The sequence below is a fragment of the Electrophorus electricus genome, chromosome 19 (assembly GCF_013358815.1).
Source record: "Electrophorus electricus isolate fEleEle1 chromosome 19, fEleEle1.pri, whole genome shotgun sequence".
Lineage (NCBI taxonomy): Eukaryota > Metazoa > Chordata > Actinopteri > Gymnotiformes > Gymnotidae > Electrophorus > Electrophorus electricus.
In genome coordinates, this window is record NC_049553.1 from 3,009,225 (window position 1) to 3,130,473 (window position 121,249).

The window sequence follows — 121,249 nt, forward strand, 5'->3', positions numbered from 1 at the left end:
ACAAGAGACCTAGTTCCAGCAGAGTGGCTCTGTGGCAAGGATTACGGATGATCACGGACTACAGGAGCCCACCCTCCAGACTGATGAGTGCGGATGAGTCTCTGGCAAACGAGCTAAACCCATTCTTTGGTTGCTTCGAGGCTACATCTAGCAGCGCTAATGCTAACAGCACTAGCGCTAACAGCGCAAATGCTAATAACGGAAATGGTGCTATCGACGCAGCCAATGGCGCATGCGCAGAGCCCACCATAGAACAGCGCCCTCTGATCATCACGAACAGTGACGTGAGGAGACTGTTCAAAAGAGTGAATACCAGGAAGGCGGCGGGACCAGACGGTATCGGCGGGAGAGTCCTCAAAGCCTGCGCAGACCAGCTAGCCCCAGTATTCACCGACATCTCTCCCTGATGCTCGGTACCATCCCTTCCAGCTTCAAGCGATCCACCATCGTCCCCGTCCCGAAGAAACCTCGACCCTCCATCCTCAATTACTACCGCCCTGTTGCCCTCACATCAGTCATGATGAAGTGCTTTGTAAAGCTAGTCAGAGACTTCATCACCTCTTCATTGCCAGCCTCCATGGACCCTGCAGTTTGCATACTGTCGCAACCGCTCCACTGATGCTGCAATTGCACATCTGCTCCACACCACACTGACCCACCTGGACAAAGGGAGGGGTAATTATGTTAAAATGCTGTTTGTCGACTACAGTTCAGCATTTAACACTATCATCCCCTCTCTACTCACTACTAAGTTGGAGGATCTAGGACTGCATGCATCCCTGTGTGACTGGATCTCCAATTTCCTAACAGACAGACCACAATCAGTACAGGTGGGCAACTCTGTCTCATCCACCCTCACCCTCAGCATTGGAGCTCCTTAGGGTTGTGTCCTAAGCCCCCTGCTATACTCACTGTACACCTACAACTGCACAGCCACTTCCAGCTCTACCATCATTGTCAAGTTTGCTGACGATACCGTCGTCATGGGCCCGATCTCGGACAACGATGAGAGGGCCTACCTGGAGGAGATTAAACACCTGGAAAACTGGTTCCAGGCAATAATAATCTCCTCTTAAATGTCAGCAAGACAAAGGAGCTGATTGTGGACTGCAGCAAGAAGCAGGAGCAGCACTACCAACCTGTGAGGATCAATGCAACCATGGTGGAGAGAGTAGATAGTTTCAGGTACCTTGGAGTTCACATCTCGCAGGACCTGTCCTGGTGCCGCCACACCAACTCTCTGGCAAAGAAGGCTTGTCAGCGTCTTTACCACCTCAGATGCCTAAGAGACTTCAGACTGCCCTCCAAGTTACTGCAGAACTTCTACACCTGCACTATCAAGAGCATCCTCATGGGGAACATCACAGTCTGGTTTTGGAACAGCACCAAGCAGGACAGACAAGCACTCCAAAGGGTGGTGAATTCAGCAGAGTGCATCACTCATACGGAACTTCCTGAGCTGCAGACCATCTATTACAAGCGGTGCCAGACCAAGGCCAGGAGGATTGTGAAGGACCCCACCCATCCCAACCATAGCCTCTTCTCTCTGTTGAGATCAGTGAAGGGCTTTCGCTCCCTGAAGACCAATAGAGAGAGACTGAAGAGGAGCTTCTTCCCACAGGCCATTCAGGCCCTGAATTAGGGAAACTGATAAACTGTGGGGACCACCACCACCATATGACTGTAAATCTGTAAATTTGTAAGCTGGAATTGTACATTGTGTACATACATATATCCATATATACATTGTACATTGTGTATATATACATATTATACTAATATTGTACATACATTGTTATATATATTTTATATATTTCCTTATGCACCCCTGTTTTTTTTTTTCCCTCAGTTTGGACAGAGCACTCTCAAACCATTTCACTGCGAGTTATACTGTGTATGACTATGCACGTGACAAATAAACCAAACTTGAACTTGAGAGAAAGATTGGTCAGTGATTTTTACCTTTCAGGTCATACTTACTCTAGCAGATCATGAGACCACTGGATTTTGTGGTTGATGTTCAATGCATTTGGGTAAATGTGATAAAAATGATCAGGTTTCAAATTGTGAAGGGTGATTATGTTATGAGGAATATAGCCCTTACCAACAGGTCTGCTGTCAATGTTTCTAATATTCATAGGATGAGAGAGGAGTATACAGGAGATGTGTAGTTCTCGCATTAAGTTCTCATCTATGAAAGTGCTGGCTTCACCAGAATTTATGAGAGCTAGAGGAGTGAATTCAAAGAGTCTAATTCAAAACATTAATTGGGAAAGAAAACATCTGATCTGAAACAACATCAAGGCAAGGTGAGGTAAGTTTATTTGTATAGCACTTTTCAAACATAGTGTCAATTCTAGTGCTTCACATAGACTTCTGGATATAATTAGGTATCTCAAGGAGTGTGACGCAGACAGCACAGAGGAAGCAAGAGGCAGCGTAGCAAGGAAATGCTCTTTATTATTCATAAGAGAATAACTAAGAGAAGCACTGATGAAACAAAAAAAAACAAAAGAATCCTTCTTCACGAAGACTCTCTGATCCGTAGTCCGCTAATGTGCAGCGCTAGTTTCTGGGACCTGTGGGTTTAAATAGGTGGAGAAGCAAATGGGGAACAGGTGAAAACAATTAATAAGCAGGTGATTGAGAGTGGTGCAGGTGAGTGGTGTGATCCCTAGCAGGAGTGGGTGTGTCCCTCCTGCTGGATGTCTGGCCAACTGTGACAGAGATATTTATCAACTTGGGAATGTTTTCACCAAATATAAAATAATACATTTTGTTGATTTAAATAGAAAACTAAATGTAAAGGAATAAAGCAAAATATTAAATAACGAGATAAAAATTTAGTTAATATAAATATACTTCATAAATGACAAAGTGCATAAAATGAAATGTAACCTGTGTTGAGGTAAAAGATGAAAATAAAGGCAGAATAATGAGGAATTAAATAGATCACTATCAGAGGAAATACTAACTCCAGAGCTCTTGCAAGTGGGACATTGGGCTTCTATTGTCATACTTTAAGAATATCGTTGAAACAAATCATCATGCAAATCAACTCCTCAAGGGACGACACTTCATCCCGACACACCACCTCAGTTTGAACATGCTCATATAACTAATTTTGAAATATATTGCTAACCATACAGCCAGTGGTCTGCCTAGACTCTGGCTATGGGGCTTTTTCATTAGGCCTGCAACTTTTCTAATACCAAATTCACATTACCAGGTGAACTTTGAATAAAACCATTGTAAAATATAACCACAAATTCACTCACTAGGACTAAAAATGGCAAAATGTAGCATCAACTGCCCTGCCAAACTCAATTTCAAACTAATAAACTCCACCTCCTTTTTTCTTTTTGTCTTTGAATCGCAGACTTCTTGTGATTGATGCAACGGTGACACACAAAACAATGACAAGGGTAATGTTCATGTTAATGTTTACGTTGTAGACACTACTGTAGAACATTAATTTTTCTTAGCATAAATAGATGATACTTCCCATCAACAGGCTGTTAGACAGTTTAGCGACTCTAGCCCCTACACCATTGCCATTACGCATATAATGTTAATGTTCCAGTGAACCTATTATTTATTCACTTTTCTGGTTAAGGTTATGATGTAGTGAGGTTAGAAGTGTTGTATTTATGATGATGTTCTTGAAAGTAAATAGTAGAATCAATCTAGTGTAAAAATGAAGCTTTATTCTACATTATGCTAATAACGATTGGTTTTGGCTAACACTAGAGTCAGAGCCCTGACCCACCTAAACTGGAATAAAATTGAATTACCCATCTCTTCAAGCCTGCTAGATGGCATTAGTTGATATAATAATTAATATTAAAATGGTGTGTGAAACTGTGGATGTAGGTTAGTAGTGAATAGAGAAAGGCAAGAAAAGAAAATTAAACCAAAACTAAATATAATGGTAGTTATTAAAATCGCTTCACATAAATTTACTGGCCAAAAGGTACACAGGCCACATTTGTAGCTGATTCATATTATTCTCCATTTTTAAAAGATCCTATATGATTGTTTTGCCAGACTACCCTTTCTGTCACTCCACAAAGTAAGGTAAAATCAGATGTGTTTTTTTAGCTGTATTTCTCTAATGTGGGTGATAATGTTCATTTATCTTATGATAAGAAGTAGTAGACTCAGCCTCAGATGACCTGCTCACACGCTATAGTTGGTCATCTTGCATGTTAGTTAGAAGTACACTGAACCTTATCAAATGTTTGACCCTAATGTGGGAATTTTACGCATCATATCATACCTCTGTTGCTTTGTGTAAATTTTATCAGAAAACACATTACCTGTGAAAACAACAATAACAGGCAGAATAATTTGCAAAGTGTGTTTAGCAAAAAATACACAGTACTGCAAGTGTTTTCTGAATGTTGCAAAAATTGTCAGATATGCTTGTATGTTTCAGTTGACATCATGGATTTTTAGCTTGCTATTTAGGTTTACTGGGTAAGTACTCACACATTAAATTAATCTCATATTAAACTTACTTGTGCAATGTAGTAAAAATTTATAGTTTTAGTAAAGTTGTTCCAATATATCAAAGCACCAAAAAGTAAGATCAGAGTTCATTCAGGGTGTGGTTTCATGAATATCTGGTAAAGATTTCACAGAGCAACATTTCTTCTTTGGCTGAGCCTCAGTTCTCTGTGCAGTCTAGGCACACTTTGGCATACCACTTCTGCATACCACAGTTGAGGCTCCTTAAAATGATAGTTACTCCCTGATAACAGTTTCTCACAATGGGCTACAAGTTTATTTACCTTATAGCTAGGTTTGAAGCTGTAATGTAGTTGTTTACATGAACCATTCAAAGAACTTGACTCACATCATTAAGCTTTCTTAAAATTTGGAGATACATGTCCATGTTGGTGATGATTTTGATGGATATTCACTTCACTTTAATCTGTATATCAACATCTGGACTGTCTTTGACTCTGGATATCGCAAAGGTTTCTGTGTAAATCTCACAGCCGTGTAATTTGACACATCAAAGTCCTCAGCCTGAGGGAGAACAAGAGCCGTTACAAACTATTCATGGGACAAAATACACACAGAGATAAAAATATAATTCTGTATTTTGTACAAATCCATTATTGTGGACAGATCCATGTATATTATTAAGAAATTGAACGCATGAATTTGCATAACAGATTACCCAGTTACCTGATTTATGTGAGTTTGATTGTAATTGGAAGCACCTTTATGAAAAAATAGGACTATTAGTAATATTCCTGGTAATAACCTACTAATACTTACCTTTAGTAAGTGTTTACATTTATCAGATTGTTACACAGTAGCAGTAATGAAAGAGAAAACGTACCTTTCTGTTGATTTTTAAATAGAATTCCAACCAAAACTACCATAATAACATTAAATATACTGGATGTTGCCAGTGCAATAACAATCCAGAGATTATATTCTGAAATCATGAAAAATATTGTGGATCAATATCACACAATGTAGGAGCATAGGTGCCCTCTAACTAAAACTATGCAATGTAGTTGTTATTTCATTATTCTGGGATATCTCCTGTTTTATCAAAATTCATACCTTCAACATCAACATAAACTTTAGTTCCATTTCCAAAGAGTAATTCCCCACATGCAGCCACAGCACAGTAATAAGTTCCACCATCAGAATGTCTGGTGTAACTCCTAGGAAGGTTGTAGACACAAGTCCGTGTAAGAGATCCAGCATCAGAGTCTGTCTTACACTGATCACTCCTGTTGCCATGACTGTAAATAATTCCTGGGTGAGATTTGTTTGAGCCATGTCTGAACCAGTAGACACTGTGTTCTTCTGTGCAACTCTCATTAACAACATGTAGTGAACACTGGACTGTAGAATATTCTCTGTTCTTGAAAACCATTTCAGTCTGAAGCTGTCGCTTGATCTTTTCAGCTTGAAAAAAAACAGCAAGTAATGAGAGAGAACCATGAATCAGGCCAAAGAAAAAAAAGAAGCAGAACAGTAAACCTGTGCACACAGATACCTTGAAATAGCAGAAGGGTCCCAGATGCAAACTCTATACAAGATTTGCCGTCACTGTTCCACAGAAATATGTTCCAATGTCATCTTCTGAGACTTCATTAATAATTGAGGTCAAACATTTCTTCACCTAGAGAAACATTGAAGTGGCCATTGTCAAATGCTGAAGCAAATCTGTGTTTTGTGCCATCTTCAGTTGTTCTCACAACCTGCTGAGGCAACTTTCCTAAACTCATCTTATACCAAATGAAAATACCTTTGCTATCTTTGACCTTGTTTTGGTCACATTTAATTGCCATGCTATGTCCCTGCCTAACTGTTTGTACCTGAAGCTCCGTGATTGTAGAGGTTTTAACTGGAGAGTAAAAAAAAAGTGTTTATTGCCTAGAATGCATGTTACTTATATGCACCCGATACTGTAGCATAAACATATTGGTTATTCAAAATATGACTTACCAGTTATGAAGAGGCAAAGAGTGAAAAAAATACTAAGCATTTCTATTGTTTAGATAGTAAAATCTAGTGACTCAATACCTTGTCTGTTCAACAGCAAAAGAGGCTTTGTGTTATGTGAATGGATGTTTTAAGCTTATAGAAGTTGTGAGCTCATTTGATTGGTCCAATAGTTTTGAGGAAATACTATGTTGTGGTTTCATATTACAGATGGTGTATTGCAGTGCTGCTATAGTAAAGAGGTGAGTCAAAATGAGGCAAAGAAAATATTTTAAAAAGTTGTTCTATAGTGCTGTCACATGGAACCTTCAGCTCAAATAATTTGGTTAAATTTAACACAGGGTATTAATGTATTAACATGTTTAACATGCAAATCAATAGTCATTTGTTTTACACTGATTTTGACTAACAGCTTGACTAACACCTTTGTTGCACTTTTCGTTGTTTGAGAGAGCTTATTTATTTTGCACTTCTGGGCATCATCATTGATCCCTGTATTTCAGCAGTGTTCTAGTTCATTGATATATTGCACTCTAACCTACTGTACTGGCTAGGATGTATTCTATGAGATATTGACAAAGTACTTTTGTAAGTCGCTCTGGATAAGAGCGTCTGCTAAATGCCTTAAGTGTAAATGTAATTGTTTTAGATATTGTAACCCATGAAAACAATCATGTCAGGTAATCTATAACAAAGTGCTCTAATTGCAAAGCATTTTAAAAGCATGTTTAAATGTCTTTTAAACTAAGATCTGCATGTGATGTGGTGGATGAACTCATTCCTGTAGGTCACCTTTACCTGTTGGCTACTACATGATCCAAAACACATGAGTAAATCAATAATAGCATAGGTCAAATAGAATAACAGAAACATCTCTTATTTGGAATGGCTAAGTCAAAGTCTTGACATTAATGCCATTTTGTCGATGTTGTGTCTTCTGAAGCACTGAAATCCTAGGCAATTATCCCCAAACTATTACATTTCTGAAAGAATTTTGCATAGATGAATGCAGGTTACAGTACCTCCTAACTGGGAACAGAACTGATCAGCAGATGCAGGACATGTTTGGTGGAGGTTACTTATAGTAACTTATAACTATTGTAAATTCTGGATTAAACATACTCTTCAAATTAATGGCCTTGCATGTTTAACAGTAGAATGACCAAGATGATCATTTTGACCAGTTTGAAATTGATATAATTGAAATTGATAATTTTATATCAGTAATTGATTTTGATTTAACAAAATAAACCCCAACCATGTCTATCAATAGTTGACTTATGTTAGTGTATATCAATATTTTGGGTTTCAGAGTATTTTTAAAAAAAAGATTAGTTCTACCATGAAGACCATTGTAGACACCTTGATTGTATACAATATTAGATTATGTGATTAAGAATGGACACATTTTATGAAACATTCTTGTGTAAGTCCACATGATTTTAAAGGGTTCTCAAAGCTGTTGCTGTGATATGATGTGGTCCTATTTATAAAAGTTATTTATGAATATGGAATGGCAAGATTTGGTAGGTTGCATTAAAAGGAAAAGGGACAGTGTATATTGAAGTCAAGATGGCATGAAGAAACAGTCTGATTCAGGAATTAAGGTATCTTAGAAAGCAATGAAGGCACGTACTGCAGGAGGAAAGAGAGCATTAATACACTACAGAAAGAGTGGAGTGTGCTAGTGCAGACTTCTTTAGGAATTCTTTAAATTATGTGACCTTATTTAGTAAGGAGAATTAAGGATTGAAAAGTATGAAAAAGTTAATTATAGGGATATTTTGAGGATGTTTATAAAGATAACAATAAGGCAAAGGAGATGGAGTTGTCACTACATATTCCAACTGGGGGTTAAACAGAATAGCAAATGGATATTTTTGTGGAAGATGATGATCATAAACTGGTAGAAAGGAATTATTGGAGTGGAGAGTAGCAGGAGGTATCCTTATTCCTAAAGAAAAGGATTCCATGGGTATAGAATATTTTCGGCTTATATGTCTTTTTAATGTGGATGATAAGATTTATTTTAGTGTGAGAGTGTGGAGACTGGCAGAATACTTGAATACATCCTGGCTGAGATTGGAAATGGGCATTATGGCTGATTGTTCCATTTCACCGTTAGCATTTAGAGTGGAGATGGACATAATAATTGTAGCCTCGAAGTGGGTTGTAGGTGGCGGAGAGGCTACACAACAGCTTCCTGTTACCTCAGGTTAGAGCATACATGGAAGACATGACAACGCTGACAACTACTGTGCTGTGTACCTGGTGGTTGCTAGGGAAGATAAATGATAGTCTTAGGTGGCCAAGGATGCAGGTTAAAGTTAACAAATATAAAAGTCTAATAACTGTTCACCTTCACACTTCACCTAATTTTTTGGTCCAATAATTAATAGAGGAAATGCTATGTTGTAGTTTCATATTAGAGGAAAAAGTACTGCAGTTTTGCTATTTAAAGTAATAAAGAGATATTCTCATTCCTGAGAATAATGACATAGCATATAGTGCTTTGTTAAACAAGACTTAATTTCACAAACACAAAATTACATATTACTATCCTCTCATGAAACCAAATTTATACAAGTAGGTTTTAAGACTTGCCTTAAAAGCAGAAATAGAAGCCATGGCAAACAGTAAATGGTAAGATCTTCTTGGGCATAGACAACAAATACATAGTCACATCTAAGCTTCAAACATTCCCTTGGAACAGCCAACAAATTCTGTGAAGAAGTCCTCGGGGTTTGCTGCATGGTTGAATACGAGAATAAATTAGCCAAATACATCTAAAGCAAGATGAGTGGAAAACACAGAAGAGGAAAGGATTAATGGAGGAGATAATTGAGATAAAAGCAAAAAAGAAGAGATCTGCTGATCACAATACTGAGCTGAGTCAGAAGGAAATGTGTGCTTCATCTCAAAGTCCAAGGGACATCAAAGAGGTGCAAAGGATAAAGAAAGAAATCTGGATGCTTTGGAAAAACAGCTGTCAAACTCAAGGAACTGGAAGACACTCCTTAATAGGCCCTGCCCTATTTGGCGTTACCTTGCGGTATTTTGTTGGTACAAGGATGGTACAAAGTACAGATTTGCTCCAGCATTTGACAATGGCCACGTCACTGTTTCTCTAAGTGAAGAAATGTTTGACCTCATTATTAATGAAGTCTCAGAAGATGACTTCAACAAAAGAAAGTTACCTTTCTATGGTCAGTTCTCTAGGTACAAATGTGAATCTCTCTCCTGAGTAGGATCTGCAACACGCCATCACTTGACATGCAAGTGCATCACACTCACTCTGAGCCCCTCAGTGACCCAGGACATTATTCAGAAACTACCTTTGGCCTACTAGGCTAATACATTGATATGCTACTTCTCTACACTAAGTGAAAAAAAAAAAAAGTCCCACAACATACTCAAAAGACATTGTTACACACAAATGGCAGTTATGCAAAGATTCTCAAATCACCACTGTGCTTTAGTAAATTTAATTTACCGAACTGAAAAACCATCTTGCTACCCACCTCATACATCACATTCCATCCTCTCCAAAAAACTTTTAAAGGGGCAGTTACACAAACATCACTATTCATCCCTGGATTACCAGATCATGTTTGCAATACATTAGTATTACTGCCTTTCCATCAGCTGGAAGCAGTCTAGCCATTCTCCTCTGACCTTTGGTATCAACAAGACATTTTTGTCAAGACAACTGCCAGTCACCAGATATTTTATCTTTTTCAGACCATTTTTTGTAAATCCTAGAGATGGTTGGGCATGGAAATCCCAGTAGATTAGCAATTTCTTAAATACTCAGACCAGTGCACATTCCAGTCACTTCAAAGTCAATTCAAAGTCTTCCCCATTCTGATGTTCTGTTTGAAATCCAGCAGGCCATCTTGATCTTGCCTAAATGCTTTCATTTGCTGCCATGTGATTGGCTGATAAGACATTTGTGGTAATGAGCAGTGTATGTAATATATACTGTATACACAGCCTCTAAAACCACATACCACGATATAAAATAGTATATAAAAATAGTATTTAATTCAGTATTTTTGTCAGTTTAGGTCATTTAATGTCACAAAAGTTATGCATTTAGCATGACATTCATTTCGTAGAGTTTTTAAAATGTGCCCAAACCTTTTGATCATGTAATAGAAACATGGTATCAGTATGTGGGTGGTTTTCAAGAGTACATAGCTACTCATAGAAACATGGTATGAGTATGTGGGTGGGTTTTAAAGCATGAACTTCCTTGGGTGCTTCGCAAAATCTAGTATATAATTTATGTAGGTGCTGAGCCATATTTCTATTCCTTGTGGTTTCCTAGTTCTAGTGTCCTTTTGTGACTTGCTTATGCCTTTCTGTTACCAATTATGACAGATTCACCACTGATAAATGTCTGCCTCTGTTTTAAACTGTTCTGCTTCTATTGAATGCAAACCCTAATAAAGCCAAAATAAAGCAACTTGGACATTACAGCATTTTAATATATGCAATTTAGGTATCAAATCATTACATCTGCATATTTTTATTCTACGTATATAGAGAAAATGCTTAGCTTCTCCATAAAAGCCACCATATTTGCCATTATCCTCTCTAAAGATAATACCATGTTAAACTCAGACTGCAGGGTCAGTGGGTGAGATGAGAACAACTGGACTTTTAAACACATAGGCAAGTTATTGAAAATGACATAGGATTCAGTGATATCTCAACTATGTATATGATACTTTCTATTACAACAAAAAAACATTCAAAATATTGAGGTTACAGGAAAAGCCCTTTCCTGATTCAGATGCTACCTAACTGACCTCCAAAAATCTGTTAATGTAAACAGTGACGCATCCACCCACACAAAAGTAAAATACTCACTCAAGGCACTCTGCTTGGAACTATTTTAAACTAAACCTCTTAGTGGTATGATTCGTAAACATTAGTTTCTATTTCTATCCTTCACTTTGTGAATCATATTATTTATATATAACTGTTTTCCAAACAGTGCTATATCCATGTTTACTTCTCTTTGCTGAGCTGCCCCTCTTGTCTCTTCGAATGATGATGAAAGCTTGACCCTGAAGGAGAGATCCTGCTGAGTGCCCTGCAGACCATCCTGACCACTATGATCCCTCCAGCTCTACCTGATTGGCCCCTCTGTATGAACCACCTACTGAAGAGATTAATAACAGTGAACAGAGCCTCCACCACTATCACTGGCTCTTCTGTTTAGTCTGTATTTAGTTTAGTTGTTTCCTGTGTAGACTCTGAGCCTGTTTCCTCTTAATGTTTCTCCCTCTTGCTCTTAGGTTTTCCTTGCCACTGTTGCTTTGGCTTGCTGATTAGGGGCCTAAACCAAAGAATATATTTTTTTCTGACAGCAGTTCAAAACCAGAGAAAAGTATTCAGAACACTGAAATTGTGTATAATTACAATTTAAAATGATCCAAGACAATGACAAATGTTACATACTAAAAGTATGTCTAATTTTCTACTTGGACCAGGCACCATACTAAACAGTATCCCATGTGGTGAACATACCATGTGGTGAACATACCATGTGGTGAAGCATACCAAGCACATTAATCATGGTTTTATTAGAAATATACAGAAAGTACATTTTAAAAAGGCATACATTTATTTTGTGGTAGGACACTACATTAACCTGTACTATATCTAGCTATAAATTGAAAGTAGTCATGTTCAAACCTTAATGAATTTTACCATGTCTGTTTTAGTAACATTTTAAAACTGAAATAATTCACTCATTACATCTATGAAATAATTTGCTGATGACATCTGATTGTGCCATTCAGAGTACTGGAATCACATCGTTAAGATCTCTTAACATGTGGGAGTCCACGTCCATGTTGGTGATGATTTAAATCTGTACCCATTTCCCATGAGCTAAGAAACTTTAATCTGTGCATAAACATCTTGACTGTCTTTGACTCTGCATGTTGTGGAGGAGGAAGGTTTCTGAATAAATCTGACAGCTGCACAGTTTAATATAGTTGAGTGCTCAGCCTGAAAAAGAATATGAGCTGTTATAAACCATACACAGGACAAAATACAAGTAGAGTTTAAAAAGGATGTTTTTTTTTTAATCTGCACTTTTTAGCTATAAATATAACAAATGCATTGTGGATTCTAGGACAGAGCCATCTTTACGAGTAGGAACATGAATGTGCATGATGGGAGACCAGTTACCTGATTTGTGTGATTTGGGTTGTAATTGCAAGCACCTTTATGAAAAAAACCCCAGAACTTTTTGTTCTGTATATTTTTATACTCTGTATACTCTTATCAATACTTTAGAAATGTCTACATATAGCAAGTTTTTATATTTGCCAGATTGGTACATAGTAGTTAAAGTGAACTACTATGTACATTTGATTTTTAAATAGAATTCCAAACAAAACCACCATTATGACAAATATTATAGTTGATGTTGCCAAGGCAATAACAATCCAGTGGTTATTTTCTGAAATTATGAAAAATATTTTGAATTAATACCAGACAATGTATTTATAGGCAAATGTTGCCCCTTACTAAAATTATACAATTCAATCAAGTTCCATTATTCCCAATGTGCCTCCAATATTATAAAAAGTCACACCTTCAGATGCACCTTAAACTGCAGTTCCATTCCCAAAGATTATCTTTCCACATGCAGCAATAGCAGAGTAGTAAGTTCCAGAGGCTGAGGTTCCTCTTGGGGAGCTTGTACACACAACTCTGTGTAGAATAGCTAGCCTCAGATCTCTTCTCACATTGATCACTGCTGTCTACATGTGTGTAAATGATTCCTGGATCAGATTCTCCTGAGCCATGTTTGAACCAGTAGACACTGTAGTTTCCTATACGGCTTGAAGTATCAGCTTGTACTGAACACTGCAGCATGATAGATTCTCCCCTCTTGATAACCATTTTAGTCAGAGCAATGCGGACATTCTTCTCAGTTTTAAAATGAATTAGGAAAAACAGAAAAGAGCAATCAAAAAACTAAAAGTGGTGTAAAACATAAAATACAAATGTAAACAATGTTGGCCATGGTGTAATGTTGGAGTAAATTATGTATGCTGACACAGCACAACTCTATAGCTTCAAACATCAAAAGGGCCCCAGATACAAACTCTATAATACTTGTGCTTATTTTTCCACACAAATATGTTCCTACATCATCTTCTTTAATTTAATTAATGCTGAGATCAAAAACACCATCCACATTAATACTGAAGCGACTACTGTTAAATGCGGGCTCAAATCTGTACTTTTTAGTGCCCCCAAATGATCTCGCAATATTCTCTGGCAGCTTTCCAAAATTCTGCTTGTACCAGGCTAAATAATTATTTTGTTTTCTTCAGCCATGTTGAGGTCACACTTTATGCTATTTTCTCCATGCTTTACTGTTTTCATTTGACGCTCGGGGATGTCAGACGTTTTTACTGTAAAAAAAAAAAAAAAAAAGTTAAGCCTTTGAAGTGTTTAATGGTTAAGAAATATGTAATGACCTTATTCAGCTTAGTAGCATGAAACATAAAAATATTCAAGCAGAATGACACTCACCAGTTACAAAAAGACAAAAGGTGATAAATAACACATCCATTGTTCCTGCTGAAGACAATAGTGAGGTTTAAAAGATTGATCTCTTGTCAGTTCAGTAGAAAAACAGGCCATATATGATTGGACAGTTTGAAGTTGGGGATGGATTTGATTGATTCAGTAGTTTTGAGGAAATACAATGTTTACTTAGAACTAATTCACAAGCCATTTTAGATAAACAAACAAAAATGTTTAATATTGCAGCATTTTTAAACCTTATCTGTTATCTCCATATATCAAATTTGATACCTTTGTATGTGCTTATAAAAGAATATAAAACCCTTTGACACACTTAATGTTAAGCCTTCACAATATTTTAAACACCAGAATGAACAATAAAACTACATCAAATGGCCACCATTATCACTCAGCCAAGCCAAGAAGAGGCAAACATGAAAAATAAGGCAACAGGGCTTCAAATTGCACCGGTACAGCAAACTGAAAGAATCCATAGATTATTTGCCACAGGGAAAGTTTTTAGTGAAACTTTAATTTAGGTTTAAACATACAATATCAACACTATGGGCTCAAAGCATGTTTATTTTCTCAACTGACTTAGTTAAATATAATATACAAGAACTTATCCAAGAAGAATCCTTTTACTATTTAGAATCAAAACTACTGGAACAGGACACAGTGACACGTGAATGTATTGTATTGAATGTATTCACTGAATGTATTGTTAGATCACATGACCAATTGACATGATCAAAAAAGAAAAACAAAAACAACACCCCACAACACCCCACTAATCACTAATTGGTTAATCCCAAAATAGCCATATCCAAACAATTACCATATTTCACTTCTTAGAATAGGTTTTTTTTATAGCCAAATGCAATTTCATACATAGGAACAATTTATCAGGACTGCTCCTACCACCACTCAAACTGTAGTGTAAATGAGAATGAAGTGTGTGTGTGTGAGGGGGGGGGATCCTAATTGAAATTGTAGGATGTACTATAAACCAATCTTGCAACAATAAAACATTAAGAGGTGTAAAAAATGAAATACTTTTACATTTATGTGACCAAAGCATGTCAAGTATGTCAATGCTTCTGGAGCTGCGCATTAAGTGGAGGTCATGTCACAATTTCCTCCTGGCTTATTTCTTTCTTAATGATCATAGACTATGATTTTGGGATTGCCTTAAAAGTAACTTACTTAAAAGTAAAAGCAAACATTACAAAGGGATATTTAAGCACACAAAAAAATGAGGAACAGGTGATAGATATTAAGTCAAGGGGGACTAGAATTCCCCTCAGGTCTCCAGGTTTCAGTGGCTGGAGTGGCACATGCCAGGAGCCAAAGCAAAGTGCTGCAATGGAACTTCAGAATTTTGCCCTCACATTCTTGGAGCCTGGGCAGTAGGTCATAATGAAACTGAAACAAGAAAATAGTCATGCTCACTGGGCCTAGTGGAGGTTTAGTCTTTTAGTAGTATATACTGTGGTCTGTGATGGATAGGAAAGGGATGCTCAGCTCCATGGAGCCAGTGTCCACAATCTTCAAGGGCATTTTTCATAGCCAAGAATTCCCATTTTACATTTACATTTACAATTAAGGGATTTAGTTGATGCTTTTATCCAAAGCGACTTACAATTATGACTGAATACAACTTGAGCAACTGAGCGATAAGGGCCATTTTGAGGGGCCCAACAGTGGTAATTTTCCTATGCTATAGTTCTTTCAGATGTACTAAGCATCCTTGAATAGTCACATTGATGCAACTTGTCTGAGGTGCCCTAGCATTGGGAAAGCATAGTCCCTGCTCCTGTTTCAGAGGCATCCACCTTGCCTACTAAAAGGAGTGTGGGGCCAAGTTGTTGGATATGGGAGTGGACATGAAGCATTCCTAGAGGTCCTGGAATGTCTGCTTGGCAGAATAAGAGAACAAAAGCCCTGGTAGTTGAATAAATGGTTGGCCACTTTATCACAACTGTCTCCAAGATAAAGGGAGAATGTAAAATCTGTAGGACCTTGAGGACTGTGATTTGAATACCTCTGTCCTAGGTAATCCACACAGAGGTGAAGTCCCCCATCCTTCACAATAAAGGAGAGTAGTGCAGCAGCAGGGGAGGGAGATCCCTGAGATAGCACCACCCGGGCATTTGTCTATGGCTAAAATTTCAGGACATGACCTTGCTAGTACTCAGGCAGAATTTGTACCAGGAATTTTGTTTTGGGACTTTTGGGGCTAGGGTAGGGACTTAAATTATGTGAAAGACTCAGTGAGCTCCCCTCAGTCCCAGGGTTTTGTTGAGCTAGTCAGGGACATCAAAGAACAATAGTGCTATGCAGGAAAGGGGTGCTTAGAAAGGAATGTGCTTGTGATGCTTGTGTCTCCACCATAAAAGCATAAATCATGAGAGTGAGGGGCACTCCTCCCCTGGAACTTGTTTAAAACTTAAAGGTTGCTCACCTAGTTTCTTGCTGGACACAGGGTGATCACAAATGTCATGGACTGGCTCAGCTGGGCAGCAGTGATAAAGTCATGGTGATTTCATCTGCATCCTGAATGTAGCACTGGAGGTATGCAGTGAAATGCATGTGACACAGCTGCTAGATGCAAGTACTGCTAGGGAATGTTCTTAGGATTGCATATGAGCTGTTTTGTCAGCCACTGGGTTGGAGACTGGAGAAACCTGCTTAAAGGCAGTGGTTAGGGTTAGGTTTGGGTTACAGTTAGGGTTATGTGGCCATGATGTCATGCAACTGCTGAATGTGACTGCTCAGGAAAGCACCCTGGTTACCTAGGCTGTTCTCAGCTCTTAGACTCCCACTGAATGCCCCCTTCTATTGTTTTCCATAACAAAATTGCAGAGGTTTATCTGTGACTGATAGCTTGGCACTGAGAGATTATTTTGCATTCACCAGGCAGAGTAAACAAAAGTACAATACACTCAGTCCACAGGGAAGATGCAATATCAAAAAACCCAATTACAACCCAAATAAAGCAGCAAAACAGATGAGATCCAAAATGTAATAAAAAAAGTAATAACTGGAGTAATAACAGCCTAAAAATACACAGATAAATCTTCAGATCTCATGACAAAAACACTCAGAAATGCATTTTGCAGAGATTGGCAAGATCTCACAAAGGACACAGATGCAAAGGTGTATATGAACACCTGGAAACAAGGGACAGATGAAAGACACGAACACATGGGAGACTAGAATTCCATTGAGGATTCTCTCCATTGGCCATAGAGGAAGTGGGTGGAGCAGGTGTGACAGTCAGAAACACTTATCATTTGAATTTGAACATAAAGTATGTAATTATTTAATGGATTATTTATGGATGTGTTGCAATTTTTTTCATAATTCAGATACTGTTTGAATCCATTACAATGTACATTGTTAATGGTTAAACACATTCAGAGGGATGACTTATACATAATGTCTTATGTGATAGCATGTACAGCGGTTAGAAACAATAAATTGCTGCCATTATATGTACACATACATGTATAATAACATACAGCTACAACTACTTTGTAGCTGTATGGGAGACCATCCTTTATGACACTTTCGTACTGTTACTACCTGTTACTGTAAGTTACTGTTTATTGTCCTGTTGTCTTGCTTAGAAGCAGTCTGTCTTTGCCACTTGGCATAATATGCTTTTTTACTTTATTTGTCTAATTATCTAGTTCTGATACAGAAATGTAGAGAAAAGCTCTTTAGTGTTTTTTTCTTTTAATCTTAACATATCATGAAGATTGTCATTAGAGAATATTTTGTGATGACAGTCAAGTCTAGTAAAATGTATTTGCACCACTGACATAAGGGAAAGAAACCTGAGGATCATTCAGAGAATCATATGAATCAGCATTTAATAACAGTGAGTAAGCAATCAAGGAAAACTGACAACACAGTTGTCACACCATCTTTGCCACAAACATAAACCTAATAAATATAAATTATTTCTTTATTTTATATTTTATTTACATTTATTGATGTAATGATTTACTTGAAGTATAGTTTGAAATGGTGAAAGCAGTCTTTAAAATGGCAAGAGGAAAAAAACAAGTGGTTTCGTTGAACTGACTCTCACAACGTTAACATGTAGTAACAAGTGTGACCTGAATTTGAGGTGAGACTAGTTGTCTCCTGCACTGAGGCCTTACCATTACTCTTCTACATCCTCTACGCTGCTCCCCTTTCTCCTTCCACTCCCTCTATTTCCTCCATGTGTATCTACTGTACAACTAAGAGCTACACAGAGCTCTTAGTTATTGTCACTTTTTATCCTTGTGTATGTTCCATATCCAGTTGTCATTTTTGGAAGTTCACTGGATGAAAATTGGTGTGGCAAGTATATTCAGTTTATTCTGTGCATAGAAATGAAGTGTCTGTGTGAGCATAAGCCCCATCCTATGTGCTTTTTCTCAGGACTAATTAATGAGACACATTTCATAACAAAAGAACAATGGCTTGTCATCAACATTATGGTTCTACATACTTTGTTGAATATTAAATTAAGTTACAGCTAGTGTAACATGGCTCTTACATTATGGATTCATAAATTTAATTATGAAGCTCCTTATTGTGTTTGGTCTTGCTGCTGTTAGAGTTCTGTCAGTGATTCCAACATATATGTATTTTCTGTTCTAATCTGTAATGTGTGGTGGCCCAAGTGCCGCAGGGCGAGGGGCAGGATGCAGAGACTCTCTTCGATACAGACGAACATTTAATTGAAACATAAAGACGACGGCACTCACATGTGTTACCAACAATGCACGCAACACATTTACCACTGAACAAACACAATTACATTTAAAAACGGCAAGAAAAACATTTAACGTTCACACATTATGCCAACAATAACCGACAACACTGAACACACCGACAAGAGTTTAAGTACACAAAGACTAACACAATACAGGTGTGTGCAGGTGTCGCTACGAACATGACCCTCCTACTGCACATGGCTGGCCAAACCACGTGCCTCGTGGGAGGCGAGCGTTCCGTGACATAATCTTTCAAAAAGACCTGTTAGTTTATCATGAAATTTTTGATAATCAATGTAGCATTGCGTGACATGTTTTGGAAAAAGAAAAAGTGTATAAAAGGTTGATAAGAGCCAACTCCAGTAAAATTTGTTTTGACTTTTGTACCAGTGATACAGGCAAAAGTCTCCTGAGCTCTGGTTATGGACAATCGCATGCCAAAAGTTAATTAACAATGTTTAATCAATTGAGTAAAAACTGTATTGCTTTACAATATTGTCTTTGCATTTAATTTGGTGTGGTGCATATTTGAAGGCTTTGTGAGAGGACTGACCATTGATAGACCAACTCCTGACAATTGTCCTCCACACCCGTGCACATGTCAAGACTAATTCACATGTGTGCAGAGCTCAATAAAAGAATGAGATGTTGAGCACTTAGATACTGCAATATAAGCAGCATGTTTGTGATCAACAAATATAAGGGATTAATTCTTTTATTTTGGTAGATTTGTATGATTAATCTCTGTTTGGTAGATCTGTATGGGTAACCTAGCATATGCTTAAACTCACATTTTTAAAACATGTACAATGCAATGAACCCTGTCATGAGAGTACTTTGAACCTCTTTGATGTAGAAAAGACGTTAGTGGTCACAACAGTGGTTTTTGCACTGCTCTGTGAGTTTGCTCTCTTAAACTAAAGAATGGATGTCAATGTGGCACCTTTATAAAGACACTAAATGAAATAGGGTTGGGTAGAAAGTCATACTAACCTTATGCATTTAAACAAAATAACTGGCCATCTTGACATGGTGTTAGGAAACCTGTAATGTAATGTATAAATTGTACTAAAATACAGACCTTACCGATACAATCATCCATTTCTTTTTTTTTTTTTATACTGAGATGTTCACTTGTTTGAAACTTGAAGCTCTACAGCAGAATAATCTGGTCAGATGTCCAGCCTGTACTGCACTGTACAGCTGTTGTCTTTATTAAACAAATGATGAAACAGGGGCATCTACACAATCCAGTTTGTTTCTAGGATGTTGTTTTTTAATCTAGAAACTGATAGCTTTTGTGTTGCTTTTGCCTTTAGAGATAATGTATTTTATGAGATTAAAAGAAAATTAGATTAATTGCAAAACATTGTGCAAAAATAGATAGATAGGTAGAGTGGTCACTTTATTAGTTGAATGTCTTCTATAGTTGTACCTTTGTGACATTTTATACAGGAGCAATACACAAGCAATGAAAACGAAGTCTTATATTATTTCAGCAAATAAGGAAAACACTTGTTTTTGTTTGTTTGTTTGTTTGTTTTTGCTTTTACAAGAAAGTCCACTGAAAAGGCAATAGCTCCAGGACTGGCTACTTAGGCTGTAGCAGGCTAAATGTGAAGTGCTAGAGGATGGCAACTGTGAGGATAAAATAGTATGAGGCACTGTAAGAGGCAGGTGATGGTAATGATTGAAGGAGATGACAGACAGGGGCCTGGGAATGAATCAATAAGTGGGTGACTGGGAATGGGGAAGTGGTCTAGTAGGGTGTCTCTTCCTAACTGGTGGCGGGCCGGGCATAACAACCTATAACTGTACCTTTTATTTAAAAATATCTGTTTCTTTGAAACATATTTATACATTATTTTTATTATACTTGCATGTCCAGATTAACACAGTATCTAGCCAGTGGGTCAAGATCTGAAAGTTGGTCTTTTTAGGGGCAAAAGTTTTTAAACTTCACTTCTGCCTGTAAGTAACTCTACAAAATCTACTACAATAAAGTAAGGTTATGTTTCGAGGGAATTTTAACTGTAGATCCTTTACTGAAGTGCGTTTCTATAACTAATTAAATACTTTTTTAACTAAATATATTGTTTGCAGAGCTTGGAGATGATTCAAATTTATTTTGCCCTCTTGCTCTCAACAGCACCAGGTAACGGATCAGCAACAAGGAAGTTAATCCTGTCTTTCCAGTTATATAAAATGCTGCATACTGTCTAAAATACATGGATTGCAAAAATGTTTAAACGATTTCTATTAGTTTTCAAAATCAACTAGGGCTTCACTTTTTTTTTTCAGGCAGTACCTCAGAGGTGAACATTATCCAGATAGATCGGCTGAAGTTTGTTAAGATTGGTGAAGATATTCATATGACTTGTTCATTTTTATCTAATCTCATTTCAGGGACTGCATGGTTCAAACACACTCCAGGAGAAAAGCCTCTTCTCATTGCCTCTGCATACCACTCTGAACCAGTTTTGTATCACATATATTTTAACAAGAATGGATAGCATAATTCTATAAGAAAAGGATCCATCTTTACTCTGAGTATGTCCAATGCAGAACCATCTGACTCTGCAACATACTACTGTGCTGTTTCATATTATTCATATGTTGGATTGGAGAACTGCAAAGTTCAATATAAAATATTTATATTGCGATCATAATAATAACTTGTCATGAACTTCACATTGCAATAATAATCTGGTAATAATAACCTGATGTAATTACTGAGAGTATAAAAATGATTTGTTACATAAAAGAAAATAACAGACTTTCCCTCTGTAGATGCACCAGTCCGGCCCTATGCTGTTTACCAGCATCCTATATTAAATTCTGTCATGCAACTTTGAAGTGCACAGTACTCACAAAGAGGTGTGCAGAAGAGCACAGTGTCTACTGGTTCAGACATGGAGAATCTCATGCAGGAATAATTTACACTCATGGAGACAGAGAAGAAACCAGGAGCAGAACCCAGACGAGACAAAGGAACAGACCAGTCAGAAGCCGTAGCTGAACACGGGACATGATGAGGGGTAGAGGTTAAAGGGGCAGAAGCAAAGACAGAGGAGATTATACTAAGTACAACTGATACAGGCACAGGAATAAAATACACAACAAGCATGGGTACAGGTACTGGAACGGGTAAGGGAACACTAATGCCACAAGGCAAGTTAACGGGTTTTACCATATTCACACAAACAGGTATAGACACTTGGACAGGAACAAGGACAACAGCAGGAAAAGGAGCAGGTAAAATAGGAGCTGGGGGAACTGAAACAGCAGACATTGGGACTGGCTTTGCAGCAGGTAAGTAAGTCTTTGATGTCAATGCTGGGTCAGTCCCAGAAGAGCCAAGGAACACAGACACAGGAGACGCTGGATGTCCGTTACTTGCAGTCACAGAAATGCCGTGGTAAGTGGGCACCAAAGGAGTACAGGACATGAGCATTCACAAGCATGCCTAATGAGGCCTGAGCCTTAAGGCCGGGGTCCAAAGTCTTGCTGGGGAATTCCTTGCCGGGGTCAGGAGGTGGTTTCAGGAGATCCGGAGGTGTGGTTCAGTGAAAGGACTAGGGGCGTGGCCACGACGTTCAAAGGTGGGTCCAAGAGGTCCAGAGGTGCAGCTACAGGAACAGACCTGGCACAGGAAACAAGAACAGGCTGAGACATGGCTGGGTGTTGTCTCTACGCCGGGACCATGCTAGGCAGTGGCTTGCACTATGCCAGGAACAGGACCAGGATGGGCAGAGGCATCCACTATGCCAGGAACAGGAACCGGATCAGGACGGGCAGTGCCTCTCACACTGGGAACAGGAACTGGACTTCTGCAGTAAGTGCCTTTCCTAGTCCTTCTAGGTCCTGTCCTACAAGCTGCGAATCCCTGATGCTTGCTTTGTGATCCATAGGGTGTGAGCACTTACCAGAAGTCTCGACTACCTTCGTGTCTGATGTTTGCTTATCCTTTGCGGACTTCTTGGACTTATGTTGAGAACCCCTTTTCCCCCCAGTGCCAGGGGAGTTAATCTGCCCAGTGTGGTCTTGCTGAGAGAACTTTTCTTCACAGCAAGGTGACCACTGACCGGAGAGGTGTGCACTCACTGTGTTCTTAATAGGCTGGTCATTCTGTAACGTGTGGGAGGTGATGAGTGAACACACTTGTGAACTGCTGGCGCCTTGGATGTGATAAGGAACAGAACTAACTGAGGATGCCTTAAGGAATGGGACTGATCGAATAGAATAAATAAATAATATGTTTGATAACAGAAACAGACGAACAACACAGAACAGAACAAAGAACAGACAGCTAACATATTGAGGGCAAGAACTAGGCAGAAAGGACAAAAACACATAGGAAAGACTAATGGAGAAAAACGATGAGGAATGAAACTAGGACTAGCAGGAAGTATACAGAACTGGGCAATGTAAGAAAAACAAACAATAACCAAGACAAATGACACAGGTAATCAGAACTCAAAAGGAAAACCAGACAATGCTAGCATATATAAAAAGGGGAAGAAAATCCTAAACAGAAGCGATGGGAGAACACCTAACGAGGAAAGAGAGCGGAATCAGACAAGCGAATACTAACGGGGAAAGCAGCACACAGATAGTTGCATTGTTTTGGAACTGAGAACATCAGTGATAATTTACCACCTGAAGCATTCAGTGAAGGCCTGCTGGACAAAACCAAGCATTTAAATGTTAACTTTGCTATAAAATATATTTTATATCATTAGTGTTCACTTTCTGCAAATTTATTTTTTTACTCATATGTATTGTGACACAAGGACATTTTATTAACATGAAGCTTTGTACTGTGTTAAAATGTATTTGTAATAAAATTAAGATGATTGTGTATAATGCATAGCAAGGTGTTATTGAAGAGGTCTTGGTTGTACATAGGTTAAAAGTTGAGATGAAAGTTGAACGCTATAGGTATTAACAGGTTTAAACAGTTTCCCTTCCTGTCAAGGGTGTTTCTGGCTGTTAACGTTTATCTGTGATGTGGTCAGAATCCACAGTAGCCTATGTACTGCACCATATCTACACCATCTAGATTGTGGTTATTGTTTTCATGCAAACATAGAACAGAGTTCACAGGAAAGTGCATTTATCAGTAAACTATTCTGAGCATTCAGAAATCTATGATCTATGATGGGCTGAAAACAGGATTCATAACAGATGTGAATGAAGAAAATGTCAAAATGTATTTTAGGGCATTGGAAGTGGAAATAATCATGATTGTATGTACAGATTATGAACAAGTGAGTATGAATATGGGGTATTTCACAAAGCTTGTTTAGCAAACTTTAAACTTTACCTTGAACTATAAGTTGACTTATTTCAGCATGTCATATACAGAGTTTTTGGTTTCTGCCCAGCTGATCAGTATTTTGGTAACAAGATCAGTCAATATTTAGTTGGTTGATCCTAACAAAAGTGCATCTCTGTTAACTATAAAAAAGCTGTCCTCAATGGTGCACCAATAAGAGGATTCACCATGGTCTTTAAAGATAAAAAAGAATAGAGCATATGCAGACTATGAGCATACAGTACCAGTCAAATGTTTGGACACACCTGACACAATAAATGTTTTAATAGTAATAGAGGCATTTTAATCTAATGGATTACACTTACATTTGTTTCTAATATAAATATAATTTGGGAAAGGTGTTATCTTATATATCAATTCATGTTCAAAACATACACACTAACACAAAATTTTAGATACACCCTCAGCAAATAGTTTTCTTTCAGAACTTTAGTTCTTCACCCTACAAGTGCTCTGTATATGTGAGAATGGTTTCAAGACTGATGGGAAAGCATCATAGGTGTCTGCTTCATGAATTTTGTAAGAGCATACCAAGAGTGTGCAAAGCTATCATCAAAGTATATGATAGTTACTTTGAAGAATCTAAGATATAGGAAGGTTATTATTCATTTATCGCAGCATAATCACATATGTGTTATTTTATTGATCTGTTATAGTCTGTGTTTTTTTAATGTGGAAATAGTAAAAATAAACAAAGAGTAGGTGTATCCAGACCTTTGACTGGTAGTGTATATTTCAACTCAAAAGCAATACAACAGCATTTGTAAAGGACTGTTCCTTTTGCATGGCACATGTTATAATTACATTTTAAAACATTTTGTAACAGCCTAATAAGTCAATATTTAACAGAAGGATAGGCCAAAAATATTTAATATATTGGTTGTAATATTTGTCTCAATTTTACACATGCTGATTTTTCTTTACATGATTTACTTGATTTATATGTAATCCAATTGGAATCAAACACATGGCCTCAAATACAAATGAAATATGAAAACATAATTCAAAGTAGTATGAGTAGTATTAACTACTTAATGTCCTTAATTGTAACCTAATTTGCCATGGTGTATATTTGATTCTGGCTCTATAGCTAATAGGTAGAAGGCTGAGGCCCCCAAAACAGGAAGGGGGCTGCCAACACCTTTCACGCAGGTATTGAACAGTGGCCTGAGAATAGACAGAGAATATACACAGTAAGTGTATATATATATATATATAGACAGAGAATATACACAGTAAGTGTCTGTGCATAATGAGTGAGTCGCAAAGACTGAGTGGAATCCATTTGCAACATTTAATAATAGGGGCAAAACAAATGAATATTTCAAGAAGACATACACGGGGTCAAACCAGGCAAGGCACAGATCAAAAACTGGCAGAGGTACAAAAAAGGGCTAGGCAGAGGGAAGAGATCAAAACACAGAGAACGCAAGAGAATATGCAACAGGAATGTAATGTATATTTGTGGAGGCAATAGTTCACACTGAGCATTTGGTTTAGAGTATAGTGAGTTTAAAAAAACTGACCGATGGTATTAAGTAAAAACAGGTGAGATAGTAACCATGGAGGGATGGCGCTTTTGTGGCCATAGGGGGGGATTGCTGACTCTGTGTGTGTGTTTGTGTGTGTGTGTGTGTGTGTGTGTGTGTGTGTGTGTGCGTACGTGTAAGGAAAAAAGTGAAGTGCTGTAGGGAAGGGTGCAAAGATAAATTTACCGACATGTTATTGACAGATAAAGAACATAAAGAACATGTTGAAACTGATTGTCTAACAGGTGGAAATGAGGAAAGGAGCATTTCCCCCACTGCCCCCCCCCCCCCCCAGGACAGCAAGTACATAATGCTTCACATACTATTTAACAGAAAGATGTTTAGTCTAGGAGTTTGTTTTTCTCTTAGAGAAGTGTTTTTTTTTATTCTTATAAGAGACGGCTTTATTCATGCAATGCTATCTTATATTCTAACAAAATAACAATAGGGAATAAAGTACTCTGAAGGGTCAGGTGAAAAACCACACTCTAGGATAGATGAATTTGGGGAAAATCCTGACCTACCCACATTTTTCAAGTGATAGAAGTTCATCCTATCTCGGAAACATATGAAACATTTACAAAACAAACATGAAAAGTTATTCATGAACAAAGTTACATTCAAATAAAAATGAAAAACAAGAATAAGTTTGTGGTGTTGACATCCTCAGGATATTAGGTACTAAAACTGAATGATTAACCCGAGACAGTATTTACCTCTAAGGCACTATAAATGCTACACAAATTTATTGACATAGGAGGATAATATTATTTTGTGACATAAATGGTGCTCCTTCAGTTCATTAGTCCAAGCTGTTCTCCTGATCTAGGTAAGACTGGTGGAGCAGCTCCTATCAGGATGGGTTCATATTTGTGAGCTCCGTCGAGTGACCCCTTTAATATTACTATCATGAATCCATTGGGGCTGAGAATCTGTTAATACAGTAGTTCTGGTTACTGCAATGACAATTACAGGTGGTCCATAGCTATTCTCTTCAAGTTTCCTAGGAAGCAGACATTTAATTACAACTCTTTCACCAGGTTTGAACTTTTGTGTAGGCTGTACTGCTGGAATAGCAAGAGAAAAGGCAAGATTAGGTTGAAGCAGGTCAGTTTTTCAATCAAAATTGCCGTGTATTCTGATATGATTATGTCTCCTGTATGCTTTGTGCCAGGTTGGCCCATGACCCATGGGGTGGGGAAGGTCCTTCCAGTTAAAACTTCAAAAGTGAACAATTTGGTGGGTTAAAACAGGAACTATATCAACCCACTTTTTTCCTGTCTCTTGCATTGCTTTGCTTAGCCTGTCCTTAAAGGCTAAGCACCAGCACCAGTGTATGAAAATGTCATACACATAAATACAGCGAAAACGTAGTTTCTATCTTGTAATCCATCTTGTGGGAAATGGTAGCTCAGTGGTTGCTGGTTCGAGTCCCACCACTGTTGGGCCCTTGAGCAAGGCCCTTAGCCCTCAATTGCTCAAGTCATAATTGTACGATGCTTTGGATAAATGTCATGTAAAAGAGATTATGGTTAGAAAACTTTTTTTTTTTTTTACAAACTCAAGGAATACAACTTCACAAATTGTTCTGCCTCGCCTGCTGTCTTCAGAACATAAACATTACCCGTGTGAGGTAGATGGTGGACAACAACTCAAGAAATTGAACTGTATTTGATGCTAATTGACAAAAAGGAGTGTTGTCTTTGGCTGCAATAATTCAATATACCTTGAGACCCCCACTGCACAAATAGCCCAAAGATTCCAGAATATCAACAACAACAAAAAAAGATAAAGTCTGTCAACTTTAAAAGGGCACATCAGAAAGGGTCCAATACAATACTAGTAATAGAAGTATAGTTGTAGGGCACCTCCCATCTGTTTGAGTTGCTATTATTTGTATCAGGAAGGAAAATGTAGATCTAAAGCAAAGAACTGTAGAGCTGAAGCAAAGAGCTTCATCTGTTTGAGAGCGTCATCTGTTTGAGTTGCTATTATTTGTATCAGGAAGGAAAATGTAGATCTGAAGCAAAGAACTGTAGAGCTGAAGCAAAGAGCTGTAAAATCAGTGTATTTTTGCATTTCGTCTCGCACTTAGGACGGCTTCTATCCATTTTGAGAATTGATCAATGATTACAATATGGCCACATGCTGGAATATGTGCTCTCTACTGCACAGTGGCCCTGAGAGTCCTTGCACATGCTTGGTGCAGCAATGGGACTCAGTCAGTCAGTGAGTGAAAATGCCTTTTCTAGGTTGGGCAGATAAACTGTCCATCAAAAAGACTCTACAAGTATAGTAGTATGGTGCCTCCCATCTGTTTTAGTTGCTCTTATTTGTATCAGGAAGGAAATGTAGCTCTGAAGCAAAGAACTGTAGAGCTGAAGCAAAGAGCTGTAAAATCAGTGCAGTATGAGACAATGCAGGATTTGCATGAACCTTGTATGTTGTATTTTTCCCATATATAGTCAATATAGTAAATATTTTAGAACCTTTTGTAATGAAAAGAGAAGAGTTTTCATTGACACTGCATGAAGACATGGGATGACTAATTGCTAACATCTGTAGGGCTCAAGAGAGGTGGCCAGAAGGCATCTGAGAGCTCCTTGCCTCTTTGAATACATGGTCCCAGAGTATAGCACAGACCACCCTTTCCTGGGAATGATAGTTTGCCAGGTTGATGCATGGGATGTCACCTTTATTCAGCGTACCAGTGCCCCCTCTCATAATATTGCTTAAATGTTGTCATCGAGCCCAATATCACATCATTCCAACATGGTGGCACCTTATGTGCAACTTGATTCTGTACCCAGTGGGTATTCAAGTATGATGTTCTGTATGTAAAGGAAATTTCTAAAATAATATTTATTTATGTTTTGAAAATTTCAAAGTCATGGATTTATATAATAATAGTGGTATTTACAGTACATTTAATAATGTATATGTAATGTCTGTGCAGACAGATATGATTGGGCATGTGCAAACATGAAAGAGATTTATTTAACAAAAAGACAGGAACAATATCAATAACCACCAATGTCACCTTGAAATTGTGTAACTATACTAATGCAATACACTGCTGAAGGCTTTACTACTACTTTCATAAGGTTTGGAAACTGATTTTTTAAGTATACTGTACTTTGCCAGATGAGTATTACATTTGTAGTTGACCACAGCTCTATTTCACAGCTACCATCCTTTGTATGTTTACTCTATCCTTTTAGGGTGAAGTAAATATATAGTTTTGTACAAAGAAATTACACTATTATCTTTCTATTTGGTTAATTAATTTTCAATTCTGTCATTTCAGCTTTATTGGTTTAAAAAGACATTAATAGTCTTAATGTGGTATTATACCTTTGGTCAGGGAATTTAACCCATTTATATTAGTGGGTGGGGCCTAATTCAGTATTCTGTTATGGCAGCCAATCAGCTCTCAGCACAGAGTTTTAAAGCTGTTGTGGTAGGAGTTTCATCTAGAGAATCATGCATTCTTTAGTTATACCTACAAAAGTTTACTCCTGTTCTTCAAAATCTGTAAGTGAATCATTTTTATTCTGGTCCAATAAGATTGTGTTAAAGTTTCATTACTAAATATGTAAATAGTGTAACTGATTTTATTTATTTATTTATTTTTACCCCAGGGGATACATTACTTGAGGAGTTTGCTGATGATTCGATTTATATAACTTCCTTCTTTTTAACAACTTTAGGTAGTATATAATCTTTAATGTATAACTAAAGAAGTTTATTTTGTTTACATTCATTTACAGTACATTTCAGCAACTACAGTGTTTGCTGTACTAATCCATAAACCTTTCCATTTTTTTTTTATATCAATTGAGTTTCACTTTTCACTTTTTTTATTTCAGGCAATACCTCAATGGAGGTGAATATTCAGATAGATGGGCTGAAGTTTGTTAAATTTGGTGAAGAAATTCATCTGACTTGCTCATTTTCATCCAGTCTTGCTTCAACGACTGCATGGTTCAAACCACACTCCAGGAGAAAAGTCTCTTCTCATTGCCTCTGCATACCATTCTCAACCAGTTTTGTTTTACAAACATTTTAACAATAATGGACGCCATAATGCTGTAAGAAAAGGAAACAACTTTACTCTGAGTATCTCCAATGCAGAACCATCAGACTCTGCATCATACTTACTGTGCTGTTTCATATTATTCACATATTGGATTGGAGGACTGCACAGTTTTAGTGCTCAAAGGTAGGTGCTGGTCTGTTAAAATACTAATCATAATTTGCCATGAAATAATTTACTGTACAAATCAGACTGTCTCCATCAATAAGCACAAGATAACTTTCTCTTTAGAGAAACTGGCAACTGCCAGTCACTACGATGTTCTCCAACATCCTGTTTTAAATCCTGTCATAACAGGCAGTAATGTAACTTTGAATTGCACAGTACTCACAAAGAGGTGTGGAGGCGAGCACAGTGTGTACTCGTTCAGACATGGCTCAGGAGAATCTCATCCAGGAATCATTTACACTCATGGAAACAGGAGTGGTCAAGGTAAGATGAGCTCTGAGGCTGGCTCTTATACACAGAGGTGTGTGTATATGCTTCCCAAGAAGAACCTCAGTCTCTCTGATGCTGGAACTTACTACTGTGCTGTGGCTGAATGTGGAGAGATAATCTTTGACAATGGAACTAAATTGAACTAAATGAAACAATGTGAATAAATAATAATAATAATAATAATAATTTGAATTTCTTACGTGTGTAACAAAAGCAAACTCAGCATAAGAGGAAAAAATTATATATATATATATATATATATATATATATATATATATATATAATATATATATATATATATATATATATATATAAACTTTTTAGATTCAAATTAAATATTAGTCTGACAGGCAGCCATTCATTACCATTTGTGTTGGATTAAAACAATAAAAGTTGTTTTGCTATAACTTTTCATAAACAGTGAATGTATGTTCAGTGCATGTTTTATTTATTTTATTCTGAATCACATTTATCGTTTTGATTTAACTATCAGTTTTCTTATTTGGTTATTGCAGACAAAGGTTCTATGGACCCAACTATTTTTATTTTAGCAGCATCAAACATTATGTGCCTGCTTGTGGTTTTATTATTATGCAGAAGATGGCACAACAGTCATCATAAAGGTGCATTTTATTTTTGAGACATAATTGTTCATTTCTCATTGTGGATGAATGTACCTTCCATATTTCACATTGGTTTAATTGATCTACTTATCATTTGTTTAAGATTCTTCACAAGGTCAAAGAGTTCAAGTAAACCAGGTGATTATTTTATTCTATAATAACTTTAGTAGATTAGGTTGAACTATGCAGCTCTGAGCTTTGCTCATTCTCCCTCCCCCTGAAGAACCACAGCAAAGTTCAACAGTGATCAGTCTGTATACGCACAGATAAAGGCACATCAGTAGAAGGATTTCCTTACAATATTCTTTTAAGAAATTAATATATGGTGGTATAATTTATGTAAATGATTGGATTTCAATTATTGTAAAGGTCCTATTGCTGAAATGAAAACCATCATACTTAATACCAATTATTAATACTTTTTTTGTTAGTAGTACTAGCAGTGTGGAAAATGTGTCTAATTTCTTAGCTCCAAAACAGCTATACATGTGGTACAGCACCTAGCTTTTAAGCAATCAGTTGTAATTCTTATGTGTTTATGCATTTTGTTTTGTACAGTACTGTTTTAAAATAAATACTTATCATTTTAGGATTTTTGTCCTCTAGCACACTTTATCCAACTTTTATCCAGCGCAGTGGTAGCTGCGTGGTTAAGGTGCTTAAGTTGTAATTGGAAAGTTGCTGGTTCAAGCTCCTCCACTTCCACTGTTGGACCCCTGAGCAAGGCCCTTAACCCTCAATTTCTCATGTTTTACTCAGTCATAATTGTAAGTCATTTTGGATAAAAGCATCAGCTAAATGTCATAAATGTAAATGATTTTAACCTTTTTTAATCAATATAAATGATCAGTTTTTTGTTTGATCTGCAGATCACTTGTACTGTTTTGTGCACTTCCATGACATGAAAACATTTTTTTTCCCTATTTTGTAAAAAATAAGTCGATTTTTAAAAATCTGTGAATATGAAGCTTTGCAACACGTCAGTGTTCCAGTTACAGATACATTTATTAATAGTAAGAGTAAGGCTTGGGCACAAGAAGGCTTGAGGATTAGAATGTTTCCATCCTTTTTTGGGGGGTGGGTGGAAGGGGTTTTCTAAGCAAATCTTTGATGTGGACAGAACCCTCAGATCCATGTCTGTGTTATCTAGAAAGTGGTTAGAGCTAAATGTACACTTAAACATGGAACAAAGTTCAAAGGAAAAGAGTTTTTCACACAACATTTTCAACATACACTTAATTCTAGCATACTCTTTCTAATATATGTGCTGAAGCAACACATTAAGGATGCAAATAAGTTCTTCAGATGAAAGATCTCCATGCTTGAGACTTGAGCAGCCCTGTTCGATCCCATTCATCACTTAGTTCTGCCCACAGGACCACTCACTTATGGCCACAGGAACTTTGCTGACTGCATAATATTTGGACCATGCTCAACACAGCATTAATACAAGCATGGTAATAGGTATTGAGCTGGTGCAAGTTCATCATGCACAACAGAACTGCAAGGATCTTTTTTTACACAAATCAATTTGTCTGCTTGGTTAAGAGCGGTCTGCAACAGTGCCAACCAGACAAAAGCACTATTCTTTTAAGAAACTGATTTAGCAGTTTCAATACTTTTAATAGATTTTCAAATACAATCGATATAATTAATTGGGGCACCAACAGGGAAAATGTATTAATTTTAATAAATGTATTAAAGATTAATAATCCAGTCTCAAATCATGAAAGTTCTGTGCTTGCAGTTATCAATCATTCTTGTTTTCAGCTATATTTGTGTTGGTATATTAGAATCAATAATACACACATTTGTATACCCATCATTTTTCCAAGTGTTTTGTTTAAATGTAATTATTTGGATATCGAGTTTTACTCATGAAGGGTGTTTGTTTTCAGACTGAATGATTTGGTGATAGTATCCAATTTCAATTTTGATGTTAATGTTTACAAAGTCATTCAGGGTCAGGTTTGGTGTGGTTCATTGCAGAAAAACTTGCTGACTCAGATTTTTTTTCCAGTGGTGGTGAATGTAACCAGGGGTCATCAAGAACACAAATATATTGCCAGTGAAGTAGACATGTCTTCTGAGTTTTTATATGTAATTTAAAAAAAACCCTGACACCTTGAATGTATTTCTTTACCATGACCAAATAATGAATGTACAGTTGTGGATTTTCAAAGTTTACTGCCTCTGTTTTTTAGATCCTTTTGTCAGATGTTTATATGGTATAGTTAATTACAATTATAAGCATTTCATAAGGTGTTTTTTTTTAATTTTTTAATTTATTTTTTTTTTTAATTGTCAAATACATCCAGTTTAAGCAAAGACTTAATATTTACAATGTTGACCCTTCTTTTCTAAAGACTGCTGCAACTCACCTTGGCATGCTGGATATCACCTTCTGGGCAAAATGTTGACTGATGGAAACCGATTCTTGCCTAATCAGTGCTTGGAGTTGATCAGTTTCTGTGTTTTTGTTCGTCCACCCTCTTTTTGAGGATTGACCACAGTTTCCTGGCCATGGACCCAAAATTTCAATGTTTTGTTCACCGAGTCATTTGATTATCACGTTTGCCTTGTGACATGGTGCTCCTTCATGCTGGAAAAAAGCATTGAGCATAATTAAATTGCTCCTGGATCATTGGGAGAAGTTGCTCTTGGAGGATGTTTTGATACCATTCCTTATTCATGGCAGTGTTCTTAGGCAAAATTTTGAGCAAACCCAATCCCTTTCATTTTTGGTTGATTTATGCTTATATAGACTACTTTTATCAAAACGTCTGAGATTTGGCCTGAGTTCCACTATCATTAGGATTAATTGACAATGAAATTTATCTCTTATTGGGATGCAAAGTTTACCAAAGAAAGTAAGAATGAAAGAAGTAAAATACTTTAGAAAGATTACTTCAGAAAGATTGCCCCTCCCCCCATACTCCCCCCATACACATCAACTTGTCAATATGCATCCAGAAACACTAACTATGTATGAAATCATTCATTCTCTATTTCAGAATTTACTATGTGTATGAGTGATTTGGTGGTGAGGTTCAAAATCTCAAAATTGGTAAATTAGGCAATGTATACAGTTCACTTTCAAATATCCAAAAATTGTAGTGAACGGCTGATGCGTGCTACATTTTATAATGGTTACTATGAAGCGATGTGAAGGTGTCTCATCAAAGATGGCTGTTTTGTATATACGAGTAAGTGGTCAAGAGCTAGGCAATGTAAACTGAGGTGACAAACAATTCCTCAAGATATAAATAGTATAAAGGGTGACATTTTGTCAATTTATGTATGATGTATTTCTAGCTGGGTAGGAAATGTGGTTTGCTTGCTAATCATTTTGTCTGTGATGTAAATTGCTGGGAGTAAGTGAATGAGTAAACCTTTCTGAACATAGCTAGTGATTCTAATAAAATTAAAATGTTTGAAAAATTCGTACTGTCTGGCGTATATATAACCTTCAGATCCCCTTTAATGCCAAGAAAACTCTTTAAAATCCGGATAATTTTAAAGGTAATAAAATATTAAGATTATCAGAATTTATATTAAAATAATTCACTTTAAAAAATCTCACAAAAACATAGACTACCAAACCTAAAAAGAAATAAATAAAAATGCAAAACACACTCACAAACATTTTTTACCTGATTCAGCTGAGAAGTGTGAGCAGCACCTTATGAAAATGTATATGTTTCGAATGAGCAAGTCTGGTATTTCAGTAAAAAAAAAAATAATAATAATATTAATAATTTACTAAAGGTCCTTTTGAAAAATATGCAATTTGAAGCTTGTCTTACTTTGTAGCCAGTGCTTGCATAACAGTCTTCCAAGTATAACAATCACAGACACACAAATTATGTTTGATCTTGCCAAAGCAAGTATCTTTGAATTCCAAGATGTACAATTCTCTGGTATAATAGTAAAAAATCAAAATTTTAAAAATCCAAAATACTTTCCAATATAAAAAGGGGAAATTATAAAGCAATATAGACCAAATTTCCAAAGCAAACACACTTTGATGAGGTGGACTCTGTAGTATGTTAAATGAATTAATTTACCTTTGATATCCAGTTTAGTTCCATTTCCAAAAATGATCTCTCCACAGATAGCCAAAGCACAATAGTAAGTTCCAGCATCAGAGAGGCTGAGATTCTCCACTAGGAGCTCATTCACACAGCTCTGCGTAGGAGATCTGGCTTTAGAGCTCTTCTTACACTGATCACTGCTGTCTCCATGAGTGTGAATAATTCCTGGAAGAGATTCTCCTGAGTCATGTCTGAACTAGTAGACACTGTGTCCTCATGCATAGTTCTCAGTGAGGACTGTACACTGTAGAGTCACAGAGTTTCCTGGATGGACTAGCTCCAACACAGGCTGCTGGAGAACAGACAGGCTATGGGACTGTGAAGCTAAAAGAATACCATAATTTAATGTGAAAGCAGTGATACAAAAATATGATTTTAAGACAAAATATATATGTTAAATGAAAGTATGTAAATATAGCTAACATAAACAGAAATTACCTTTTACAATCAATGTTGTTGCTTTCCCAATTTTCACTATGTTGGATTGAGCATTTCCACAGTAATAAGTAGGAGAGTCAGAGACCTCTAGTTTCAAGTTTCAAGTTTGGTTTATTTGTCACATACATAGTCATACACAGTATAACTCGCAGTGAAATGGTTGAGAGTGCTCTGTCCAAACTGAGGAAAAAGAAAAACAGGGGTGCATAGAGAAATATATTCTATATATATACAAAAATATATTAATAGTGCATGTACAATATATATATATATATATATATATATATATATATATATATATATATATATATATATATATATATATATATATATATTATGTTTATATACACAATGTACAATGTATATGGTTGTGTATATATGTGTACACAATGTACAGAATGTACAGATCCATTTTGTAAAATGACATATTTACAGTTTTTATGTTACATGGTGGTAATTGAATATATATATATATATATATATATATATATATATATATATATATATATATATATATATATATATACAGTATATATGTTACATGGTGGTGGTGGTCCCCACAGTTTATCAGTTTCCCTGATTCAGGGCCCAAATGGCCTTTGGGAAGAAGCTCCTCTTCAGTCTCTCTGTCTTGGTCTTCAGGGAATAAAAGCGCTTCCCTGACCTCAACAGAGAGAAGAGCCTATTGTTGGGATGGGTGGGGTCCTTCACAATCCTCCTGGCCTTGGTCTGGCACCGCTTGTAGTAGATGGTCTACAGGTCAGGAAGTTCCGTGTGAGTGATGCGCTCTGCTGAACGCACTACCCTTTGGAGTGCTTGTCTGTCATGCTTGGTGCTGTTCCCAAACCAGACTGTGATGTTCGCTGTGAGGATGCTCTTGATAGTGCATTTGTAGAAGTTCCGCAGTACCTTGGAGGGCAGTCTGAAGTCTCTTAGTCATCTGAGGTGGTAAAGACGCTGACAAGCCTTCTTTGCCAGGGAGTTGGTATGGCGGGACCAGCACGGGTCCTGTGAGATGTGAACACCAAGGTACCTGAAACTATCTACTCTCTCTTCCATTGATTCCCACAGGTTGGTAGTGCTGCTCCTGATTCTTGCTGCAATCCACGATCAGCTCCTTTGTCTTATTGACGTTTAGGAGGAGATTATTTTCCTGGCACCAGTTTTCCAGGTGTTTAATCTCCTTCATCGTTGTCCGAGATCAGGCCCATGACGACGATGCCGTCAGCAAACTTGACAGTGATGGTGGAGCTGGAAGTGGCTGTGCAGTTGTAGGTGCACAGTGAGTATAGCAGGGGGCTTAGGACACAACCCTAAGGAGCTCCAATGCTGAGGGTGAGGGTGGATGAGACACAGTTGCCCACCCATACTGATTGTGGTCTGTCTGTTAGGAAGTTGGAGATCCAGTCAAACAGGGATGTATGCAGTCCTAGATCCTCCAACTTAGTAGCAAGTATTGAGGGGATGATAGTGTTAAATGCCAAATTGTAGTCAACAAACAGAATTTTAACATAACCACCCCTCCCTTTGTCCAGGTGGGTCAGTGTGGTGTGGAGCAGATGTGCAATTGCATCATCAGTGGAGCAGTTGTGGCAGTATGCAAACTGCAGTGGGTCCATGGAGGCTGGCAGGGAAGATGTGATGAAATCTCTGACTAGCTTTTTAAAGCACTTCATCACGACTGATGTGAGGGCAACAGGGCAGTAGTCATTGAGGCCGGAGGGTCGATGTTTCTTCGGGACAAGGACAATGGTGGATTGCTTGAAGCTGGATTGGACAATACCGAGCGTCAGGGAGATACTGAGCGTCAGGGAGAGATTGAAGATGTCGGTGAATACCGGTGCTAGATGGTTTGCGCAGGCTTTGAGGACTCTCCCGCAGATACCATCTGGTCCCGCCGCTTTCCTGGTATTCACCCTTTTAAACACTCTCCTCACGTCACTCTCCATGATGATGAGAGGATGCTGTTCTATGGTGGGCTCTGCGCATGCGCCGTTGGCTGCGCTGATAGTACCATTAGCACTAGCACTGTTAGCATTAGCGCTGCTAGCATAAGCGCTGTTAGCATTAGCACTTCTAGCATTAGCGCTGCTAGATGTAGCCTCGAAACGAGCAAAGAATGTGTTCAGCTCGTTTACCAGAGACTCATCTGCACTCATCAGTCCAGAGGGTGGGTTCCTGTAGTCCGTGATCATCCATAGTCCCTGCCACAGGGATCTATAGCCACTCTGCTGGAACTGTGTCTCTAGTTTCCTCCTGTAGCGCCGCTTCACCTCCCTCACCGCCCTGCGAACTCCGTATGCTGCAGACTTGTACTCGTCTATGTTCCCGCTGATGATCCCCGTGTTGTAGGCAGCAGTACGAGAGTTCAGAGCTTCACGGATGGTTTTGTCCACCCAGGACTTCTGGTTGGGAAACTTCTTGATGGTGGTTCTTGGAATCGTGTCGTCCACCAGTTTCCCAATAAACCCCAATACTGCCTCTGTAAACTTGCTGACATCATCAGTGCTGCACCAGAACATGTCTGCATCATCCAGAGCATCCTGTAGAGTGGCCACCAATTGGTCTGTCCAGATCGCAACTTCTCTCTGGACCGGAGCTTCCCATTTCTGCCTTTGTTTATATTTTGGTAGGTGGAAGATGGCGGCGTGGTCCGACTTACCAAACAGTGGATGAGCTAGTGCCTTGTAGCTGTCCTTGTATGAGGTGTAGCAGTGGTCGAGTGTCCTATTTACCCCTGGTGGGGAAGGTTACGTGCTGGTAAAGGTTGGGTACTCCATGCTTGAGGTTAGCGCTGTTGAAATCCCCAACCACGATAAGTGCAGCATCCCGCTGTTGTGCCTGAAACTGTGTGAGAGCCTCATGAAGTTCACACAGTGCAGTGTCCATGTTGGCCTGAGGTGGGATGTACATGGTGTTGATCAAAGTGAACTCCCGAGGAAGGTAGAAAGGACGAAACTTGAGGGTGAGCAGCTCCAGGTTGGGTGAGCAGGAGTGGGCGAGAGTAACAACATTGGCATTGTTGCACCAGCTGTTGTTTACCATCACACACACTCTACCTCCTCTCGATTTCCCAGAATCTGCCGTCCTGTCCACACGGTGTACCGAGAAGAACTCGGCCGGCTGGATGGCGTGGTTTGGTACTACTGGGTTCAGCCACGACTCGATGAAGCAGAGGAGGTTGCACTCCCAAATGTCCCTCTAGAACTTTATCCTGGACCGGAGGTCGTCAAGCTTGTTGTCCAGAGACTGGACATTGGCTAGCAGTATGCTAGGTAAAGGAGCTCAGTGTGCCCAAGCTCTCAGCCTGTTCCTGACGCCGGCTAGCATCCCTCACTTTTCCTCGCGTTGTGTCCTTTGTTCTCCCTCAGGATCTCCATCAGCCATCTTGTGTCCGGGGTTAGAGACGGCTTGAGGTGAGTGCTATGTAGATTAAGAGAAATAAGAGCATCTTTGCTGTATGAGATATGCGTCATGGTGTAGAGAGAAGGGCTGCAGAGAAATCAGGGGTAGCGGGAAGAGCGAAAAGAGTGGAGAAGATAGCGAATAGAGCGAAAAAAGTGCCAGGTGTGGACGGAGCAGTCCTGACAGCAGCCAACCTCAAAGGCGCCATCTTAGAGATACAGGGAGAAAGAGATACATGTAGCATGGTAGGCAAGGTTTGCTATTGGGTCTACACCATATGTTATCACTGAGAGTGCATCCAGCCCTTTTCCAGGTGGCCTTTTCTTCTGCTGAGGCACTTTGCTGCATTCGGGATATTTCGAGAGTGGGAGTAATGGGAACTGACATGGCTTGCAATGTCACTGGATGCTTGGTGGCTCTTTTTGCTGCCAAGTCAGTGCGGTGATTCCTTTTTGACACTTTGTCTGTGCCTTCAGTATGGGCTGTGCACTTACACACAGCTATAGCAGTTGGTAAGGGGATCGCATCTAGCAGGGCTGCAACAAGGTGATGGTGCTGAATATGTTGCCTTGAACTAGTGAGGAATTTTCGCTGTTTCCAGATCATGCCAAAATCATGCACTACACCAAAGGCATAGGGACTGACTGTATAAATGGTGATGGTTTTATCGTTAGCAATTTTACAGGCCTCTGTTAGCGTGATCAGTTCAGCTGTCTGGGCTGAATAATGTAAGGGGAGTGGTTCTCCCTTAACAGTACTATGTGCAGTGACTACTGCATACCCAACCTGCAGCTTACCTGTCTCTGGGTTTCCGGATGCACTCCCATCTACCCACAGCATTAAATCAGGATTCTCGAGGGGCTCGTCCTGGAGGTCAACCCTAGTGGAACGGAGATGATTTGTTAGTGTCACACAATCATGTGGCTCCCTGTCCCCCGGCACAGGTAGGAGGGATGCTGGGTTCAGCGTTGTACATTGCTGAACCATTACATTATTACATGCATTTCCAGCAACGCGGTTTGATATTTTAGCCATCGCTGCGCAATGAAGTGTGATGTCTTGTGGTTGTTAAGAAGTGCATGTACAGCATGTGGAACCAGCAGGGTTAGTGGGGTGTACCCCACAATGTCTCGTGATGCAGCCAAGGCCTTTGTAGCCACCGCTACTGCCCTTAGGCATGGTGGCAGGCCTGCGGCCACCGGGTCTAGTTTGCAGGAATAGTAGGCAACTGGCCTATTTCTGTCTCCATGTCATACACCCATTTTGTTCGTCAACTGTCTGGGTGAACAGCTTGTCTCGATTTGGTATACCTAAGGTGGGTGTGGTTTGGAGGGACTGTTTTAACCCCAAAAATGCTTCCTCTGCCTCTGGGGTCCATTCCACTTTGGCTTGAGATCCCCCTGTTTGGACTATAGCTCTCAATGGGGCTTCCAATTGTGCGTAATTAGGAACGAAGGTGCGGCAGTATGAGCACATTCCTAGGAATGAAAGCAGCTGGCGTTTGGTGGTGAACCTTGGAATGCGAGCAATAGCTGCTGAACGATTAGTGCCCAATACCTTCCATTCTCAAGAAATCATGTGACCCAAGAATTTTACTACTGGCTGTACAAATTGTAACTTCAACCTACTGGCCAGTCTCAGTGCATGAGTAAGCACATGGAATCTCTTTCACACTGTTCCTGCATGGGAGTGGCCAGAAATAAATCATCAATATACTGCAATAGCACACTGCCCTCCGATAACTGGAGTGGCACTAGGCTGTCTCTGAGGGCATCATTATAAAGAGTGGGAGATTCACAATACCCCTGACACAAGCGTGTGAACGTATAAGGTTTTCCCTTGAATTGAAAGGCAAACCAATACTGGCCATCCTTATGCACTGGAACACTGAAAAAGGTATTAGCTAGGTCCACGATGGTGAACCATTTACTATCGTCTGGTATAGATGAGAGGATTGTGTGTGGGTTTGGGACATTTGGGGCTCTTTGTCTAACTGCTGCTTTAACTGCTTGGAGGTCCTGTACAAACCTCCATTTGTTATGACCTGTTTTTTTAACAGGGAAAATTGGTGTTTGTACAGGAGAATCCGTGCATGGCACTATCAGTCCTGCGTCCAGGAGGTCTTTGAACACTGGTTTAATGCCTTCTTTGGCTTCTGGTTTCAGGGCATACTGATGTTGCTTGGGCCTGTAATCGGACTTGGGTGTGATTCGTACTGGTGCTACCCCTTTAATCAAGCCTACATCATTCTTCCCTTGTGCCCACAACACATTGGGAACCTTTTTTAGGAGGGGGGACTCAGGAAGAGGAACAGCCTGTTGCTGCCATCCACTGTGTTCTTCTACAACCTCTACATGTCTTGTAACCTTGAGGGTAAATTGCAACTTTTGTTTTCTTGTTCCCATGCAGCTATTTACCTCCTCTCCCTGCTCATTAATTTACCATGTACCTTCTTGTTCTGCTCTCACCCAAGGCCCCAAATTTTCCCATTTGAGGCCTCTCAGGCCTCTGGTTTGGACTCAATTACGATGCATAGCTTGTGCATCAAATCTTATCCCAACAGATTTACTGGACACACTGTGGACATTAAGAATGCATGGGTGAAATTTCGACCCCCTTCACTTTGGCAAGGGAGAGGGTGTGAGTAATGTTCTAGGGTAGTGTGTCCAATGGCCCCTACTGTAGTCAATTACACCACCATCGCCGGAGTGTCTTGCTTTGGCCTTGGCCTGAGTTGCCTCGGCTCTTGGCTCGGTCCCGATGCTGCAGCTCCTGTCACAGCCCCTTGTTCCTCTTCTGCACAACGCTGACACTGTCGTCCTCCTTACTAAAACAAACTTTTCCGAGTGGCCCTGATCCGTGGCTCATCGGAGTTGACTCTTTACCGCTCACGTCCATCGACGGGAGGGGACTCTAATGCCACTGTTTCCGTACAGTCCACCTTTTGGAGTCTACACTTTTTGCCCAAGTGTCATCACACTGTGCCGGGTCCCAGACCTCCCTACAACAGCCGCCAGATCCACCTTACCCTCAGTTCACTCTACGGTCGATTGCAGCAGTCTAGATCCCACCTCTGGAACTCCTTTCCCCCTTCAAATATGGGGTTTAAGAGATGAGGATATTTATATTTTTTCCTCACGGACGTCTCCCTCTCAGTTGCAAGGTACGGAGCTGTGCAATCCTGTCGACAACGCCAAATTGTGGAGGAAAAATCAATAGGACTCGAGCCAGATGTGCAGATGAGCGAGCTTTATTGATTCTGTCCCTTATGCATCGAGGGAGAGAAGCCTCAAATGTCTCTCTAACATAAGTTCATATACCCCCACCATTCCCCATTGTTCTCTCATTAGCTAATCTCATGACTCCAGATGCCAGGGCTCTCAACTGTCTCTGAACATTATTTCCTGATAAAAACAGGTTGTTACTCCCTGCTGCTGCACCCCTGCCCAGCAACAGTTAAGCAATAACTGTCATACTCCATCACTTCTCTATTCGCCTTTCTTGCAGACTGGTCAAGTTGAGGGCAAAGGTCACTTAAAGGTCACATATTCCTTACTTCCTCCTTTAAGCAAGCATTAAGCATTTTCCCTCACAATAGAACTGTCTATTACAACAGACAAAAATGTAAACACATTGTGTACATATGAACAGAGCAACTTAAAAAGCAGCTAGTATCATAAATAATCATTTAAAATAAGAAAGAATAAGAAGATATAAGAATATTAACTGAAGAACACTCTTGTGATTTTATTTGTTTGAATTAATTAGAAAACCAACATAATTAGATTTTTTTTTTCAGTTGATCTACTTTTCCTGGTGTAAGAATTTGGCCATAACCAGAGGTGGGTAGAGTAACCAAAAACTGTAATCGATTAAAAGTACTTTTACTTTAAAATAAAAATTACTCAAGTAGAAGTAAAAGTAGTCCTTTAAATTATTGCTTCTGTAAAAGTAAGAAAGTGTCTTGTAAAAAGACTACTCAAGTAGAGAGTTCCTTTATTGGATTTAATTTAATAATGAAAACAGAACTGCACAAATCACAGCCTTATTTAGGCAGCAGTGCTGCATCACAAACAAACACCACATCAAATTAAATCTTTAAGAAACAACATAAATAAAACAGCTACACATATGAGATCCACAAAAAAACACTACTATAGTAAGTTTGAACTTACACTTGGATTTGTTCTCTGTATTTTAAATGCAAGACAAACAAAAACATTTTCTGCAGTCACTTTCTATTACAACACAGCTTTAGAATCAAATGTCATATACCTATTTAACAATTCTGAACTCTTTTATTTATCTTTCAGTCATAGCTTAAACATGTTTACTGAAGTGTGTCATTGTTAGCAAATTTGCATTCTTACATATATCATCTAGCACAAGTTAACTTTTAAAAGTAGTTTGTTTTCAAGATGTTTGGTGTGAATTCTTTATCATTTTGCAGTCAATAGGAGTACAGCAAAACTTAACAGTCTCCCACAGGCTGCAGAATTTGAGTGACAATTTCTTAATTTGAGGAAAGGAATGCAAAATGTTGATACTTCCATGGATGAACATGAACAGTACCACTCCAGCTCTCCTGTTTACAAGCAAGTTCCCAAACATCATAGATGCAAAGAAATTTTCATCAGAGTGGCTATTTTTTGCAAGAACCTCATCATTATCCAAGTTCATCTCAAGGTGATTCCGGATGTAGTCAAAACCTGTGCCAAGACATAATTTTCAAACAATTTTACTCAATTATTGTATAGGTTAGCAGGGCACTATTTTGGAGCCATCTCTATTAGAAAGCCTACAGCGTTTCAGTAACAAATCTGTGATGTATTACTTTTGTAAAGACTAGAAAAGCATTCACATTATTGTTCAGTGTTATTATTCAGTGTTCCATTTGTACAATTGTTCTTCTGTTCACTTTTTTTGCTATTTATTGATACACCACACTTCTGAATTTCTTTAACAAAGATACATTATCAGCTTTCAATAAGACTTCCTCTGTGGTCCAAGATGTTGTGAATTCTGGTAGAAGTACAGCTACAGCAATCAGCTCAGTATCTTTTATGACCCATCTGAACTTCTTCAGAATTCCTGTCTGTAGGGCTATAAGCAGGAGCCTACAGACTTTTCAGTATGACTCAAACTTCTCCAACATCCCCTACAGTTGAGAATGAGTTGGCAGCATGAAACCCACATGTACAAAGGATTCTTCTTGGAGGATGTCAAGGGCCATGAAAAAATATTTTATTACAGCAATGTACCCATCCAAAAATCCCAATTCTGCTGGCTGCAGCCTGCAAAACAAAAAATGGTGGTAACATCATTTGTATATCAACAATTAGCAACTCAATTACAATTTAAACATTTAAACACAATTGGAAAAAAATCAAGCACATTATAGAAACTTACATCTTTATCTTTAAATCTATTCATCTATTCATTCCTTTTCTCCTTGCTCCCTATCGACATGCACAACCCTTTCTACAGCAAGGAATAGGGAGTTCCATCTTGTGTGATTGGGGCAAAGGAAATGTAATTTTCATTGACGTTCAACTGTTTCAAAAGCCATTGCTGACCTACTTGTTTTATTCCATGGTGCACAGTTCCTTTCCTCATTTTGCAGAAGCACACAGAGTCAGCCTGTCTCACTGCCAACTTCTGCAGCATTGGCATCAACTATAGATATTCAGCAGATGGCATGCACACTTTTGATGCCTTGGAAGCTGGTATTTGAGTCCAGTGTCATCATTCAAAATAGAAGACATCTTGGTATTCTACTTCTAAATCACTTTCATCTTCTGACTCATCATCAAGAATGGAGACATCTCCAATCCTGTTCATCAGCGAATTATTTTTCTTCTCTGTGCATGCAAAATTATTTCAAGAACTTTGAACTACTGCCTGTAGTTGTCCTGGTAATCTTTTCCCTGATGCGATACTCTGAATGTATTTCCTCTAATGCAGACATAAAAACATCAAAAGTATGTGGGCCCTTCATGCATCTGCAGGCCAGGGCATATGAGTTCCTGCACAGCTTTTTGCATTTTCAAACTGTCACGATCAGTCCCTCCCAGGTTCCATGTTCCATGTTTTCCCTGTCTGGGGTTTTGAGTTCCATGCCATAGTTTTGTTTTCTCCGCCCCTCGTTTGATTTTCCACACCTGTCCCTCATTTTTAGTATTGGGTTCATGTATTTAAACCCTGTCTGGATCCCAGTGATCTCATTTGAATTTGCAAATGTGTTTTATCATGATTGTTTCTTGAATCTGTGTTCCAAAGCCTCCTTTTTTTTAGCCTGTCTTGTTTAGACCCGAGTGTTTTCATAGCCTGCTTTCTTGTTTGCCTTTGTGTGTTTTTGTTTAGTAGTCATGTATCCACATACTCTCCATGTTGGCTCTATGACCCTGCACTGCTTTAACCATTCTGATTTTGGATCTGCCCATAATAAATCTTGCTCCTCTCCGCACATGCGTCTGCCTCCTTACTGGTCAACATTACAGAATGAACAGCTCAACAAGAACGCAGCCAGAGAGCAAGACTCTGGGAGGTGGTTTTGCTGGGACGAAACTCCCATTGTTTCCGCACAGTCTGAGTTCGTTATGTCTCAGCTTCACCAAACCAGAGACAGCAAATCCCCTGCCACTGCAGGTACACAGGCATCTCATCATTCCCAGAAGAAGCAAGAGCCCACATATTTTGAAAATGATGAGATCCCAAGTAAGCACCAAGAGTCTACCCGCCCTGACTAATGCTGCATGTGGGAGTGGCCTGCAGCGCAAGACATGACTAGGTGGAGTGAATGCACCAATAACTCATTTCTAGGCACTCAGTTGGTAATCAAGCACAAATGTGAGCTCCCCATAGCCCATGTGCACTCTAGGAGTCGTCAGGAGGGTTCTCTGTCTCCAGGGTCACCCTACCAGTGTCTGTGGCTATCCCGCAAGCTACCAGTATGAGCTTGTTCTTGGAGTGAGAGATGCCGCCCATGCTGATCCTGGTCCTGTTCCTGGTGTGAGAGATGCCGCCCATCCCGGTCCAGTTCCTGTTTCCGGCATGAGAGACGCAGCCCGTCATGTTCCTGTGGCTAAGCCTCTGGACCTGTCACTGACCACCTCAGCTGTGATCTCAGAATTCTGGGAACAACTTTGGCCCGAAGTTACTGCATTGCTGGACTTGTAGTCAGTCCCTCCTTCCAGCGTGGAAGAAGCCGCCCATCCAGTTCCGGTTCCTGGCATAGTAGATGCCACCCGTCCTGTTACCAGGTCTGTTCCCATAGCCCTGCCACCGCCGCTGCTGATGGCCACTGCTATGCATCCAGACCTACCACCGCTGCTGAACACCGCAGTCCCACCTCTGGACCCCCCAGATCTGGCACAGCTGATCACCATGGCTGCACCCCCAGACCCTCCGCTGCAGATTGCCGCAGCCCTGCCTCAGGACCATCCAGACCTGCCACCACTGATAGTCCACCACTGTTATGTTGCCTATCCCTGTGCCCGTTTCTGTGCCCGTTCCGGTTCCCGTGTCTCCCTTTGTTTCTCTTCCTGTGCCCATCCATGTGTCCGTTCCAGTGTCTGTGTCCAACTTTGTTCCTGTTCCTTTGTCCCTGGCCTGGTCTGTTTGGCATTCTTGTAATCCTCGTCCACCCTCCTGGCACTTTTTTGGGTCTGTTTCTGTTGGTTCTGCGACTGCTTCCATGTCCGCTTCTGCTGCTGCTGCTGTTCCTGGTGCTCCAGTTCCTTTGGTTCCTGTGTCTGCTCCTGTTCAGCCTTCTCCTGTTGCCCCGGTTTCTGTGTCTGCTGATGTTCCAGTGCCTGCTGGAACATGTCCCATGTTCGGTTCCTGTTTCTGGCCTGTCTGGTCTTGTGTTTCATCTGGGTCTTTTCCCTGTTCCACGTCTTGCCCGTTCTGTTCCTGTTGGTGTAGTGTCCTAGTCCTGTGTTGTTTTTGGTTTTGGATGATCACTGTGTTTGTGCACCCTGGTGTTGCGCGCTTTGGGTGGGGGGGGGGGTACTGTTTCCATCAGTCCCTCCCGGGTTCCATGTTCCGTGTTTTCCCTGTCTTGTGTTTTTTTAGTTTCATGCCATAGTTTAGTTTACTCTGCCCATCATTTGATTTTCCACACCTGTCCCTTGTTTCTAGTATTAAGTTAATATATTTAAATCCTGCGTGGATACCAGTGGTTTGCTTTTCATTTGAATTTGTGAATGTGGTTCGTTGTGGTTTTCTTGAATATGTGTTCCTTTATTTTAGTTAGCCTGTCTTGTTTAGCCCCAAGTGTTTTCCTAGCCTTCATTATAGCCTGCTTTCTTGTTTGTCTTCGTGTGTTTTTGTTTTAGTCATGTATCCACGTACTCTCCGTGTCGGCTCTATGACTTATTACACAGATGAGCCTGCTCAAATTCAAATAAAAACCTATCCAACTACAGAAGGCACTGGAAAGCAAACTTAGCTCAAGAAGTGAGCATTACAAATTGATAAATTCTAAAATTCATACACAGTGGTTACTGTTAACAGTACTAATATACCATAGCTAAAGTAAAACAACTTTAAAAATCAGTGTCATGTATGACACTGTTTGCTTTCTAGTTAGCCACATTATCTGACACTTTTAGCTGCTAACTCCATTACTCCCCATTTGCCAAATCTGTGTCTTACCGTAACAAGTTTTCTCAAGTTGGATGCTGAGATCTTGAATGGTGAAACAGCCACAATTTTAGGTTGGTTGAACAGGCAGTGCATGATATAACTATTGGTTTTGGAAGCCTGCAAAGAAAACATTGCCTCAATATGAGGTCAGGGATGCTTTCCTTTCACCATATCGTCCGCTGTTGGAATTTACTTCATTTGCTTCATTCAAAAATTATTTTAAAATGTAACAGAAGAAATGTTGATGAATATAAGCATAAAAGTACACTTTTGACCTCACAAATGTACTCAAGTATAAAGTACTGTCTTTTAAAACAACTTTTAAAAGTACAGTTTTTCTAAAACGTTACTGAAGTAAATGTAATAGAGATAATGTAGCGTGTTACTACCCAATTCTGTCTATAACCAATCTAATCATATTTGGAATTCACAGAACATAGCCAGATTAGGCAAGTCATGTAATGAGGGGAGGCTTGGCAGGATGCAAAGAGGAGCCGTTATACAAATAACAAAAACAGCGTAGTTCTAAGGCTATTGTGGGAGCAAACACTGACAACATTTACATTTACACAAAGGACTTATATAGACACACACTAACAACACAACACCGTGCTCCTCCCCTGAATGGTCCTCCTCTCTCCTGCCACTTTAGGAGTGTCCCAGAGGTGATTTGCCTCCGGAGTTTTGGGAAGACTCCTCCAGTCTTGCTGGTGAGTCTGCTGATAGGAAGGGACTCGGGCTACAGCTCTGCCCTCCGAGGGTCCTGCTGGCTCCAAACAACTGCCCTCTTTCTGGTTGTTGCGGGGCACATCGGTCCTCCTCGGACCAGGCTTGATAGCTGCAGGCCCCCCCAAGAAATTCCTGGGGGTGTTCCCCTCCTCCACCGGAGTGGACCCGGACACCAGTTGCAGTCCTCTCCCTAGTCTCCTGGGATCCAGGAAGCGGTAGTGCTGGAAGTGCCCACGTACCTCCCACTAGAAAGTCCGTCTGCAGCCGAGGGAGCTGGCGTCCTGTGGTGTTTGGTCATTCTGTAACGATTCTGCTGGCCCGAGTGCTGAAGGGCATGGAGCAGGATGCACAGAATCCCTCAATATAGTGAGACATTTATTGACATCACACATGAATAATGGTAGCACTCACACACAACATTAACGTCAGACATTACATATACATTTAACTCAACACAGACTACAATAATGTTTTAACATGGACTACACGAAAGTATTTACATACAACTGCAGACTCACCATGACCAACACAGTACACACACTATCAGAGATTTAAATAGACAAAAGACACAAGACATTAAACACCGTACAGGTGCGTGCACTTACAAAGGGTGTGGTTACAAACAAAGTGAAACCCCCTGTACACGGCAGACCATACCACATGACTTGGGGGGTGGGGGGAGCGTCCCGTGACAGGCGTGTTTTCACCTGAGCAATCTTGATTTGTACTTGCTCCACAACCCATCTGTAATGCTACTGTCACAGTAGGCCAGCCATACAGCAGGAGGGACATGCCCACACCTGCACATACCCATGCACAGCACCTGCCCTGGTCCCAATCACCAGCCTACTAATTACATTCACTTGTTCCTTATTTTCCCCATCTTATTTAGGCCTATAGGGTCTTTGCCTATTAGCGGACCTTAGAGCTACACACTACGACCAAGCACAACACTGATTCAGCGCCTGTTTTGTTTTCTTTTGGTCACTGCTTCACAGCCGTTTAATTGATGGAAAATAAAGACCTCTTTATTTCAGTCACACCTCTCAATCCCTGTGTGCTGCCACTGTCGCAATTTCTAAAGTTCTAAAGCAAATGAAAATATGCCAGTGTCAGTCATTAGAAATTTGCATGTCTAGAGGGGCACACTTTTTTCCTGTTTAACATTTGAAGTAACAGTTCTTATATATATATATATATATATATATATATATATATATATATATATATATATATATATATATATATATATATGTTCCTATACTTGTGTAGAATATGACAATCCAGTATATGACAATAATGCAAAAACTAAAGAGCAGTACTGAAGTTCTAAAAATAGAAAAAAGAACCAAGTTGTTCATGTGTGCAGAGCAACCCAATCCTGAAACAATATTGCACATATCATGATAATTGATAAATGATAATTTTATCCCAAATTTTTATTTAGAAACACAAAGTGGAAGTTTATATTTTTTTAAATATAATCACATATGCAACTCACTTTTATTACTCATCTTCACTTTAGTCCCATTTCCAAAGAGTATCTCCCCACACATGGACACAGCTCAATAGTAAATTCCCGCATCAGAGGAGTCTCTTGGTGTCTCTCCTGCTGCAGCAACATTATCTGACAAGGACTGTGCTACCCTGAAAACCTGTGTTCGTTCCCAGTCTCCTGAATATTGATTGAACCTATGTCTTATTAATCTGTTGTATCTTCGTGTATATACATTCCTAGGACTTTTTTCAATCTTTACAAAGTCTCGTTTGCTTTCTTCGCATTTCTAAGTGATAATGTATAGTTGTATTGTTTCTTTGGTCTCTTAACTCTTTGCACATGTTTTTGGATTAATCTTTTGTCTGCCCCTTTTTGCATTTGTTTGTCTATCGTATTGGACCTTTTTACCCTGCCTGTTTCTCAGACTACATTTTGGATTGCCCTTTATTCTTAAATTGTTCAGTATTCCTGCACACACTCCATCCCTGTTCTCCCCATGTTACACTGAGGAGCTGGTACACCCAGCTCTGTGTCACAGTTACCTTCAGCAGACACCACAGCCTGCTTAGCATCATATCTCCTCTGGTATGATAAGGGGCCATGAAAGGTTGCACATCCTGGAGAAAACTGCAGTAGAAATTGTCCTGAGTGAACAGCTCTGAGCGCTGTGGTGTTTGGATGGAAAAGTTCAGGAGGAGGTATGGATGGTGGTGGTGCTGGTGGGGGTAACAAACACTTCTGTGCTCTCACCACTTTCTGTCTCTCTCACTCTCCAACTCTCTCTGCCTTGCTCTCTGACTGACTTTCTCTGTGAGCTTGAGAAAAAACAGAGCCATCCCTGCAGAGCATCAGAGGGTCCAGCAGGTTTTGAAATAAATACATATTGAAAGCAGGGGAAGTGCCATGAAATAGTGGCTGCAAGAAACTTGCTTTGAGCCAGAATGGAGGCTTTCTTGGCTGGTTTACAGAGCCCCTGAGGCAACGTCATAAACCTGCCTCAAGTGCAGAGCACATTGTTTGCATTGTAAGGCATAAAGGTCACACTGGCTAGGCAGGTGGAATGGTTGGGACTGTCCTATTTAAAGTAATAACACAGTATTGTTAACTTACCATGGTAATTTGGAACATGTAATAACTTTTTTCCTTTCAGATGTTATTGCTTGTACTGAGCACAAAGATGCATCTGACAGTTAAACATGGGCAAGTCTTGTTTGTTGTCAGTGCTGCCACCTTGTCATCTCCCATGGCAGTAGATTTGGAACAAAAGACAATGGAAATCCAATGGAAAACTGATTGCAATACATTTACATTCATATGACGGTTAGTACTCAAAAAAACATCACCAAGCAAATCAGTTCATTTAATGCATTCATGAAGTGGTGGATAATTGTATTTCTCTGCACACTTGTGACAGTGAGAAAGCACATTTCTTCTATACACTCACAGTTTTGCTCTCCATAATTTTATGCAAGACCTTTTTCACCAGGACTATTTTGTGGGACTGGTAGGGAAGCTTGTTAAGGTGACTTGAAAATGTAGACTGAAATATCTAATGAACATAGTCTCTACATAGGGTGTTATGCATGTCACAAGTTGTCATAATATTTGCAGTTTACAAGTAACTTCTTAAATTTTAACAAGAGAATCCTCTGCAATTCTGCTTTAAAACTGACTTAATAGACAATAGTTGCTTGAATATTACTGTAAAAATATGAGACTGTGACACTGCTCTATCGGTGATACTCTCTGTACAATAATTTAAAATCATATTTCAATTACAGTGAATGCTGAGATATTCCTTTACAGTAAATGGAAGTAGCTTCAAAAAATTCCAAATTGTAATTTTTGCTTATATGAATATTACACTAACATCACAGGCCAGCTCACAAAGAAGTGTGCATGTATTTTGTAACCTAGTCTTCTTTAAATGTGATCAGTGAATGAATGAATGCTAAGCACCTGTTTGAAAATGGAAGCAACGCAAGCATAAATCATAGGCAAGCCTACTTTTTACACATTAAGTACCTGAGATAACCATTTTTCTAACTGGTCTGTCACTAGGAGTGGACTTTATTTCTTTACTACACTGTCTCTTACCCACATTTTATGAAAGATGATTGTCAGCCTCTCAATAGCCCTAAGAATTTATAGAAATCTCAGCAGGTATAACAAAGGTGTAATTCAGGGAAAAAAAAAAAAAACAAGCTTATGTTAACAGTGGAAGTCCATCTGTCAGCCAAAGGTAATAAATTTAGCTATTTCAGCTGACTGTGTGTTTTATCAGTTACCTGAGCTTGAACCCGATCCTTATCTTCCAGTGGATACAAAACAACCAATCAATGATTCATTATTTATAATGGAGTGTTTCCATCATTGATCTGAAGTTGAGCTAATGGCTGCTTCATGGGGCATTTTAGATGTGCACTCACTGACCATTTAATTAGAATCACCTCCTTATAGTTACACTTAGTAAGTGTACAACTACAGAGTATAGTCTATCTGATACCATACACAATTTGTTAGGTGCCCTCTAACATATTATCAATGGTGAATTTATGTCAAAAGGATTAGCTTTTATTATTTGGGTGCCATAACATTTTCAACCACCTTATTGGAGCTGGAATTTTTACACTCATGTCATTCATTTCTTTCCCATGGCCCTGAGGTTAGGGGGAGCCACCAAGCCAAAAGCAGCCCTCTGGCAAGAAATTGACTCTTAATAAAAACCTAGAATATCAGCATACAACTTATGCTTGACCACAGACTGCCAGTAGTCTCCAACTGTGCATATACACTAGTTGGCCATGGAATACCTGTGCACCTACATGTACTACTACAATAGCCAATCATGTAGTAGTAGTGCATTGTATAAAGTCATTCAGATGTGTATTAAGAGGTGCAGTTAGTGCTCAAATTAAACATAATAATTGGGAAAATGCGATCTGAGTTACTGACAGTGACGTGGCTTCCAGTGCCGGTGAGTGGCAATTTGGAGAGTTATTGACAGAAGTCACAGCAGAATGGGCTGATGGGGTCAAGCTAACCAGTAGGCCACATTACCTGAAGCAACCATTCTTTTCAATCATTATTTACAGCAACAAACAGGAGTCTGAAGCCACAGTAGACAAGCGCTCACTAAAACTGGACAAGAAACACATAAGTGACAAAATGACAGGACTCAAACACATAACATATAAGTGAGCAAAATTTATTTGATGCTTCACCCATATCTGGGTAAAGCACCACCACTAAGCTATGTGTGGTATTGATATTTTTATATTTCATTCATTTATTATTTTATTTATGTATTATGGGCCTTGCTCTCATGTGAGAGAGCTTTAGCTCGGTGGTTAAGGTACCTGACTAGTATTCAGAAGGTAGCCCCACCAAGTTGCCACTGTTGGGCCCCTGACAAGGTCTTTAACCCTCAATTGCCTGAATTATATTTAGTCATAATCATAAGTCGCTTTGGTTAAAAGGTAAATGTAAATGTTCAAGCCTTTGCAAGGGTCTACCTGACCTTCACTGTACTGCAACAGAGATAATGCAAGGATTGATATGCCCTGAAGGAAGCAGCAACTCACCTGTTTGTAACTGGGCAGAAATGTAGTATAGTATGCCTCTTTTTATGAGCAACTGGTTAAGTCTTGTCTCTGATGACCAATGAAGGGTGACAACACACATGAAAGAGCCTTTAAAATGTATGTCCAAAATGCCTTCCAAGAGAAGGTTTATGCTGAATAAATGCATGCTCTCTAACATCACTAAGACTTTGTGTGTTTCTTGATCAAGGCACTAATAACAAAACTAATAAGAACACTAATATCCACCACATAGATAATACACAAATAGCTAGTACAGCACCCAACAAAATAGATATGGAGCAAAAGTGAACATGAAAGAGTTTCTACATAGATAAATACAACTATTGATTAAAACTGACAAGATTAAAAAAAAACTGAATTCAAACAGAATTCTGCTGTGTCATGTAGATGTTAAGGTCAAAATTTGATGTGAACAGCATGAATACATGGACCCACCCAACTACTGCTAGTGGTATAATTATATGGGAAATGTTTTTGGCAAACGTTAGGCTCTGTCACGGAACACTCGCCTGTATGACAGTGGCCGCCCCAGACAACCAGATATGAATCCAATAGAGCACCTCTGGGATTAGTGTAGTATTCCTGTTAAAGTGGCAAGGGTATATAATTGATTTTGGCACATTGTGTTCTTCATTTCCATACAAATAATTAGTAAACCTGAAGAACAATTGAGAACATGAACAAAGGTTATATAAATGTAATTTTTGTGTTCTTAGTGCATTTCTAAAAACAGAAACTATGCAACTATCATTTGTTGCCAGGCAACACCTCCTCCTGGCTGTGTGTCTTTGTTAAAAAACAATAGAGGGAATGCAGTTATTACATTGCACAACCTCCAAGTGACCTCAGCACCACATGGAACTGAATTCATCAACATCGTGCTTGCATTCATTCAATACACTAAAACTCTCCATACGTGTGTACATTGAAGTCATGTTTGCATTTTAAAGTCCCTCATATAAGCACAAAATCATTGTAAGACATGAATTTCTGCAGGCTGTATATAGAGTACTCCTAAAACATTTGCAGTTAATAAAAAGCTGTAATGACTGTAATGATGCAATATTGACTATGAATCACATGTCCTCTCTCCCAAAATTATTTATTTTGTATATTACTACTAGCATACAAACATACCAAAAAGCCTTAAAACACAGAGATGTACAACAGTTCCAAAAAAAGTGGCAGGGGGACCCCTATCTGTACTGTTGCCATATGTTTCAGTTAAGCTTAACTCTAGCTAAAAAAAAATACATAGAAAATAAATCATGTTACAGGTAATACTGAGAAACAGTACATTACCATCTGCCTTTCAATGCCCAAAATGCTAATAAGATAACAGAAAGACATCACGTTTACTCATAAAATGCATATGGAAAGGTTTGCAGTTTTATAATATGGTATGTCTAAAATGGCACAAAGAGAACAAACAAGTGCCTAAAGTCAGGTAATGTGAGTAATAAAGTTTGTACGTACATCCACAAAAGTTATATTGTTGTTATAGCAGTTATGTGTTGTTATATGTTGCAAAATGCAGAGTGTCCTTGCTATTGAAGATAGTAGACTCCTATCTCTGAGACCATATTTTTTGCAGATTCTAATACTAAGTGTAACGATTGCCCGAGTGCCGCAGGGAACAGGACTTCCTCGACTTTGTGAAAAATTTAATGACTTCGAACGTAAAAGACAATGGTGGCACTCAAACGTAACATTAACAGTGAACATAAACACAATTAATCCTACCGATAAAGATGGTAACATTAACATAGGCTAAACAAACAATAACAATGGCTACACAAACATGGATACTAACATTCAACTCAGACGCTAACAAACAATGACCAACAGTGAGACACGCACTGATGGGGGTTTAGACTGACAAACACTAAACATTAAACCCCGTCCAGGTGCGTGCCATCACGGGGGTGTGGCTACAAACAAGAGTGAACCCCCCTACATGCTGCAGGCGTGACTTGTGTGTGTGTGTGTGTGTGTGTGTGTGTTGGGGAGGGGGGGTGACACTAAGAAGTCTGATCTAGGGCTTTTTAAAAATTTTAAAACACTATGACAGAAATCCTAAATCCTAAATCTCTAGAAAATGTTATCTGTCTATTTGGATCCAAGTGTTTGGTTGTAAAAAATATAACAGAAAGCTAAATGTCCCAAATATATATATTTACAAACAGCAATGCTTAGCTGTTTTTATTTACCCAGTGAACAGAGTGTATATATGTGCCTGTTCACATTTGCACAACCAATCCAGTGCCTGTGTTATACATTGGCAATATGCCCTTCAGTAGCCAACTAAAAATACGCCCTCGGTTTTCTGTGGCAGTCTGCCATACATGGAGCCAGACAAATAATCATAATATTGTAAGAGACATAGCTAATACGCCAGCCATTGGGGAAAGCGGTATGAATCATTGCAGTTGTAAAAGAATGCCAAAAATATCAAAAACTTGTGGGCTCCAGTCTCTCCCTTGCAGGAGCCAACTGTCGGTCCAGAGTGCAGCTGCGGCCAGAACAGGCCCGCCATGCACCAGCTCAGAGAAACGGGATAGGCTCTGGATATTGGAGCATACAGCTGAAACCCCTAAGGGATCGGATATAGCCAGCACAGGTTTCTTTCACTGATGCGTTGCTAATGTTGCCGGGTGGAGTAGACTGATCTCTCAGCATCTTCAGTGAGTGGTTCACTGTAAATGGAGCAGTATGAACTCTGTAAGGTCAGCACCAGACAACATGGCAGGGGCTTTCTCAGGGCCATGGGAAAGAAATGAATGACATGAGAGGCTCTGAAGTGCTCAGAAGCTTCCATAAACAAAGAGTAAAAATAAATAAACTGTTAAATATCTAATGGCCTCATTTCATGGAGAAACTGGTGTTTTGGGTATTCACCTGTCTAATGACAAACCAGGCTCCACTCACTTGTATTTCATAAGTGTTGGTGGATTTGCCTTTTGAAGATCTGGAAAAGTACATATTTTAAAATAAAAGTCTGTGAACCACTGGAAATGATTTGGATTTATACATGAATATCTTCATGAATGTCTTCATGATATGTTAAAAATATTTATTTAACAAACAACAGGCACAACATTTTAGTGTAATATTTTAACTGAACAATATGTTTGTAAATGATCAAGGTCATGGACAATTTGCACAAATTTAATATCTTTTTGAAAAGATGGTGGTTGTGCCTGTTATGTATACACTTATTACCCACCATATTAAAAATATTCATTGGAAATGCCTTGCAAATGTGTAGTGGGAACCTATAGACCATTGGATGCCAGAAGCAATTTGTTAGCAATCTCTTAACATCCACATTGGGTTAACCATCATGTAACTTCTGCACTTTTAATTTGGGCTTTAACTTAAAATTAGTGCATTATCTACAGGGATACCTACAGTATTGTTCAGCGCATTGCACTGATTGACTACTTGTAAAATAAACTTGTTTAGCTCTATTAATTGTTTTCCTCACTCACTACAAATATTACCTGCATATTATTGTTTCATCCTTTTTAAAGAATCTCTGTAAACACACCCATACTGCAATAATATTACTGTCATGTGCAACAGAAAGGCAGATAAATGGCAACAGTATGCATGCTGCATGCAGAGTGAACTGAAGATAAAGATTTAGAACCTTGACATTTGGACATCTCCAGGACATTATTTTTTCTTTACACATTGATTTAACACTGTTATTTTTATAAACAAGAGTTAGCATAACCCACATCCTGAAAAATGGAAATTAAAGATCAACATGTTGGGAACTTGGACCTGTAGCTGTTTCCCCCCTAAGGGATTTAATGACTCACATAACCTGGGAAAAAAGATTGAAAACCTCATACATCCACGTATTACAACAGCACCTCCAGATACTAATAGAGGAACGCTCCAGATCCACTCGAGAGCTGCGATATGCATCATCTGGACAGTTGACTCTCTCTGATGATGAAAAGCATATGCCTTTTCCATCTCTTTGGAGGTAGCTGTAGAACGATCATCACTGCAGTCTTCCATTTTATCAAACAATGCACAGAAATGCACAGAATTATTAAGAAAATTATCTATAGCAGCTCTGCAATAGTACACACTCCCAGCCATTCTAAATTACTCAGAGAACATCCTCTCTGCATTTTGGCTACCTTAATATGAAATGCCCCTGATTTAGCATATCAGTATTTTTTAAAGAAAATCTCATTACCATATTTTCCAGAATGCTTATTCAGTCTGTGATTAGAAAGTATTTCCCAGTATTCCTGGAAGGGTAGTGTATTTGTCACGTTTTTGTTTTCCGTACTAGAAAATAGGAACTGTGTTGCCACTTTCTCTGTGTACAAGGGAAACCATGGGTGATAGTGAAGCACATTTCTTAGTGTAACGCGTCACCTGCTGTTGCATATAATAAACCGACTAACATGTAAGTATCATTAAACCTTGAATAACATTATAGATACTATAAATATATTGATTTATTCATGAATAAATACTGTCTGCTGAATATTAAATGTTAATTGAAGAATCCTTTAAAATGTAATAAAACAATTCAGTGTGTAAAAGGTTTTTTTTTTAAGTGTGTGAATCGTGATCTCTTTGAGGTCCAAATACATTTCATTTTACAAAAACCAAAACTAAACTAACCACACACAATAATACATTACAATCTTAAAACACATTACAATATAATCATAATACAATTCAAGCAAACAGATTCTATATATGTTGTTTTTTTATTTAAATACACTTAATTCTATACTGACCCCTGGTGGAGGCTAAGATAATAACACAAACACAAACAAACCACATATCACCATTTATTCTATGATGATCTGAGAGCATGGAGGAACAAGGAACAAAACAGTGATCCAACTACTGTTTTACATTTTTATTGTCTTGGAAAACATTTCTGACACAACTGATATAAAGAGTGGATATGATGATTTAAATTTTTCTGACACTGATAAACACATTTGACTGCTCTTAGGCCATGGTGCTAATCCAATGTATGGAATAGAGGTGAACTTTACAGAACATTTTTAACACTGTATGCAAAACTGACACTGTAATTTGTATGATATTTTGTATTATCTAAGATGTTATTTACTGTCTACATACAGTGATGATGACATGCAGTATGTAAAACAGAAATCTTTTTGGACAGGCTTACTCCTCCTGCAGTTTCACAGCTCCATAAATGACTGATGTTTCAGCACTGGTCCTCTTCTGTGCAGTTCTTCTCTGTTTGTGCCCGAATGTGAGACCAGCATATTTTACTTCATCTGTGTTCTGTTTAGAAAAGGCCACATGTTAACATAATCATTAAATCCTTTAACAATATTAGTCCTAGAGAGCACCTGGGCAGTTCCCATAACTTCAGCATTATAAATGATGTATTGTACTGTTACTTATTCCATCATCAGCAGTTAACTATCACTTACATTGTCACCTGCATCAATGGCTACACTTGATACACCTGCAAGAAATATATAATGCATACTCTAAAAACATGTTTATTCAACAGTCAGTAAGTGTTTCATGAATTGTATTCTTTCCAAACAAGATAAAAAAATGCTGAAAGTTGATCGGGCTTTGATAAAATTTTAATTCTGCATATATATGGTATGATATTTAAGCAGAGTGCATTATTCTTACCAGCGTTGTTCTTCTTTAAGCAGTGACAGAGTAAAATGATGAGAAATACCGATGCCACATTAGTTGCCACTAATGTTGGAACTAGGAATTCAGCTATTTGTATTTTTCCTACCATTACAAGAGAAAGTCAATTAGGAAATGTATTAATTGAAATTCATATTTCTAGATTTAGATTATTTGTTAACACAATCACGAAACTTCATAAATTAGGTACCGTATAAAACCAATAACTGCAAATAATGATACTATTTTTATAGTAAAATACAATTTTATTAAACAGTCAGATAAAACATACCATTGTTTTCTTTACTGTCTTTGACTGTTGTTGGATCAAGTTCTGTAAAAGAGATATACAACACATTTACAAGTATATTTGCCTTAAAAACCAGGCAAATATTCAAATGAACATGTAGAAGTTAAAGATGACCAGAGACATGATTTGAAAATATTAAGGAAACATTTACCATGTGTACACATGACATCAAATGATATGACTCTAGATTCAACAAACACTGAGTGATGAGAACTAAACTAAAGAACCTGAATCTATTAAGGGTGAATTTATATTTGTGTTATATATTTTTATATTTGTTATTTCTATATATTTATAATAATGATTATTTATACTATTATTGTTGTTTTGTTTTGTTTTTTTATTAGACCTTCAAATGTTCTCTTATTAAAATTATCATCATACATTATGCCTACTTAAATTGCTTGTGCTTTTGAGACAGATCAGCTATTTGGGTCTTAGCGGTTAATCAAAATCAGTGTATTTGCTTTTATTGAGCTTTGTCACACCAACATGAAGTTTGTTCACAAACTACCCATTCAAGGTATTATAATTATTCCAGTGAAATTTCCAAACATCATTATGCATTTCTAAAGCTAAATTCATCCAACTTTCACACTTTATTCATCTAATCTCCAGAGGGCAGAGTTGAAGCCGGGGTCCCTTCCCTTCAGCAGACATGCCAGCGAGACTGGATGGGTCTGCCCAAAGTCTTGCAGGCAAACTGCCTCTGGCACGCTCCTAGAGCAGCAGGAATGAGGAGGACCGTTCAGGAGAGGAGCACGGCCGGAAAGCATCGGGAACCACGTCCCTAGGGAGGGGTCGTCATCAGGGAATGTCTCCCCCCGCATGTTACGAAGAACTTGCCAGACTGCCCTGAAGGAGGCAGAGATCCTGCGTCCCTCCCTCCTGTTGAGAGGTCTCCCAGGCCTCCAGTTCCTAGCCCGCCTTGTGTTAGGTGGGCACTGGGCATTGCCGTGTCGTGTGTATGTGTTTGTACACAGCGGCCTGGAGTTCGCAGTCCTGGGATGGACGTGTTGAGAGCCACGCCCATCGGGAGGGGGTTCTATCATGGGATGCCCACCCCCCACCCCCCAACGAGTCACGTCCCCAAAAGTCTACACCCCAAGTCCTTCAAAAGTAACTTCTTAAAACCCTAAGGTATCCAAAGAATATCACTCAAGAGGTTAAATGTGTGTTCTGGCTGCTATGTCAAGGAGCTGGCACTTCACTCTGTGGAAAGATCTGAGCTTGAAGACAGGCCTGGTTGCTGCCTTTGCTACACTGTATTCTAACCTTCTTTTAAATATTCTCTTTGTACTCAGGCAACAAGATTTAGGAATTTAGATGGTTCTCACATTGCACTCCCTCCAGTGAATGCAATGTGCATGACTGGTGTCTTCCTGCAGATATTATCCGAATAATAATTCCCTCCTCTCAGTTTGAAAATTATGAAGAGCTGGAGATCTGAAATGAGTTGTGCAAGTACAACATTTGACATGTCCAAATGACCTTTTTTTTCTGTTAATGTTACCAATAAATCCACCCTCACTAAATAAGTGACTATGACAATTAAGGAATATACTGGACAGCACCAAAACATGCCTTAGTTCACAGTCTTTATGTATTTGTTATGCCTTTGTTACAGTCATGAAAACCAGGAAAACAATGGAAAAAGGACCCTGTTATAAAAGCAGGTTAATAATACTGAATTGAATAATACAATGAAGAGTGACAAGATTTCATTTATACAGAAAGGATATTCTCATTAATTTATGTATGCACCATAATGTACTACTTCACCTTACTATATACTATTAGGACGCATGTAGTTTAGAATACAAGCTCCAGTCTGGTATAGGTTAACCTCTGGACCAAACAACTGTGTTGAGATAAAGGCTCTCTACCACAATGTGAAGGTTGGAAGGCCATCCCCTCCTCCATTGTGAGTGAAATATTAAAATATTGAAATATTATGAACCTACTTCACCTGCTCAGTAATAAGCTTTGGCCCATCTGGTCTTTAAAGGCAATCTGACCAAATGAAAGTCCATTAATTCACAGTGTTTTCAATGTAGTAACATGGGACACACCTAACTTAACCTCACAAACCTTTTTAAAGCAACACTAATTGTGGTTAGCGCTGATATCCCAAGATTAATAGATGGGTAGTGTATTTGTCAGATATTCAAGTTTAATCCTGGAAAATAGGAGCTATGTGCTGGCACTTTGTCAATTGTGGCAGAAGGCCAAATCGAATCCTTGGCTATCAAATGGACCACCAAGGAAATCAGATTCTGTCCTAAAGGTAAGTCCTTTACTTTTATCACCAACCATGCTCCATTACAATGAATGGCATACGCCAAGGCACAAATACCAGGGTCCTCTCTCTTTGGAGCTTCTTGTTCCAGTTGTTCTGCCCAAGCTCCATCTCCCCTATGAGTGATTTAATCCCTGCTTTGATTTGATTTCCACACTCAGTCAGTCAAGGGGAATCCTGAATTCACTCTTTTGAGAAAGAGCCTCTACTCCTATAAACCCATTCTGTTCAGTTGCATGTGGGGCACTCTTTCTCTTACCACACATGTACATAAACCCCACTTTGTCTGGTTCTGTGCAGCCATCTTCTCTGTCAGTTTCTGACCTACCACACCTATAATCCTGTTCCATCTGCTAGGTTGTGGTGCTCTTTCTGTCCCTCTTCATTCCAGTAATTCTAATCTGTTCAGTAGGATGTAAGATATCCTTTCCATCTCATGGGGTTATTTTACTCCACTCATTCAAAAGCACTCCCACACCATTCTTATTATGTTTGTAAAGTACTTCATAATCCCTTGTAGTATAGTAGCTAGCACTATGCTCTGTGTTTATTTTTCCTTTTATTTTTGGTTCTTTGTTCACTTTTTGTACTCCTGTATCTGCAATTGAATACACCCTTGGTGACTTTTAACCATCAGAAACCTGATCATAACACCCATCTTGGTGTAAAATTTATGGTACTAGGAAAAATTAATCATATGACCGGGTTGGTGTAGCAGTCTTAGAGCTACACCCAGAAAGTTATGACTTTTTTTTTTTTACAACTAATTTATCTTACAAGGCATAGGTTCTGTTGGTGCAACTGGCCTCAGGACAGCAATAAGATAATGGGAAATAGACATACCGGAATAGAATATTGAGATTACACCACTGGTCCTGATCGAGGCAAAATGTGCACGAGGTAGTAACATGTATGTAGTATGCATATAAATTGAATTTTTAAATTTTTTTTGTAAAACCAACTTCACAATTGAGCAATGTATTTAATTTGCAATATTTTCAATAATTTCATGTTGCACAAGTAATACTATGTGAAGCAAAATTGAGCTGTTCTCGCATGAGTTACTTAGGAGGCAACCTTGGCCTCCTAATATTCTTCAGTTAAAGTTTCACAAAAGACTTCAATTTGACAAGTATGGATATAAACAAACTGTTGAAGATTAAATTCCCTTCACTGTAGCATGAGTTTTCACTGTCTATTTGGAGAGGAAAAGCTCAACTAAACCATTAGCAAAAGAACATTTGTTTGCCTATGCTATGAAGGAATTAAAGGTGCCCACAGGTATTGGACTAAAACCCTCAAAGGCTAAAACCCTCAAAAGGAGTCTGCCTAAACAAGTACCAGATTGACATGATGAGGTAGTAGGATCAAACCATCATACAATACCCACCAAGTACATCATGTAGAGAGGTACAGAGAAAAAAGGATTCAAAAGGAGGAAAGCATGGAGAAGCTGGCAGCACAATAATAAAAGGCCCAGGTCAGTGAACTAACAAAAAAGATAAGTAGGATGAAGCCAAGGAAGATTATGCTAAAACAGTCATAAAAGCCCAGGAAGAACCCATAATTGCAATTTCTGATCCCAGAACATCAGCCAGCAATGAGAACAAGAAGATGCGTGGATAAGGGTACAGAAAAGCCAATTTATAACATATGTAGAAAGCCAAGTCCAGTTAAGCCAGTGACACCTCCAGCCTCCATGGTATTCAGTTAAAAAGCACCAAATTTGCCATTATGGTACTGTTAAAGTAGGAAATATAGAAAGAAGTTGGGATTTAAGTGTAGCTGCTACACCCTCTAGTGAGTTTTGTGGCTCTGCCTCTCCAGTCTCCTGATTACTCACACATGAGGGATGTTACCTGAACCCTTTACAAGGCTCTTTTGTTTACAGTCATTGCAAAGTCTTTTGTGGCTTAGTTAAGTTTCTGAGCCATTTTTGTTGATTTTGTTTTTGCTGTTGATCACTTCCACCTGCATCCACCTTTCTTAAATCTGAAATGTCATGCTGACAAGAACCTAGTTATGAATAATCAGTAATCAGTACATTTTTTTCACCCCCAAATGACCTGCTATTAAATTATCATGTGCTAAAGCTAAAGCCTTGGAACTGTACTCCTGAGGCTCAAGTGTTTCAATAACCATATTCCACTTCTGATTTTCTCTGTGCGTAGGCGGAGTCCACCTTCATATCAATATGCCATCATCCCACATATATGTGGGTACTGTAGAATCAACATTGTGCAATCTATCTATGCTCTCTGTGCAGTGTTGCAAAGAAGGATCTTTACACTGCATGACTAAGCTGTTCTTTAGTGGCACACATATCCACTTTAGGAAACTCCCAAGTAATTTACAAGGTCTACATGATTCGATATATTTCTCAATATCAAACTCATCAGGCTTAAACCCTCTAGGCTCTGTAAGAAACCAATCTGACTCATGTATACCCACAACATTCTCAAATTTAGGACTCTGAGCACAGGCACGGAATATTGATAGCAACTCCGAGTGATGAGTGCAAGAGTAAAATAATAAAAAATATTGATGCCACATTAATTGCTTCTAATGCTGGTATCAGGATCAGATCAAGCCCACTGTCTTTCTCTTCTTTGTCTTTGATTGGAGCAGATGTTTCAAATTTTGGAAAAGAGATGTACATTAACAACTATCTTTACCTTGAAAATAATTTTTAAAATAGCTAAAATTAACGGATAAATCTTAAGCAGGACAAGACACTGTATTTGAAAATATCCAGTGACAGATTAAAACTATGCAAAGTGATTGAACTAATGTTGAAGAACTAATGTAAAGAACCTTTATCTATTAATGGTCTATTTATTTCGATGTGACAAAGCCAATATTTTGCTCTTCGTATATCGATTATTGAAATATTGACTCGATGAAAGCCAGCATTTTGTTCATGCAACTTATACAGTTTTCAAACAACATTTATTAAGCTCCCATGTGTTATTGGTCTAATACTAACTTGTTTGTGCTTATGGGACTTTTCAGCAACATGGTTCTCATACCATCGATTATTACTCCATAAAATCTGCTTTATAATTTTATTTTTATTATTATTTAAACATTTTTAGACACCTCTGCTTGTACTGTTTTCAAGCTACATTTGTTTTTCACACATCAGTCATTGTACACATCAGAACCCACTAAGGATACTTGCTGTTTTGGCATTGATCAGCCTTATGGATTTTGTGAAGTCACAGATCATAGTCTTTATTTTATAATCCAATCCAATTTAAATTTAAACCTCTGATCCTGCTCCTATATTGACTACCTGAACTCTAGTCATTACTGTACGGTACTGTTTGTTTTCTTAGATATGTGTATTTTGCACTTCTAGGCATCAGTATTGATCCTTGTATTTCAACAGCATTCTTGTTAAATGGTATCTTGAACTCTAACCTACTGTACTGGCTAGGATAAATTCTATGTAAATGACAACGCTTCTGTAAGTCACTCTGGATAAGTGAATCTGCTAAATGCCATAAATGTAAATCCACTTACATGAACAGACAAAATATGTCTTTATTCTAAGCTCTTCCATATTTTGTTTAATCTTACCTTCAGTATCCTCTTCAAGAATAAGTTTACTCCCATTTCCAAACATAAATGTTCTATATTCATATCTCCCACAGATGTATGTTGCAGCGTCTGTCTGTTCGACTGATAGAAATGACAAATTGAAGGTAACTCTGTTCCATGTGACGTTGATTCTGGAGTGGTTTTCAAATGGTTTGTACATTTTCACAGCATCCACATATGATGTAGCAGTGGCTATACCCTCTGGGGCTCTGTTCAGAGGAATCTTAATCCAGAATACTGAAAAGTCCCCTTCTGGCAGAACATGGCACTGAAGAGTGGTGGGATGTCTGGACCTTACCCTCACTGTGGACTCCAGCTGTGAGAGAACCCCAGCAGATACACCTTAAAATGATAAGATGCACAGATGTAGGGAGGTTAAATGACATACAGTGAAGCTAAGATCATACCATCAACTAAATAATTCTCCATAAACTAGATAAAGTCTCCATCAAAATTCTAATAATTTTACTGTTTAAACATTTTCTTTTGCCCACCAATCATTTATATAAATGAAAAATTATTTTTACAAATAATAAAGGTATATACTCACACTTGATTATGCCTAGAAAGCTTAAATGTAATAATCCATGTATATTCATAGTGGCATAAACAAAACCCTCCTTTCCTCTAATGTAGATTCAACTAAAATTCAAAGCCTTGTCAGATAAGAAAGGAGGAGTCGTGTTTTCATGTGCTGAGAGCTTATTGGCTGGCTGCCACTAACTGATTGACTATATTACACTTTCATAACATATAGATCTCTATGTGGTACATACACTATGTACACTGTTTTGGATGCTGAAAATGATTCAGTGAATGAATATAACTTCACAATCTCTTCAAGGGACACTTAACGAAGATCCGGGGAACAGCATAAACAGCAGCACTAACTTATCCAGTTGTTGTGTGCTAAATCAGATGTCATAGACTCATTGTTTGTGCAATATGTGTTGTACCATACCATTGTAATGAAAAGGAAAAGGCAAATATAAATTTGAATGTGGCATTACACAGATTCAGCATTCACCATAAAAAGCATACACTGATATTTTACTCATAGAACAAAATGCATGAGAGGAGCCCCAGTGTGATCTACAAATAAACAGCTAAACATTATGGGTCTATCTAGGTGGTATTCCTCTGCGGTTCTAGGGTCATAGCTGCTTCATACTCCTTTGTACCAGTACTGTAAAGGCCCAGCAAAAAACAATTTAATGTTAATTTTAGAGGGAAAAAATCAGACGGTAAATAAAATATACTGAAGGTGACTGAATTATATTTGAACAGATATTAAAAAACAACTGTGCTGATTCTTTAACTTCCTTTCTCCCCTACATTCAGTGGTAAATTAAAGTGGGAAAAATAATGTGTGGCATACTATTAGTGTTACTAACACTATCTTCCCTAGCTAACATATTCAGTGTAATTCTTTGAACACGTACGCATGGACCTTATTCAATTAAATATCAGTGATGTAATAAAAGAACACTAGATATGAATGTAAATCTATTTTAAAAAAATTCTAAGGCTATCCGAACTCTTAACTGGCTTCTCTACTTGGGCCAGAGCTGGAATTATATTTTGTTAAGGTTTATTATTAGGCAAAATGGGTGTGCCAGTATCGAACTTGTCAGATGGTTGTGGATATAAGGGGTTTTTATTTACAGCAGCATTATCATTAATTTCGTTGTTGAGTATACAACAATGGCCAATGCGACAAAAATCCTTTGTGTATAGCCACACTCGGTCTCCTGACTGATATTCTGGGACCACCTTTCTGGGACGGTCCATCTTCTCCTTGTTTTTCTGAAAAACCTGCTCATGTGTTGGTTATTCTCCTCCCATACCTTCTCACTGCATCTCATCCACTCGTCCACAGCAGAGACATCTTTCTCAGTCACAGTGCAGGGGGACTGATAATGGAGTATTCACTCAAAGGGAGTAAGACTGGTGGCCAAGCTAGTAAGTGAATTCTGTACCATTTCTGCCCATATAAGATATTTGGACCAGTTCTTAAGGTGCTTGAAACAATAAATCCTTAGGTGTTTGCCCAGCTCCTGAGTTATTCTTTCACATTGTCTGTTAGACTGAGGGAAATAGCCTGATGTTAGACTCATGACCACTTCCAGGTCTTCAAAAAATACAGACCACACCTGTGATGTAAACCGGGGGCCTCTGTATGACAAAATATGTTCCAGAATACCTAAGGTCAGGAACACATGGTTAAAGAGGGCTTCAACTGTTTGAAAGGCAGTGGGCATGCAGGAAAATGAGATAAAGCAAACTCCTTGTGAGAAATTATCTATTACTGTCTGGATGGCAGTGTGGCTGAAAGATTCAGGCAGGTCTGTGATAAAATCAATCTCCATGTGCATCAAGGGGCGTTCAGGTACTGAGAGGTGCATAAGCTTCCCTGCAAAGAGAGATTTAAGGGTTTTATATTGAGAGCATATGGAGCATGAAGAGATATATCTATGAACATTAGACAGTGATTCCCACCAATAATGGTTAGACAACAATTGTATTTACAGGTCTCCCCTGGGTGTCCATTTGTCAGAGATGAGTGTGCCCAGGTTAACAGCTTCTCAACATGGAACTGGAACTTACCCTGTGGACAATCAGATGGGATATCTGTAAAGGTTAGTAGCTCCTTGATCTCATCAATCTCCCATCTTACTGATGCCATCTTTACCTGTGCTGGAAGGAGGTGTCTGGTGTATCTGGTTCCTCCTCTCCCTCCTCCAGAGCATCAGTCTTAGTATTGCGGGAACCTCATTGGTAAGTAATTTAAAAATTGAAGCATGAGGGAAAAAAAGGGACAAGTGGGCCTGATGGGAATTGAGGTGCTTGGCCATGTGTAAGTACTCAAGGTTCTTACGTTTAGTGATAACTAAGAAATGGTGGCTGGCTCCCTCAAGCCAATGTCTCCACTCCTTCAGAGCTAGTTTCACAGCTAGGAGTTCTTTCTCCCCAATGCCATAGTTATGCTCTGCCGGTGTAAGTCTGTGAGAATAAAAAGCCACAAGGTGTAACTTGGAGTTCTCAGCTCTCTGAGATAGTACTGCCCCTACACCAAAGTTAGAAGTGTCTAATTCTATGAAAAAGGGGCAGAGGATGTTTTAGAACAGTTGATGTAGTAAATGCTTTCTTAAGCTTGTTGAAGGCCTGTTCAGCCTCAGGAGTCCAACACAGCTTAATGGAACCCCCTTTAAGAAATGCTGCAAGAGGAGCTGCCACACTACTAAAGTTCCTAATGAAGTGACTATAGAAGTTAGCAAAACCTGAGAAACTATGTTGTCTTTTCATTGTAGTGGGAACTGGATACTGGAGAATAGCATCAATCTTACTATTGTCCATTGTAATGAAATTAAATGGAATGATGATAGAATTCACATTTCTCCCCTTTAACGAACAGATGGCAGTGTTAAAAATTGTCTGAAAAATTCCTGCAGGTATTGACGAATACCTGGAATACCGAAGGCACAACACTGAGGACATACCACATTACCCTGTACTCATAATGCCCTGTTAGTGGTGAGAAAAAGACTTCCATTTGTCTTCCATTTGTCTCCCTCCTTACTATGGATTAAGTCTATGCTACAGTCATATGGTCACTGAGGGGGAAACTGGGTAGCCCTGTCCTTGCCAAATACCAGCAATAGGTCCTATTATTCATGGGGAAGGGCACCAGACTATAATCTCTTGCTCTTCCTGGGAAATGTGTGGTTTAGTGTTCTAAACAGGGCAAGCCCAGAACCATAGGTAATTCAGAGGATTCAAAATAAACAACATTCTAAATGAGGTGCATTGGTAGGTCTGGTTTGGTGGATTAGGGATCTAACACTGACTGGGGCACTGTCGACCCAAAAAATTCTTGTGAGGGGCTCCACAAGTTTGTAGCAAATTTTGTACTTTTAATGAATTATTTACAGTTGTTAAATTGAATTGGGGCACCATCATGATTAACAGGGAAAATGTAATAATTTCAATTAATGCATTAATGACTAATAATTCAGTGTCAACTCTTGAAAGTTGTCAATTCGATATGGGATTATTCCTCGTCTGCCAAACATATATGACTTGGCCTCACAGACGTAATAACCAAGGTATGTTGAGATAAGATGAGATAAGAAAACATGAACCACAATCAGTGACTAATATTCTATTAATGACCGGGAGTGGCTAGTTCACTATAATCATTATAATCACAAGCATAACAATATAAACACACTAAAGTTAGTATTTCTTTGTTCAATCACAGTTCACACCTCAGACCTGACTAGACTCTTCTCCTCACCTCACAACTTTTCAACTCCACTCACCAACACAACATCCACTCTACTCAACTGAGGGGGTGGAATCTGCCAGTTATCTTTTGGAAGAGACAAGGCCTGCCTAGGTCATGCATATTCAATAACCTTTGTTCACAACTGGGGGAAAAGTAGGAAACTAGGAGTGAGTAACAGTTTGTTTACAATATGCATAAGGTTAAGCAACATGAAGATGAGGTAATATGAGTGAATACAAATTAATGAAGGATACGTAATGAACAGAATAATGCAAAAGGGGAATAATTTTTATTCTAACTTCACTACAAGTTGTAGTTAGGTTCTCTGAATGGAGGATGAGGTTTAACAGTGCTTTAACAAAACACAGGAACACTATTTTATATATATCTATATCTACCAATGATGAATAATGTAGTCCCACATTAGATGCCATAATGATTCCGCAAATTCCAAACAGTCCATATGAAACTTGTTTAAGCTAGTTAACGCGTCTCCGTATTTGGTGGTTTATTAACTAGACATTTTAAACTAGCTCACACTTGCTTGTTCTGTTGTAGAACTTTGACTATGTGTGATATGACAAAATGTTCTTAAGCCTGCTTGACTTAAGCCTTTAAACAACACTGGAAATAATCAGTCTCTCTTTCAACCATTTAAATATGTCTTTTGATCTTCCACCTTCATCTCTTTCTCACTCTCTGTTGCCAAGGTTCCTTTTAATTATATCTCCAACTAACATAATCCTGGTACTAACTGAGTGACAGCTGTCAAGAGGATAAAAAGAATTCTATTTTAACAGCACAGTAAGGTTTGAGTAAATACTGCTTGAACTGGATTACACTGAAAATGTCTAGCATGGGATGGATCCAGTGCAATGATCATGGACTTGGTGTAATTTTCTAGCTCTAAGTCCTGCTCTGACCATTTAACCTGCTTTCCCTATCAAGTCTACTCCAACTCTTTTGATCCCCTCCATTAGATCCAGTTCGCTTATGCACTGATCACAGTTCACTCCCTTATGTAATCACCTCATGTGTATTTACATTCCTGTTTCCTGGTTATATGTTGTGGAATCTTGGGATTCTTATTTGTGTTCCATTTTTTTTCCAGTTATAGGTTTTCTTGGATTATTCTTCTTTGCCTAGCCTTGTTTGAATTTGTTTGCCCAGTTCATATTCCAACATGTATCAAGACGTCTTCTTGGATTAGTATTTATTTACTTGGTTGTCAAATCTTAAATCCAAAGTTGGAGCTATTAAACCTGTTCTCAACTCTTCTTCTGAATCTTGCCCTGATAAGTATGCACCATATAGTATAGTATAGTACTTTCCCCTACTACCATAAGTTTTAAAATGCATGTTGTTATACTAGAGCAATAAATATGCTCTAGTATGGTGTAGAATAATCTCTGAGAGCCTTTCTTGTTTCCTGATAACCTGATGGTGTGGGATGACTGTTCTCCTGGGGATTCTGGGATATGGAGTTGCAATCTGTAGTTCTCAGTTGTGTGGAGGACTGTGTGACACCTCTCACAGTGAAGAACACAATGTCTTCTTGACATGACTAGCTACAAGTCTGAACAAACTCTTCCCAACCTCCAGTACATGCTATGCGTTGTGTGAGGGCATGCCAAGCTTGCCAGTAGTCAGTCAATATGTAAAGTGTTACATGATTCATGACCATGTAAGAAAGAATGTGATAACAGACCCATTATTATTATATTGGACAGCAGACTGAGGCATAGAATAAAGAACTTACTGTTACCGTCTGGGGTGACATAACGCTCCTGGGAAGGTGCGCGCGTGGGAAATGCGTGTAATTCTTGACATCGGACTATGCCACCTCTATTGAGAATAATAATAAAATATATTAATATATATACTAATAATATATATGTCTTTGTATATCTTTGTACACCTCAGACCAACCCTAGTCAGTCCCCTGGGTGATTCTGTGGTGCAGCATTGTTATGGCTGTGTTATAATAGGAATAACTTGTATGTTCTTGCTATATGGACTGATTTTATACACTGTTCACTGCATGAATATTTTTGCTTTCATCTTTAGATAAGTCAAAGTGCATGGTGACTGGAAGTGCGCAGTACTAATCTCGTCCATCTTTTATGTTCAACACTGGGGACTTTTGTGGAGAAGGCACAGGACACTGTTTTTATGACATTTGCTGGTGTGGAGAAAACTGGAAAATAAAAAATAGAAATCTTCAGCTGAGTCGCTTGTCCTGTCTGCATCCTACCATGGGGCTTCACCACTGCACGTTACGTTACCACAAAGAATTTGGCTGAAATTCCAATGAACCATTTTAGGCAGTTGAGAAAATTTATTTCCTTTGGGAGAAAATTACTCACTCTGGCATAATCATTGGGCTGTCTATATTTTCAGAATTTTTACATGTGCAACAAGGTATATAACAAGCTAAAAGAAAAAAGGATAACAGGTCCTCTTTAAGGAGGCAGGTTATAAGTAAATAAAATAAATGGAGAGAGAAGTCAATATGCACTCAGCAAACAGAACTTAAAGGAAAAAAAATAGTTTTCTTTATTTGTAAACACACAAAAAAGAAGTAAAGAAACTAAACTAAATTAGGAAGTCATCATCCATTTTAACCTTATGGAATCAAATCAAGATCCACCTAACTTCACTCAAGGGGTCTAAATGTAACAGAAAGAGAAGAAAGAAGAGCATTCAAAATTTCTAAATGACCCTTTAAAGATAGTCAGCAGCTTGCTGGAGCAGAAAAGATATGAATAGACCCAGGAATAATTTCTTCTCATATCTCCTCCCTCGAGACTAGTAGTTAAAATCAAGCCTCAAACAGATTTTTGTTAGTTTGAACCCCCATCAGTAACTTTAAATCTGAAATGAGTAGTTTTAGTTTAGCCAACCTTAGTTTTATTCATAGCTATGTCAGGGCAGTGGTAGTTCAGTGGTTAAGGTACTTGATTAGTGCTAAATTGCAACTTTTGGGCCCTTGAGCAAGGCCCTTAACCCTCATTGCTCAAGTTGTATTCAGTCATAATTATATGATGCTTTGGATAAAAGCATCGGCTAATTGTAAATGTTATAGATTCTGTAGACCTGAGCCAAGTGTGCTATAGTATAGCAATGTTAATAACTAGTTTTATTCATTAATCAATAAACTTCATATTTATTCATTAAGTTTGTCATCGTGGCAAGTATATTTGAAGAAATGGCCTTCGGTCACTGCACAAAATATGAACTAATTCAGAAATGAGGCTGATATAACATAAACTTTCAGTAATAAACCAGTAATAGTTGATAGTTGTTTCCCTATATTTAGGATTGTGCCCCCTTTGAATAATTCATAAACGTACGTATTTTTGCTACCTATACATGTCTATAGGGCAGTTTTTGGTTTTTTTTTGTTGTTTTTTTTTCAAAAACAAGAAGTGAAGACAAATTGTAGGAATCACATGCGTATATACTGTGGTCAACACTAAAAAATCAGCTAAAATTGTTCTCAGACAGACTGAAGATGATGATAAAGGTGACCTTACGATAAAAAAAATATATAAGAATGAAAGTAAATGCTAACTATGAAAGTTAATTGCCCCTGAAATACAAACACAGGCAACAGATTGAAATGGAGTGAACACACAAGCAAAGAGCACTTTGTGATGTGTTTTTCTTAACAAATGTCATCCACTACCAATACACTACCAATACTTGCCTTATTGAGTTGCCTGCCTTGTTTTATTTTAATATGTTCTCATATCTCAGATCCCTGTTTCCTTAATTAGCATAATTTATGGGATTAGTTCACATTAAAATACAGAAACATAAACAAAACTAAACCAACTATAAGTATTATTATTAGTAGTGGTATTATTATGTTAGATGTATAGCACCTTTCACATTCCCGAGGTTGCTTTACAATATGAAAGAAACAAACACAAAAGAAAAAGTAATGAAGTAAAATTATAAGTGCTGTAAACTGGCTATGATAGGCATGATGATTGGGGAAAAAAACCTTTTCTAAATTGTAGCAATTTACATGGGAAAGGCAGATGAAACTGTGCCCAATTATTTCAATTACTTTCTTACCATTACTTATGGTCAATTAATGCTGAAGTTTATTCACTTGTGAAAGTTAACCATATTAAAATATTAATTTAATATATATGAATATAGGACTAACAAATATCAACCTTTAATTTCTCTAGGGGGTCAGGTATTTTATATATTGCCCAAACACACACATGAATGTCACTGTAGGACCTATATTGATTTGCAGTGATTTTCCTTCAAAGTTAACAGTCACTGTTCTGTGTTTCCCACTACCCCACCCCTTCACCCCAGCCACATACTTATCCATTGCCTTGGGCATTGCTTCTTGCCAGATGGGTTTCGGACACATCAACACTCATTGAAACAAAACTAGGTCTTCTAGAAAACCGGAATAGCTTTCATTGTTTATTTTTTCTCATTACTTATTTCACTCTTTATTGTTTATATTGTTGCTATTGTGGTGTCCATTGTCTACCCGCTTTGAGTCTTGGTTCCTCTCAAGGTTTCTTCCTGGTGCTCTAGGGTGATTTTCCTTGCCACTGTCACCTTTGGCTTGCTCACTGGGGGCTTGGTCTTGGACATCTGTAAAGCTGCTTTATGACAACAGCTGTTGTGAAAAGCACTATATAAATAAATTAGACTTTTTTTCCTCAATGGAAGGTTAAGATCTTCATTTTACAATTAATGTCATTCCCATGCTCATTTTAAACTAATAACAGAGGAGTATATGGTTTCTGAGAACGTGTCTTTTCGTGTCTCTTGCCGCTTGAATTTCCTTGCAGGGAAATGTATTGCAGCATAGCTCAACTCTTCTCTTTCCACACTCTAAAGAAGAAACAGTTTTGCACTGAAAATTCTGGATACTATTTTTAGCTCACTATTATTGTATACAGATTTATACCATAATTTTAGCTTTTGAATGTCCTGCTTTTTTATATTTTTAAAATACATACATTTTCTATCTTAAAATATTTTTGCATTTAATTTAATTGTAATACAATTAAATTTAAAACAACTCATTGTTTACTTTTGATTCGGTCATGGTACGGCCCCTTCCCCTTCAAACATCTCCGTGTGTGTGTGTGTGTGTGTGTCTGTATTGCTACACCCGCTCATGTCGTTCACCTTGTTGTGTGTAATTGTCATGCGTGTATATAAGTCTCGTGTCTTAACATTGAGGTTGTCAATGTTTGACTTAAGTAGTGTGTATGTGTGTGTTGAGTCATGAATGTTATATGTAAATTAAAACTTATGTTTTTGTTCAACGTGCCTCATCCCTACATCCTGTTTAACCCTCCAACATTACAGATTTTCATTGATAGTATCAATATCATACCTCATTCATTGGAGAAATGGAAGGAACAGATGGAGTATGATATTGCTCAGGTTCACCTACATGTTGGATGTAAAATTAGAACAACCTGCAATGACTGTACTTATTACTTGCAGTCAGAACTGAAAATGTTACGATGTTTAATATTAGCATTAGTCTGTACAATTATTAAGTAGTAGTAAAATATCATAAATGTCAGTTTAAAAACTTTGTTAGTATATGATTGTGTGTTCATTCTGTAGAACAAATGTCAATTAAATGTTATTAATAAATCCTAACAGTATTGCAATTATTGGGTTTTTAAGATGAATAGGGTGTTTAACAGTTTAGGGAATCAGTCGTTCTCCTAGGTTATGGTCAAATATAGTGTTTTTTTATTCATATACATACATGCATTTAATACTCAATGGGAGACTTGCTGCAGATATGTGGGCTAGTTTAAGAAAAAGAAGGCACTTACCAGACACTTGCTTCTTTATGGTCATATTCCTTGTCTTTATCCTCATGCACAAGAGGGCAGAAATTATAATTAGGCAGAACACATTGGATGTTGCCAAGACAATAATTTGAATGAGTTCTGACTTCTGAGAGGGATCTAAAATTCACAGATTGTGCTGCATCAGTGATATGCTGTTATACGGAAAAGAAACAAAGCACATTTTATGCATTTGGTCAAATGCTGACACTGGGTTCATGTTTCTGCTCACCAGCAAATTCAAGCTTACTCCCATTCCCAAACAATATCTCCCCACACATGGCCACAGCACAGTAGTAAATTCCAGCATCAGAGAGGCTGAGATTACTCTTTGGAAGGTTGAAGACACAGGTCTGTGTGGGAGATCCAACCTCAGAACTCTTCTTACACTGATCACTGCTGTCTCCATGAGTATAAATGATTCCTGGATGAGATTCTCCCGAGCCATGTCTGAACCAGTAGACACTGTGTTCTCCTGCACAGCTCTCAGTGAGGACTGTACACTGCAGAGTCACAGAATCTCCTGGGTGAACTGTCTCTTTCAATTTCAGATTGTTGTCTGTCTGGTCAAGTAATACAAATCCACTGATATAATGGTGGTGCTTTGAATTAGGTCCTGGAGGTAGAGATTGGATAAAGTTAACCGAAATAATTAAAATTCAAATACCAGATGTTTTTTTTAAAACTTAAGATTACTAACCTTCATATTTGAGAAACACACCATTACTGAAAACTACAAGGTCATAATCCCTTACAGCACAATAATAGATTCCAGTATCTGCTTGCTTTAAATCTGAAATCGTTAAAGTAAATTGAGTTTCGCTCTTGTTTACTTTGTATCTTCTATCATGTGTAAAGTCTCCATGAAACACAGGAAGAGAGCCAGCATAAAGAGTGATGATACATGTTGGTGCTTCTCCGAGAGACTGCCTGAACCAGGAGAAGTAGTTTTCATGATATTTTGAGATTATACACTTTAAAGTTATAGTACCACCTGGCACATATTTCTTCAGTGTTTCAGATTGAATTACAGAGATACCTGTGGCAATGTCTGAGAGAAAAACACAGTAAGAGTCATAGTAAGAATAATGTCTTTTGAATGTTGTCCAGGTGTTATTTTTTCCTAAATGGGAAAGTACACCTTACAGCAGTTGTTTAATTTAATGAATTAATTAATTGCATTTTTTTAATAGAAAATCACCTACCTGCTCTTAGGGAAAGCATAAAAGTTAGCATATGTATAACCAGGTTAAGCATATTGAAAGATCCCTTTTTTACAGACTACCCCTTTACCCACTATATACTGATGGCAAGAAAAGTGAGAATGAGACCTTGTAGGTTGCGGTGGCTTTTTATTGGTCATTTGGTTGATGTCGGCTAAGCCTGATTGGCTGTTTTTATGTCAATGACAAATGCTTTCCCTATTGTCTTGCATGTTTTCCCCCTTTGTTTCAGTTGACCACAATTCATAATATATCTTACATAGTACAGCAAACTGCAGACATTACAAAGACACTTACAGGTTCTGTCATCATTATTAATAAAGTTTCTAATAAAATTGTAATTTTATTAAAACATCACCAGGGGGACATATATCAGTGGGACAGATGCTTATCTGGTGAGAGTGTCACCAGACACTCTCCAAACTGTTGACTTCCCTGAGCTTGTTCAGCTCCTTTGTTTAGGACCAGTGGTGAGCACATGCAGAGAAGCACATGCAGACTTCTTGAGCAGTGGCTTCCACAAAATAAACACACCTGATTTCACTCATCTCTACACAGTGCCAGCCCTATATACCTGTTCTCCTGGGAATGTAATTGGGAAATAGTGTGATTCTAATTCTCTTCTCTCTCTCAGTCCATGCAGTGTCTCACGATAACAATATGCACAGGCTGCTGAATGCACTGTGACTGCTTCATAGATTTTCTTGGAGGCCATGCATTTCTTCCTCCCTTATAATTTCTAGAACAGTTGCAGATAATGAAAAGAGCATCAATGGGATCTATATTTCTGCCATGACTACCACATGACTACACATGCAGCATGAAACAGGACCTCCATTATAGTGGATGAACCGTTACATTCCTGCCACAGACTTTTGTTGTGTTCCCTTTGGGAGGCAGCTTCCTGGTTTTCAAGCGGAACTCGTGTACTCCTGAGGTGATGGTTGTCCCATTAAGAAGGCAAAAGAAGAAAGCTGCCTTTTAAGACTTTTAAGACTAAGTCATCAGGCTGTTCAAAAATCTGCTGTCCCTCAGCTACTGATGTACAAGTAGTACAGTCCAACTACTGGCACGACCCGTTTTACTTCACGCAAACACTCAAGGACTGTTTATGCCACATGTTTTATTCTTTTTGTTATGCTGCTGCTTATGATGATCTGCCTCTCTCAGGCTTCTCTTCTTACAGCAACCACTGTACATGTATTGTACCATTTGATACTGGGCTGCACTGCCATGTCTAATAGCATTTTTTTGTACTGTGTTACAAAGTCTTTTCTAATAGTTACAGGTTATCTGTTAAACACAGGTCATTGTATGTTGTCTGTTGCCCCAAGACCCAGTAGAACTATTATTATTTTTATTTCACTAGGCTATATACTTGTGGAATGTGCACTTTTAATGAATATAGAAATGTTATTTCTACAATCCTGTCCCTCCGCTCTTTTACAAACCCAAGGAACAACCATTAGCCCTGCACAGCCATGCCCCTTCACACACACCCTCGATGTGACTCACCGGAATTCTAGCACACACCTGATTCCCATTCCCCTCAATACCAGCCCCTTTATAAGCTTCCCTTCTCCATGCACATGTTGCGAAGTATTGTTCCCATGTGACGTACTGAGGATTTCCTCATCCTGTGTGCTTTCCTGGTTACTGACTCCTGCTTGCCTTCTAGACTTCGTCTCCTGCCTGACCCTTGGATACCTCCAGAACGCTACTCTGTGCATCGACCTCAGACTGACCTGACCACGCTCACCCGTTTTACTAAACCTATCAGTTTGACTGCTAAAATAAACCTCTGCAACTGGATCCACTTCAATGTGTGCATTCCTTACACACTCTAACTTCAGAGGATTTTGCTGCCGTCTTTGTGGACCTTTTTTTCATGTTTCCATGCCCCACCACCAATTTACATCCTTACATATTCATAGCCCTCTACTCTACAGATTAAGTCCTACACCTACTGATATACAGCAGTCCAACTACCTGCTCACTGGGCCCCATCATATCCACCCTGCTCCAGTTGATGTGGATCTCCCAGAGCCTTCTCTTCATCAGTCTCATCATAAACATCTCCATCAGGTCATGGACCATCAATTTCATGGATTCTCCTAACATTACTATGCTGATGATGTCCCAGTAATCCTGTCCTTTTCACCTTATGACATGCAGGTTTCAACTGCATCTTGGCATGTTTGACCTGTATCATAGATGGCATCACCTGAATCTGAGTCTCAGCAAGACCCAGCTGCTACAAATCACCAGAGCAAATGCTCCTTGCTAGTATTTTGCCATCTCTTTTGAGAAATTCTTGATCACTCAATCCAAGAATGCAAGCATGTTATTTAGTCATGAGTCAAGTGTAACTTGAGAATGACAGCTGTTCATCCACAGTTAAACCAAGGTTTATTGCATTCTCAGACAGTGTGTTCAAGGAATTCTCAAAAGAGATGTCAAACATCCCAGCAAGCACCAATTGCTCTGGGGATGTGTAGCACCTTGTTCTTGCTGAGATTTAGCTGCATGTTTCTATTCAACATTCACAGAACTTGCCTCTTCTCTCCAAGGAGGCCCTCCATGTGTTATTCAGTGTCTTGTCATCTCCAGAGAAAGAGAGAGAGAAACAGAGAGAGAGAGAGAGAGAGAGAGTCCATTCAAATATTTTATGTAGAGATCTTTATGACATACATTGTCACAAAGACCTTTACAAATGTATGGGTCCAAATCCGTAATGAGCAAGCCAATGGTGACAGTGGCAATAAAAAACTTCCTGTGTGGAATTAAGGGAAAGAAGGACAAAGATTCAAGCAGGAACCATTCCTCATTGGGTGGCCCAGCTAATACAGTCCATGCTTTACTACATTATGTTTAATCCAAGTAGCCACTTTGCTATAGATGTCGAAGCCTGAGTTCCTCCCGTGGGTCTAGGGTGGGCAAGCAGTTTCTGCATCCATTGGAGTAGATTGGCTGGCTGGATGGATATGGCAACAACAGTTCATCTGCTGGTGGCACTGGGACATTTTCTGACATCATCTTAAATGCTTTGTCACTGATGTGCAGGAGTAGTCCAGTGTTGACATCATCTCTGAAGTAACATGCAAATAAAATAGAAATATATAGTTAGATCTGTAAATATGAAAGCATGTATAAACAGTCCACATAAAGTACATGTGCCAACGATCAGCATGCAACTGTGGCAGCATTACTAAAAGGTAGGGTTAAGTTAACCAGTCCTGAGGCCTCATTGAGATATTGCATTCCACCCCACATCATCATAAACCCGAGTGAATGCATGAAATGGCTGTCTGACAGTGTCAACATCTCAAATTAACAGAAAACTCCATGACCAGGAGCCCTAAGACTTTAACCTAGATTTTAAAATGGGAAGTGTCTGAGTCCCAATTTAAAGCTTGGGGGAGAGGAGAACATGGAGTTCTGTCATAAGACCGATGGTTTACCGATGGTTTGTCTTTCATGCAATATGTTGCTGCTATTCCAGTCATTTTATTTTTCTCTTGACATGTCATTTCTATAGTTACCTAGGTCTGTTCTGCTAAACTTATACTCACTTATGTTGTAAATGACCTATATATGTTGTCGGTTTGAACTGGAGTCTTGTGAGTGGAGCATAATGAGAGCTGTGGGGAGAGGGCTATGATTTTGTCTGGAGTGAGGAGTAGCTTTTTAGAAAATTGAAGTATAGGTGTTATCTCTCATACCACCATCACTCAGCCACATGTTCATAATGCAGTTGCTCATTTTGCACTCAGTTAACAGTTATAAGTTTGCTATGGAATGGATAGTTGGGAAATGCACTTTATGTATTCAGCTAAGCTAAAGTTTAGACCTGCCTTCAAAAAATGCAGTTGCAACTACATTATAGCTATTCTTCAAAAATATACAAATTACCTCAAATTTATATGGTAAAAATAGTTTAATTACAGTTATGACTGCCACCACTTCTGCTAACTACGAATACCAATCAAAAACAAGTTGTCTGACAAACAGTTTGGGCATATTATCGGCTACTAAGGTTCATGAGTCATTTCTAACTGAAGCAATTGCATACTGTGATAGAGTAAGTTCATTAAAAAAGGAGTGTTCGTGCATGGCTGTTGCTGAACATGCTTAAATAGCTTCACTACCTACTTGTAGCCAACACTATGACCAAACTACTGGAGCTGACATGGAGCCGGTTGCCTCTCATTTGAGAAGGGAGAGGGTGAGAAATTAAAAATAGACATCCTGGCATGGAATGATTATGTAACTGTTTAAGTGAGAAGTTGCTGTTTCACTCCACTCACATAATCCTGTGTTAGCAGACTTCTGCATGTGAAAGATGTGTGGGTGAAGCAGGGGAACCAACCATGAGCTCTTCCAGCAGACTTAAGTGACTCCACTTCCACCTGCATTGTGACTGGAGCTTAAGCACCACATTATTTTCAGGTATTTGCTGGTCCAGTCTGAGATGGTTTTGTCATGCTTTTTTCTACACATTGAGAGCACTATAAAGATCTACAATAACATTCAAATAAACAAAAATTCACAAGCGGAAATGTTTTTTGATAGAACAGATGAAAGACTTACTGCAAACTTTACCACAAATTTTGGTGCACATCAATGTACATTTTAATGTATAGGTACAGGTCATTATTAAACATTACTCTAATCTCATGCATGTCATATCTGAGAAGTATACTCTCATGCACTTGTCAATAGTTTAATCTATCTCATTGTATGTTACATTCCTCTGCCATTCAGGCAGTAAAATATCCAATTACCATTCACACAGTCACATGACCCATCATGTCACATGCCCCATCACTGCAAATGGTAGTATGAGTCAAATGATCTGAGGATCTCTGTAAAACTAAAGAGTTTACATATGTTAATGTAAAAGAGACCACAGATGTGAAACTAACTAATGTGCAAAATCATTATATATGATCAAATAGAACAAAGTTGTGATGGTGCTTTGACCATTGTGGCTGGACCAAAGATTTTGAAGTTTTACATGTTTATTCACTAGGCCTTACAATAAAATTGTTAAAATAAATTAATTAATTAAAAAAAAATATATTGTAGGCTTGCTGCTCTGACAAGCATATTTAAAGATTTAGTTTCTGCTTTGCCAAAACAAGTTCCAAAAACAGTTGTTGTGTTGGAGCAAAGAAAATAAGAAAGGGTGCAAATGGTTTCCACCACAGGTGTTCTCAATTGCAATGCACTAGTATATACTGAATGCACTACTACATACTGAATCTGACATATGATGGTCTTTGCCTTGGCAAAGGCAAAGGATTTCAAAGCAGTAAACAACAGTGATGCATGAAATAGACTTGTGAGAATAAACTTTATATAGGTATTCTAAATTGACCCTAAATTGCCCAGCAGTTCAGTTCAGCATGTGCATGCTTTTGGTACCTGCATTTTGCCCCTCTGAAAAACTTTCTGGAAACTTTTGACCACAGATGTGCGTAAGACACAGCGGGCCCGCCTGCTGTTTGTTTCCATTCCATTTTTAGAGCAACAGGGTGACCGCAGGCTAAGATGTGCAGCTCAAGCTCAGCATGCGTGCCAAAAATTGGCCAGCACACACCACCACTTCAGCAAAACAGTGATCATCAGTAACCCTGGGGCAGGTGCATATGTGAAAACCCATACATGTTTTTTTCAATACTGAATGTATAAAAATATTCAGATGCAATATATAATTTGTACAATTTGTAAGCCGATTTGCCAGAGATATTGTTTTTGCTATAGTACCTGTAGTCCTGGAAGGCAGCTTTTTGTTTGCAGCCTGCATTGCAGATGATATGAGACCTCATTACTGATCTGCACAAAGTCCTTTCAATGCACACACAATTATCACAGATCAATTAAAATTAAGTGCTTTACCACAGCTATGTTGATATAGTCATTAAAGAGTATATTAATACAAAACTGAAGGCTGTATAATTTCTCTGATTACAAAAACCACAAATTGAACACAGTTTAAAAAGATTTAAAAGGTCAGAGGTCTGGGTTTTGTTTTGTTTTTTTTATCAGTGTTGACCTCATTTGACAGTAATGCATCACTTTTAAATCCATCAAGCTCAAACATCACTTGTGTCATTTTATTCTTATTGAACTTTGTTTTTCCTGCTCTCAGCAGCAGGGGGAGATAGATAATCAGTATCTAGGCAAACAAACATTTATGCTACAGAAGATTATCAGTGTTATGCCAGCTGCTGCCCTCTTGACCCTACATTTCTTTCTTAAGTTACGTTAACAAATGCTTATTTTTGAATAAGAAACTATTTGGATATACCATTGCCTAGGTCTGATTCTTCTTTAAAAGAACAAACTGCTGCTGAAACAGTGAAAAGTATATATTTTACAGCAACCGTTTATATTAACAACAAACTTTACAATGAAACCTGACTACTGCGAATTGTTAAACTCATTCAATTTATTAAAATCATATCAGTCAAAACAACATCACAGCTGTCTATGATGACAGAAATATGTAAATCTACTTTTTCTTAGTAGGCCATTAATCCTGGAAAAATCCAACTGATAAATTTCAACTGGTTTCATTTTATAAAATTACTAGACTTATTAATTAACTCAATATTAATTGAACATTTGTTGTTGAATGTGTATTATATGTGTTTTTTGTAAATTTATGTATACTGTAAATAGATCTCTCCAGTAGGATATTAATTGTCTCGCCAGTAGTTTCTCAGTGACATGACCCAAGCATATGAGGCACAGCCAGCTTCTACAGAAGTCTATTTCAATAGTATTTATGAAACCACATGTCTATGTTAAGGGTGGCAGTACACTTTGACTAATGACGGATATGAACGCCTAACTCCTACTTCTCTCCCTTATGTTTCAGGGCAACCATGGTATAATTCTGTTGTTACATATTTTCTGCCTGATTACAGATGTCCTCAGTGATACTCACTCATTCCAGTATACTCACATGTTATTATAGTATGGAAAGTGGTACTAAGGAAAGATGATCTCCTTAATATTGACAGACCATTGCTGGATACTTAAGAGGGATGATCCTGAGGCAAAAACCATCCATTGTTCATTTCAGAAGTGTAAAAACAGCCTTATATATTATAATGAAATAGATACATGTTATAATACTTTTTATAGAGAATCATTTTTAAACATTCTGTTGTTAGAATGTTTCTACCATGCATGGTTTTTAGGTTTTATGATATATATTTATATACAGTTTGAATAAAAAAGGTCAAATTGTGTTGCCCAGTGTTTTTTAAAAGTGTGTGCCTGCTAAAAGCAAGCATGCAAATATCCTGCATAACAAATGTAAACTTTACTTCACAAAGAGTGTTTCTTCATTTCTTTCCATCTATGGAAGCTTAATAAATATTGCATTTAGTTTGCATTTAGCCTTTGTTTTGTTGCATTTACCCTTTGTCATATTTATTTTATTTATTTGTTATAAGGCTTAACAGATGAGATCAGTCAGCAGTAAACAAGATAAGTATTTTTGTTTCTGTTTATGAAAAAAGGTCTAGGGTCTCTGGTGGGAACTGTGTTCTTGTGGTTTCACTGCCGTGGGTGTGTAATAAGAAAAGCCTACGGTCAGTTCTGTGACAGAGAAATAGTCAAACTATGATACATACACACGCCCACACACTCATACTGGGCTTCTATGTTTTGACTATGCTCTTGATACACGAAACATATGAATTGTTTAATTATGACTAAAATATACATTTTTTTTCTAATAATACAAATCTTTATTTGCTGTTCTGTTTTATAACAGAATTTAAAAATATATATTTTACATGAGATGAACATATAAATCAGTTATCTAAAGAGTGTTTTATGTTGATGACCAATAGAAATTTTACTCTTTGGTTATGTGTCACTTATAAATCTGAAAATATATGCTGGTCCGCTGTAGTTCACCTCACCAGGTCTCACTGTGCACTGAACAGCTTCTTCCTGTCTCTCACTCAACAGGAAATGAAGGGCCACTTTCTGACAACTCCTTTTCTGTTGTGCTTCACTTACACCTTCGCCTTATAGGGGCATTGCTGCTGTTATTTGACCAACAGCTTGTGATTTTGTATTATATGTGTAAGCAAGACCTCAAATTTTATCTGATCCTTTGCCATTGACACGCTGATTTCCCTTAAAAACAAAAAAGAATCACTGTTTAATATGTGAATTTCAGATCTTGCCTTTGCTGGAATTATAAATCTATTGTGTAAATATTTTTCTGTATATTCACTGAGTGAAAGGCATCTACAATCCAGATTTCATTCCTGTGCCGGAATAACGTGTGCATGTCCCTGTCCATGGTCCTGAAATTCCCTCTTGTGAAGCTGTGGTGAACAATAAATTAAAATTAAAAAAAAGCAAAAAGCTATGGAGCACAATTCTAATAAATTTGTGTCCTCGTAAAAAAAATTATTAGTGAACTTTTAATTTTGCTTTCATAGATTAGAAAACGTTTGTGTGACATAATTTGTTACAATTTAGAAGAATTTAGTAGAAATTAGTGAGAATTGTCATACTGATGCATTTTATTAGAGACAGTTCTTAAAATTGTATGATTGGCACTAAGCAAATATAAACATAATTTCATTATAGTCCAATAATATAGTAGGCCTATGCTTTAAATTGTCCCCCTGTGTGAAGTGCTATACAAATAAATTCGCCTTGACTTGCCTTGCCTCTGTATACCAAATTAGGATAACTAAAGTTTAAATATATAAACATGTGTTTATTTCCTCGTTTTAATGCTTTGTGAGAGGCTCTCTGCAGATCCTATACCACAGAGATGTTTATCTCTCTTGTCTTCCCATTACAGTTCACACTTACTCACAGTTCACAGTCGAGTTAACTCAAGATACATATGTGACTGGAATAAGTCCAAACAGGAAGCATAGGTACCAGTTCACCACTTAAAGACTGTGTATTAAAACACTCTGTGGACTGAAAAACTTATTGGAATTCATCTAAGCTTTCCCTAAAGTTAATAAACGCTTTTAAACTTTCATCTTAATAGATTTTTCACTGTGGATTTTTTGTTTGTGTGGTGCTCAGCTACCCTATTTTTTCCTGCTGTCACCAGCAGGGAGTGGTGTTTGGTGAGAGCTCTATAAACCTATATCAGTCAAGCCTGCCCTCCCACACCTTGACTACTTTTCTCTCTTCAATATGTTTACAAAAATATATATTTTTAAATGTGATATAAATGGATTAAAAGGTCATAAAGATGTGAAAAAATAATATAATAGTTTGTTACAATAAAAGATGCTAAAGTAATATTTACCAGTAATATTTTAGGTACAAACATGTGTGAAGGTTCTAAACCAATAAAATATTTGAACGCCAACTCTAAAAAAACAAGCTACCAAAACAGTGTTGAGTATGGTTAAACTCTAAATGCAAAACAAAAAGCATCATGCTTCTCCTTTTAGTTGTTTTTAATTTAGTTGGAGTAAACAAGTCATTGTATTTTGGTCTGTGGTTATGGAAAGAGAAACAAAGTGCACTTTGCTGCAGCACGGGGTGTGAAAAAAGTCAGGTCTGGGCAATTTTGTGGGTGGAAACTCAAACCAAGATGGCCTCTCATGCAAACCTGCATGTCTAGCCATACAAATGCACATCTGCAGCCTGGGCCTTTGCTCTGTATGTGCAATTGCATGCAACAATTTAGCTGGATGAATTAAACAGTGGAGAGATTATGATGATGATGGCAGTAATAATAAGTGTTGGGAAAGTACACAAGTCATGTACTGATGTGTAGGTGGAGATATCAATCAAAAGAAGTAACTGTAAAAAAGTAGCCACAGTATTTATAATTCCTGTTGATTGTACAAAAGTAAAAAGCACAAAAATACTTGCTTTTAAATGTCCTTTATTATCACAATAAAAAGTATTGTGTATTCTATTATTATTGTATTATTCTATTTAGAAGACCTTAAAAATTAATTATTTTTCCCATTCAATAATTTAAACAATTTCTGATATAAAGCCAAGAGTGGAGCAGTGTCCACAAGCGATACAACCTTCGATCTGTTTGACATTTTTCTGACCCTAAACCTGTTGATATATGGTTATATATAGCTTTTTAGCTTCAACATGAGAGCAACAGGTTGAGATGCACTGATGCACTGTGCTATTAGCACAGATGCACTGTGCTATTAGTGGTTGAATTTAAAATTTCATATATTTTAGGTAATCCAGTCTCCCTCACTTTAAAGTAATGAGGATGGATCCATGCAGCAGAAAGTTGTGGATGCAAAAGCAAAAAATTATACTTGTGTAGTAAAATGAAAGCAATTCCAAATGGGAATACTCTTAACTTTTAAAGACAGTTAAAAACATACTTAAGTATGCTAATATGTATTTTAGTATGGTGACAAATATAATAAAAAAAAATTAAATCCCAAACAATCAAATAAAGTTACTTTCACTAAAAGAATAATATTGATAACAATGCCTGTTTTTATCATAACTGTCAAAAATTGTCAAAAGCAATTGTGAAAATCAACATTTAAAAATAATGTAGTTATTTACTGATGATTGGTTACTGGTATACATCTTCAATAAATCTACTAGCTGTTGTTCAGCTCAGCGGTTCTTGCTGTACACTGAACAGCTTCTTCCTGTCTATCATTCAACAGGAAGTGATGGGCCACTTTTTGACACCTCCTATTCTGTTATGCTCCACTAACACCTTTACTGTATAGGGGCATTTGCTGCTGTCATTTAAACAGGAGCTTGTGGTTTGTCTAAACAAAACCTCCACCTCTACATAATTGATCTTGAAAATAAAAATACTTAGTCTGACAAACAGAATATATATATATATGTATATAATCTGACAAAAGGGAAATGTAAAATAGTCTAAATACTCTTTATACATAAAACTTAAAAAATACTATTAATAATTTTAAAATACTCTTTAAAATGAAAATTGTAGTCACTAAGAAATACACTCCCCCATGCTTTGTTTCTGCAAATAGAGGTTTTGCAAGTCATGGTGAATTAAATTAGAAAATAATTTGTAGTTTTATTTTCTATCCATGGCATAGAAGTGTCAAGGGGTTTATGTTTGTTTGTGTTTTTAAGCACATAGCTTACAGGTGTTATTCTGCAAACAATATGCAGCAGGAACAAAAAGCCAGCCTGGAGAAATGGAGCATAGAAAAAGACCATAAAATCAAGCAACTCCGTTTGCATTATTATAGCATGTGGCAGAAAATGATCCTGCATTATGAACGTGTTGTGTAAATCATGCGTATTTTCAGTGAACTTTAGATGGTATTCAGGAGGCACTCTTGTACAGGAGTAGATTGCATATGCCTCTTTCCCATTCTTCCTGTCCCTCACTCTGCAGGAAACCACAGCTGCTTTCTGTCACCTAGTTTTCAGTTATGCCACTCTCCCTGCCAAATTGTATTGTCATGTGCTGCTGTCATTTGATCCAGGAGCTCGTAGCTTGTGGTAAAACTACACAAGGCTTCAGGCCTTATCTGATTGCCTGTCTCCCACAGAAATGTCTTCAAATGCTATCAGAAATTTATAATGCAGTGTGCACATTTTTGTTTGCTTGTTTGTAAAAAAAATATATATCTTATATTGAGTTCTCAGTAGATTTGTTCTCAAAAGGTTTACTGTCTCTCAAAAAAGAGGAGGATAGTTTGTGGTCTTGAAAACACATCATAAAAAAAAAGTGAACCAGAGATTTCATTTAGTTTCAGATTTCATGCTCAGTCTGAATTCAGGAGCATGTCATAACCTTTGGTTCACTGCAGTCAACAAATGAAGTTGCTCTAACCCACTAAAATATGTGACCATGCAGCCAATTCCATCTCTCAATTTAAACAATCTCAATCTCCTGGCAGGAGAAAGAAGAAAGCCAGCATGACAGTTTGGGTGTCTGCCAGACCACCTCAAATAATGCCATGAATGGGGACAGCTCTTCTACATTTCCAGATATCCTAGAGAAGGTCTCAAAGATGATTGGCCAGAATGCGTAGGACATGAAATTTGCTAGAATGTGTAAGACATTGCTAAAATATGTGCAACAGAGAGGCTAGACCTGCCTGCATTGTTCACATGTAGGTTCTATGATTGCATTAGAAAGTCTAACTTTAGACCAGCGCAGATGGTATAGAATTTTTAAATAGCCTAACAGAATTCCTTGCATATATAGTAGTCAGTAGAGATCAAAGAGTGAGATTACACCTCTTCTAGACCAGACAGCAAATGCCTCATCTATGACTGATGGAACAATGTGAATGTTTGCAGTTGGTGCTACTTGCCACAAACCCCGAAGTGAAACAAATTTTCTACCCTTCCAGTTTTTGAATAAGTGCAAAGATTGTGTGAATGGCAGGTTAGTACACAATATGCATGCTGGAGAAATGGACTCAACAGATGCCCCTTCCAAAGTTGACCATTCAGTGACATCATTCTTTACCCAATATAGCAATGCTCTTATATCAGCTGCCTGTCATGATTGACCACCCTCCTAGCATCCCTGACTCTATGGTTTCCCTTTCTTGTGTCTTTGTTTTGCTTTACTTCCTTGTTGTGGTTCCATTCCATAGTTTGATTTTCACCGCCCTTCATTTGCTTTTCCTCACCTGTCATTACTTTCACCTGTTCCTCATTTCTAACCTTGTTATGTTCAATATTTAAGCCCTGTGTTTGCCATGTTTCAGTTCTGGTCATTGTCCTAGCTGATGTCATGTACACAGGCTTTGTTTATTCCTAGCCTATTTGTTTTAGCCAGCTTCCCTTCTGTCATCATGTGTTTTGTTTCATTTAGTTATTCATGAATTCCCGAACTCTACGTGTTGATCAACTGACCCTGGACTAACGACTCTCAATATGGATTTGCCCATAATAAAACTTGCTCTTCTATGCATAGGCATCCACCTGCTAACCACTCAACTTTACACCACCCAGAAACAATACTGGAAATATGAGAGTGCCATCTGTCTTATCATACAAGGATCAGTATACCTCTTTTAATTTGGGATATTTTTTAGTTCCAAATAAAAGTTTATATAAAATTATTTAATTTAGAAGATGAAGATTTTCATCTTTCGTCTGTTTCTCTTTAGAAGAAGTTGCGGTCTTTGATACTCATAAATCTCATCTGTTTGGGTGAGCCCACAACTCCCGTCTTCCCTTCATTCCCATCAAGCACTCCCCTCACTCTCTACCTATGTTGTTTATGCCCAAGTCCCCCCACACCTTCACAGGAGTGTAACAAGTAGCACCATGTGTTTTGCACCACACTACTTTGCTTCAAATCTTGTCCTAGTTGCCTCAGAAGGGTTTTAGAATTTATTGAGGATTAAAGAGATAATCCTACTTAGTACTTGTTTGACGGGATTTTGATTTTTAGGGATTTTGATGAAAATTATTTTTCACAGACTGACAGCAATAAAAGGGGAGGGTGATCTGCGAATATTTTGAAGAAGTAACTGTGTGGTCACTGCGATTTACCACTTTTCATATATTTGATTACTAAAGCTGTCTCCATAGCCAAGAGGTCTTTCTCCAGCCGAGCAGCTGTCCCCAGGCCTATAGAAGGTTCATACTAAGTTTTAAAAAATATTCCAGTGAAATATTCCAATATTTCTAATTTTTAGGCATGTCCATGCTTTTTGAGTCTTGCACATCATTGATTACTTGAATGACTTGATTGGCAATTGATGAGCGAGTATCTGGCCAGCTTTTTCACCGTGTTCATAGTACCATGATTTAGACATAATTTATTCAGCCTGTCTGGTTGACAGGAGATCAAATTTGGTTTGCAGTAACTTATTCTTTTCCAATGTATCATGTGATGGCTCATGACTATAACCTATCCAGCTCTTTAAGGCATACAGTGCTTTTTTGATTTACGCAATTATGATATATGCATATTGGCTTCGGCATCTGCCATATAGTTAAAGAAGACACCACTGGGGTTTCATTAATATCAAAAAACAGCACAATCTCAGACACAAAGAAATTAGTGAAAGTTTCCACTGACAGAAGTAACAGATTGAATCTCCTAGAGCAGTAACTGGTCTGTGTAGTATGAATATATATGTTCACAGATAAGGGACAATGAACTGAAATAACTACGTGCCCATAATCACACTCATTAATGTGGGGTAGAAGACTTTATCTAAATAGGAATAGAGCCTATGAACATCCATATATCAGTTATAGAATATGATTTAAGGAAAAACTGTATGTGCAGCCTACACCTAGTTTGCCTGCATTAAACTCTAGCCCTACTGTAAATCTATTACAGTACAGCTAAGAAGAATCAGCTGCTTATAAACAGATCTCTTGCTGCCTGTCTGATACAAAAACCACGCCTCTCAAAAATAGAAAAACTTGATTGTCTAATGCTGATGTAGAGCCCTGCAAACCACAGCTCAAATATGCCTCGCCTTCCATCATGTGCACTTGTACTCAGTGGAATTTGTGAGTATATATGAAATATATGTATATATGTATTTCTATCTTATTCTACAGTATTTTTCTTATTATTTACTGTCCTTTACTGTCATTGAAAATGTATAAGTTTAAGTAAGAAATTAGTAACAATGTGTGTACAGTTATTGTTTTTTGTGATATATTATCATGTCTTTAGCCTGAACTGCTTATTAATTGTCAGCTTTACACTGACTGATAAAGTTGGATATTAAACATTATCAACGACAATTTCAGAGAACATGATTATGAAGTTATCAAAGTATCTGTTTTCATTGTAATTCTTTATGGCTTTCAGGCTTCATCCTTAAATGGACATCTCAGACCCTTGCACTGATGGTGAATATTGGACAAAATGCAACTTTTACCTGTGCCAACATTTTCAGAAAACCAGGTTACCTAGCCTGGTTCAAACAGACCAATGGTTCTTTCCCACTTTGTATTGTAACTAAGTATTATAGCTACAAAACAACTGCCATTTATCTGAATGGATTTAAAGAAGAACATTTTAAAATGACTCTGAAAAACAAAAGCTCATCCTCAAAAATCATGAAAGTGGATTATTCTGACTCTGGCCTTTATTATTGTGGAGCTTTTTTGCGGGATCACATGGAATTCTATAATGAATCACATTTAGATATTAAATGTAATATTGCATGATTAAAAATATTTATTCAGAAATATTCTTTGATCTATGATTTTCTTCTATATGATTTATGCTTCTACTGTATACTGTATTATGTGGTTTTGTTTTACGGTTTAATTTACCTATTGTCCTGAGTACCTGTAGTAAGGCATGTGAAGATTTTTCATTATGATACCTTTCTAAATAGGTCCTAATGATATGTCTATAACTACACAGGATCATGGTGGTGATGACATCTTTTTCAAACTAATACTGCTCTTGAGTGGAATCATCATTATTTTCATCATGGCCCTGGTGGTACTGCTCCTCCTCAGGCTAAAAAAGAAAAGTAAGCAGGCCCAAGGTAAACTCAAGAATGACAACTTATACATGTTACAATAATAAGCTTTCCAGAATTCACAGAGAATTTAATGTCAAAGAAACTGCAGTCAGGTTATTATCTCACGCAAAATTCTGCTGTCTTTGGCTAAAAACGCGTTTATTTCTTGTTTCCTTTCAGATGCTCCTGTCTAAGCCCACTGTCACCAGGTAGAGGTAAAATTGGTTACAAATTGACATTGCAGTGTATACTTGCATATTCAAACACTTGTGGGTTTTGTGCTTCTGTTTCATTTGCACCAAAAATAATGACAAAAATCCAGTTAAATCAATTTTCAATTTCATAGTACAAGATCCCACTTGTAGTAGTTAATTTGTTGATTTTAATCCAGATTGTTATGTGATGTTACTAGACACAAGTATTGTGCAGCAGTTACATCAATAGTAATGTAGTAATGTAATCCATCTGCAACATTGTGTTTACCTGTAACCATGTAATTTTACTGTAGTAGCACAGTAGCTCTAATACATAGGTATTGAAGTAAGGCCACCAATGTTTCACGGCAAGAGTTTTCTTGCCAACCAATTACCTCAGTATGCATGCTCATAGAGTTGAAATTTTAACCTACAAAAGTAATTATCCTGCAAAAATAAAGGCTTTCAACAAGGCCACTCTACCACCATTTCAAAAATGGTGAAGTAACTGTTGCTGTAATCAACAGTGAATCTAATCAGTTATTTAGCTATAGGTTGTGACATAGGCGGCACAGAGGAGGAGCGAGAGGCAAGGTCGAACTGATATGTTCTTTATTCTCCATGTAATTTGAACAAACACAAAAAGAAGTCATGTTAAATCTCCTGGAACGGAGTAGCGTTGCACTGACGGGTGCCCGTGTTCTCATCCGCTAATGCGCAGTGTTTTCCCTCTGAACCTGTAGGAGTATAAATAGGGAGATATAGAATGAGGAGCAGGTGTCTCCTATTAAAAGACAGGTGACCGTGACACAGGTACTTTGTATATAGACTTTATATAGATGTGTATAAGGCATACTTCCCACTGCATACATCATGATTTTATTTTGTTGGAAGCCAAATCATGCATGGTGTATGAAAATCTTTGGTTGTGAGTTAAGATTGGTGGACATATAATGCATAGTGTGACATACTCCGTTTTGGCCAATTTAGTGCTTCTGAGACCAAAGAGGGATGACGTTTCAGCTCTGGTAGTGTCAGACAATTTAAATAATCAGAGTGAGACTGCTCCTACAAAGCTAATCTACAAGCCACCAAAAAGAGGATGTCATTGTGATGAGGATGTCATTGTGATGTCATTGTGATGTGAAACCCACGGGGCATCTAAAATACTGGCCATAGTGGGCTCATTGATGATGTATGCTGAAAGAAGTAATTTCATTTAATTTAATCTATCATTAGAGAATATTATCATATAATCAACTTCAAAACAATATCACACTGTTGGGCATAGAATTCTGCTATCTTTTACTGGCATCATCTTGTACAGTCTGAAATGTAACACACTTAAAAAACCAATGAAATCAGACAGTGTAAACCTGGCTTCAAAGAAATAAACACAGTAACCAAACAAATAGAAACCCCGACCTTATGTAAGATATGGACCCTCCCTTATAATTTATATATTTATAACTACATAAACAGATGCAACAGAAATTCCAATTCCACACATGCTTTGTATGTGTTGAGCATACTGAGAATTTTCTTAATTTTCTGAAATTTGAAAAACTGTAAAGACAGCATCCTAAAATGTATCAAACAAATGGTCCAGGACCAAAGACAATTTCAAACATTTCCTGTGGTAGATTTGGCCCTTGGAGAAGTTGAGTGGCAATTTGCAGACAACATATGACAATTAGTATTGCCAGTTTAGTCACACTTGCCTGCTCCCTCGCCTGTACATGGGAGACAAATGTGGTTCAATGCCATACAAGAATTTATATTCTTTTATATATATATATATATATATATATATATATATATATATATATATAAAAGAATATAAATTCATATATATATATATATATATATATATATATATATATATATATATATATATATATATATATATAGTGTGTGTGTGTGTGTGTGTGTGTGTGTGTGTGTGTGTGTGTGTGTGTGTGTCTGTGTGTGTTTTTTTCTATGCTAATTTAAATATTTTTAATTTTCATGCTAATTTAAATTTTTCATTACCTATTTTTATGTAGGTAGAAGATCCAGGAGTACTGAACTATTCCTCTTTAACATTTTCCAAAAGGAATGGGAAGAGGACAAAGGGAAGGGAAGTGGTTTCAAATATTGTCTATGCTCCAACAAGATAAAATCTCTGATCCGACAATACGGTGTATATGTGACAGTCACACAGCCCTCCAGCCCTGTAGCCCAAAACCAACAAGCAAAGCAGTCAGGGTCCATACCATTTCCAAGAATATCCATGTAAGTCTTGAGGATCTCCACACCCAGCAATCACCCAATCAGATGATGTTCTCAACATCCTCTTCTCTGGAGTACTGATTGGATCCACCTGCTCTTCATTTATATGTATAATATTATATTTGTATAATAAATCTGGGTTTCTTCATTGACTTTGCAACCTGTTGCCTTGTTATCAGAAATTGTTTTGTGTATTGTTCCCATTTGTGTATTGACTCATTTTGTTTCCCTCAACTCTGTTATCGTATTCTGCCATTTTGCATTTGTTTGCTCTTTGGATTGTTTTTTATGGTTTTCATCCAGAATTTCTTTGACCCTGCTCCCAGTGTTCCTTCGGTTTGGTAAATATACTCTTCTGGTTTTGACCATGGCTTGTTGTCTGCTTCTGGTTTATATGTCTCTCATTAAAACTGTTTTTGGATTATCCACCTATCATTAAAATCTCACCCTCTATTATCTGCAAACGACTGGCTGATCCTGCCTCATTACAGTATATGTGTATGTATGACAATCATTAGTTTGGGTCAAAGACATTCACTTAAAATTAGCCTGCAAAATGGTTTGTGTCATGTGTGAAGTGGCAACTTTCAGATATTTTAATCATCTAATCAATCTTCTTCTTCTTCTACACTTAAATCATTTCAGAGTTGAGGTGGAAATCTGGTGAGCAGAAAAGCCCATGTGTCTTCAGCCACTTCCTCCATCTACTTCTAGAGGATCCCTAGGCACACCCAGGCCTGCCAAGGTTCAGGGTCTACATCAAGAGGTCCTTCCAGATGGCCATGTCTGGTATACCTTCAGTGGGAGGCAACCACTGAATCCTTAATAGATTCTCAAATGATCTTGACTAGCTTCTCTCAACATAGAGGAATTGCAGTTCTACACTGAGCTCCTTCCAGATACCAGAGGTCCTCACCCTATCACTGGGCATGGGTTGCAGTATCCACTGGAGAAAGCTCATTTTGGCCACTTTTATCTATAATCATTTTCATGAACATAGGTGGGGGTGGGGACATAGACATACGTAAATTGAGAGCTTTGCTTTATAGCTCATGTCCTTCTTTACCTTGACAGGCCAGTGCTGTAACTGCATTACTGCAGCTACTACACCTAACTTGTGGTCAATTTCATGATCCGTCTTCCCATGACTCCTGAACAAGACCCTTAAGATACTTAAACTCCACTTGAAGGTGGTTTCTCACACCCTATGCAGAGGAAGAGTGTTATACTTTTCCAGGAGATAACAATGGATTCAGACTTGGAGGTGCTTATCTTTATACTGAGTGCTTCACAATGAGCTGCAAACAACTCAAGTGTGTACTGAAGACCTTGATACAAGGGAGCCAGAAATACAACAGTGGCTTAATGCTGTCAATGTGTAACAAATGACAGTGTGAAAGTAGAAAAATCAAATGGTCTGCATCAGTGAACCAGACACCCTGCACTCCCAAAACACCTCCCATAGAGCATATTTGGGCACATAGACATACGCCTTCTTCAGATCTACAAAACCATATATACTTACCAATTACTTTATTAGTTACACCTGTTCAACTGCTTGTTAATGCAAATACATAATCAGACAATCACATGGCAGCAACTTAATACATTTAGGCATGTAGACATTGTCAAGATGACATGTTGAAGTTCAAACCAAGCATCAGAATGGGGGAGAAAGGTGATTTAAGTGACTTTGAATATGGCATAGTTGTTGATACTAGACAGGCTGGTATTTCAGAAATTGCTGACTTACTGGAAATCACACACACAACCATCTCTAGGGTTTACAGAGAATGATCCAAAAATAAGAAAATATCCAATGAGCCACAGTTCTCTGGGCAAATAAATGCCTTATTGATGCCAGACAACAGAGGAAAATAGCAGACTGGGTTGAGGTGATAGAAAGGCAACAGTAAGTCAAATAACCACTCAGTACAATAAGGTATGTAGAAGAGCATCAATGAATGCACATGTCAAGCAGATTGGCTACAGCAGCAGAAGACCACACTGAAGGTGCCACTCCTGTCAGCTAAAAACAGGCAACTGAGGTTACAATTCACATGGGCTCACCAAAGTTGTAAAATGGCAGATTGAAAAAACATTGCCTGATTTGATAAGTACCAGGTTCTGCATTGATATTCGGATAGTAGGGTCAGAATTTTGTGTAAACATGAAAGCATGACTCCATCCTGCCTCGTATCAACAGTTCAAGCTTGCGATGAACGTTTATGGCACCTTAAGACCAACTGAGCATCATTTTAACCATGTCCATCCCTTTATGATAAAAGTGTACCTATCTTCTGATGATTATTTCAAGCAGAATAACATGCCATGTCACAAAGCTCAAAATATCTCAAACTGGTTACTTGAACATAACTATGAGCTCAAATTGCCTCCACAGCTACCAGATCCCAATGTAATAGAGCACCTTTGGGATGTGGTGGAATAGAAGAGTTACATCATGGATGCACAGCTGTATGATGCTGTCATGTCAATATGGACCAAATTCTCTGAGGAATGTTTCCAGTACTTTGTTGAATCTATGCCTTTACATTTACATTTACATTTGTGGCATTTAGCAGACACTCTTATCCAAAGCTACAAAAGCTACAAAAGTGCTTTGTCATTTATTCATAGAATACATCCTAGCCAGTACAGCAGATTAGAGTTTAATATACAAATGATCTAGAATACTGTAGAAATACAGGGATCACTGCTGATGCCTAGAAGTGCAAAATACACAAAGTCTCTCTTAAACAATGATAAGTGTAATAAACAATAACTGCTAGAGTTCGTTAGGCAACATCAATGTAATAAACAATACCCTACGATAAGTACTAATTTAGTCAGTCAATATGGGAGCAGGGTCATTTGTCATTTAAATATTCCACAAATAGATGGATCTTCAGTCTGCGTTTGAAGACTGCAAGGGATTATGCTGTCTGGACAGCAAGTGAGTGTTTATTCCACCATCTTGGACCCAGGACAGAAAATAGTCTCAGTGCTTGTCATCCACGAGACCTGAAGCAAGGTATTTCAAGCCAAGCCATACTTGAGGTTCGAAGTACTTGAGGTACAGATTGGGCTTTGACCATTGACATCATGAATGGAGGGGCTGGTCCATTTTTGGCTTTGTAGACAAGCATCAATGTTTTAAATCTGATGTATGCAGCTACTGGAAGCCAATGAAGGTAGCGCAGCAGCAGAGTAACATGTGTGAACTTTGGAAGACTGAAGAGCAGCTGCTGCAATCTGGACAAGTTGTAGAGGCCTGATGGCTCTTGGAGAAAGACCAGCAAGTGGCGAGTTGCAGTAGTCTATCTTTGAGATCACAAGAGACTACACAAGCACCTGGGTAGCTTCCTGTGAAAGAAAGGGCCGAATCCTTCGTATATTACAAAGGAGAAATCTGTAAGACCAGGTTAGATTTGAAACATGAGTTGAAAACGACAACTGGTTGTCCAAAGTTATGCCCAGGCTACAAGCAGCTTCAGAGTGTGATACCAGGCAATTCTCAAAGGAAACTGTGAGGTACAGTTGGGAGTACCTGGGATGTACAGAAGCTCAATTTTACTGGGGTTGAGCGTCAAGTGGTTGGCTATCATCCATGACACAATGTCAGTCAAGCATGCTGAGATCTGGAGACCAGCATGTCAGAGAAAAGAAAGAAATAATAGTGTCATCAGCATAGCAGTGGTAGGAAAAAGCATTAAACATTAAGGCAATTATTAAGGCAAAAGCGGGTCTAATCTGGTACTCGCAAGGTGTACCTAATAAAGTGGCCAGTGAATGTGTACTGGAATGGCAAATTTCCCTGCTCCTCAACTATCTAGGAGAAGGTAAAGAGCTGGTCCACTGTTTCATGAGAACCGAATCATTGTCCCTCTTGAACCCAAGGCTCAACAATCAGACAATACTTTGCCTCGCAATAGACTTTTCTAGGGAGACTGAAAAGTGCTACCTCTATTATTTACACAAATTCTCCAGGTCCATTTCTTAAAGATGGTGACCATTACCCCAGTCTCAGAGAGCCTTCAGGACTGTGGTCACCATCTGGCCTTCCCTTAGTTATGCTGCTACAGATAAACCTACTGGAGCTACATGCTAAACACTGGCATGTCTACTGTATAAGGACTATTCATATGATGCTCATATTTACACATCTAACCTAGATCTTTCTGTTTTATTTGCTACTGTGCAGATAATACCAACGCTAGACTAGTACTGCTAATCAGTGACAAAGCATCTAAGAAAATGTTCTGGCCCCACCTATAGATGAACTAAAGTAGACAGTAGATGAACTGATGTTGCCATGTCAGAAACATCCCACCCACAGACCCACTGGCATAACTGATGCTCCATCTACAATGTAATGTAATAAAGCATGGACTGGCTACTAATTGAGCTGCCCAAGGGTAGGTGGGCTCCCTTGAGTCTTGGTCCTCCCATGGTCTCTTCCTTAATTCAGCCCAGGGAGTTTTTCCTTCCCACTGTTGCCTCCGGCTTTCTCATTAGGTATCTGGATCCAGCTTTGTGACAAAATGTTGACAAATGTCTTATATAAATAAATTTGTCTTTGACTTTGTTGTGAACTGGGAAAGGGCTAAAATGTGGCCTTTTGTGGGGTTTCCAAGGTCTAGAGTGGGAAAACTGTTCTAGACTTATTAAGTAATGAGAACTTTATTGGAAACATTACCTGACATGTAATCAGCAATTTGTTGAGGAGAGAGTTCAATTGACAGAGAGCTGACATATCTAAGGAAAACACTATTGCTGGTGCATTTTATGCTGTCTTCAGCTCAATATTGACCATTAATACTGTTATAGTTTTATACTTATGTGCAAATTTCTGCTTTGTTGACTTTGTCATAGTGCACCAGGCATCCAGCCTGAGGGACATGCCAACAACCACACACACACTACCACACACACCACAACTTCCAAAGTCTCCTAATTATTGATTACATGCACCTGTCCCTCATTTACATTTTGGTCTCTCTATTCAAGCCAACAGGAAGTGTTAATCAACTGTGGCTCATTGCCTTGGGTGTTATTGCAAGTGCTTTGCCTCTTTTTTCACTCACTCCTCTGCTTTGTGTTTGTTTTATTATGGAGAATATAAACATTCTGAATGTGGGCTTGCATCTCGTTCCCTCCGTGCACATGTCACACACTCGATCTGACAGTAGTACATCCTGTTTCCCCACAGATTATTTTAAAACAGAAGCTTGATGTTATATGAAGACATTGAAGTTATATGTTATATCACAATATTTAAACATCATTTTAAACACTGTAAAACATGAAAACTAAGTGGCTAGTGAGTATTTCAAATGTTTTCATATGAAATGTTGGTTTCATATCTATGAGAATACACACACACACACAAAGCAAAGGCCTAGTGAGTGATAACTGCTGAAATCAACATATTTATATACTGACTTCTGAACTATAAATATTAAACTGCAATAAAAACATTTTTGTTGTGAGGAATATTATGTTTTCATTTGTACAAGTGTATTTGGACAAGTTTTACCAGACTTGTATCTGGTGTATTTACATGCTTGCTTATAAGGAAAATAAAAGTTTTCACCGTCCGACTTGTGCATACACAGATTTGTCTTTAATGGGCTTTGCTCTTGATTTTTTTGAAGATGCCGGCTTATGAGAAAAACTCAAAGCAGCATAATTCAAGGAATCCTTGTTATCAACCTGCAAGAGTAATAAAATAAAATAAAATTCATAACAATGCGAAACTTTAGTTGTCAGCTTTCAAATGAATGTTCTGTGTCATACAGTGAGAGACCACTTTTTTTGAAGTAGGTTTATTGAGATTTGAATAACATCAATTTAATTCTGTGGCAATTCAGAAATTAATACTTACCTGATTCATTTGTATTGTTTGAGCAGTTAAAGAGTCTTGAAAACAATCAGAAAGTATAATTAACTGTAATTTCACATTTAGAGATACTGGATATTTATGTGCAAATACATAAGAAAACTTGACAAATCCACACCTTTTTGTCAATACATTTGTAACATTCTGATGAGCATTATAACCACAGTTACAGTTATGATGTTTGATGATGCAAGTGCTAAGACAGGGAATTTCCATGTCTCCATTTTGGTTTCTAGAAAAAAGTTCGGTTAAGATAAAGATTTTAACAAAATATATTATTTTTCTACACGTCTGCATTTAAGAAGTTTTGATTTTGCTCTCAGGGCATACTTCTTATTCTGATTATTTCTGATTCACTGACCTGCACAACTAACCACACATATAGACAACTATTGTTGGCTACTTTTCTTAAGTGATCTAAGTCCACCTTTTATATTTTTATTTGACTGGTGCAGAAATACTTTTAGTTGATGCTTATGGCAATGTATGAAGATTGACTGTGGAATGGTGAAGACAGGAAGACTTTTGAGAACTCAAGCTAAAGTGCAGATGGCATAGAAGAAGGAACTATGAGCTCATTTGTGTTTATCTAACCTAGGGGCACTCAAGAGTGATCAATCGGCAGGTACTTAGTGGCACAAACTTCAGTGGACTGGACTTTCAAAAAGCAAATTTTTGGTTAGGCATCTGATAATATATTGCTTTTTTCCTACAATTAACTTTATTTCCATTTTTGTACATACATATTTTGATCATATTAATATTAGGTTTTTAAATTTGCATGATGAGCAAAAACCAAAACATGCATGAAGCACAACAATAGTTGCATTTAAATAAACTTACAACTATAACTACTCAGTATTTTACTGTAGTCTATAAATATCTATAATTTTTTAAAGTATGCTGTCTCTAGGTTTACTATCTAATATATTTAATCTATCTAACATGGTGTTAAAACACCAAGTAGTAGTAATTGCATGGTTATCTAGGGTTTGCTTTTTTCACTTGTCATTACATTGCAATCCTTACCATTGAAGAACCGTGTGGTTCCATTCCCAAACAGTATCTGTCCACAAAGAGCCACAGCACAGTAGTAAGTCCCAGCATCAGAGAGGCTGAGATTCCTCTTTGTGAGCTCATACACACAGCTCTCTGTAGGAGAGTCAGCTGCAGAGCTCTTCTGACACTGACCCTTGCTGTGTCCGTTAGTATAAATAATTCCTGGTTGAGACTCTTCTGAACCGTGTCTGAACCAATAGACGCTGTGTCCTCCGGCACAGATCTCAGTGAGGACTGTACACTGCAGAGTCACAGGGTTTCCTGGATGAACTGGCTCTGACACAGGCTGCTGGAGAAGTGTGTGGCTGGAATAATGTGCACCTTCAAGTTCAAGTTCGGTTTATTCGTCACATACATAGTCATACACAGTATAATGTGCTGTGAAATGGTGGAGAGTGCTCTGTCCAAACTGAGGAAGAGAAACAGGGGTGCATAGAGAAAAATATATATATGCAGCTAAATATATATATTCTATGTATGTACAAAAATATATTAACAATGTATGTACAATATATGTATATCATGATTATATACACAATGTACATTGTATATGGTTGGGTATATATGTACACAATCTACAGAATGTACAGATCCATTTTATATAATAACATATCTACAGTTGTTGTGTAACAGGGTAATTGAGTATAAATCTATATATACAGATGCACAGATATACAGTCATGTTACATGGTGGTGGTGGTCCCCACAGTTTATCAGTTTCCCTGATTCAGGGCCCGAATGGCCTGTGGGAAGAAGCTCCTCTTCAGCCTCTCTGTCTTGGTCTTCAGGGAGTGGAAGCGCCTCCCTGACCTCTACAGAGTGAAGAGTCTATTGTTGGGATGGGTGGGGTCCTTCACAATTTTCCTGGCCTTGGTCTGGCACCGCTTGTAGTAGATGGTCTGCAGGTCAGGAAGTTCCGTGTGAGTGATGCGCTCTGCTGAACGCACTACCCTTTGGAGTGCTTGTCTGTCCTGCTTGGTGCTATTCCCAAACCAGACTGTGTAAAAAGTAATGAATAAGAAGCAATAAATATCTTTAACAAAGAAGTAATCAACTAATGTGTAACATAAAATACCAAATAAAACGTCCTTGATCCAAAATGTTTGATAATAAATATCTGCAATAATATCCAATTAAAATTCTTATTTCTGCATTAGCATTTGGTTGAAAGTGTGACTAACCTTCAGAATCTTTGATCACCAAAACTGTTCCATCTCCAAAAGTAATAATATTCATAAAAGCCACAGTACAGTAGTAGGTCGCAGTGTCAGACTGCTCTTTTTTCACAATGCTCAAAGCACAACTGCTATCTTCAGTCTGTACAATATAATGTTTTTTGTCAAAACCATTATAAAATGTGGCTTCTTTTGAGTAGCGCTGAGAGTCTGCAATTAGTAGTGGTCTCGTTCTGATAGAATTGTCACATTGGCTCCAAGTTCAACCGTTATTAGAGGGTCCTTTTGCACAACCACCACCACCTGACATTGTGCATCTGAACATGCAAAGAGAATTTATGCATAAAAATTTAATGAAAAGGACACTGTAATCATATGAAAAACTAAAATAGAAAATCTAACTTGCAAAAGCAGTCTGAGTAAAGGTATATAATCAAGAACAGGAACCTCATTTTTCAGTGAAGTCTGGAAGAAAATATTTTTAGTAGAAATATATGTTTATGAAAGTGAATTTATGCCAGTGTGTTTAACAACAATATCATATTAGTACACTGGTAGAATCCAAAGACAGATCCTCTAAACAGTTTAACAAGCCTTAGTCTGTAATTTCATTTTTAAAATATCAAATGGTCTCGTATTGTGCTGAATGGCCTCTTCCTGTCTTTTGTTCTACAGAATGTCACTGACTCCACTGATTGTGGTGACTGCTGGGGACAGTCTGAGCCAGTACTTCTCTTATGTACTCCCCCATGGCCTTGCTTCTTAATCATAACACAATGGGCAAGCTTGACTGTGGGGAGATTGTAGAATCAGGGAGGAAATCTAGAGCAAACTTCTCTATTAGGTGGAAGAGTCATGGCATAGATTTTGATGAAATCTACTGAGATAGCAGAAGCTGTAGTATTCTTGCAGCAGCTGAAGGAGAGGCCAACCTCGTCCTTGAGGGAGTGGGAGAACCCTCAACACCGACAAGAAAAATCTTAATGTGAAAACACAAGCAAAATGAGAGATTGATACACAATTCATTTGTAAACTGTCTTGCCTAAAAATGTATTGTCAATGTTAAAATATCGTTTAACTGTATAGTTAATTTTAATATATAGTGAATTTTAATCATTGCACAGGTGTTATCATTGATTCTTCCCACAAGAAAGTGATGGGATAATTAGTGTATAAAAGCCAACAGACCATCCAGTCAGAGGAAGCCGGTAGAGGCTGTTATAATTATGGAATTGAGAAAGGTGTCTTACCATATCAGCAAGCATGCTATTTTTATGTTCAGTGCTGTTTCCCTCTTATGTTGAGACATGGAGAAGGTAAGTGATGTGTATATACACAACTCTGGAAAAAAGTAACAGACCACTACAAAATTATCAGTTTCTTTAGTTTTACAATTGATGGCTATGTGTTTGACCAGGCTGAGCATTTTTATTTTATTCTATAAAATACTGGCAACATTTCTTTCAAATTCCAGATAGAAATATTGTATTTTAGAGCATGTTTTTTTATGAAAATGACTAATGGTCAAAATAACAATAGTTACAGAAATAATGCAAAGAAAACAAGCTCATATTCATTTATAAACAACACAGTACTAATATTTCAACATAGGATGAGTCAAGAAATCAATATTTGGTGCGTCTTGGCATGCTTTCCACCAGTCTTTCACGTCGCTGAAACACCCCTAGACCATCACCGAATTTCACAGTGCACCAAATTTCACAGTGCATGCAAAACACTGTTTTGTAGGCCTCTCCAGGTCTCTGTGTAACCATTACATGACCAGGTGTTATCAGAGAAGATGACCTTACTCCAGTCCTCTATGGTCCAATCCTTATGGTCTTTTGCAAAACGTCAGTCTGGCTCTTGATGAAGGTGCTTTTTTCTAGCTTTGCACGACTTCAGCCCTGCCTCCAGAAGCCTGTTTCGAAGCTTCTGTGCAATTCAGCCCAGCCGCTGCATGCTATTCTGTTTGTAGATCACTTGACGTCATCTTACGGTTGTTAAGTGACATTTGAATGAGGTGGCGATCATCATGGTCACTAGAGAGTCTTTTTTTTTACTTCTGCGAGTCTGTAGCTGTTGTCCCATGTGGTTTTTGCTTGACCTAGTTCTTATAAACCATAATTTATGAAATTTTCAAGATAGAAACAACATGACACTCACTGTATCCCTCTAACAGTAAAGTTACGATTGAACCCTTCTTTTCCTCATTAAGAACCTTTCTTTTCAACTATTTTGGCATGATCTGTAGCTGTATTTTGACTACACTTACCTTTTGGGTAGTCCTAGCACTTTTTTTCTCATCCAACTGGATCTATAACAAGAGAAGAGTGATGACAGCAGCAGTGGTTTAGAATAGGAATTTGTTAGCATCTCATTAAGTAGAATGTGGTGAGTCTGTAAAGGAATTCAACATACTCTTGAATGGAATAGCAGCTGTACATGTGGAGATGCTGATTTGAGAAAAAATGAGAGTGGTCTCACCCTTTTCTGGAGATGTACATTATATATATATATATATATATATATTCTGTAACAGCATCATAGATGGCGCACCATCAGTTCGAGCAATTTCAAAATATGATACAGATAGAAAGGGAAGAGTCACAGCTGATGACACAGTTTGTTGATACAAACTGTAAAAGAGAAAGCAAACACTACAACCTTAACCTACACCCAATGTATATGGGCTGGATAGGCCCCAAGATGTTCCCACTCCCAAAAAATGATGACATAGAACATTACTTGACAACATTTGAAAGGATAATTCACAAACCTGTAAATGACCTTATAAGGACTGGACTCTACACTTCATCCCACTGATGAGTGAGAAAACCTGAGCAGTGTACGTCACCATACATCAACTGTGAGCATTCTAATGACTACAAGAGAGTGAAAGATGCTGTTTTACAAAAATACAAGAGCAACAAAGAAAACTACAGACTCAAGGTCCATTCAAAGTTGGTTCCAAGTGGAGAGACAGTGAAAAAAAATTGCATGCCAGAGAGAAAGACCTATACAAGAAATGGATGACACCAAAACAATGCTCAAAGGATGAAATTAATGATACCATCAACCTATAGCAGTTCTTAGAACTCATCAACCCTCACCTCAAACATGGATACAAGAGTGCAACCCAACATCATCTATTCAAGCAGCTGAACTAGCAGAATTATACATTGCCACCAGAAGAAATCTCCCAAAATACCAGCTAGGGGAAATTTGAAGGGAAGTACAGCACAAATGGTTCTAGCCAAAGGCCAAAACACCAAACACTAGGGATAAGGTTCTTATCACAGAATAAATGAAGATTTATCAGAGAATGCAAAATTTTTATTGTCCACTTCTAATGAGCCTATGTCCATTGTAGTCTCAGATTCCTGTTCTATGCTGACATGAATAGATGTAGCATAGTGAGCTTTTGCTGTTGTATCCCATCTGCCTCAGTGTTCGCTGGTGTTGTGAGATACTTTTCTGCTTACCATGGATACAAAGAGTAGTTATTTGAGATATCTTTCTGTCAGTTTGAACCAGTCTAGCCATTCTTGTGTGACCCCTCTCATCAACAAGGCATTTCCACCCAGGAAGCTGTTACTCCCTAGGCTTTTTCTGTTTTTCAAACCTAATCTAATGGTCAGGTATTTGGGACAAGACAAGTGGTTAATGTTCCATTTCTATTGGATAGGCATTTGTGGTGATGTACATCAGAGGCATGAATCATGATGCAACTGTCAGTTGGATAATCCATTGGCCATCAAAAAAAGTGGCATTGTACCAATCACCTTTAATCAAGGTCCCCTTCAAAACAATTTACATTTATGATGCTTTTATCCAAAGCCACTTACAATTATGACTGGGTACAACTTGAACAACTGAGGGTTAAGGGCCTTGGTCAGGGGCCCAACAGAGGCAGCGGTGGGGCTTTAACCAGCAACCATCTTGATTACAAGTCAACTACCTTAACCACTGAGCTGCCACTGCCCCATTGTATGATTTGGTCATACCAGAGTAAATTGTGTACCATTTTGCAATAGTTTTGCAAAAGCTTTTCAGGTGGCACAGCAAATAAAAGGGGAACGATGGGATACCTTTGCAGGGGCATGGCAAAGAAACCAAAACACAAAGCATGTGGAACTATAAAAGATTAAAAACAAAAGACATGCAGTGGACATGACTGCTAGGCAGACACTACTAGAGAGGAGGAACCATCACATCACGTATATAAAATCTCCCAAGTTTGAGTTATGACTTTGCGTTGTTATAAAGAACATTTTTAATGCTCCATGCCACTAAACACAAATTTTGTGTAATTCCATAATCTTCCATAATCTGATTAACAAATGTGACGTTGTCCTTGAAATCTAACTGTAGTTAACATTAGGTTTAGAGATCATATCTAAGATAAATACTTTAGACAAAATATCTTTGCAAACGACAGGTTGTTAAGGGAATGCCCACCAGATTGATCACCCTAATTTTAAAATCTTTATAAACTTCCCCCCTCTTCATCTGTGATGTTTTCAGGTCTCATGACATAATTCCCTATATATTACGGTGTATGGAGTTAGACCAAGACCAGCTCAGATTATTGATTGATTGGTGGTTTATTTTCATACAGTATTCATTGAAAACCATTAGAAAGAATCAGGTAAGCAAATGCATAGCTCTTTTTCTTTACATTTTCATATCCACCACTACTGATCAAAAAGGTTTTGTGGGTTGTGCATGTTTACTGACTCACAGAGAAATATGTCTAGGAGCCTTTGGTTTAAAATAGCTTGTGAATGTAACATTAAATAAGCAGGCATTGTAAAAATGATAGGATCTATAGATCTGGTTGTTTTGCTACTGTTCTTTTAACTATGAGTGTTGGTAAAAGCTGCATTTCTTCATTCAAGTTGTTTGACAAAGAAACAAAGAAACGGTTGAGCACTGCCTGTCACAATCAGATATTCCGACCCTTATGCTAAGACTAAACATTCAAGATCTTGATTACTGTTACCACCTTCTCATGCTCAAGTTTCCAGACCTGATCACCAGCATCACCCTGCAGACCCTACAAGCATTAATAACATCTTTCCACAATACACACATGGTTTAATGTGGTAAAGTAAATTATAAGTGTACTGGGAGGATGGAAGGAGGGATGAATGAAAGTATAGATGTGTGGATAGATGAGCGCATCAATATGAAGACCAATTTGGTGATTTGGCATAGTTCAGTCAGTACAGCAAATTTAGTTGTTTTATGTTTTCCACGTAAGGAGTTATAAAATGAATGGGTTCCTATGGGAGGATAAAGGGATGAATGAAGGGATACACTCATACTGAGTGCAGTCATTATGACATTCTGTTTTGTGCTATGGGTCAGCTAGATTGATGGCTATAGTTTGAAAACTAAAAGAGTTACACAATCTATGGGTGCAATCTGGTTTGCCGTTGTCTGTGCCCCACCAAAGTGTAAATTTAACATCAGTAAGCATACGTTAATTTGCCAATGTTCTCTTTTCTCTTTTTTGTCCATAATAGTGTATGTTTCATTTTTCCCCTCATATATTTCTTTAAGCTCAACCCAGAGAGGGGATCAAATGCAAGCATAGACAAATTAATGAGCAAGAGGACCAGACACCCTGTCCAGAAAAGGTCTTTGGCTATCGATCCACATGTCTGTTCCTTGATGAGGAAGCTTACAGAATGTGAGAGACATTTCATCTGGGGTACCTGTTGATGCTTGTTTATACCCTCAGAGTACTTACCTTACATTCATGGGCTATTTTCTCCTTTCTCTATTTTTCTGTCACCCTATTTCTTTTATCAAGACATATCTTAATCATAAATAAAACATCTTAGCATAATACAGTTTAATTAAGGTACTATAACATGATCTGATAGACATGCATGACATGAGGATATAAAATATGTAATCATAAAACACTTGAAAATATTATTAGTATGAAATGTTTTATATAGTCCTAGAGACCTTGGATATATATCATAAATCAATATAAGATATCAAAACACCATTTCTTGTAAAGGACCATTTAAGCCAAAAATCTAATTTTCAGATGTTATTCTAGATGTAGTTTACATCTAGAATGTAGATGTAGTTTACATCTCAACAAGTTTGAAGTCCAGGTTTTGCTAGTTTAGTTTAGAACTGACATTACTATCAAACACTAGAAACCAATAGTCACAAAAAGAGCACAAACTGTTTTTGTAAAAACACATCACCAAAAAAAAGGAAAATTATCTTTGTTCATGAAGTTGGCAGATTGACTCTAGGCTGAGTGAAAAATTAGGTTCAGGTAAACAGTTTGTTTAAAAATTAAGTAGTGTTATGAAAACCTATTAATTGAGTTTTGAAAAGATTTAGGAGAAACAGGATAAGTCTTGATATTCCAGATAGGGTTTTTTTATTCTGTTATTTTCTATTATAAGCTCTAGTGATTGTGGAGAGGACAGATCTTGATTAAAAAAGCTAGAAAAAATTGTGGAATTTTTGGTTGCAGTTGCTGAGCTGTTTTTCAAAAGTTTTAAGTAAAATGGTCTTTAATGATTTAATGATCTTAAATAATCATGCTTTGTTACCTCAAATGTTTATCACACTGTCAACACAGGACTTTGTCTGGCTCATCTGAGTTGTATTTTGAAGTCTAGAATCACCAAAATGGGAATGCAGTTTTCTTGCCAATTCATGGCTGTCATGTTGCATGTAAATAGAGAGACTAATATAGCATTAAACAGAAAATAAAAATGTACTCATTTCAATTAGCTATTGTATTTTGACCTGAGCATAAACATCTGAATTGTTCATAACTGTGGATATTTCAGAGGTAGAAGGTTTCTGAGCAAATCTCAAAGCTGCATAGTTCAAGCCATCTGTGTCTTCAACCTGACAGAGAACAAAAATGTGTTATAAACTATGCAGAGAACAGAAGTATAGTAGTTAGCTTTGGAGTTTTTTTTTAATTAAGTCTACTTTTAGGTGCAGGAAAATTTTTAATTATTTTTTTGTTTGTTTTTTTACCTTATTTGTGTGTCTTGAGTGACCTTGACCTTGTCTTGAACCTTTCAAGGGAAAAAAGTAATGATGTTCAAAAATTTGTGAAAATATTATGTTAAAATTTAAAATGACTCCAGTATTATAGAATAAACTTTAAATACAATGTAATTTAACTAACGTTGCTGTTGGTTCTTGCATAGCAGTCCACCCAGAACCATGATGATAATAACAGACATCACAATACATATTGTCAAAACAGTAACAATCCATCTGGCATTTTCTGAAATTATTAAAAGCAATAGGTTAAAAGCAAATTCATTCATAGACAATGGTCTATTTTTCCCATTCATTATATATATATATATATATATATATATATATATATATATATATATATATATATATATATATAATATACACAAATGGACAGTTAAAATGTATTACAAAAAAAAAGAATCACTATTTATTAGTGGTTTTACCTTCAGCATCAACTTACTGTTTACCTGAACCTAATTTTTCACTCAGCCTAGAGTCAATCTGCCAACTTCATGAACAAAGATAATTTTCCTTTTTTTTGGTGATGTGTTTTTACAAAAACAGTGTGTTCTTCTGTGCAACTCTCATTAACAGCATGTAGTGAACATTGGACTGTAGAATATTCTCTGTTCTTGAAAATCATTTCAGTCTGAAGCTGCCACTTGATCTTTTCAGCTTGAAAAAAAAACAGCAAGTAATGAGAGAGAACCATGAATCAGGCCAAAGAAAAAAAAGAAGCAGAACAGTAAACCTGTGCACACAGATACCTTGAAATAGCAGAAGGGTCCCACATGCAAACTCTATAACATTTGCCTTCACTGTTCCACAGAAATATGTTCCAATGTCATCTTCTGAGACTTCATTAATGTTGAGGTCAAACGTTTCTTCACCCAGAGCAACAGTGAAGTGGCCATTGTCAAATGCTGGAGCAAATCTGTGTTTTGTGCCATCTTCAGTTGTTCTCACAACCTGCTGAGGCAACTTTCCTAAACTCATCTTATACCAAATGAAAATACCTTTGCTATCTTTGACCTTGTTTTGGTCACATTTAATTGCCATGCTATGTCCCTGCCTAACTGTTTGTACCTGAAGCTCCATGATTGTAGAGGTTTTAACTGGAGAGTAAAAAAAAAGTGTTTATTGCCTAGAATGCATGTTACTTATATTCACCCGATACTGTAGCATAAACATATTGGTTATTCAAAATATGACTTACCAGTTATGAAGAGGCAAAGAGTGAAAAAAATACTAAGCATTTCTACTGTTTAGATAGTAAAATCTTGTGACTCGATACCTTGTTTGTTCAACAGCAAAAGAGGCTTTGTGTTATGTGTTATGGATGTTTTAAGCTTGTAGAAGTTGTGAGCTCATTTGATTGGTCCAATAGTTTTGAGGAAATGCTATGTCGTGGTATCATATTACAGATGGTGTATTGCAGTGTTGCTATAGTAAAGAGGTGAGTCAAAATGAGGCACAGAAAATATTTTTAAAAGTTGTCCTATAGTGCTGTCACATGAAACCTTCAGCTCAGTTAATTTGGTTCAATTTAACACAGGGTATTAATGTATTAACATGTTTAACATGCAATTCAATAGTCTTTTGTTTTACACTGATTTTGACTAACAAACTCTAGTACAAATTCTAGTTCAAGGCTATAATGGACTCTAACCTACTGTCTAGGATGTATTCTTTGAGTAAATGTTTTTCTAAAATCTGAGTGTGATATACAGGCTGTACTCATTCCTGTAGGTCAGCATTGCTTGTTAGCTACTGAAACATGATTCAAACACTGATGAGTAAATAAAAAATAGCATATCTCAAACAACATGTCTTATCTGGAATGGCTAACTCAAAGCCCTGACCGCTATTCCAAGTTATTGTTATCATCTGAACCATATAAATCCTAGGCAACTATCCCAAAGTAAAACTATGCATTACTATACATTATTATCCATTGCTGAACTATCCATTACAAACTATACATTGCTGAAAGAAGTTTGTATAGAGGAATACAGGTTACAGTACCTCCTTACACGTGAAAAGAACTGATCAGCTGATGCAAAACTTGTTTGGTGGAAATTACTTATAGTAACTGATAACTGTTTTAAATTCTGGATTCAACATACTTTTCCAATTATTGTTTAACACTACAATGACCAAGATGATCATTTTGAAATTGCAATTTGAAAATTTAAATTTTAAATTGCATATAATAGCCTTAACAAAATGTGTCTTGTTTCTTATGATTTTCTGCTATTCCGGAGCTTTTGATGCATTTGTACAATAATTTTCATGCCCCCTAGCCTGAACTCCATCTCCCAGCATTCACCTGTTGCCAGTCCCCTTGACACTCGATTCAACTACTCAAATCACTTATTGTTTTCAACTGTGTTCATCATCATGTACCTGTCTATTTAAACCTGCCCATTTCTCCATGTCTCTTACAAAGTATTGCCATGAGTATCACATGTGTATTGAGTGTTCTCCTTGTCTGTCTCTCTGGTTTTCAACTGCTTTGTTGCTTGATTATCAACTCTTCCTTGCTCCTGCCTTAGTTTGACCGTTTACACTGCTCTTTGATTTTGTACCCTCTGCACTGTTTTCTGATTTATTCTGTTTCCTATTCCTTAAGTTCTGGCTGCCTACCATGTGGACCCTGACCTCTGCCTGTTGTAAAACTCTGAATCTTGATTACCCTTTTTAAAATAAATCCAACCCCGTTGTTTGCATCTGCAAGTGTCTGATTCTGATCCTGACAATAATAACATAGCACATAGCGCTGCTGGATATGTCATATATTAAATAAGACTTAGTTTGTTATCATCATGCTGATTAAGAATAGATAAATTTTACAAAACATTTATGTCCAGATGATTGTAAAGTGTTCTCACAGCTGTTGCAGTGATATGCTGTGGTCATGAGAAGGTAAATTAATACATGTTTTACTTGTATATATAAATATATAGCTGCACGCATCAGATTTAAAACCTTGATGCTTGCCTACAAAGCCAAAAACAGACCAGCCCCTTCATACATTAGGTCAATGGTCAAAGCCTGATCTGTATATCGAGTACTTCGAACCTCAAGTATGACTCGACTTGAAACACTGTGCTTCAGGTCTCATGGATGACAAGCATCGAGACTATTTTCTGTCCTGGCTCCAAGATGGTGGAATGAACTCCCACTGGCTGTCAGGACAGCAGAGTCCCTTGCAGTCTTCAAACACAGACCCATCTATTTGCAGAATATTTAAAGGACAACTGACCCTGCTTCCATATTGACATACTAAATTGGTAGAGATTGCAAAGTATTGTTTATTGCACTGATGTTATTTTACAAACTCTAGCACTTATTGTTTATTACACTTATCATTGTTTAAAAGAGATCTTATTTATTTTGTACTTCTAGGCATCAGCAGTGATCCCTGTATTTCTATAGTATTCAAGTTCATTGGTATACTGGACTCAAACCTACTGTACTGGCTAGGATGTATTCTATATGCAAATGAAAAGCACTTCTGTAAGTCGCTCTGGATAAGAGCATCTGCTAAATGCTTTAAATGTAAATGTAATGCAAATGTAATAACCTAGCTACAGCTTTCTTTACTAACTGCAAGCTATGTAATAGAGAATGGTTGATCCCAATAGATGTGTAACTATTAAAATTATGAAGAAATGCATGAATAAATTTCTCAAGGGTGGAAAAGCTTTCAGCTTCACAATAATTCTAAACTGGAAAACACTCACAACATAATTTATTTTTCTATTAAATCTAAGATCACATTTTTCAGGAGAGTCTTTGTACAGGAAGACAAGACTCATGTTCAAGACTCATGGGATTTTGTTAGAAACAACTGGAGAGTCAGGATACAATTGCTTATGGATAAATTTGCAATAATCCAAATCGATGGACAAACTCAAGATCAAAGATAGGTAGAAGGTTGGGTTATTAGCAAACTAAAGAGTGCTGATAGGCAATCCAAAGAGGGTAGTAGCAATATGGTGGGTCACTGCACACAGAGAGAGAACAACAGACTGAACATGCCTTGTGAAAGGCTCAGGAGACTTAACAGTCAGAACGACGAGGAATCAGGATGAGGAAATTGAAATGGTTGAAGTAGAAGGATGACCAAGCCTCCCTCCTAGGAGTGACCAAACATAGTCAGTGGTCTCCCTGGAGGGTGACCACTCGGATATGGTGTGGGACAGTCAAGGCAACCTGCATGGTAATCCTGAACCAACTCAGGATCCAGGATATCCTGAGGAAAGCCAGTAAGTTAATAGAGGGATCTGCTTGATGACTAAATGGGACAATGAATCTGTGCACCAAATTCTGGCAGGGAAGACAGAGATTCGGGTCTCTAGTAGATAGCCAAACTCGGTCTCCAGGCCTTGCTGTGAAGCTAATCTGTCTGATCATTGTGTCTATGTTTGATTGGTTGATACAAACATACAGTTGTGTTCAAAATAATAGCAGTCCAACATCACTAACCAGATCAATCACTGTTTTTTGGTAGAAATTATATTTCTACATGGCAAAAGGTTTACTAGTAGTTGTAGTAGAGTAATAAAACAAACCAACAGACCCAACAGTCATGACATGCATGCTGCTGATTCTGTGTAATTGAATAAACGCGAGGCACGTGGTTTGGCCAGCCACGTGCAGTAGGAGGGTCATGTTCGTAGCCACACCTGCACACACCTATATTGTGTTAGTCTTTTTGTATTTAAACTCTTGTCGTTGTGTGCAGTGTTGTTGGTTATTGTTGGCATGTGTGATGCCAACAATAATAATGTGTAAACGTTAAATGTTTTTCTTGCTGTTGTTAAATGTAATCGTGTTTGTTCAGTGGTAACCATGTTGCTTTCATTGTTTGTAACACATGTGAGTGCTGTCATCTTTATGTTTCAATTAAATGTTTGTCCATGTCGAAGAGAGTCTGTGCGTCCTGCCCCTCGCCCTGCAGCACTCGGGCCACCCCACTTTACAGAATAACCGACCGCCACAGCATGCATGCTTCAGTGGCAAAAAACGGACTTCCTCGCGGGAGGTGCGTCAACACCCCCTGCACCATTGCCTGTATCCCAGGATATTGGGGAGAGGACCGCAACTTTTGTCTGTGTCTTCTCCAGAGGTGGAGGGGACCACCCCCAGGATTTTCTTGGGGGGGTCTAAGGCTGTGGAGCCTGGGCCGAGGAGGACTGAGGGGCACCACGAGGATCAGAAAGAGGGCGGTCGCGTGGAGCCAGCAGGATCTCCTAAGCCCCTTCCCCTCAGCAGATTCCCCAGCGAGACTGAATGGGTCTGCCCAAAGCCTCGGAGGCAAATCGCCCCAGGGACACTCCTAGAGCAGCGGGAGAGAGGAGGACCATTAGGGGAGGTAGCACATCGGGAACCGGGGTGGACGTGCACCCCTGTGTGTCCGTTGAGGCCATGGACACGTCGAGGCACCTGCAGGGACGGCAGGCATCACGTCACAGCGCCTTATGTTTGTGTGTCGGCGCTATCGTGTGTTTGTTTGTGCCTTTTTGTGTTTATAGGCGCAACGTTGTGTGGAGCATACCAGACTGCCCTGAGAGAGGCAGGGAAGCTGCCTTTCTCCCTCTCTCAGCGAGGTCTCCCTTGTTGGTGGCACCTGGCCCGCCCGGGACTGGGTGGGCGCCGGGCACTGCCGTGCTGTGTGTTTTTTGTGTTTACGTGTACACGGAGCCCAGAGGTTCTCGTTCATTGGACGGACACGTCGGGAGCCGCACCCCTTGGGAGGGGGTTCTGTCACGGAATGCTCCCCTCCCGTGAGGCACATGGTTTGGCCAGCCACATGCAGTAGGAGGGTCATGTTCATAGCCACACCTGCACACACCTGTATTGTGTTAGTCTTTGTGTATTTAAACTCTTGTCGTTGTGTGCAGTGTTGTCGGTTATTGTTGGCATAATGTGTGAACATTCAATGTTTTTCTTGTCATTGTTAAATGTAATCATATTTGTTCAGTGGTAACCGTGTTGCATTCATTGTTTGTAACACATGTGAGTGCCATCGTCTTCATGTTTCAATTAAATGTTCGTCTATGTCCAAGAGAGTCTGTACATCCTGCCCCTCGCCCTGCGGCACTCGGGCCACCACACGTTACAAAAGGGGTGTGTTCAAAATAATAGCAGTGTGAAGTTCAATTAGTGAGGTCATTCATTCCATGAAAAGATGTGTCAAACAGGTGGCCCTTATTAAAGGATGAAAGCAGCAGATTTTGTACATATTGGTTATAGTGCATATCTCTCTTAAAAAAAAGAGAGAAGTGCAGAAAATAATAGGCTTCTCAGCTAAAATAATTTTAAATGCTTTAAAATGGCAATCAAAACCATAAAGACATGGAAGAAAACTACCCTTCAAATGGATTGAAGAATAGTCAAAATGGCAAAGACTCAGCCAATGATCAGCTCCAGGGAGATCAAAGAAGGTCTAAAGTTACCTGTGAATATTGTAACAATTAGAATATGCCTATGTGAAGCCAAGCTATCTGCAAGAAGCCCCTGCAAAGTCCCATTGTTGCAAAAACAACATGTGCTGAAGAGGTTACAATTTGCCAAAGAACATATCGACTGGCCTAAAGAGAAATAACGCAACACTTTGTGGTACACTGTGAAGATAGTGAAGCATGGTGGCGCAAGCATCATGATATGGGGATGTTTCTCTTATTGTGGTGTCAGGTGTACTTATTGCATACCAGGGATCAGGGTCATACCAGGGTCAGTTTGAATACATCTAAATACTTGAAGAGGTCATGTTGCCTCATAATGAAGAGGAAATACCCTTGAAATGGATGTTTCAACAAGACAATGACCCCAAACACACCAGTAAGCGTGCAAGATCTTGGTTCCAGACCAACAAGATTAACATTATGGAGTCAACAGCCCAATCTCTGGACCTTAATCCAATAGAAAGCTTGTGTGGTGACAGCAAAAATGCTTTTTCTGAGGCAAAACCAAGAAACGCAGAGGAACTGTGCAATGTAGTTTAATTGTTCTGGGCTGGAATTCCTGTTCATAGGTGCCAGAAGTTGGTTGACTCTATGCAACACAGATGTGAAGCACTTCTCAGAAACAGTGGTTATACAACTAATTATTAGTTTACTGATTCACAGGAAAGCTAAATACTCAAGAATTTTTCAGTTTATATAGTAAATGTTTGAGTTTGTAAAGAAAAATGCAGACACTGCTATTTTATTGAACAGCCTAATATTCCCTTTTCCTCACTTTCTGTAAAGTAATAACAAATGTGATTAATATTAATTCTTGTTTTGATTTGGAATAAAATGTGCAGTGTTCTCAATGCATTTATGTGTATGTATAACGCAGAGGCTTTAAGGAGGATGCGGGGACGAGTAGCGTGACAGACCAACACACGTTTATTTGACATTTAGACACTAACAGAGGCAAAAACTGACAACACAAACACGTAAACGACAGACCTTTATACATATGATAACGACACAATAAGGAGCAGGTGTGTGACACAAGGAGGGCATGGCCACATTGACGAACACACACACACTTACGCACGGTGACGTTTGGGTGGGAGGGGCCGTACCGTGACAGTATGAAAATAAAAGCTATTATAAGAATTTTGAGCTTTACTCACTTTTTTAAACACCCTGCTATTATTTTGAATACAACTGTAGGTATGCTTCCAGGTCTCTATAGTTCATATGAATCATTAATCCACTGCAGGATTCCAGGGTACATAGGGGGTTGCTGGTCCAATGTTACTTCAAAGGGGGTGAGACCTGTAGTGGAGTGAAAAAGCAAATTTTGGGCATCAAGAATGAACTTGGCCCATTGAGCAGACTGCTCCATACAACATCCCTGCTGGAACCTACCCAGTTCCTAACTCACTCTACCCACCTATTTGCCAAACATCAAGATGTGAGACTAGGCCCTCAAGACTCTCTCTACTTGAACTGTGGGCTTCGGTCAGAGGCTATGTCTTCTGGGCCTCTGCTACAGGGCCTCTGCTACCTGAATGTCATTAGGCATACTGGGAAAAGAGACTAGATAGCAGCCCCATTCTGAAATTCTCTTTCAACATGTAGAACACCCTCTCACCCTTGAGGGTCCAGTCCAACTTCTTAGTCTTTCCCTGCAACATGGAGGTGAATGGAACAGAAATAAAAATAAAACTGTGGATGAAATTATGTTAAAAATTGCACTTTCACTGATGCATTTTCACTGAGTGAAGATGATGAGTGAACTGCCTCTACCTTGTCTTCATCCATCCCTATCCCTGTTATAGTGTAAAAATGTTATTTTAACATTAGTCCAAGAATGTTATTTTAACATTAACATGAGAACATAGTATAGCGTTAGTGCAAGTACATTATTGTTACTGTAAGACTGTTATATTTAATGTTAGTTTGAAATGGTATTTTAACAGTAGTGTGAGAATGTTAGTGTAATGTCACGCCCCCCCCCCCCTCAACTCCTCCTCATTCCCATGTGCTGGCATTTGTGTGTGTCATGCCCCTCACATGTTAGTCAGATGCGTGTTACACCTGTCCCTTGTTAGTCATCATTAACGTGTATACTTAAGTCCTAGTATAATAATAAGTCCTTGTCTGTGTTTAACTTGGTGTATGTAGTTATAAATAGTGTTGCTGATTGTGTTTTGCTTTCAGTTTTGTTACTTGTTCAGTAAACGTCTGTGTGTGTATGCATCATGGCTCATCTGTTCATCCTTCCTCACCTACCCATCATGACAATTTGTATAACAGTACTCAGTTACTATAATATTAGGCCAACATTAGTATAATGTTATTCAAAAATGTTATTGTTACTGTGAAAATGTTAATGTGAAGAAGTTAGAATGTTATTGTAATGAGGAGGTTCAAGCAGGATGTGGGGACGAGATGCAGACACAAGAACATACGTTTATTTGTACATATAACATATAACGCATAGCAAGCAGGCTAATGGGGTTAAACACTGACAACACAAACGTGTAAACAATAGACTTTTATACATGTATGCTAATGTCACAATGAGAAGCAGGTGTGAGAAATAGGGAGGATGTGGCCACTTTGACGAAGAAATACACACACACATACACACACGCAATCTGCACTACTTAACTCCCTCTTCCTTTACTTCTACTATTTTGTCCACCCTTCCTCACCCTGACTCTCTGTCTTCTCTCTCTTTGGATACAGTTACAAATTCTTTCATTTCTACACTCTCCTCATCAATGAATCTTCTGTGCCCGCTCTCCTCTAGACCTGCTAAGTACTCCCCACCTGCCCCCTGGCTAACAAACACTTCGCTGTGACAGGAGAGAACTAAGGACTGCAGAGAAGTGGTGGAGGAAATCTCACCTAGATTCAGACCTCAGCTCATACCAGTCTCTCCTTTCCAAGTTCTCACTGAAAGTAACATCCGCAAAGTCATCCTACTACAGAGAAAAATTTGAATCATCAGCATCTGATCCACATAAGCTCTTCATTATTTTTTCTTCTCTCCATAATCCTCCCCCTCCCCCTCCTTCCTTATCTCTTACTCCTAAGGATTTCATCTCCTTCTTTGAGGAGAAGGTTGCAGTAATCTGCCAGTCCTTTTCCTCTGTTCCCACTCCTCCAACCAATGTGAGTACCCAAACATCCAACTCTCTGACTTCTTTTTCTCCTCTCCTCAGATCAAATTCTTCAACCCCTGACTTCCAGCAATCCGACTAAATGTCCACTGGATCCACTTCCTTCCACTCTGTTCCAGACAATTGCAAGAGAGCTTCTTCCTTTCATCTCTGTCATCATCAAAAACTCCTTATCTTCTAGATACATGCCAACTGCATTCAAAACCACCAGGGTGGTACCAATCCTCAAGAAGGCCACACTTGACGGCTCCAACTTTACCAACTACAGACTGGTATCACTTCTCTCTTTCCTCTCAAAAGCCCTCAAATGAGCAGTTTATAATCAATTGTCTCTTTTTCTCACCCAGAACCAGCTGCATGATCCCAGTCTGGCTACAAACTGGCACATTCTACAGAAACAGCCCTCATGGCAGTGACGGAAAAACTTCATGCTGCTAAAGCTGCCAAACTGTCATCTGTTTTCATTCTTCTAGACCTTTCTGCAGCTTTTGACACAGTCAACCACAACATTCTTCTCTCTGTTCTCTCCAGGCTTGGTTTGACTGGCTTTGCTTGGAGATGGTTTCAGTCCAATCTGGAGGGACGGTCCTATCATGTGACATGGAGAGGATCCACATCCAAACCATGTAGATTCTCCAGTGGTGTTCCACAAAGCTCAGTATTAGGTCCCCTTCTCTTCTCTTTGTATGCTTGTTCTCTTGGTGATACAATATCTTCTCATGGTTTCTCCTACCACTGCTATGCTGGTGACACCCAATTATTTATTTATTTTCCACCCTCTGACACACAGGTCTCGAGACATATTTCAGCATGCTTGACTGATATGGCATCATGGATGACAGCCCACCACTTGAACATCAACCCCAATAAAACCAAGTTTATAAAACCAGGTACTCCCAACCCTTACCATGACCTCACAGTTTCCTTGGAGAACTCCCTGGTATTACCATCCGAAGCTGCCTGTAGCTTGGGCATAACTTTGGACAACCAGTTGTCATTCTCAACTCATGTTTCTAATCTAACCCGGTCTTGCAGATTCCTTCTTTGTAACAGATGAAGGATTTGGCCCTTTCTCTCACAGGAAGCTACCCAGGTGCTTGTGTAGTCCCTTCATTGGCTCCACACATCAGATTTAAAACCTTGATACTTGCCTACAAAGCCAAAAATGGACCAGCCCCTTCATACATGAGGTCAGTGATCAAAGACCAGTCCGTACCTTGAGTACTTCAAACCTCAAGTATGGCTTGGCCTGAAATACCTTACTTCAGGTTTCATGGAAGACAACATGTTTCCAAGATGGTGGAATGAACTCCCACTTGCTGCCACGAGAGCAGAGTCCCTTGCAGACTGAAGTCCCATCTGTTTGCAGAATACTTAAAGGAGAACTGACCCTGCTCCCATATTGACTGATTAAATTAGTACTTATTGTAGGGTATTGTTTATTATGTTGTTTAACAAACTCTAGCACTTATTGTTTACTGCAATTATCATTGATTAAGATAGACCTTATGTATTTTTGTACTTCTAGGTTCAGCATTGATCCCTATATTCTACAGTATTCTAGTTCATTGGTATGTTGGACTCTAACCTACTGTACTGTACTAGGATATACTCTATGAGTAAATGACAAAGCACTTTTGTAAGTCACTCTGGATAAGAGGGCCTGCTAAATGCTGTAAATGTAAATGTAAATGTTAACTTGCCAGTGCTCTATTTTTGTTCATAATAGTGTATGTTTCATTCTTTTTCCCCCATGCATTTCTTTAGGATCAACCCAAAGAGGGGATCAAAGGCAAGCAGAGGCAAAGTAATGAGCAAGAGGACCAGACAGCCTGTCCATAAAAAATATTTATTAGTATAAAATGTTTCATACATTCCTAGAGACCTTATTTTTTGGTTATTTGTAAAGCAGCATTTTAGCCAATAATCCAATTTGCACAATTTACCTAAATGTATTTGATCAGCCCAGATATGTTTGAAGTCCAGATTTTGCTTTAGTTTAGAAGTGAAGCTGAAAGGCTAGTG

At 38.3% G+C, this 121,249-nt stretch overlaps 2 protein-coding genes and 1 long non-coding RNA gene across 3 annotated transcripts; all 3 read right to left on the reverse strand.

The window, feature by feature from the left end:
- Nucleotides 1-2,885: 2,885 nt before the first annotated feature.
- Nucleotides 2,886-110,670, reverse strand: LOC113569453. The gene is made up of 5 exons (XM_035536696.1): nucleotides 110,358-110,670; nucleotides 5,584-5,934; nucleotides 5,354-5,452; nucleotides 5,197-5,231; nucleotides 2,886-5,034 (listed from the first exon to the last, which is right to left on the reverse strand). Exons 1-5 carry the CDS (start codon nucleotides 110,647-110,649, stop codon nucleotides 4,927-4,929), a joined length of 885 nt encoding a protein of 294 aa, XP_035392589.1. The 5' UTR covers nucleotides 110,650-110,670; the 3' UTR covers nucleotides 2,886-4,926.
- Nucleotides 74,058-76,570, reverse strand: LOC113568390. Its single transcript, XM_035536693.1, has 6 exons — nucleotides 76,479-76,570; nucleotides 75,974-76,324; nucleotides 75,506-75,889; nucleotides 75,259-75,393; nucleotides 74,802-74,857; nucleotides 74,058-74,290 (listed from the first exon to the last, which is right to left on the reverse strand). The coding sequence occupies exons 1-6, from the start codon at nucleotides 76,528-76,530 to the stop codon at nucleotides 74,165-74,167; spliced, it is 1,104 nt and encodes a 367-aa protein (XP_035392586.1). The 5' UTR covers nucleotides 76,531-76,570; the 3' UTR covers nucleotides 74,058-74,164.
- On the reverse strand, nucleotides 109,207-109,827 carry LOC113569525. Its single transcript, XR_004777165.1, has 3 exons — nucleotides 109,733-109,827; nucleotides 109,579-109,619; nucleotides 109,207-109,443 (listed from the first exon to the last, which is right to left on the reverse strand). It is a non-coding gene; the product is annotated as an uncharacterized LOC113569525 (long non-coding RNA).
- Nucleotides 110,671-121,249: the final 10,579 nt, after the last annotated feature.

What these genes read in the sequence shown, in the direction of transcription:
- LOC113569453 (XM_035536696.1), bottom strand. Translation starts at nt 110,649, where the DNA reads ATGGCAATTAAATGTGACCAAAACAAGGTCAAAGATAGCAAAGGTATT. An exon ending in ATTTAAAAATCAACAGAAAG is followed by an intron (nt 5,232 to 5,353) that starts GTACGTTTTCTC and finishes TTTTTCATAAAG; the next exon opens with GTGCTTCCAATTACAATCAA. An exon ending in ATCAAACTCACATAAATCAG is followed by an intron (nt 5,035 to 5,196) that starts GTAACTGGGTAA and finishes GTTCTCCCTCAG; the next exon opens with GCTGAGGACTTTGATGTGTC.
- LOC113568390 (XM_035536693.1), bottom strand. Translation starts at nt 76,530, where the DNA reads ATGCTTAACCTGGTTATACATATGCTAACTTTTATGCTTTCCCTAAGA. An exon ending in TGTGTTTCTCAAATATGAAG is followed by an intron (nt 75,890 to 75,973) that starts GTTAGTAATCTT and finishes CTCTACCTCCAG; the next exon opens with GACCTAATTCAAAGCACCAC. An exon ending in CATAAAGAAGCAAGTGTCTG is followed by an intron (nt 74,858 to 75,258) that starts GTAAGTGCCTTC and finishes TCCAACATGTAG; the next exon opens with GTGAACCTGAGCAATATCAT.